The sequence below is a fragment of the Crotalus tigris genome, unplaced genomic scaffold (genome assembly GCF_016545835.1).
Source record: "Crotalus tigris isolate CLP2741 ecotype Arizona unplaced genomic scaffold, ASM1654583v1 scf7180000017871.4482833, whole genome shotgun sequence".
NCBI classification, from domain to species: Eukaryota; Metazoa; Chordata; class Lepidosauria; order Squamata; family Viperidae; genus Crotalus; species Crotalus tigris.
This window is the reverse complement of record NW_024096690.1, coordinates 4,167,744-4,274,368: the sequence shown is the minus strand read 5'-3', so window position 1 is coordinate 4,274,368 and position 106,625 is coordinate 4,167,744. Positions and strand designations below refer to the sequence as shown.

At 37.6% G+C, this 106,625-nt stretch overlaps 1 protein-coding gene and 1 long non-coding RNA gene across 9 annotated transcripts; one reads left to right on the top strand and one right to left on the bottom strand.

The window, feature by feature from the left end:
* Window positions 1-5,002: 5,002 nt before the first annotated feature.
* On the bottom strand, window positions 5,003-65,424 carry TGFBR2 (transforming growth factor beta receptor 2). 8 transcript variants are annotated; one of them, XM_039343749.1, is made up of 8 exons: window positions 64,985-65,424; window positions 64,527-64,840; window positions 37,439-37,604; window positions 35,660-35,850; window positions 18,428-19,227; window positions 17,887-18,028; window positions 11,275-11,405; window positions 5,003-7,952 (listed from the first exon to the last, which is right to left on the bottom strand). In XM_039343749.1, exons 2-8 carry the CDS (start codon window positions 64,600-64,602, stop codon window positions 7,773-7,775), a joined length of 1,686 nt encoding a protein of 561 aa, XP_039199683.1. In that variant the 5' UTR covers window positions 64,603-64,840; window positions 64,985-65,424; the 3' UTR covers window positions 5,003-7,772. The 8 variants fall into 8 exon arrangements, with proteins under 8 accessions (XP_039199683.1, XP_039199684.1, XP_039199685.1 ...); XM_039343750.1 differs by lacking the exon at window positions 64,985-65,424 and having other exon boundaries at window positions 11,275-11,402; window positions 64,527-64,958; XM_039343751.1 differs by lacking the exons at window positions 64,527-64,840; window positions 64,985-65,424 and adding an exon at window positions 64,296-64,412.
* LOC120308138 lies at window positions 64,381-101,817 on the top strand. Its single transcript, XR_005556758.1, has 4 exons — window positions 64,381-64,501; window positions 96,189-96,345; window positions 99,248-99,324; window positions 101,679-101,817. It is a non-coding gene; the product is annotated as an uncharacterized LOC120308138 (long non-coding RNA).
* Window positions 101,818-106,625: the final 4,808 nt, after the last annotated feature.

Genomic DNA, 106,625 nt, shown 5'->3' with positions numbered 1-106,625 from the left:
ATCCAGGGTCTTTTTATGATGATTATTCCCATCCATTGTTTCAATGTATAATGGGTCCCAAAGTCATAAAAATGTTTAGATCTTCAGAGCCATTGTATAACAATTTCATATTAATTGAGGAATACTAGGATTCCATAACATCTGTTTTATATGTACCCAAAATAGGGTAACATAACACCATTTATCTGCCTTAACATTGTATATTGGATCCATACTTTCCAAAATTCCATTTTGTCAGAAACTCCACCTTTGCTTTGGTACAATATCTGTGGATTCAATTTGATAATATAAAGTGTTTATCAGCAATGCAAAACACCCAGCTAAATACATCCTGACCCAGCTATTACAACTCTGCCCCAGTTTCCCATTTTAATATATACTTTATCATACAGATCATCCTTCCACAACTTGGTACCCTCTAAATGTGTTTGGATTACAATTTTCAGAGGGCTATAGCCAGAGGCAATATTAGATGAGGAATCCAGCTTGGGGAGAGATTTAACTCCCAGATAAGATGGACTGCAGTTTGTAGGATTCCCCATCTAACATTGCCTCCGGCTATACACCAAGCATATTTAAAAGTACCAAGTTGTGGAAGGATACTGAATATTTCAAAAGGCATCATTGACAGATGACCTTCTCTCAAGTCTCTATCCAAGCCTCATTGGTGTAACAGATTTTTAGTCCTTGAAGTTTAAGTAAAATATTACTTAATATATATTTAATTCTAGTGCAGCCCCAAACCTCTTTTTTAACTTCTTCCTGTGCATTTAATATTTTAGTTAAGAATGGAAAGCCTCCTGTTGTTGCTTGATCTATAATTCTCAGCATATTTCATCTATTTCATTTACTTTAGCTGGAACAGCTAAGAATTATAGTTTGGCAGCTTCTAGAGAGCCACTGGCTATTATCTTAATTTTAGATATTCCCATTGCTTTATCTCTTCTACAGTTTTATCCCATGGGGTTTAATTGGCATTGTATTATTATTTTCATGGTTCTAATATCATTCCCACAGTAGCCTTATATTTAAAAAAAGCAGCTGAAGTGAGATAGATAAAAAGGGAGTTTTCATCACAATTGGAAAAACTTAGAATCCTTTCTTGCATATTCTTGAGCCTTGTTTTGTACCATCAGAAAAAGACTGCAAAAGAAACAGAACTATGATTGACATGCTAATTAAAGGCTGCTTGTGGAAAGGCTTAAAATACATCCATAGGGTGACAAAGGCAAGCAATGGCATTAATTGGAAAATATCTAGACATCATTTTATCTTCTTTTCAAGCTCCCAATTTATTTTCAAGTTACTACTCGAGCCAGTTTCCTTCATTGTGGTAAGACTTGTTAAACTTGGAGTGTCAAAGTTCTTGACAGTAATCTATTATATTAAGTCTAATATCTAATGTGCACCTAGGAAAAATAATTGAGCAATATTTATGAACTTACATATATCTTCATGCCCTTCTTTATAGAAAGGATTAGCTGCTTTCTGGTGTCTGAATAATAAATAAAAGCAACTCCACATAAGAACAGTCATTGATACTTCTTTAATCATTGTTCCTTGCACGTGTATCTAGCAGAATAAAAGAAGAGTTTGAGCATGTGTTTACAAAGCTCCCGAGAAGTCCTTTGGAGTTAATGTATTTTCCTATAATGACCAAACACATTAATCTGTTGTGTCTTTTAAAACAAACACCCAAAATATTAGCCTTGCAAGTAGTGATAGAATAGAATCATCATGCAGGAATGATGATCCTGATCCTGCTGGTAACTGTAAGCTGCTTAAAGTCATGTATGTAAGATGAGTAATTAAATGATAAATGAAATTTCTCTAAAACATAAGCAATTAATTGTCTCTGAAATATATCTTCCATTGGCACAATATATCTGTAGACACAGTGGGTTTCCTATTTAAGTTATCCTGAGAATCCTGGATATCACAAATAATCTTTGTTGCCATCAGTATAGACAAAACCCCTTTTTGCTGTCATCAAGCCCTTTTGGCCAGAATTCGAAGTCTGAATTTATTTAAGTCAGCTTACAGTCAGAAACATCTGTACTCAGATGTTTGGGAAAGCTCGTCAACTGTGTCAGTAAAGGGTTGTGTTAGTTATGGAGGTTTGGAGGAGATTAATCAGAATACTGTGGAGAGCCAAGAAAATGAATCAATGGATCATCAAACAAATCAACTCAAGGCACAAATGATTAGGCTCAAATTATTCTACTTCAGATGCATTATGCAAAGACCCAAGTCCCTAGAGAAGGCTTTAATGCTGGGAAAAGTGGAAGGGGAAGAGGATGATCAGGAGCAAAGTGAAAAAATTCAGTCACTATGGTGATAAATGCACTTGGAAAACTTGAAAGAGTAGGTTAGAATTGATCATCATGGAGAAAGTGATGTTTCTATGTGCTTAGTAAGAGTCAACCACAACTTGATGACACATAATCAATTATCAAGCTGTGGAGAGACAGCCGTTCTTTTACATTCTGATTTTATAATCCATCAAGATAAGATTGTTCAGTTTGTTAGTAGGCCAAATCTCTGGGGAGGGCATTGCCTGTATTGCATTAATACCATCTTGTGAAAACTTTGCTTCTTGTGTTTTAAGGCATAATGACTGCAAAATTATATTTTGCAACCTGGAAAAATTAGTGCAGTCTAATTTGTGTGGAGTAGCATGTGTGTTCATATGTTGCATATTCATTTCAGAAAGGATGAAAAAATCTAAACAAATAATACCAATTTGGTTTAATTTTCACTTATTATGAAGCTAATACATTGATGACTGTTTACTAGTTGCTGTCATTCATTGCTCATTCTTGTCACTGAAGTAGTAGAGATCTTTTGTATCACTGCCTTCAAGTCTTAACAATTACTTCCTTAAAATGATATGAAAGTTGCAGCTTTCCATTGGGGATATTCTTCATCAATTTAATATCTTCCCCAAGTACTGGATTTCATATTTTCCCTAGTCACATCAGCAAAGAGATTATGGGATCAGAGTCTATTTGTGAGTGCACAGGAAGGCTATTCCATAATATATGAATGAAACAACTGTGAATAAGAGGATAAAGCTGCTTTTCCTCACATACCAGGAATAAAGAGCTAATCTTAACTATCTGTTTGGAAAGGGTTCCGTGAAAGACATGACAGTTCACGTCTTCATAGGAATGGGCTGCCAGGCTCATTTTAAATTAGATCTTTTGGCATTTCTACTTGATACTATTCTAGACATTCATTTTTAAATACTGAATTTGGTCAAGTCAGACTTCATTGCAGTTAAAAACAAATGTATTTTAGGTTCCCAAACTACAGTTCTCAACCAAAGAACTTAAGAAATGTAGGTATGAAAAGAAATTTTGCAAAATATCTAAGAGAATCTAAAATTCTATACAAAAATTTATGTGTTATGATCTATATTTCAAAAGTTACGAAGAAAAAATTGAGAAAAAATAGCAGTTAGGAAGGCATTTCATCTGAAAAACAAATGTGCACGCAATAGGAAGGGTCTAAAGTGCATGTACAAATAATGACACCAGCTTTTTCTAACAAATTAACAGTCAGAATCTAAACAAATATTACTAGAAGATGAAAAAAGCAAAAAGAAGGTTAACGCAATTGCCTATCTCTGTTATTAGACTTAAAAATACACTGCTTAATGTCCAGTTGTGATGGATTATTGGCTTTCCAGATGATTTATATTTGTGGCATAGATATATTGCTTGTCATCATTTTATGTCTATGGAGATTCTCAGTTGTTTAGGGCTTTGGTTTCTACGTCTTCCATGTAGAGATTGGTCACATGGGGGACTGAACTGAACAACTGAAACTGTCACAGTAGTGAAGAAATGACTGCTACAAGATAGCACTTTAAGTGATGGAACCAACTTCAGCTCAGACCACATATGTGCCATGCTGGACTTCTGTTTGACCACTACCTATTTTAAATACAATGATGGTTTCTACAGATAAAAACACGGCTGCGCCATGGGTTCACCTATGTCCCCCATTGTGGCCGATCGCTACATGAAAGAGGTAGAAACCAATGCCCTAAATTCCTTTACAGGAATTCCACCCACTCATGGTATAGGTATGTGGACAATACTTGGGTCAAGATCAAAACACAGGAATTGGAAGCACTCACCAAACATACCAACTCTGTGGACAGATACATCACATTCACATGAGAAGATGTTAAGGAAAATAGTCTAGCCTTCCTAGACTGTGCAATACACATTAAGGAAGACAGAAACCTTAACACTGAAGTGTACAGAAAACCCACACATACAGATCAATATTTACATTTTGATTTTCACCACCCACTGGAGCACAAAATGAAATGATCAGAACCCTATACCACTGAACGTAAGGCCTGCTTGCCAGCAGAGGGGAAAGAAAAAGAACTAAAACATATCAAGAAAGCCCTCAGAACATGTGGCTATCCCAACTGGGCCTTCATCAAAACCCAAAAAAGACTTAGCAGGAACTCCTCCGTAACAGACAAGAAGAGAACAATAAACAAGGCAATGTTGTCATTCCATACGCTGCAGAAATATCGGAAAAGCTCAGGAGGCTTTTAACTCTAAACCCAAGAATATACTATGGCAGAAGCTTGTCCACCCCAAGGATAAAACACCCAGACACAAACTGAGCAACATGGTATATGCAGAACAATGCAGTGACTTTTCTTCTGAGGAGAGGCACATTTCCAAACAAATAGCCGTCATCCATTTTTATTATGTAAGAATATTTTGGAACCTATTTGGTAAGCAGAAGCCTTCTTGGGGACAAAGTTGATATTAAAAGCTAGTATTGCATAGAATACTGCTTATTTCCTTATTTCTTAATTAAAATAATCTAAAAGATATAAAGCCACAAGGGCAGAGAGCTTGGTAAACATCAGAAATGGTCTTCACAGGAACATCATTACTGTACCCATTATAGTGACAATCTGGAAACACACTGAAGTATTTTAATATGAATAAGACTTTAAACAAAAGCATTGGGTACAATATTTTATTTATACAAAAATATGATTAAGTACTTGAAAAAAATCTGATAAAGAGTTTAGATATGCAAACATTTCTCTTTTCATATATATTGTACTTTTAAGTTTTTCATGAAAAATTCATTTAAAAAAAATCTCTTTAAATGAACTAATACAAAAAAAGATAAAGGATTGTCAGGAGTTGAGTGCTCTCTCTGTTTTTTGCCAGTGCATGACAGACAAACACAACCCAGTTTCAGTGGGAAGACCTAGGCATGTTATGTTGCCAATTTAAATACTGACCTTACTTGAATCTCCTAAGCAGATAGGTCTGGAAGTGGATGGCTTCTATATAAGGCTAATTGTCTTATGAAAGCCTACCATGCTGTTCTTATTTTTTGATTGAATTGGTTGCTTCAAAGAAATCCTCAAAGAAAGCAGCTTCCTTTCTGCACTATGACTCACCAGCAAATGATTTTTAAAATTCTTCTAAATCCTGAAATAACATATAGCCATGACTCTCCATTAATAGATTTTTTTCCCATAATTTTGTCTAATCCTCTTTTTAGATCAATGCACCTCATTAAAAAAAAAACACCTTCATCCGTTTTAAGAGGGGCAGATCAGGTTGGGGAATCCTGGAGTCCATATCCCTTAAAGTTGCCTTAGTTAGGATACACTGAAGTAAAATTATTTATCTTCAACATGTTTTACAGTCCATCCATTCCATCTTTTCAAACAATACTATTTGGTGACAATTTTAGAAGAGTGACAACTTCAGGGATTTGCACTCAAGGCCTTCAGGCTGAACACCTAAACAAATGAGGTAAACAGTAGCAATATACAGTAACATTTAAAGTAGGCTCTAAAATTAGCAATTTAGGTATGCAGCACAGGATGTACCCTCCTTTCCGGTTTGAAAGAAAGTTCATTTTTATTTTCTGTGCAGCTGTTTTTCATGCTGCCATTCTAGGCAACCACCACGAGAGGTCATCAGATCCCATCACTATTCAACATTACACTTTTCTAAATCTACCTTACTAGTAACTCCAGTTTAGTATATTTCCTGTTACTTTAAAATCTGGTTTCTTTTTATTCAGTCTCTGCCCACTTAATGCTTAAATATTTATAAAACATTTAACACAAAAGGCAGACGCAGAATTTTTTTTAAAAAATAAATATTTTTCTCCATAAAGTTTTAAAAATTCCTATATGAATATATCTTTTCTTTCCTATTGAATACACAAAATAGGAACTCTCAGAAAAATCACCTATCTCCTACATGAAAAAGAATTGCACTTGTAATATATCTTTCAACTTAGAAGGATTGTTTCTGACTGGCATGGACTAATTTTAATGAAATGAAAAAAGAAAGGAAAGAATGCCTCCTGTTACAAAATAGTAGCTAACTTTCAAAAATGACCCATTACCAGAAATATCCCCATCCCAGTGTTCTGTTGGACTCCAACTGTTATCACAGGTTTGCAGTTCAATACATCTGGAGGGCACTAGGTTGGAGAAGGCATTTCTTGCAAGAAAACACAAAACAATTCAAATCCCGCCATTTAAAATTCCTGATGAAGCCAGCCCCAATTCTAAATATTTTGGAAGATTAAAACAACGTAAGCCTTGCCTGTGGGGATCAGTTTAGGAATGTATAGCATTTCCAAGCATTGACTGCAAGCAGGGTTGGCTACGATGTATGTTACAAGAACCAAAAGCAGTGTGTGCCCAGAGTTCGGAGCAAATTTTTGCCAAAGTATCATAGAAATCCAGATACTCAGGAAGGAATTCATCTGCTATTCCTTCTGGGCACAAAATCAAGTGTGAATTTAAGAGCTTAAGGAACTAGACATGATGTTATTGATCCAAAAGGGATGGAGGAAAAGAGGAGGAATCTACTTTTTCCAGAATGCATGGCAAATGCAAAACATCTGTTGCAATTATAATTGGTGCTTCTCAATTCCAGGGGGAAGACGGGGGGGGGGGGGAACCTGTAGTCAGTATGAAGGCTGAAAACATGAAGTACAAGTTGAAAGGAGGGGAGAGGTATTAATAATTGTTTGTTGACATTAAAGAACAACAAAAAAGAAAATCTTTGCAAATTCTATGTTTGAAGAGAAAAACAAAGAAAACCAAAATTCCTGACTGGGAATGGTCCAATAATCCATAAATTCTAAACATTAAACATTCAGGAACCAGCTGAATACCATTGCATAATGTCATTTTTTTAAAAAAAAAGCTCAAATATATCCAGTTGCTATTTGGTTTTTTTGCCCCTCATCTGAAAAAAAAAAAGGTGCAGCAATTGAAAGCATTTGTAGTGTAGTTACTTACAGTTTTTTATGGTTTGAGTGAGGTGAATAAAGCAATAGTGCTGCCAGTATTTTAGCAAACATTTGCAATTTTCTATCTATTAGAAGTTTCCTGGAAGACTCTGTACAGCTTTGTGTATGTGTATCTAGCATTGATCTTCCATAGTTTTATATACAAACCTTGATAAAGTGCAACTGTTATTGGCATGATAATATAGTCCTATTTTCTCAGGAAGCACCAACATAACTTATCTTATGGCACACTTAAGGAAGCGACTACTATGCCATGGCACGTGGCCCATTACGGTTGCCCCATAAAGTCATTCCTTGGTCTCTGGAGCTGCAGGATGGAAGAAAAAGCAGCTCTTCAGAGAGTCACAGAAGGTGGGTCCGATGGTAAAGATTCCTTCTTATTCCAAGGTTGAGCCCAGGGAACCTCAAAGGGAGAATTCCTCTGGTCTTGCCAGCTGTTACTTGGTGCTGTTGCCAGAGTTTTCTTCAGGGATCTTCTCTTCTGAGCTGCTTCTTCCCGAGAGTCCATCTTGATAATCAAAATCATTGAACCTCTCAGCTACGCACTGTGCCGTCAGCCGGGCCTCAGGATCATGGTCCCAACACTCAACAATAGTCTCGCACACCTTCTGGATACCCTGAAATGAGCACATAAAGCAACACCTTTGAACTCTGGAAGACACAGGACTCAATAAAAGGTTTAAAAAGCAGGTCTGCAAAGGGTACACGTGTATAAAAAAAATGTCCTCATATAACTATTCATGTAATAAATAGTAGTAATTGAGAAAATATAGAATTCTAATTTACAGCATCTATTCATGTTATATTAAGTGAAAACAAGAACCCCAGCTTTTCACAAGTTATAATAATTCAGGTTACTACTTTATGTAAGTCATTTTTTAAAGATGAATATACCCTGAAACATTAAGGAGTCATTATCTGCAACCCTACAATAAATATATTAAGTTCTGTTTTGTAATTAGAATTTTTACACTAAAATTATAGTTTTCTGTTTTGTTTTCCAACTGGGGAAGCTAGGTAATGGTGATGAGAATGCAGTTTGGGATTTTACTATGTATTTGCCATATTTAAAGAAGAGATGGCATTGGACAAATTAACAGATGTCTACTGAATTATCTTGAATGGACCAAGACATTTTCCTGGCTTGGGTAAAGCAGCAGTTACCACAGTATGCATAACACAGAAACAGCCAAACTATTCAGATGTTTGAGCAAAAAAATCCACCAAACATTTTTGGCAGCAATGCATACAAAATTAACAAAAATAATTTTTTAAAAATAGCAAAATAAGTAACCATCATGTTCATTCATGATTCCTGCAATTAATACATTCAGGCAGCTCCCACTAATACTTATTAGTAATGGCATGCCCTGGCCACTACCAGTTTTGTCAATAATTGTGGTATGAAAAATAAAAAGCAAAGTAAAAGGCATGAATTTCAAAATAACCCTATTGAAGAAAAAAGTTCAGCTTTTTGTGATGTGGTGACCAGAAATTTTTTTTAAGCATTTACCTGCCTTGCACTCGTCTGAAATCTGATTCATTAATCCATAGTTATATACTGCCAATTAAAAGTCTGGATGAATTTTCCTGTTTATCATAGAATGATGGTCTACATATGGAAACTGGATTCTGATTCTTATCTGATTCTGGATAGGTTCCTCTATCTGTGTCCTTATCTGAGACACAAAAGTATTCCACGATATTCAACTGATGCACGGGTTGATAAAGTGGAAGACCAAAAGGAAGTTAATTGGCACAAACTTCTTTTTGTGCTCCAAATTTCAGGTTTTAATCTAACATTCAAGTTATTGTGATGCTAATTACAGTTCTTTCATAATGCGAATTCCACTATAGGTATTTTATTCTAGAAAATAATGGCTAATTCCAGGCTTGTCAAGATATCGGGAAGATATTAATCATATGAGTATTTATGTAATGTCTTACCTCTAGCTCATGCATATTAATTCATTAAATTCTATGCTAAAATATTTGGCCTTTTATTTCAATGGAGAATTTTCTTGGTTATAAGTAAGAGTGAAAACTAGTCTGTCTTTTTTTTAATGCCACATTTAATTGTAAGATTTACTTCATAGTTGATTTTGACAATTGCCAACAATATAATTAGAATTATACAAATTATAGTTTTCTGCATTCTGAAACTACCAACATTAAGTTAAGTTGAATATTAAACACTGATATGAAATCATTAATGTGAACAAATTTCATTATAGAAATGAAAGAGAAAGTATAACCTTCATTTCAAAGGTAGTATTATGAAAAACAGGTATATAACAACAACGAAATTGCATGGAAAAACAGAAGGGTTAAATAAAGTGATAATAATTGTTTTAGGTTTAGAGTTTTATAAAAGAATTTAAAACCTTAGCAGCAACGTAAAAATACCACAGGCAGATTTTTTGACTGAAATCTAATACAAAGAATTATTTTACTGACTAAACATGGTCTATGGCACAGGTCGGCAACCTGCGGCTCCGGAGCCGCATGCGGCTCTTTGAGTCTTCCCCTGTGGCTCCCAGCCTCCTCTGCCTTTGCAGAGAGAGACAGAGACAGAGAGAGGCACTTGTGCTTCCCTGCTTTTCTCTCTCTCTCTCTCTCTCTCTGTGTGTGTGTGTGTGGGCGGAGCTCCTCCCTTTGCTGTGTCTCAGCAGGAAGGGCAGGAGAGAGCTAGCTAGCCCAGCTAGGCTGACTCAGGAATTCTGGGAGTTGAAGTCCATGAGTCATAAAAGAGACGAGGTTGCTTACCCCTGAGCTTGTTGGACAACAGCTTGAAGCTTGCCAGGTGAGCAGCAGATAGGAGGGGGGGGGAGAAAGAGAGAGAGAGAGGGAGGGAGGGAGGGAGGGAGGGAGGGAGGGAGAGAGAGAGAGAGAGAGAGTGGGGGGAGAGGAGTGGCAGACCAAGAGTAGATAGAGAGGGAGAGAGAGAGAGAAAGAGAGAGACCCTTTTGACATCTAAAATGAAGATAACACTGCATATATCCTTTTTTTACTTGTGTGTATATGTAATTTTATTTTCTTAAAGCATTCTCTTGGTGATCATTGTTTTAATAGTATGGATATTCCCAAAAGTGATATTTTTACTTTTATTTTTAATGTGTGTGTGTGTGTGTATATATATATGTATATATATATGTATGTATATATATATATATATATATATACACACACACACACACATACATACACAAACACACACACACATACATACACAAACACACATACATACACAAACACACACACACACACACACACACACACACACACACACACACCTATAATAAAGGTAAAAAAGGATATATGCAGTGTTATCTTCATTTTAGATATCAAAAGGGTTTTGTGGCTCCCGGTGTTTTGTTTTTGGTGGGAAACGGGTCCAAGTGGCTCTTGGGTTGCCTACCCCTGGTCTATGGCAATAAGATGCTCTGGTAAAAGAATAAAAGTGAGGGGGGTTCCATATTATTAAAATTGTATCAACTGAAAAGGCAGAATTGAGAGAAATAATGCAGCAGAAAAGGAATATAATAGAACAGAGCTGCAATCCTATCATCACTTTGCTGGGGCAGTGCTTCTAAGAAATTCATTACATTAACTAGCACTCCATACTGCAAGAGCTTTTTACAACTCTGAGTAATCTTAAGGCTCAATCTTTATTTGTTTTTTTTTCCTTTTAGTTTTTTGCCCATTGTTTTTGCTCCCTGAATGCAATGGTCCAGTAAACAGGACTTCAAGGGGAAGAACAGCATGTAGAAATAATAGTTGGAATTATATTTTAATATTAGTTTTAGTGTCTGGAATATAAAACATCTTTGGATCATTTCAAAAACTGAAATTATTTTCTATTGTGACCATTATATGTGACACCTGGCCAGTTTTGCCACGAACTGTCCTTTTCCAAAAATAATTGAGGCTTTGTCTTACCTGATGGTTGAGCCATGAACTAGGAATCTCAGGCCGTCCTCTGTCCCTCAAAACATTGTCCTTCATGCTTTCTACACAAGGATGTTCTCGTACTTTTGAACCAAATGGTGGCTCATAGTCTTTCACCTCTACTAGGAAAATAAGCAAAAATGAAGACACTTGGTTACACTAAGAAGATCAAAATCAAGATGTTCATGTTGGCCTCTTCTTGACAAAGTAGAATATGATGCTGCCAACTATTCTTTATGATATGAATTCAGTGCTGTATTGCATTTTTTGTTTCTGAGCCTTGCATTTTGCCAATATTGCTGGACTGCCTATCACTGCCATTTATCTGAGAAAAAAAAATATTGAAAAAGACACTGGGAGGTTGGGTGCATTCCTGAAATTTAAAACTTTGTCCTAGAAGCCTTAAATTATTGTGATGATCTCTAGAGATCAATAGAAATAGATAGTTAAAACCCCAAGCCTTCAAGAATCTGACAGGATTGTTTTTCTTATTCCTTTTTTTGCTAAGAAGTTAAAAAGATATTTAGAAAAATCAAATAAAACTAAACTCTAACAATAGAGTAAGCCAAGGCACAATTCTTAACAGCTCCAAAAGAAATTCAAACCAAACTCATTCCCCATCCATAAATCATTACAATTCTCAAACTGTGAGATCCTAAATGATCTGAGGTATATGCTGAAGCCTTTTTTCTTCTTCAAGTTTTGGCAAGATAATCCTGGAACAGACATGAAGACTGAACTAAGACAGAGCCAGAGGAAGGCAAGGGTGCATACAAAAATGTGCATTTACATATATTCTAAAAGCTGTTCTGCATTATGTAGTGTGCTTTATGTGTAAAAAAAAGCATGAGAGTTCTGAAAATATCTACTCAAAACTTCACTGTAAGTCTTAAATAGATTTCTTCAAACCCATAGCTTCATTTGTTTGCTGCTTATATTTTCCCCAACAAAAGAAATGAAGAAACAAGGTGGAAAAATGGAAAAACTTAAAGGCAACATCAATCCCAACCCAGATTTCATTTCTGCCATTTCTGTTGGTAAAGTCTAACAAGTTCACAACAAACATTTCTAGCCAGCTACATGACAAACTTAGATACATTCATATTACATGCCAAAGCTTCAACCTTTTTTTTTCTTTTGGTTTCCTATTTTGTTAATTTACATTTTAATTGTTGTGTGGATCCAGAAAATTGTTAAATTGTTAAATTCAATAATCAAGTACAACACTGTAGTATTGTTGGCTAAAATGCATCATTCACATATTTGGAATGATATAAAAATGCAGCTCAGTGTTATTTTATTTATTTATATCTTGCCTGTGTTATTTTTACAAATAACTCAAGGCAACGAATGTATCCAACACACCTTCCTGCTGATGGTACCTACTTAGTACTTTGTACTTAGTACCATCGGATATGTTTTTTCCTAGCCCATCTATAAATGGTAGGATTTGAATCAGGGAACTTATGCTTATTAGTATAATTTTATACAGAATCCTGGCATACACATGCACCCTATACGAGGGAAATGATTTGTCTTTCATCCAATGTATGGCAGATTTTAATTTATTTTTAATATTAAAAATAATTCTGTATTTATAGCAACAAAAGGTTCTGTTGTGGAGTGTCATGTAATTGCTCCTGCCAAACTACAGAGTGTCATGTGATTGCTCCTGCCAAACAGGAGTATGTATGAACTTAGGGTGAGCAGAGGCCTGTTCATGAATTTGAGAGGCGCATTGGGTTGGTGTTCCAAACGGCATGAAGTTGTACTTAAAATATTTACAGACAAGCACAAACCTATAAATGCATACACACATTCATAATCATTACTTCTGCAGGAGCAATCTGGGACTGTGGGAGCTGGACTGATTCCTGTGTTGGGAGGGACGACTAAGAAAATGGAGAGCTGAATTCTGGATTCGGCAGTGAGGAAAGAGATGAAAGCAAGCCAGAGGAACTGAAATGGAGAGGTATATGATGGCACAGTTTAGGCAGAAAAACTAAAAGAGAGGAATGAAAAAGATGGATCACCAAAAGCAAAAGCAAAGATTAGGTGGGAGAAGTGGCCAATGAGGCAGAAACAAAGGGATATGGAAGAGACAGTTGGGGAAACAAAAAGAGCAAGTCCAGAGAGGAGCAAACAGTGCAAGAAGAAGACAAAGAAGAGTAACAAAGCCATACTTTTTAAATTCATCTTATAAAGAATCCAAATTAAGTGGAATCCCTCCACTTGTGCCTTACGGTGGTGAAATTTCTAGATAAGAAAACTTTCTCAAAATTAAAAATAAAAGCACACAGTGAACTTTCCCTGGTCCAGTCTGCCTAGCTGCATATCTCTACCAGCAAGCTACAAATGATCTACAGCTATGTCTGAAACATGTTTTACAAGTACTTATTCTGGAAATTTTTATTTTCTTGCTTTCCCATGACTAATAGTACTTTAAATAGCCTTATTTATTTATTTATTTTGATAAACCACGTCATAGCAGAAAAATAAGGAAAAATAATATTTAGACCAGAGCCTGCTTTCTATCATGTCGGTTTTAGAATTGGTTTCTGCAGGCAACAAAAAGTTTTAGATTAGACCAATATACTGAATTGAACTGAAAGGGACCCAAGTCATTGTGGTTTCTTTGAGGAATGGTGTTTGCTGCATTTAAATGTTCATTTCATGTTCATTTCATATTTGCACAATTTCAAAAAGAGTCAAGGTCTATTCTAAGGGACAGATTCAATCATCCAACATACAATTTGCTTTCAGGACACCAATAGGCTGAGTAAGATAATTCCCTGAAATCTATTTTTGACATGAAAGGATGCAGGACAAAACTGAAACATGAACACAATAACAGACACAAAATATATTTCCTGGAGCCAGTGTAAGGAAACAAGTGTGACCTGAAGCACAATAAAGGGCATTTTACAAATGCCAGGCTTTCTTTTGTAGAGAAAAAAAGGAAGAAGCCAATGACTCAATTTAAAGGGAAATCAGCATACTTGCATAGGGTATTGTTTCTGTAGAACTGTCATTCAAGAGCGGGGGGGGGGGGGGGGCTACAGTTCATATGCTTAATTTTAATTTAAATGAAAACCAGTTCATTAAGAAGGCACATTTTGCTAACAACTGTTTGGAGAAAATAGCAGTTTTGCCTCTCTTTTTTTTTTGTCATGTTCTCATTATTTAAGTACTGATATTAAAAACTGAGAGAGCCATTTTGATGTAGTGGTTAAGGCACTAGGCTAGAAACCAGACAACCTTAAATTCTAATTCTGCCTTAGACACAAAGCCAGCTGGGGGACCTTGGGCTGGTCACTTTGTCTCAGCCTGAACCGAGAAGATGCAACGGCAAATTACTTCTGAAAAAACTTGCCAAGAAAACTGCAGGGACTTGTCCAGGTAATCTCTGAAATTATATACGATTGAATCAAATGACTGAATCAGTCATTTTTTAATGAAGTGAGAGAGTAAAAAAAAAGTCTGCATTTTCTCCTACTACATTTGATGCTTGTCTGCTATAGGCAATAAGAAATTAGTCATGGATTTGTATCTGAATACCAAAAGTTTTGGAGCACTTGAAAAATGAAGTGTAGACTACTTTTCTTCCAAAATATTTAGATTTATTTCTCCTGCCAAATACCAAAGTCCCAAGCCTTTCAACATACCAGTTTTCCATACTTTCATCCTTTATCCAAATGTGTTGTTTCAGACAAAGCGAGCAAACATTTCAAGTAATCCAGCATTGCTGAAAGAAGCTCAAAGAGCATAATAAGTTATTTAGAAAGGTATTTTTCAAACATTTTTGGATGACCTGGCTGATACTGACTAATTTCATATACATGCAATAAAGATACTGAAAAGAAGTGACTGTCAGATCACTTAAGGCTCAGCATGCTTTCCTTTCTCAGAGTATCCATGTCAGTTGCAAAGGCAAATTGTTTGGATGGAAATGGTATTTGTCACAATGCATAACATCTGGTGTACAGCTGTTGTGTTGACTAAACTTCCAAGCAGAGACCTCAAGCTTTCCTAAAAGCGGTATTGCTTTTCTAAAGCAATTTCTAAATATGGCTTCTAAATTACTCTCTAGTGAAATATTGGGCAAGCTATAACTTCTTTCCACATTTTGTCCGAAAACCAATTAAATAGTCTTTCCTAAGGTTGTATAATTTACAATTATATTGATAATCGTATCTTCTGTTTAGAGATAAGGTCAGCTCAAAAAGATTAAAATTATACTGAGGCTCTACGTAAAAGATATTTACTTCAACTTCACCTTACAGGAATCCACAACCATTCCACATACCATAGACTCATTCTTGAAAGACTCTTTGTCATAAAATTGGCATTTAAATTAAAATAAGTATGTACTTAAAAACAAATATCACAGACCATATGGTTTCCCCTATCCCTGTTTTTATAACTATTTAAAAATCTCTGTATGCTGATGACATACCCTGATATTCGAAATTGCAACAGATATGCAACTCCAATAATAAAAGGACAAAAAATAATTAAAAACAGGTTCTATTTTGGTTCATAATTTGAAGACTGCCCACTTAAGGACTATTTGAAATTATGACAACCTTGGAAAGTTACTTACAAGCCATCTGCAAAGTGTTTAGCAACGTATAAAATTGGCTGCGGCATTCTGTGGTCATGTGAGCATGTTTTGAAAAAAGCGGCAAAAAACCCACATTCAAAAAGCTGGATTTGGACTTACAACTACATGATTGTTTTAATGACTGCAATGACTCACGACTTTAAGACTGTCATAAAAATGGTTAAAAATTGAATTGACTCAATTTGTGACTGCAACAACGTATAATCAAAATTCTGGACTCAATTTTGGTTGTAAGTCAAAGACTATCTGTGTATTATAGACAACAGTTATATCCGGAAACTTTTCAGAAATCCATCCCATTTTCTTAGATTTATTTGACAAAAGTCTCCTAGCATTATTTCATATATATATATATATATATATGTATCTACTATCACAATCATTTGTTATAGCCTGCAACTTCTTTGCTTTATTAAATTCTAAGCTCCCTGTATTGTTCTTCAAGCATATGCCTACTTCACCTACATAATTAACATTTGCATGGTGCACTGTGATGCTCAAAGATCCTTTTTTAAAAAAAGAGATTGATATTGTACTCTATCCTTTTTGATCTAGAATAGCACATTCTTTTGTTTCAGTTTTAGGCAGCTCTGTAACTTCATGAGCATAGCTGCAATGAGGGTGGTGTTTTTTACCTAGGCACTATTCCAGGGTACTCAAACAGAAACAGGAAAGATCACAAGAATCAGCAACGATGCAAGAATATTCCTGAATAAACAGTTCATCCAGGCCTTAAAAAGGGGAAACCTTGAAATGAAGTTAGGTGGAGTTGTAAGAGTAATGTTCTTCCTTCACCCCAACCCTATCAGGTTTTCATTTTCTTTATCAAAATGAAAGTCTAGCTGGGACCCTCATACTTTGAGGCACTTTGACCCCCTAAGATGATAAATGATTTTTTATGAACTCTCCTCATACATAAAATGAGTAATTAGATAAGAAATAAATATACCACTAGTTTTCCATAACTACATTTTAATCTTTGGATCTCAAAAGTCATACTATTACATTAGTTCCTGTGACTATACCCAACTGAAATAGAAGAGTTTTGAGAGTCCTCCTTGTGGAAAACAGTTGAAGTCCACTCCATGCTTCCCTTCTCCCTTGATTTACTGTGTGGTTGCCCTAGGCCAGGGGTAGGCAACCCTGGCTTTTTTAAGACTCGTGGACTTCAACTCCCAGAATTCCTGAGCCAGCGCTCAGGAATTCTGGGAGTTGAAGCCCACAAGTCATAGAAGAGCCAAAGTTGCCTACCCCTACCCTAGGCAAAGCAGGCAAAAATTTTATCATCATTGTCTATGCAAATGTGATCAGATTTAAAAAGATTATTAGATCCAACTCTTTGCTGATCATACAGCTCCAAAGGACTATGGCTACAATTCAAAAGCCCTGGTGTAATTACACATTATAAACTAAGGTCCAAAGTATTTAATGGTCTGTATATATAATCTCTCTCAACAAACCGATCTGTTCAGATCAATTAAATATGATTCTGGAATGAGCACTGGTACTGCTGTGGAGAACTGTGGAGTCACAGAAATCAGGAAATTTCCACCAAAACCAGCAGTGATAAAACCAGCTTTCTTGAATAGAACTGCTGGAAGGGAGGGGATCTGTATTTCCCATGTTCCAATTAACCCATTCAAAGGAGCTTATTTCCTGCTACCCATGATCTGGACTCCATTTCCCCTCCCCCAATGACTTTGCTTAGGATTGATAAGAACAAGGATGAACAATATGTGCAGATGTTTATTTGTTAATCTCTATACCAGCAAGACTGTCTGCTCTTGGTTTCAAACATGCTAAATAAGATAGCTTGATGGCTAACTCACTAGTGCTAAAACTGCCTGAAATGGAGACCACCTATGAACAACACTGCAGCCTATTTAACTTAGTAATAAATGTACCTCCTGCAAACATAACAGACAAGGAATTATAATTGCACCTGTTTAAAAATACTAAATCTATGGGATCTAGCGTACCTCCAACACCATTGCAACGAGATGTCATTTCCCACAGAACCAAAGCCATGGAATACACATCAGTCTGCTTAAAGGATTCAACATTATCCAAGTTCATTCTGGATTCCAGGACTTCAGGAGCCATGTATCTTGCTGTACCAACCTGTCAGCATTTACAAAAGTTAAAATGCTTTAAATGGAATTTAAAAAGCAGCACCACCACTAAATATATTTTTTTCAAAAACAAAGTCAGTTATGTTAGCAGATGGAAATAGATTCAATTTTCATGACTGCATGGCCCACAAGAATCTCCACTTAAGCAATATCTAAAAGTGTAATGATTAGTGTTTCCTCCATAAAAAAGCATCACTGGGGATATTAATGCATTTTGAGGTAAAGCTGCTATTCCCTGTTTTCAAATGATGGTCCAGATTTTATTGCATGGAATGACATGCAGTTATTCAACCCTGCTTCTAGTCACAGTCAATCCATCACATTTCAACAGGTATAATATTTATAAAATCCTCTAGCTCTCCATATTGCTCCTCATGCACTAGCTTACCTGCCCACTATTAGCCAGGTCATCAACAGAGAGAGTAGGATCCAACTTTAAGGATAATCCAAAGTCACAGAGACAGCAAGCCAGGTCATTCTTTACCAGGATATTAGAACTCTTCAAGTCTCTGTGGACAATTGGCGTCTTGGGCCGGCCACATGGTGTGTGATCACTATGAAGGTGGGCAATCCCGCGAGCCAAAGAGCCACCCAGTTTCCAGAGATCCTCCCAACTAATGATGTGTTTTATGAGATATTCCTGCAAGTTGCCTCTTGAATGGAAAGCAGTGATCAACCAGTACTGTTTGCCTAGATCTGTCTTGCGCTCCTCTGCTGTAAGGAACTGTAGGATGTTCTCATGTTTTAGATTTATGTCAGAAAAGATATCTTTCTCAGTCTTCCAGGAGGCATATTCTTCATAGGAGAAGATCTTGACAGCCACAGTTTCAAACTGTTCTGATGTGTTTTGTTTCAGTTTAGCCTTATAGACTTCTGCAAATCGCCCTTTGCCTACCAAAGTGTCCAATTCAATAGGCAGCAATTCGGTGTTATGGTTAATATTATTAGCACAAGTAGAACTGATGTCAGAACGATCATCATCCAGCATAATGGCACAAACATCACTACAGTCTTTGTGCTTCCTGGATTTCACATTTTTCTCCCATGCCTTGTTGAGTTTCCTCCTCCTCTGAACACGGTAGAAGTAAAAGATAATGATCACAGCAATGGCAATCACCAGCAATGGGACAAGGCATATAACTGCGACCAAAGCAATCACGTATTTTACTTCTGTACTTGAGGTGGTATCTGGAAAAAATATTTAAAGCATTAGGTGAAACTTCAAAATTAAAAAGGTCATTAACATAATTATAGTCTTATAATTATATATTGTAGTTAAAGGCAGAAAGCTAGAAACTAGGACATTCTAATTCTAGGCCTGACTTAGACATGAAGCCAGGTAGATGATCTTGACTAGTTATTCTCTCTCGGCACTGAACTGGGATATTTTTTCATGAGACAACTACAAAGAAGCAGCTTAAAGTTCTGTCATTGTTATTTTTTTATTGTGAAGTTAGATTACTAAAGCAAGCTGTCTACCCTGAAACATTTTATTTTATTATGAAACCCCCAATACATTAGATAAGAATCTATTTCAATGCGATATATCATTGGAATTCGTAGCCACAATGGAATGCTAACTTGTGTAATCACATTCTGAGACTGTACCAATTGATTTTGGCATAAAATTATTTTGACAATAATTTTAAAAATAATAAAAAATACATTAAAATTGTCTGGTGGGCAGAGGAGATCAATATGATTGAAAATATGTACATATAAGAATCATTCAATTTCTTTTAAATTCATATTAAATATTTTTGAAGCAATCTATAATACAATCAAGCCATCACAAAAATATCAAAAGGATTAAAATAAAATTAAGAGTAGATCTTCTTTTTAGACTATTTATTAATTTGTAATAGTGATGAATTTCTGTAGCTCGGGTGTAAAATGAGGATGAAGATTTGTTTTCCGAGCTTGAGGGCTGGTTTCCGAATGTTTCATTACCAGGCTGGGTAACATCTTCAGTGGTGTTTACGGCATCATTCAATTTATGCTGCTACCCATACTAAATTTATCACTCTGGAAGGCTAATAACACTTACAGAACAAAATGTATTGAGCCCAAAGTTCAACTAAATCAGGTTTTTAAGGCCTTATGAAATGCCAGTAGATTTGGGCCAAATCTGGTATCTGGGGGGATGATGTTGTGGAAGATGAGGGCCACAACAAAGAAGGCTCTCCTCCTGGGCCCTATCAAATGACAACTTTCTAAGAAAAGGAACCAGGAGCATGCCCCTCCTTGATGATGCCAGTTCCAGATGTAAAAGAAAATAAATTGAGCAATCTATTTTCCTTGCTCCTGATAGGCAGACTACATTTTATATTCAAGTTCAATCAGCTTTTTTTTCCTACAGGACAATATGTTTTTCCTTTGTGAGGAATAGAGCAGAGGTGTCAAACTGTCGGTGCATGGGCCGGTTACATCATATGGAGACTGCGCCTACCCCCAGCTCCGGCAATGGAAAAAAAGTTGCGATATGTCACATGTCAAGTGACGCGGCAGGTTTGAAACCCATGGAATAGAGCCAACTTAACTGTTTTCTTATTTTTCTATTGGGTGGACTTCTAGAAGTCTCACATGTATGGATTTCATGAATATTGTAATTGGCTGGGTAGCATTATTGTTCTTGGATAATATAAAACATGTGAGTGCAGAGCATCTATAGGATCAGAGGTTTTCATCAAAATACAGAGAGCAATGTTGTGCCATAGCAAACAAGTTTTGCCTCATTCTTATGTATAAGCAAAACAGAGACATGGAGGGGTGGTTATCTATCCCAGAAACACAATGCAGATACTGCAGATATCCCCCCACCCACACATATACACATTACGGTTTTTTGAATGAATCATTAAGCAGCATTCTCTGTTTTCTATTCCCATCCAAAAGATATTTTCCTTGTGCAAAAATGGTTGCTCAGTTGCTGAATATGCTTACCTGTTGAAAATACAGCTTGGCTGTTCTGAATGAAGCATTCTTAAAAATAAATAACAAAGGGAGGATTTTGTTCTGGACATTGACTGGAATCTTAAAATAGGAGCATTCCATAATACAGCTTTTTGTTGCAGATCTACTTTGTCTTCCCTACAGCCAGAATTCTCAGATGAAGAGAAGAAGCTACAAAATACCAAACAGCTAAAACAGGGATAATAGAAAACACTGACAGGTGATGGAATAAATTAGAGAAAATTCCATTAGGAACAGAGAAAGAAGGATGCCAAAGGGTATAAAATAGACTAGAGCTGATATGTAAAAGTTCCCATAAAACAATGTTGAAACATTTATAATCTATGAGGTTGTAGATTTAATAAGATCTACCATATCCTCCTGGGATATTCTGAAACCTACTGATTGTTACTTGAAAAAGGGGAATGCTAATGGACTGGAGACAACATCAATGCATTTTGCATGGGTTCTCAACAGAATACTTCAATGATATAAATTGACCTGCAAGAGATTCCAGCATGCCATCTGCTTGATAACTCTTCATTTGTCAAGCAGCAGATTGGTCTCAATACTTAGTCTGCTGCATATTTCTCAAGAATTGTTTGCTGTCCAACTGTGATAGATAATTTCAGACACCACTTAAAGTTCAAATGAAAGAGTCTCCTTGCCAACAGCAGTCTTTTCCCTTTCTCTTTCAGCAATGGATCCTATTTACACATCTACTATTTATGCAGTACACATTCATAATACAGAGTAGATATTTATCTCAATGTATTGCTTTAAAAATGTACTTAAAAACTCAATTGTCACTTTAAGAGGAGATCTTAGACAAAGTGAAGGCTAGAATAGGAAGCTGTTTTGGTTTGCAAACAAGGCAGAACAAAGTTAAGTGTCCGAAACTATTTAAGCATTTGAGTGGGTTTATAAGTTAATAGTATAATGCTGACGAGTATAAAGTCTATGGGTTTAATTAGGGTTTCAGAAAACATGGCTGGGACCCAAGATTTGAAAATACTATTGGGTTTTTAGCTTCATTAAAAGCTAGTAGGGTTTGGCTGTTGCTGATTTGCTGAATTGTTAGTAAGCTATTGTGTTACTAAATTTTGGACTAGGATGAGAGAGACTTAAAATGATCGACTACTTAGAATTGGGGCACTGTGTTACTTTGTTGTCTATTCTGAAGAAACACTTTATTTGAACCTACAACAAAAAGGCCTCTTTAAAAATCCAAGCAACTTTAATGAACACATCAGAGCTGCAGTGCATGATTTTTCCATTCACAACTCCAACTTTAAGTTACTCTAGAGTCTGGCTGAGGAATTCTGGAGTTGAAGTCCACAAGTCATAAAAGGGCTAAGTTTGGCTTCCGGTTTGCGACTGCAGTGGCAGTGGACGTTCAGGGGAAGTGCTCTCTCTGCTGTCCAGTTTTCCTTCATCGGGAGACCCTGAAAAGGGTCGAAAGTTGCCCTGCAGGGGTGACGACCATGAGGATGACCCTCAACAGATCGCAGAAGGGCGGCAGCTCTTCCATTTGATCCAAGGCAGCTCCTTTGGACTGATGGAGAAAAGATCGGCCATCAACATGGCTGATCACTAAGCCGTACCAGCCGAAAGCCAAAATCACTACAAGCACAACGAAAGCACTGAGGAGGAACTGGGTGAGACCTTACCTTACCTTTCTTGTATCCCAACTATCTTCCTGTAAAAGCGTTTTGAAATTTCTTCCCCCCTTTTAACATGGCAGCGTCTGCCTACTTTGGAAAATTAAAGCTTCGAAAAGAAAAGGACAACTACACTAAACAACTAAATAATTGGACTTGCACTTTTTGGATATTTGGGGTCCCAAAAAGTTCCTATCTCTACGGGGACCTATTACCGTATCTATTTGTTAAGTTGGAAAGAAATTTTTTTTTAAAAACCGGATAAAAGCCTAACTTGAGTTTGGAAAAAGATTTTACATGATATCAGGGACAACTGTGGCGAAGCCTGGTATAGCAAGTGAATTTCTTTGACTGTGAGATCTGCTTACTGTCTAGATTTCTCCTTGGTACTATCTAAAAAAGATAAGAATTTGAAACAGCTGGATGGTGAAAACAACTTCTAGGAACAGTGGAGGTGGACACTCACTGACTCTTATCAAAAATTGTCTCCACTAAAGGACTATCTGTAAACACCATAGAAATGGAGGAATACTACCCACAACTTAACTATAAACTTATACTTGAAAAAATACTACCCATAACTTAACTATAAACTTATACTTGAAAAAATCCTTGAAGGTCCTGAGCTAATGAATTCCAGATTGAAAGACAAATTTGTTACCTAAAATTTACAAAATGAAGCCCAAATTTCAGCTGATGAACTTACAACCCAAAAAGCAACAGAAGAGGAACAAATTAAAATCCTCAAAGAGGACTTTAAAGAACAACAAGAACAATCTACTGATAACTTTGATAGTGAAACCTTGAGTTCAACTAAAGAATCTGCAATTCAAAAAATAACAGAAACCGAAGAAAGCAACACTAAGATGAAACAAATACAATATATCAAGAACTTAGATAACCTAGACAATCCAACAACAATCACAACATTGGACATGACCTCTTACTCAAGCCAGATGAAACCGGAAGAAGAAGACCAGACTGAACTGACGACAAATATTCTAAAGCAAACATGGAGATTTGAACTATTAGGGCAACAATTTAGTGATTATAAAGGGGCCAGTTCCTTTGAAAAATTGATAACCGGATGGTCTCCCTTGCTTCAAATAACAAGTGTAGGAATGAAGGGAGAGCCACTTGTGGATTTAGAGGCACTGGTATGGAAGCCTGCTTGGCACAAAAAGAAAGCTAGAGTTAGACTTAAAAAATGGGATTTCTTTTTCTTTTTGATTTATAATAGAAGAGCCTAAAATCTTACTTAATGGGCTAAGGAGATTTTAAAAGATATTAATTGATTTAATATTTAGGACTTAGATTTATAAGGGAAATAAAAACTAGCCATTAGAATATAGTTTTGAATTATAATATGGAAGTTGGATTGAGACAATAAAGGATACTTTATTAGTAAGTGATGAGGTACCAGGATGAGAAATAGAATATATTTGTGAAATAAAGTAAGAATGTATTTAAGTAAACAATATATGTATTTTAGATATGATAACTATTTTTAATGAAATAAGGGAAATTTGGGTTACCCGAAATCTGAATATTATGGATACTACAGGCTAAATTGAAACACTGTTATTGAAATTGGGTAAAAATTAAAAACAGGACACGGATATGTATAAGTTAAAATATATTGATAAATATCTTGATTGAATTATAATTAGGAATGTATGAATTTGAATATGATATAATAATCAAGGGAAATAGAGAGGGAATTTTTAATGATGCAACCTGAGACATGTACAAAAGAGCTTGCTATTGGACTATTGATTGCCCAATCACCACACTCTTCCTAAATACTTGAATGTAAAACTGGAAAATTAATAAAACTTGTTAAAAAAAATAAATAAATAAAAGGGCCAAGTTTGAAGACCCCTGCTATAGACTTTACATTTATACTCCTTCAAGCTCAAAAATATTTTTTTAAAGACTAAACAGTTCTAATATGCATACTCATGGCTTTTTTTCTCATAGAACGCCCAGAATGGAGTTCTGACACCTTTTTTGGATGGAACCTTGTAGGGTAGGCAAGGCGGGTTGTATGACGTGTGAGAGTTCTGGCACCTTTTTTTTTTTTTAGAAAAAAAGCACTGCGCATACTTAAGAATAAGGTTTAAGCATTAAGCAGATAAGATTTATTAATCCATGGATACTGCTATTCTGAAGTCTCATTGTGAATTGTAGCAGTCCAGAGCACAAATGATCTCTTATGAAGATAAATTCTGTGGGACCAGTCTATCTGCCAGTCCTTCAGTTGTGGCTGCCAAATCTCTACTCATCGGAGATGCCATTCCTCACCCGGAAGTCTCTCAGTTTACTCATTTCTCAATGTGTTTTCATTTCACTATATTCATATTAATCTCTCAAATGCTTTCCATTCTGCACTATTCTATTATTCATGAAGACACTACTACTTATGCTAATATGCATGTATTGTTTTCATCTGAACATACCATTTTTCTCTTCTTACTATTATTTATTTGGACAGGTTAAATTAAAATCTAAAGCTGGCCTCTAAAACTATATAAGCCACTGCACAGGAAATTATTTAAATTCCTTTCCTTTTGCATTGTGCTTTTGAAATGCTTTCTTTGTGTTTACCTTTCTGTATCCTTATAAGCTTTTAATCCTTAAATGAGCTCACATTTGCTGTTTCAAAAGTTTATATTAACTAATAAAGAAAAATATTATGCTATTACGGAAATGAAGTGCATTCTTCAAAATTATAGCAAATCTAGTGTCTTATTTAATTAATTGGCTCAAATTATAGCAAATCTAGTATCTTATTTAATTAATTGGCTCAACAGCTTCAAATGGATAGAGCATTTGGCCAATTATGTTTAGGCAATTGCACTAGCATTCAGCACCATATATAAAAATCATTTTGTATGTGTGAAAAATCAATATACAATGAAACTGTAGATAATTAGGACTTTACACATTCATAAAATGTACGTGCTTTATCTTCTTATGACTGAATCAATTCAGAAGGTACACTAGAAATCACAAATGAATTATGTCCATATTATTCTTTATGTAGAAAAACTAAGGTAACCCAAAACTCTAAGTATATAATGCAAAGGAAATGTGAAGATTTTGTGCTCATGCTAAAAATATAAACGAAATGACTAAGTACTGACATTTTCTTAAAACAGACTGAATATTTCTCATTATTAAAATTTACTCCACAATTATTTTTATTGGGTGTTATTGTAGATTGTGATGCTAAAGAAATTAATTTGATGTCGAATTTGATAACAGCTGCAAGGTTATTGGTAGGGCAATATTGGAAGAAGGACTGTTTGCCTACTATAGAAGAATGGACGCTTAAAGTGTCAAATTTAGCAGAAATGGCGAAAATTTCTGCTTAGTTGAAGGATCATTCACAAGAAAGATACATTTCGGTTTGGAGAAGATGGATAGATTATATTCAGAATAAATATGGGACTAAAAAGTTCCATTTAGTTTATGAGTAAATTTTAGAGTATTATTATTATTAATAGTTTATTATAGTTGAATTTTTATTAGTTTTATTATTATTTTTAGTATTAGTATTGTTTAACAATTTGGATATTATATTGTTTAATAATATCGACTTGTTTATATTATTATGTTTATTTTTAATTTGTTTATACTTATCTTAAAGGAGAGTTAAAGCGCATTATGGACTTGATTATTTATATAGTTGGTTAATGTTAGTTAGAGTTTGATTATTATATTTGTAACCCTGTACTCAGCTCTGGGAAGTGGGGGAGGGAGAGGGGGGTTAGGGTGGGTCGGTTTTAGGGTGGTATATTGTAATTTTTATAAAACTTTTCAATAATATATATATATAAATGAAATGACTAAGTACTGACATTTTCTTAAAACAAACTGAATATTTCTCATTATTAAAATTTATTTTATTACCCTAATTTCAAAATAAATAAATGTACTAATAAATATTGAAGCAAACAAATAAACATCTTACGAAGTATATACAATATAAGAATCTGGACTCTCAATGTTGATTAGATTTAAGATTTTTTTTTCTATATAATTAAATGAAAATTTTGAGTGTCCGATAAAAGAGGTATAAATTGAAAATGAACAGTATTTTAATGCCTACACATGACTGTGTGGTAAGGGCAACAGAATATTGGGTACACAGCACCAAAATATAATGTTAATCTGAAAGAATTCAGAAAATAATAATAAAAAATATTTCAGGAACTCTATATAACAGCTGTAAGAGAAGAGTTCCAATATATTTAAGTTTAGGTTAGGGGGGAAAAAGTGAGTGACAGGGAATATAAGAGATATGTAAAAAAAAATAATGCATAGCTTAGAGAAATGGAGCTATTTTTAAATTACTAGAACTTAGGGATCACCAAGCTAAATTGTGGGTAGTTCCAGAAAGATAAAATGAAATTTAATCAGTGTAAGATTTATCAATGCTGTCAGTTTGATCTTTAAAAGCCTGGTTTAGTTTTCAAGTGTGGGTACTGGGGATAAAATGTTAAACATGATTGGCCTGTAATTATATTCAAATTTATTTTTATGCTGCTAATTAATAAATAATTCTCTAGTTTGTTTTGATTTGTTTGTACTCTAAGGTAGCCTTATCCCAATCTTTCACTTTCAGTTGTACTAGGAGCAAAACATACAGAGGATATAATCTCAGACAGCATGCTGATTATTGACCATTAAAACCAGCACCACCACTGGTTATAACTGGAAGGACAGGGCCATAAGAAAATTTCATAAACAATAAAACTGGAGGAAGCAGTTTTATAGATCATTTAGTCACATCGCTTGAATGATGTAGAAAGTTCAGAGTTAGAGCATTCCCAACTATCTATTTGAAGACCTTCTCCATGAAAAATGTTGAGGTCATTGACTTCATTGCCAAATTGCTGTTATCATGAAATATTCATACTAACATTCAACAAAAAATACATCCATCTAAAAGTTAAACCCATTAGACCTAGAGCTGCCTTGCCATTTGTTCTTTTTTTGAATCAATAGTCTCACAGATAAAGAATGTCTAACTCATTTAGAAAGGAATCCCTGAAGATCTCAGGGAGATTCTTAAATCATAAACCAGTACATAAAGCAGTTACTAATATTATGAAAAGTCCCCCCCTAAGTGTCAATAATGTGGTTTTCATTAAATATTAAAGAAACACTTCACTGATATTACTAGGATTTTTTTCATTATTATTCACTACATTATTAGTAACTGCTACATTTGTTCCCAATCACAATTGGTAAGAAACAGAGACATATGTTTACTTTAGAAAAATAGAAAATAAAATTGTGCAAGAATAAAAGGTAATCTTTAGATTTGGTTATTATAATCTTTACTGATACCTTTCCCTGACAAACACTCTTTTCCTGAAAAATCATCTTTGAAATAGATATTTACAGTGTAAATATATTTAAAATATACACAATTAAAAAAAATTCAATACTTAAAACTACAGTACTTCTACAATAATAATCCATCTATGCCAGGGGTGGGCAATTAATTTTCTCAATGAACTATATGAGAAACTACGACTGCCCCCCCATTGATGCCCCCCATGCCGTCTCCCCACTGCCGCCTTTGATGAGGGCCAGATAGAGACAGCCCACTGGCCAGATGTGGCTCCGGGTCATAAAATGCCCAGATCTGATCTATGCCATTCCATAAAATTCTATAGTGATTATCTTTAATTCACAATGTCTTAATTTTTGTCAGGGGATGATCTTATTGAATAAAAGGATCTACTAATTTAGCTAAAAATATATGAAAAACAGAGACATACATTTTTTAAAAGTGATGTCCTTGGGAATAATGATCTGGTTATGTCTATAGAAATACCTTTTATTTTGATCATACATATTCCCTACACTTTTGATCATTTTTTTAAAAAAATGGAAATGAATGTTTTCTTATTCCAAATGGAACCTGTTTTCTTGTGGTACAAAGTTACATAAAGAGTTGAGTGAAAATACATTGGCAGGGTATTTTGCTTTTAGGCATTTTCCCAACAAAATGCCAAAGTTCTAGTTTGTGCCTGCCAGCTTCTCCAATTTTATTTGGTAAATGTAATCCATAACCTAACTATCTCATGCCTCTCATTTTCAAATCCAGTCCCTGTAAGCATCACAAAGACCCACCCTGTCTCAAGTGATTGTGCAAGTGACTCTCTCTGCATCAAAAAAAATATTCAAAAAATTGGATTTTCAAATAGGTCTGGTCAGTTTGTTTAGTTACAAACTCAGATACATTGTTTCCTCACCTACCCAAATATATGCCAGTTGAAAAATAAAAATCTACACGAGATCAGGACTTTAGGCTTCATTATATCAATTTTAAGTAGTTTTAAATGAAACCTCTGTGGGGATTCTCAATAACTGGCATTACTGACCAATCATATTAAAATGGGGAGAAAAATGCTTTTAGATACTAAGTTTAACAAAGTTGACTTCCAAAATGTTAAGGATGACAGTTCTTTAAACTAAATTGTCTGTAGCTAAACATTCCTTATTAGAAGCCAGTGTCTAGCCTCTTTAAAATTATATCCTGTTGTCTGATTCATAATTATTTTCTTTAACCCCAAACAAATAAATCTTTTGGATATTCATTCATAAATCAGGATTCAATATATCCTCAACAGCTGAGCATTTTAAACTGATAGCAAATCAAGGACTTCGATGTAACATTCATTTGTGCAAGGCCCTTCACTGATTTCTGTAGGCTATAACTGAAACAAATGGACCACTTTTATCTGACTTAAATAGGGCAAGAAAAATATCTATATAAACACACAAGACAATCTGCCCTCACTAAGCAAACAGCAGCAGGCATCTGCAATGGGTGGGACAAGGGTACATATGGATGACAGTCCAACAGACAAAATTATTGCAGGATATTCTCTAGTTGTCTGGGGAACACTGGATCAGCTGGCCATGATGTTCTGTTCAGTGTTAAACACAGACAGGAAACCACATGTCTGATACTGTAAAAATAATTTGTCTTCCTGCCAGAGCTAAGCAGGCAAGCAAGGCAAAGGGGTTTATTTTCATTTAAAAGAATACTAATCCACAACAATAAAAACCAAATGATGATGTATCAACTGTGTATGGAATGTAAATGTTACAAAAGGAACCTTTGGATTTTAGCTGAATGTATTCCTAACAGTCTCCTGGATTCTAAATTTGGAAAAATATTTTTAAATTTTTCTAATAAAAGGAGACAGTGAGGAGGTAGAATGCTGGCTTCTATTCTTTTTTCCTTAGTGAAGGAAGAATGAATTCAATTCATAGCAAAAAAAAAAATCTGCCATTTTGTAAATTTTAATAAGTTTTCACAAATAAAGCCTTACTCAACAGCAGAATAGCACGACACAGTTTCTAATGACAAATAGCTGGAGCTATGATGAGCTAATAGTGCTTTAAGAGGCCTTTTTAAAATCAAGATTCTAGATTCCAGTTGCTTAGATGTCTGGTTGTTGCCCTTATCTAACCATTTATCCGTTACTTAACAAGCCTGTCCATGCCTGACGACTAGAGTTTATTTCTATTAACCTAAGTTTCATCTTAAACACTACAGAAGTATATTTTTACGGACCCAAATGAGACTCTTTAAAAGTATTTTTTTTCATTAAAACTGTATTAAGCCTTACAGAAAAGTTATACAGATTATCACTCTAGAATAGCACTATCAGTTCTTTGGCATTTTTGTAGAACAAAAAACTCTTACTAGAAATTAAGGCCAAAACTTTTGATTCCTTCTGTCGTTAACTTTTAAGCAATGAAGCAGGAAATAACTCTAGCATGCCAACTGTATTATCTCCAACAGCTTAAGGCGTAAGAAGTACAATGAAATATTTATAAAAAGTCATCCAAAATTCTACAGTGATGTGGATTCTTTGGAATGCAGATCCTTTATTACTACAATATTATTAAAATCACTATTAATTAAGAGACACAGAGTTATCTTGAAGCTATATGAAATGTTATTAAGAATATTAACAATAATTCATTTTTTCTCATACATACAGAACAAAGTGGAAAAATTATGGTATGCAAAAGAAATGCCTGTTATGTAAGTTTTAACTTAACATGTTAAAATAAAAAGTAAATAGATCATTCTCCTAGGCAAAAACTGGCACCAATTTTGGAAAACTATGATTGTAATATTCTACAAGTAATCCTTGACTCACAATGACTGAAATTTCTGTTCCTACACAATCTGTTTATATAAAGTACAATCACATCATTTAACAAAGGTAATTTCTGCAGTCCCAGTTGCGATCATTTACCGACTCCCAAGGCTGTTGCCTAACAACTTCCCAAAACCACATCAGAGAAGTGGTAAGTAAGTCATAAGCAGGCTGGTAAGCAGGTAAATGGCTGCTGGCAATTGGGAGGGTATGCAAGGAGATGTGGCATGGGTTGGAAAGGGTGCACATGGAGGGAGGAACAGCAAGGTTTGGAAAGGTGACCATAGATATGCAAGGGAGTGAGGGAGGCATGATGACAGCCAAGGTGGGAGTGTGAGTAAAGTGCAGTGAGGTTAAGGGGGTGTATGGGAGTAGTGAGAATGTGAACGATGCACAATAAGAATTGGGGAGGGTACATGGTAATATAAGTGAAAGAGAAAGGCATGGCAAGGTGTGGTGACTATATGAGTGCAATTAGTTATTGATTGTAAATATTGAAATATTATTAAATCCAGAAGACAGGAAAATATAAAGGCCCTTTAACACAGGACTGGCACCTGGTAGGTAGTACGTGACCCTGCCAGCCTAGCCAAATGTAAAGGAGGAGGGAACAAGCCAAAGTGGCACAGTGCAGGACTTGCTGTGAGGGAGGAACTGTGGGGTGGCTGGGCTGAGACACTTCTGGCTCACTGGGAAGAGAAAGAAGGAAGGGGCGGAGATAGGAGAGGCTATAAAAGGAGGCAGTTTTGGCAGGACAGGGAGAGGGGGGAAAAAAGATGCCAGAGAAAGAGTCAGAAGGGAGAAAAGGCTTTTGGGGAGGTGTGTGTGCATGAGAAAGAGAGGGAAGGCTTTTGGAGAGACTTGTGCGTGAAAATGGGAAGGCTTTGGACAGATGTGTGTGTGAGATTGGGAAGGCTTTGGAGAGATGTGTGCATGAGAATGGGAAGGCTTTTGGACAGACATGAGCATGAGAATGAGAAGGATTTGGAGAGATATATGCATGAGAGAGAGAGAAAGGGCTTTTGTGAAGGAAGGAAGGAAGGAAGGAAGGAAGGAAGGAAGGAAGGAAGGAAGGAAGGAAGGAAGGAAGGAAGGAAGGAAGGAAGGAAGGAAGGAAGGAAGGAAGATTGGAATGAGGGGCAGGGAGGGTCTGAGAGAAGTCCTGCCTTAGCACTTGGCCAACAGCAGCCCTTCTGCCCTTTCGCCAGCCCCTTGCCCTATCCTCCTGGGCTATCCTGGTGGTCTCCCATCCTACCACTAAGGATGATTTGGTTACAAAGCTGAGTTTCCTCACATGGAGAGGGAGTGGGCCTCCTCTGATCCATGAACTTTGCCCTCCTGCACCAGCATGAGTAATCTAGCCAAGGAGAGCGAGGACAGCAGCAACAGCCTTGAGGAGGAGGTAAACACAGCTGGATGCCCCCTTGGGGAAATGGAGCTGGACTGAATTGACTGCAGAGTCCTGGTGCTGCAGAAGCTCGACAACTGGGCTGGGTGCTTGCCCTCTGCTGTCCAGGGCTCTGGGCAGCCCGCACCACCGTCCAGGAGCCCCTGCACAGCCCAAGAGGGATGGCGAGGCTCCTCCAGTGGACCATGCCCCGGCACCCACCCCATTCATACACCCCTCCACCAGAGACCCCTAGATTCTACCCTATGGGCACCCCCTGACCTGAGTGACATTGAGTTGGCAACACACACCGACCCCTCAACAGTAACCACAATGCTGATGCAGCCCTCAATGAAATCAAGTTTGACACCCCTGATATAAAAGGAGGAGGCCGGAGAGGAGACGATATAATAATACTAGTACTAATAATAAAGTTGGAAGGGACCTTGGAGGTCATCTAGTCCAAACCCCTGCTCAGGTAGGAAACCCTATACCATTTTGGACAAATGGCTGTCCAGTCTTAAAAACTTCCAGTGTTGGAGCATTCATCGCTTCTGGAAGCAAGGTTGTTCCACTGGTTAATTGTTCTGTCAGGAAGTTTCTCTTTAGTTCTAGGTTGTTTCTTTCCTTGATTAGTTTCCATCCGTTGCTTCTTGTCCTGCCTTCACGCACTTTGGAAAATAGCTTGACTCCCTCTTCTTTGTGGCAGCACCTGAGATATTGGAATACTGCTATCATGTCCCCCCTCGTCCTTCTCTTCATTAAACTAGACATACCCAATTCTAGCAGCCGTTCCTTATATGCTTTAGCCTCCAGTCCTCTAATCACCTTCGTTGCTCTTCTCTGTACTCTTTCTAGAATCTCAACATCTTTTTTACATCGCGGTGACCAAAACTGGATGCAGTATTTCAAGTGTGGCCTTACCAAGGCATTGTAAAGTGGTATTAATACTTAACACGTGATCTTGATTCTATCCCTCTATTAATGCAGCCTAGCACTGTGTTGGCCTTTTTGGCAGCTGCAGCACACTGCTAAAAAGGCCAACACAGTGCTAGGCTGCATTAACAGAAGGAGGGGGGCTGCATATAAAAGAAGGAGGGGGAGAGAAGAGGATATAAAAGGAGAAGGGGTGATAAATTTGTTAAATGAGTTTTGCCCCATTTTATGACTTTTCTTGCCACATTTGTTAACTGAAACATTGCAGTTATTAAATTAGTAACATGGTTGTTAAGTGAATCTGGTTTCCCCACTGACTTTGCTTGTCAGAAGGTTGCAAAAGGGGATCACATGACCTGGGACACACTGACCATCATAAATATGAATCAGTTGCCAAGCATCCGAATATAAATCACATGACCCTGGGGATGCTGCAATGGTCATAAGTGTGGAAAATGGTAATAAGTTATAACTTTGAACAGTCACTAAGCAAACTGTTGTAAGTCGAGGACTACCTGTACTTTATCACTTTTTTCCTGCTCTCACAGTCTAAACTTGTGTTTACCAATTATACAATATTTGGGATTTTACACATATGAAATAACATAAAGTTAAAGATGTGCAATGATTTCATAATAAGGAAACAGATGCAAGTGAAATACATCTGCTCAGTTCTACGAACTGCCAAATAATCAAGGAGCACAACTGATTTAGTTAAGAAAAGACAGAGTTGCTTAAGAAAATAATTTTGTTGTTTGCTTAGTTATTTGGGTTATAACTCTTTAGATGTCCACCTTCTAAATGCAAATTTTTAAAAAATACTTACATTTTTCAAGTACTATTTGAATGCTAAATTGCCATCCAATATTTTCAAAATAGAACTTCCTATCAGACAACATGTATATTTATCATACAAGAAATATAATTGTTAGTCTTACTATTTATCTTGTTGAATAGGAAACAGACTTGATTTTATGTCTTTACTGTCAAGGTTTGGCTTTTTACAAAAATGCAAACCCATGACTATTCCTTAGTATCTTCCTCTTTTTTTTCTCTCCAACTCTTATTATTTCTCCTTTGTGATTTTCCACAACTTCAGCCAACTGTTGTGGGCCATGTTGTTTCCCCAAACTATTCTGATTTGTGCAATGGCTCTCAAATCAATTGCCTCTAAACCCAGTACAAATTCTTTATTTTTCATACTATTTCAAGGCTTTTATTTATTTATTTGTTCTATATGCCATTTTTGTTTTTTTTTAAATACCTGCAAAGCTACTCTGAAAATGAAAAATGATCTGATATTATCTCTTTTTAATTGTGAAACATTGATCTGATTCTTGCCCTTTTAGCTTCACCAGAAGTCAGAAGATATCACCTTTTTCTGCCAAGGATTGATTAGACCTGCATGTTTTCTTTAATCCTTTTAACAATGTTTTAATCATTAATAATAATGTTGCATACACACAATTATTCATGTAAGTAAAACAGAGAACAGGAAAGGACAAAATTGCTTTCCAAAGTGTGATGGAACTTTGGAATATAATTAATACTTATATTCAGGGCAATTAACATATCTTTAAACTTTCAATCACTCTATATAAAGCAGTTATATTATTACCCAATGATTAAGGGGATGAGGTGATGCAACTACAATTCAAAATAAAAAAATAGAAATTTCATAAAAAGAAAATAGTTAATATGACCATTTATAATTTTATTAAGAATTACAGAAGAAACTAAGCTATTTCAATAAAAACTGCTCAAAACATCTGGCCAACTATCACTGCCAAATCGTTTATCCAAAAAAATGTAAGATATCTATTAGTTCTGAAGTTGTAATGATTGGCTTGGACTGACTGAATCAAAAGCAAAAAAATCAGTGATTACTGATAGTAATCACTTTCTGGATGAAACGGTACATTAAAATCTTTATAATGGAAGTCAATGCTACTTGTAAATATCATATAATTCGGGGATGATAGCATTCTAGAATCTCAGAAAGTGAATTAAAACAATGCAATGGGGAAAAAAACTGGTAAAAACTCTTTCTTTTTATTCTTTAATCTCTCAGGGTTTTTTTCCCCCTCTCTTCTCTTTCTGCAAAAATTTGGAATTAATCGTTTACAGAACAAATGTCTAGTTAATATTTCATGGGCTGGTAAAAATATTCCATACATTGGAATGTGATGGAATAACAATAACTGAGGTCATAGAGAACTGTCTGTCAGAATCCACTGAAACACAATGTTTCCTTAAATTATTATTTTGTGAATTATTCTACTAATTGCACTTTAGAGGAAAATATGATATTTTTTTTTATCTCTAAGTTTACTATGCATATTGCATGGGATATTTCACAGTGTTATTGATTTGTTAAAGCAACCATTCTCTTTCTTCAGTATCACAAGAGACTTCCATGGAAGCCTTCTTTATCAGCTGGTCAAAAAGTGGACCCATATATAAAATGAAGTACAATATACACTTACTTTCTGAAAAAATAATTTCATCATTGCATTCATCATCTTTGCAGGAACACATATATAACAGTCCTCCAGCTCCTTTCTTCTCTTTCATTATGCATTTCTTCGAATTGAAATCATCCAATTTGTAACCGTGGAGCTCTATTGTAGGATCATGGCATATTGTTTCTAGGGTTATGTTCCCATTATTCTTTCTCCTAAAAACAGTGGAAAATTTTAAAAAAAGCACAAACATTTCTTTTTAAAGAAAGACAACTGAAAATAGGGTAATGTACAATAAAAAAAAATAATTGTGACAAAATTAAATTTTATGCAAGTTACTATAATTATAACATTTCAATAACGTTTACTGCAGTAATTTAAACAGCATTAAATTATCTGAAATGAAAAGTCTAAAGTTCTATCGTAGTAAACATATATTTATTGAAATAATTGTCTGCACAGATGTGTATAGTTTTGAACCATCTTGGGAATTATTTTTGAGGAATGGTTAGTTATAGCAATAGCACTTAGACTTATATAGTTCTTCACAGTGCTTTACAGCCCTCTCTACATGGTTTACAGAGTTAGCATATTGCCCTCAACATTTTACTGACTTCAGAAGGATGGAAGGCTGAGTCAACCTTGAGCTGGTCAGGATCGAACAGATCGAACAGCTGGCAGTCAGCAGTTAGCCTGCAATACTGCATTGTAATCACTGCACCACTACCAATCCCTAAATTTGAGATGACTATGAAGCCAACAACTGAACTGAAGATGTGGATTTGAAATCATTGAATATGCACAAACAGTTTTAATATGTATGTGTGTGAGTTACTTATAAAAAATAATAAAATAGAGATCAAAATTTAAAACAAAAGATTGTCCTCAGATGTTTGGAGGAACATCTTGTGGTATCTAAAATACACAAATGTGTATCTACAGAATTTGATTCATGTTAGGAAGATAGTATAATGAAGGTGGTAGCAATGGCGATAGGGAGAGGAAGAACATAATACACTACCCATCTCAATCTGCCATCTTCACAACACGAATAATCATCCTATAAAACTTATTATCAAAGTTCTTCTTCTAATCAACACTGCTGCAGCAAGACAGTGTTTTAAAGGCAATTTAATATACTTGGCTTGTTTCAAATCTTATAACCTTAATTTCCAATCTGGATGGAATCAAAACTTGATGCTAATTAGAAGTCTCCCAGTTCAATTATGTTGTGAGAATTGTAGAAGTCAAAAATACTTCCTCGTATATCTACTTATTAATATGATAATCTAAACCAAATCAATGAGTTTTAATCGAATCTTGTTGAGTATCTTTTAAAGTTTCATATGGCTTTCAAGACACTGAATCTATTATAGCTTGTACACCTCTGTGTTTATAGTGAGTCATATTAGAGTGAATTTAAATAGGCATCACTTAATATACTTCTAATCAAATCTGCTCTATAATGGCCATCTTCTGAAGAGATCCTAACTCACTTGCTTTGCTTAGCAAAGGACTGGAACTTGTTATCAGATGTAAATGTCTGAATTTCATAACTACCTAGGCCCTCTTCCCCAGGTACATTTGTTTCAATTTGCAAGAAAATGATACTCATGCAATATAATAAGAATTTCAATATACTACATTGAAATGAATGGAAATAAAGCTTAATTTTATCTGAATATCACAATAATCAAAACATTTTGCACTTTTTGCCAAAACTATAGTGGAAATTGGAAACAATTTTTTAAAGAAACAAAACCCAACACAATGAATCATATGCCATTGCTACAATGAACTTACCAAACAGCTGCACAGATTTCATTTTTCTTTGAACAAATAGAAGTGATGTTGCAGTTACTGCAACAATGACCTTCGTTGGTACATGTTGTCAATCTAACATCACAAAATTTGCATAGTTTCCCCATTTTGAATCCACCACTAAAGAAGTTATGTTCACGATATTCAGCTACAAAGGAAATATATATATAAAATAATATAGATCTTCCCATAAAAATACATTTTATTTGCCAAATTATATTTTAATATGTATCATTATGAACAATATTTTTGTATCATAAACATGTGCAACAAATGTTGGTTTTTTTCCATCTGACAAAATAAGGTAAGAATCTTATACTACAATAATTTGCTTTAACTGGTATAGATTTGTAGAGCTATTGTCCTGAAAACACACACACACACACACACACACACACACACACACACACACACACGTTGGGAAACACTACATAACTGAACTTTTTTGACCAGGCTATAACATCCATGAAGCAAAGGTAATTATTGTCAAAAGCAAAGACCTACATGAGTAAAAATTAAAGAACCATCAAATTATGCAACCATAATTTTAAAATTAAATTTTTAAATCAAATTTAAAATTTGATGAAAATAATCTTTGAAATTATTGTTGTATCAACATGAATTAATGAACATAGAACACACGAACCACCCTAATTTGGTGGGATGCTCTTTATTCAGACATTGCATATATCTTACACAGACTACACACATCACACCTATATTTGGAATTTAAGTAATACTTAGAAAAGTTCAGCCAGAACAAGGGGAAGAAAACAAGCCTCACATATTGCAAGACAAGTAACTTAGAAGTAAGGGATTTTCCAGTCTGAGAAATGAAAATATTTGTCTTGCATTTAGGTTTCATAGCCACGTTTTAAAAGGAACTTTCTGTGTTTCTCCCTTTGTTTGTAGAAAATGCATGGCTTCTACTAGAATTATGGACTTTCCATTTTATTAATGGAATGACCAGTCAGATGCAAATGTCTGTGCGTGGGTAATATTATGCTCTGAATTTGAAGGCAGTAATCTGTATTTGTTAAGGATTTGTATTAACTTTTGAGTACTAAGAGGCTGAGTTATGCTGGCACTCTAGAATATTTTGTTATTACAACTTTTGCTCTTTTCACAATAATATTTTGACTTTATAAATAAGCACTAGCATTTAGGGTCAAATCCATGTAATTAATAATCTCAATATGCAGAACAGCTGAAAAGAGTAAATATGAATACTAATGAAATACACCATTTTTTTTTTTAACAAAAATGATGGTTCATGTTTTTTCTTTTCAGTTACTAAATAAAATGTGATAGAACTTCAAAATGCAATATTTATTTATTTTCAGGGCAAACAATACATATTTAAGCTTTTCATCATACAGTATTAGAAAGCAGATTTGCCTTTCTAAAAGGTAAGAAATGAAATCGCAAGTCATATTCAGTAGATTTAGAAACTTGTAACACAGTCCTTTCCAGTACTAAAAGACATGGAATAAACTAATTCTACATTGCTTATTAGACAGCAAAAATAGCCTAGATAGGTAGGTAGGTAGGTAATTGATAGATAAATGGACAGAGAGATAGGAAATGCATAGATATCGATAGATAGCAAATATAGCAAATATATATTTGAGCAGGGGGTTGGACTAGAAAACCTCCAAGGTCCCTTCCAACTTTATTATTATTATTAAATATATAAATATGTATAGTGAAACAAGAGCATCATTTGAAATAAATTTCCCCATAATGACTGAATCAGCAGAAAGTCAATTTTATTCCATAGTTGTTTCTTTAAATAATTTGACACCATCTGTATAGTCTCAGGTACTTAGCAGCATGAAAAAAAAAATCAAAGGGCAAAATAAAATAAAAAAAAAGAACCACCAAAGAAGCAGATATGGGGCAAATAAACTATAAGAACATAAATTATTAAGAACTATATATTCTTGCTGTTCTTTAAAATGACTGTAAGAAATATGGATTTAGACTCTAATATTAATGCAAATAAGGTCTAGTTAATATTTGCTGGATTATTGTTTCAGTGAAGCACATCCAAAACTCTAATATTGCAATTTGCAATCTATGCATGTTTTCCCAGAAACTAGATTACTAAAATTGTAGAATTCTACATACTAAAACTTGTTGAGTGATCTGTTTTTGATAGTTAACAAGGACATTCAAATCTGATATTCTTCCACAAAGCATCCCCATAATGCTGTTTTGGGGGGAAAGATAATAATCAAAATCATTTTATTAGTAATTTTATCAAGTCATTTGAACAAATTATTTTACTGTTTTAACAATCTGGTAACACAACAGTAATGTTTATTTTAATACTAATTGATGAGAAATATTAATCTACTCAGGCTCACCTGAGTAGTGCAAATGGGTGTGGAGCCTTCTTTGAACTGTTGAAAGGACTGTGTTGTAGACTGAAAATAGATGAAGATAGATGTTGTAGACTGAAGATAGAGGGGTCAAAGAGGCCATCCATGTCAAAATTGAACAGTCCTCTCTCAATAGAGGGGAAGAGATACAACTTAGTCTACAACAGAGGTCCCCAACCTTTTGGAGACCAGGGACCGGTTCCGTGGACAGAGGTTTTTCCCAGAACTGGAGGGGGCATTATTTCCTGTATTGCCTGCATCCTGGGAATGGGGCTTTGTCTGTGCGGCCTGGTTTCTAGCATGTTGCAGCCCGGTGCCAGTCCATGGAGCAGGAGCTGGGAATCCCTGATCTACAACAGTCCTTTCAATAGTTCCAAGAAGGCGCCACACCCATTTGCACTACTCAAATGTTCTTGTCGACACAGATAAGCCTCCAGGTGGCATCAACAACTCTCTAAAAGAATGCAAATGACCAGCTGTCTGCAAGAAGTATAAATCCTTCCATTCCCCACCATCCAGTCAGAGCTGAAGAAGTTTCTTGGATGAGAAGTGAAATGTCTTCAAAAAGAAAAAAGAAAACCCAGTTGCATTGTGAAAACTTCTATGGGACTTCTATGACTATGGGATTTCCCTGTGTTGATGACTCCTTTAGAATATATCACTAAGTCAAAACTAATTCTAATTTACATTCACTTGGTAAACAATGCAATATTTTTGTGTGTTCATGCTTTTAATATATAAAAAGTAGAGGCAGTCTTCAAGTTACAAGTGTAATGGAACCTGACCATTCCACTCGTAACTCGAAAACTTGTAGAATGAATCTTACTTCTAATGAGATCACTCCCTTGCTCATTAAGATGCACATGGCTTGTTAAGTGCACATGAGGTATCTCAGGGAAGGTCATGGGGGGGTCTAGCGATGGAATAGGCCCCCAAGGCTTCCCTGACCCACTAACATACCTCATGCTTCCCTCTGCCTTCCTGTTGCGCAGACTTACTTACCTTGAAAAAATCTGTCTCCTCTCTTCCACGGTTTCTGCCTTTGAGGGAGAGGAAAGTCGATGGAAGCTCCTGGGTGCCTGTAATATTGCACAAATTCAGACACCGATCCTCTTTTGCAGAGAATGGGAGCCTAAACTCTCACGGTGTTTGCTCCTGCCCCCAACTCCTTTCCACCACTACCGAAACAATTTTCACCAGGACGGAGACCTTGGGAAACTGGAAGTTCTGTCTGCATTCAAATGCATACTTAGAAATGGAGTGCCTCGCTCTTGGCCCCATTTTTGCCACAAAAAGCCATTTCGCAAGCCTCTTCCTAGCAAAAACAAGCCTCTGGAGCAAGCACATCTCGTTCTTTGGCTACATTTTTGCAGGAAAAAGCCATTTTGCAAGCCCCTTCCTAGTGAAAACAAGCCTCGAGAGGAAGTGTGTTCGCTCCGGAGACTTGTTTTCATAGGATTGCTCTTAAGAAGAGCAAGGCGTGCTTGCTCTGGAGGCTTGTTTTTGCTAGGAAGGGGCTTGAGGAATAGCTTTTTCTCCGAAAACTTAGCCATAGAGCTTGCAGTCTCTGCCGGATTTCCATTGGGATAAAAAGTTTTTTAGCTCCTATAGAGCGCAGCCAGTCTTTGCGTTTGGAAGTGCTCCATAGGTATCAAAACATTTTTTTATCCCAACAGAGATTTGACAGAAGGCTTCGTTTTTCCAGCACCCCATTCCAGGCATACGGAGCTTGCAGTCTCTGTCAGTTCTCCACCAGATCTGGCAGAGACTGCAAGCTCCGTATGCCTATAATAGGACGCTTGAGAAACAGAGCCTTCTGTCAAATCTCCGTTGGGATAAAAAAAAGGGGGGCACTTGAGAAACGGAGCCTTCTGCTAGATCTCCATTGGGATAAAAAAATGTTTCAGTACCTATGGAGGGCTTCTAAATGCAGGAACTGGCTGCGTTTGGAAGCACTCTGTCATGGTTCTGATAGATGAAACCCTTCAAAAGAACTTCAAGGCATTGTTTTCCTTAAAGAATATTTTATTCGGAAAAGAAAGTATCAGCACTACATAGTTGAACCCAAAAACTAAATTCCCTTCCTTCTGATACAAAGTAACAAAGTGCAATTCTCACCCCCAATAAACTGTCATAAATCACATTCCCCAATTAGCTTAAAGTGTGGGCTTTCTCTTTAGCTCCACAGTCCGCCAAAATGTTATCAGCTTGTCCTTGAGTTCCCATCACAGCATCATGTTATGGCTAGCTGAGTTTACATTCCAACCCCTCCCTTGCTGCACTTCATTTCTAAAGCAAGAAAAGCATTGTAAAGGAATAGAGAAAATGGCTACATTTTCATCAATTGTTAGCAGCATTGACACACACTATAGGCGCTAAAAGACTCTTTATCCCAACAGAAATCTGACAGAGACTGCAAGCTCCGTAAGCCTGGAATAGGGCGCTTGAGAAAAGGAGCACTCTTTTCCATTCAGTCACACAGGGTGTGTTGAAATATTCATGAACAGGAAGAGTCATGTGGTAACTCAGTCAGCCAATGGGAAGAAAGTGCTACTGAGTCTGTGCAAAAAGAGTATTGAGTTAGGAGCTGGATTTCCAGTCTCAAGGTTTTGTCTCTGGTCTGTCTCTGTAAGAAGTCTTCAATTAAGCTATGTTGCTGTAAAGAAGAATGGTATTGTAAATATTTTTATATAAATATAAAGTTATTTAAATCAGCTAAATGCAGTCAACTGTGAGAGCTTCTGATTTATTTTTCACCAATAGAGAAATTAAAATTCTCTAACAAGTTATGGGCCCAGAGCTTACTAAGGACTGCATTGTAATTTACAGCTGGAAGAAATTGCCTGTGTTTAGAAAGTATAAGAACAAGGCAGAATTAGCAGAATGGCTGCAATGGAATTTAAGGAAAGCTGTGTGCCTCGTTTGGGCCAGAAGAATTACATTGTGTGGACTGCAAAAATGGAATGTTTGCTGAAAGCAAAAGAGCTGTGGTATATTGTGGAAAATCCACCACAAGTGTTTGCAGCAGTTGATCAGAAAAGCCATGATCGAGCAACGGCTTATCTCATCTAGAATTTAGATGATCAACAATTTTTAAATGTTGCAAATTTAAAGACTGCAAAGGAGATATGGTTGAAATTGAGAGCTGTGCACGTGAATGTTTCTGCATGCAATATAGTGCAATTGTCAAGAAAACTTTACAGAGCCTGTTTGCAACCAGGTGAATCTGTGGAACAGCATTTAAATAAAATGCTAAGTTTATTTTTGAACTTAGAACAACGTGGGATTAAATTCCCTGAGTCCCAGAAGGTTTTATTGGTGTTGAACAGTTTAGATAAAACCTGGGACACAGTTTCTGCAATATTTGAGTGCAAAGAAGAACAAGACCTAAAGTTTGAGGCTTTAAAGGCATGTTTGCTTAATGAAGAAGAAAAACGCCATTTTAGAAGCAGCCACGAGGAGGAGATATTCCTGAGGAGGGGGTCCAGACTGCAAGTCTCCAGATGAGAAGAAACAAGCAGATCGGATCCGGACCAAATTGCAACAAAAGAGAGATTTTGCAAGCAGAGAGCTTTACAAGTAAAGAATTGCTACATTTGTGGAGCCAGCACAAATTTGCAAAGGAACTGTTTGCAAAGGAACAATTTGCAGCAAAAGACATTAGTGCAAAGAAAAAGGACTGTTTTGCAAAAGGAACATTTTGGTGTTGCAAATGTTTGCAATAGCAACAACAGAGACAAGTGGCTAATAGATAGTGGGGCAAGTCAAACAATTGTTAATGACTCTGAATTATTTTGCAGGTTTGTTCCAGTAGCGCAAGAAGCTGTGGCTTTGGCAAATGGCCAGAAAGCAAAAATCATTGGAAAAGGCGATGTAAAAATTCCATATTTGGAATCAAAGTTTACCAATGTGTTTTGTGTACCTGAGATGGAACATAATTTATTAAGTGTGTCTAATTTAGACAAACAAGGTTTTGAGGTCATTTTTGTAAATGGGAAATGTCTCATCAAAGGGAATGGAATATTTGTGCAGACGGCATAAAGGAAGATAATCTATAGGTATTGCAGGGACAAAAGGTTTAATCTTCCCATATATTTAAGAATGTTGAAGAGCATGATTCATGTGTTCATCTTCTGCATAGAAGACTTGGCCATGCAAGCTTTAAAGTTTTGCAACAAATGCAAGATTTTGCAGAAGGGCTAAATTTGAAGGGATGCAAAACATATTTGGACTGGGCAGTATGCAAAGCATCAAAGTCAAAGGCATTCCCAGTTAGTAAATGTAGCACAAGACAAACAAAAAGAGTTCTAGAGCTGGTCCATGCAGATCTGTGGGACCTATGCAAGCCAGTTTGGGAGGAGCAAAATATGCACTGGTAATTGTTGATGGTTATAGCAGGTATTCATTTTGCTACTTGCTCAGAGCAAAGACAGAGGTGCTACAACAATTCAAACAGTGGGTAAGTTTTGTAGAGAGAAGGTACAGACAACAAGGGTGTCAATTGCAAACTGACAGAGGTACTGAATTTATGTCAACTAAATTCCAACAATGGTTGGGACAGTTGGGGATAAGACACTGACGTACAAATCCTTACACAGCAGCAGAGAATGGTGTAGCTGAAAGAAGGAATGGTGTTTTGCAAACAATGAAAAATTCATTATTGGAGGATTCTGGTTTGAGCAGGTCATATTGGGGAGAAGCCATATTGACTGCCAATTATATAGTTAAAAGGCTGTGGAGTTCCTCCGTTAATAACACTCCATATGCCATTCTATATGGGAGAAAGCCATCACTGGCACATTTGAGAATTTTTGGAAGTACTGCATGGGTACATATTCCAAAAGCAACCAGAAGAAAGGGACAGCAAAAGGCAAGAATGCTCCGGTTTGTGGGCTATGAGCCAGGGTCAAAAGGATATCACTTTAGCGATGGAAGTAAAAGAATTATAATTTCAAGGTCTGCTAATTTTGCAGAACAAAATTGGGACAGAATGCAAATTCTGGGTATGTCTCACTTAATGATGGTGATCTGTTTAGTGACAATAATTCATCTAATGATGAAAAAATCATTATTGAAGATGTCCATGTTCAGGGAGGAGAGGCTGAACAAGACATGAAGCCAAAAAGACTTGAGACACAGGAGCAGTTAATACCACGTAGGTCAGAGCGATGTAATAAAGGAATTCCGCCTGACAGGTATTCTGCCAGCAAGGTAAAGATTTGCAATGTGTGGTATGAGCCAAGAAGTTATAAAGAGGTGTTGGCATTACCAAAAGCTGAACAAGAAAAATGGAAGGAGGCCATGGATAAAGAGATGAAATCCATGGGAAACCATGAAGTATTTAAATCAGTGACTTTGCCACAGGGAACCAAAGCTGTGGGTTGTAAGTGGGTATATAAGAAAAAGGTATTGCCAAATAATGATATACAGTATAAGGCCAGGTTAGTGGCACAAGGTTTTTCACGATTAACGAATGTATTAAGTTAATAGGTCTGATGTCTCTTCCTGTCATGAAGGGAGGAGTGTTGGAATATTCATGAACAGGAAGAGTCATGTGGTAACTCAGTCAGCCAATGGGAAGAAAGTGCTACTGAGTCTGTGCAAAAAGAGTATTGAATTAGGAGCTGGATTTCCAGTCTCAAGGTTTTGTCTCTGGTCTGTCTCTGTAAGAAGTCTTCAATTAAGCTATGTTGCTGTAAAGAAGAATGGTATTGTAAATATTTTTATATAAAGTTATTTAAATCAGCTAAATGCAGTCAACTGTGAGAGCTTCTGATTTATTTTTCACCAATAGAGAAATTAAAATTCTCTAACAGGGTGCTTCAAAACACAGGGAATCCCTGCATTTTAAATAGCCCCACCAGAGCACAAATACTCCACAATCCCAAATCCTAACCCCCACTCCAGGGCAATCACATTCCTTCACTAACCTCCTTTCCAGCTCCATTCTCCATGTGCAGGGGGACTGAAAAAAAAAAGATCAATCTGATCTCCCAACTTCTTGCAAAAAAACAAACAACAACACAAAATTGGAAGGTCTGGTTGAACTTTTGTTTAACCGATAGTTCCACAAGTTTCTTTTATTGCCCTGCACACAGTGGCAGAGAATGGAGCTGGAAAGGAGGTTAGTGAAGGGAAGCTTTGGGGAAGCAAGGGGAGACAGGGAAGGGTCTGGTCTGGCTGCCGTTGCCTCACTCCTGCACCAGAACTCAGAGGCTTGTTTTCACCAGGAAAAAGCCATTTCTCAAGCTCCTTCCTGACGAAAATGAAGCCAAAGCATGCCTTGCTCTTATTGAGAACAATCCTGCAAAAACAAGCCTCCAGAGCAAGCCAGCCTTATTGAGAGCATTCCTGCTCTGTGCCTCCATTTCCTTTCATTCAGAAGGAGCAGACAAACTCAAACCTGCCACCTTTCATCTGAACAGAGACCTGAGTCACACAGAGTTTCAAGCAGTCACGCGGAACATTCCTTTGTTTCTGAAATGCCCCACTGCAGGCACATGGACCTTCCAATCTCTCTCAGGTCTGTGTATGAATAAAAAGTGCTTGAGCAACTTGAGTTTTTCTGCTCCGTCCCGAAGAAAGAAACCAGAGGCGCAGAGCAGGATTGCTCTCAAGAAGATGATACATGTGTGCTGCATGCACCAGCCTTATCGAGAGCAATCCTGCTCTGCACCTCTGTTTCCTTTCACTTGGAGCAGAGAAACTCAAGCCACTGCTGCTCAATGGGTGAGGAGGAGGAAGAGGAGAGTGGTGAAGATTTGTGCCAGCTGGCTGGCCAAGCAAGGGCTAGGTCGGATGGGGTGGGTAGCTGGCTGAGGAGGGGAATAATGGCCACTCAGGTGATTGCCACTGCTGCCACCTTGGGTGCGGGTGCAAGGGATCTGGCCCTGTGATGCCTCCCTGCTCAGTTGAAGGCTTCATTCCTGCCCTCAAACTAAGGCTGGTGCATGTGAACAGCACACCTGGGCCATGGACGGCATTGGTTCCTGCACCTGTCCGAGCCCAATTCCACACTTTGCCCCATAGGCATGCAAACAAAACAAACACTTCTCCCCCACGCATGGAAGCTTCCAGGGGCCATGATCTCTTTTGAGGGGTTTGTAGGCTGGTTGTAAGTCAATATGTCTGTTGATGGAATTGCTTGTGGAACGCCAGGCTTCGATGAACTCATGAGCGTGGCAGGTGGTAGTGTGGCTGATGATTTTAGTGTTGCTCCAATCAATCTGGTGTTGTTTGGTGTCAATGTGGGTAGAAATTAAGAATTTGGGATTGTGGCATTTGTTGCCAGCCAGTATTCATGGATCTTGGTTTTTAATTCATGGATCTTGTTTGTCCCACATAGAATTGCAATGACTTGAATCCATAGCTCTACCCATCCAGCCAAAATTCTGGACATGCTACATCAACATCATCCTCAGACGTTCCCTGACTGAAGAAACACACTACTTAATAACATACTGCCTGGGATCAAATTTACATATGAAGAGGAAAGAAACAACTGACTCCCATTCCTCGATATTAACATAAGGAGACTGGACAACAGAAAACCCATGTCTGCCACAAACCTACCCACAAAACCAGATTCTCAGCTTTGCAATCAACCACCATACCGCACCTAATGAGGATTATATCATCATTTATTCCATACTACTCTTACAATGCAAAATTATTTAAATCTGCTCCTTGGTCAATCCATATTCAATTGCAGCTGTCTTCTAGGGACACTCAAATAAATCAAAGAGAAAGTCTGCATAAGTGAATAGTATAACTATTTCACTAGACTCTTAATTATATAGACAGTAAATCCTGATGCAATTTCTAAGCATATCTGCTAAGGAAATATGCTCCTTTAGCTACATATTTGAAAATGAGCCTATAAAAATAATATCTGGAGTATAACGTATTATTAAAGCTGTGATGGAACAGTGGTTAGAATACAGTATTGCAGGCTAATTCAGCTCACTGCCAGAAGTTTGATCCTTATAGGATCAAGGTTGATTCAGCCTTCCCTCCTTCTGAGGCCAGTAAATTGAGGACCCAGTTTGTTGGAGGCAATATGCTGACTCTGTAAACTGCTTAGAGAATGCTGTAAAGCAAGGGTCCCCAACCCCCATACGTGGACTGGTATTGGGGCCACAGCACACCAGCAACCAGTCTGCACAAACAAGCAAAGCAGGCAGCACACAAAATCAGGCACTCTCTGGTCCGTTGAAAAACCTTTCTCCACAGAATCGGTCCCTGGTGCCCAAAAGGTTGGGGACATCTACTGTAAAGCACTATAAAGCAGTATATAAGTCTAAGTGCTTTACTATTACTATTATATTTAGAGAAAATATTTGGGATATAAAAACTGGATATCGTCATAGTTAAATTGACACACATACACAATTATCTGATCAGTAATGTTTAAAAACTTAAGTCTCTGAAGTAAACATCTGCCAGACTATTTTTGGACTAAACATTTAATATATGCTATAGATTTCCTGACTAAGAAAACAAATATTTAAGCTATTGTTTCTTAAAAGAAACTGCTTGATTTATTGGAAAATATTTTATACATCCTCAGTTAGACCTATCCTGTGTTTACATCCTGACTGGTATATTCACCATTCCCCACATATATGAGATAAGAAGCTTGGAGGGGCCTGAAGGTAAGTCTTTTTCTCTCTCCTGATTTCTACTTGTAGAACAACCAGGCCACGTGGTTGGCAAAAGTGTGGAATTCTTGGTAGCTAAAACAGAGCTTTCTGTGAAGGCATTTAAGTTATAATTTGTTGCCATTTAGGCTTCAGTTGGATCATAGTTACTATCATTTTTATTTATTAATATTAATATGTTTTCTCATTTTAGACTAATACGACAAAATTATGCTTTAATTGGATTTTTATTGAATTTTTAGTTTTATGTAATCTGCTGTAACTCAGCTTGACTTGGCAGCATGTCAATAAAGTAAAATAAAATATAATAACTACAGTATCTATGCTTTCTCAACAGCTTTATCACTATAAGCCACAAATTATGGATTTATAAAGCTAAATGTAAATGAGAAATATGGCGAGCAATAAAAATTACTGTTCCTATTTGTTCCTATCATCATGTGAATCACTAAAATAACAAAGAAGGTGACCAACCGTCCTCCTTTAGGGAGGACAGTCCTCCTTTTGTAAGTTCTGTCCTCCCTTGAAAAGTGTCCTCCTACATATCCTCCTTTTCGATATTTGAAGACTAATCTGCAGGGCTTTTTTTTCTCATAGAATGCTCAGAACGGTGTTCTGGCACCTTTTTTTGATGGTTTTTTTTCAACTTTTGCATGACCTGTCCTACTTCCCCATTGGCTTTCGAAAGCCAGTAGGAATTACTGCTGAGCGTGCCAAAATACCCGGCCGGCAAACTTTGCACATGTAAGTTGTCTGCAGTGAAGGCGAATTGGCAGGAACTTTGCACCCCTCCCTGCTACCCAACTATACCATCTCCTAGTTAGTCCCAAAGATACCTGGAGGAGACTGGAACGGTGACACCATGGTAATTTTCTCTTGATCTTTGGCCCTGCTAGGGCAATAATGGCTGCGGGCGCAAGAGGCAGGGGCGGCAGGGCTGCTGCGGGCGGGGGTGTGAAGGGCGGCGGTGGCTGGCTGCCCGTGCTGTGGGAGCCGTGGGGCCTACTCTACACAGGGCTATGCAGGGTGGGCGGTGGTGCTGGTGGGGCCACTGCAGGCGGGGTGTATTGACGGCAGGCTGCCCCCTGGGGATGGAGCCGGCGCAGCTGATGCTTTGGGAGCCGCGGGGCCCACTCTACACAGCGGGGCAGTAGTGCTGGCGGGGTGGCTGTGGGCGGGGGCACGGCATGTAAGCATAATTACAGTATAAAATGTTATTGTTACAAATGTTTTTTATTATGCATTTATCATATTATAGTGTATTCTGTATTATTATTGCAATGAATAAAATGTTTCTTTTATTTACAATATTTTTTCTTCAATTTATTTGTGTCCTCCTTTTTATTGTAAAAAAGTTGGTTACCTTAAAAGAAGTATACTTTTCTGTGATCTTTTATTCTACAGAATCCAGTCAGGATTTGCATATTAGCAATACATTGGATATTAAAGCTGATTTATAATCATCACTTCCAAGAACCACAAAAAACTATATTCTTTGGCTCCCCCTTATGTTTGTTTCTCCAAAGAAAAGTGTGAAATTGGAACAAATGATGGTTTGGTCATATTTCGTCTATATACTATTTTCCAATTTTGTGTTCAGGTCCAGTTCAAGGTGCTGGCATAAGATGAGAAACTTTTTTCTTGCTTAAGTTTACAAAATCTAAATGACTATCTCCTCTGTTAATTCTATTAATTATAGAAACCCAGAATTTTCCTTGAAGGCCTTGTTCAATTTGTCTTCTTGTACAAAGGAGTAGCAGTTGGCTGACTAGGAACACCCTCATTAGTTCAAGGTTCTCCAAAACAGGAGCTGCCTTTTTTGTACTAGACAAGACTTTTCTATTTTACAGGGTTTTTTTTAAACATTCATCTTTATTATGCTGCAAAGGTGTTTTAAATCTTTTTAAACTGCTGTCTAGAGACAGTTTCAATTATTTTAATTGCTTGCTTCATTTGTTGTTTATCTTTTATGTTTTGCTGCTGCTTCAGTTTATCATTTCTAAACTGTGAAAAAAAGGTAGGAAGTTTTCAAGTGTAAGATAAAGACTCTATGAAGTAACCATCTATTTATTTTTGTTTTGTTTATATAAACCATGATGTATGTCTCCAGAACATTTTAAGTAGTCATTTCCGAGTTTCACAATAACACTTTCAAGTAAAAACATTCTATACCTTCAGAAAGTCTATCCAAATTCATAACATAAAACACAATAATCTTACTAAGTTTCCTTCATACCTTCCTGTAAGAAAAAATATATTTACATTCGTTGCTGAACAAAAGCCTTTTTTGTTAAAAAATATATATATACAAAGATCCATTTTTTTGTGTAAAATTGCAATATAAATAACACAGATGCAATATGTCTCAGTGTGGTGCAGAAGAGTTCCAGAATGGTTATTAACACTTCCTAGATGCAATATGAACAATTACAGATATCAAATATAGGTTTAAGGGGGATTGGAAGGGATGAAGTAGAATAATGCTGTCACCAGATTAATAGTTTAGCATAGATTGTACTTTTCTAGAATTCTTTGTAATGTAAAATGTTCCCCATGTATTCAAACTAGACCTGAAATTCAAAAAGTCTCAAATTCCCTATCAGAAATTACTGATGATCTATGACATTCGTTTAAGAGATCTGCAAAACCATTATGAATATCTGTAATTGCCCCATGTTTTCCTCCTATGATGGTAGATTTAAAAAAAAATCTTCAAAAAAAAATTTATTTTAATAGCTCTACCCACCTATCTCAAAAATGGGGAGACTTCGTGATTATCCTTATCTCTGACAGTTTTGTGTTTAAACAACAGATGCCTCCAAATACCTAATATCTAATCTATTCCAGTTTACTAGACACATACTTGCTTACTATTTTCAAGTGTTACTAGAGTTCAGACTGAATTTGTTTTTGTTATATTTTCTAATCATAAAATGATTAAAACAACATTATAGCAAGCCTCCTGAATGCTAATAGCCACTTATCTGCTTGCTCAAAAGAGAGGCAGGAAAGAAACGAAGTTGCTCTTGCTCCTAATGCTTTTTTGCCTGACCTTTGTCATTTCCCCCCTCTATTTAGGTAAGGAAATTTCTCTGAAACAATGACCCAATGTGGCAACTTTTTGAAAGTGGGAAGTGGGAAGGGATTCTGAGATAAAAAAAAAATAATAAGAAACAAACAGTGGTGGGATTCAGCCGGTTCGCACCACTTCGACAGAACCGATAGCTAGTTTTTTGTTACCCAGGCCCAGAATGGACTTCCAGAAGCGGCATCCACACAGAGAACCGGTTGTTCACATATTTGAAACCCACCACTGTTTAAACATAGATCTAAAGTCTCCACTTCTGGTATACATGGAACTATTTTCATACTTTCATATAAATATATGGAAAACTCAAAGTGGGAAGCAAACAGGAACATGCATTTAGCTCTGTATTCCTCTTTCTCCAGTTCCATACATTTAAGTAATAATAATAATAAAGTTGGAAGGGATCTTGGAGGTCATCTAGTCCAACCCCGCTCAGGGGGTCAGTAAGAAGTGCAGCTGTGACAGTGCTTGAATACAACTTTATTTGGACCCTGGAATAACGTATGGACAATTTTCATTGAATTTAGTTTAGAGCCTGGCTAGATTGTCTATATTTATAGAGAATGGCAAGAGACAGATGCAGTACTGTATGAATGCTTATGTTTTCTTCTTTTTCTGGGCTCTCGAAATGAACATTAAATAGAACTTGATATATTAAGGAACACTAGCTTGTTGTTGTATGCTTTACCACTTAGTGCTTTACTGCTAAGCTCTTTAACTAAGCTCAAGAAATTCATGTTGTAACTTACAAAACCTGGAGATATAAAACAAAATAAATCCTGCAGAAACTGAAGATAAGCCTTGATTTATTATATTTATTTGAAAATTCTAGTGTGATCAATATTTTCTTAACCAATCCAAAGCTCAGAAGGAAATGACAGTAGCTAGCTGTTGGACCAGATAATTACATAACATGGGAAATTGTGTACACTTCTAAATCTATATTGCAAGGGGATGTTTTAAGAGAATCCTTTCCACTGGTAATAAGAAACTACAGATTATGTAAATTATATAATAGATTAGTTAATTAATATAAGTAAATGCAATATATTCTGTAGTTGGAGATTGCTATTTGATTTTAGCTTTTTGTTGATCCATCTAACATTGCAAGAAGACACCCTGTGTTAATTAGTTGCTCCCTCAACAAGGAGAGGTAAATTACTAGCCTAAGCAACTCTAAAAATACTCTCATAAGTGTAAGTTTCTAGCATTTTTTTTATCTCAACATCTATTTAAATAGTTCAACATTTTTTTTTAGAAAAAAATGTATTTACAGCATATTATAGTTCTAAGGTAGGGGTTCCCAACTGGAGATGCTCGCGCCCCCTGGGGGGTGTAAGACAATATTCTAGGGGGTGCAAAAACGTGTGTTTAGAAGTTTCAAAGTTATAATGTATATGCAGGGTGGATAATAATCAATGATTTTTTTAAAAAAAATTAAAAATCGATTTTTTTATTTTTATCAAATTTATTTTAACAAAATGCTTTTGGAGTAAAAATCTATCTAAATATAGTTTTCTATTTAAGATAGCTTATTCAGCATGAAATAGAGCTTAGTTATGTAGCATGAGGCTGTATATTCCGCAATATTTACATTTTTGATAAACTCATTCAATCAATCCCAGCTCTGCAAGCTGAGATAACATGCATTGCATTGATGCATTCACACAATTTCACAGTAACTATGAGATAAATCATAAACAAAATTCAGGAATATTCCTTTATCCCATTGTTTTGCAAATTATGTACACTATAAACTCCATGATTGTTTGAAGAGAAATGCATCTGTACCAGGCTCTAAGTGTTATAATTAAATAAAAGAATTTGAGTAGTTCTTCAATTATGTGTGATTAACCTATTAACCTAAAATTGGTTCTGATATCGCTGTTTTACTAACCTGACCGCTTATTATTCTAAATAGGAAACCTTCATTTTGTTTGCAAATAGTAATATTAAAGATTCTAACTACCAGCAAGAATGAGTCCTTACATTTAAAGAGCATCTGTCATTTCCATTTTATTTTTAAGAAAAAAACAACTCACAGCAACTCTGACCCCAATTCAATTATCCATTACAAATATTGCATGAATCATTTATTGCAAATTTAGACAGTTTACTGCAATTTATTCCACAAAAGAAATGCCCAAAATAAGAGCTACAAGTCTTTAAATGTTTGTGCATGGTGGCATAATTCCCCATTTTTTATTTGCAATATAGCACACCAAAACCAAGGTAGACAAATACAGACATATTTGGAAATTGGTCTAAATTAATTAGATCTAAGGTTCTAAAATATGAAAACCATGTCTTTTACAATCTACTAGTAATATATTATTGTTTGAATAATGATACTATAAACTGATCTTATCATAACATTTTAATGTCATTGATATTTTCATTGATTTGATTTCTAGAGATAAGAATTAATTATTTGTTATTTTACAGAGCCTCATAAAGGCTTCCTTATTTCTATAGTTATTTCTATAGAAATCAATGTACATTTCTTGAAGATATGATAAATTTATATATATCTTAAGTGGTTTTTTTTTATGCACCCTGTCGGCCCAAATATGGGAGAAAGAAATCTTTCCCTCCCTGACACAGCTGACAAAGTAAGAAAGAGCCTGTGGCCTAGAGGTTAACACAGTTGCCTAAAGTGCAAGCAGCCCAGGTTTGAATCTCAGAAGGGTATGTTTGGCTGATGAGAGCTAATTAGCTTGAAATAGCTATTCCATTCTCCCTTAATTCTTTGTTAGCAATCCAAATTTTATATAAAAACCGAACTACACACTCTCACTAATGTACTTACATCCAATGGATTCCAACGAAATAAGATTACCAAACTAATCCAAAAAGAAACCCCCACTAAAACACAAGACAGCGAACAAGAAAACGGCAAAGCCCTCCTCCCTTACATAAAAGGCACCACAGACAGAATCAGTAAGATCCTCCACAAACACAACATTAAGACAGCATTCTGCCCAAACAGAAAAATATCCACCATCTTAAGAAACCCCAAAGATAAAATTGAATTAGAAAATCAAGGAGTATACGAAATCCCATGCACCACTTGTCCCACCACATACATCGGACAAACCAACAGAAGAATAAGTGCACGTATTGAAGAACATAAGAACTCAGTCAAAAAAGAGGAACCAACTTCTTCCCTGGTCCAACACCTTAAAATCACAGGACATGAAATTGACTTTAAAAAGACCAGAACTACCACCAAAACTGAACATTTTAATAACAGAATAATCAGAGAAGCCATCGACATAGAAAAACGCCCACACAGCATGAACAAACGAGATGATACCTCCCGCCTATCAGCCATTTGGAAACCCGCCCTTATTGACAAACGACTCCCTAACACAAAAAATGACACCAGACCCACACTCACAGGATGTCACCACCACACATCCACGCAAAAAGCAAACCCAATGCCACACCGATGATGAGGCACGACCACAAACCAGAAGCCAGACCACAGCTGCATCATTAGCCACTTTAAACCCCTCCAATCCATACATGAAGCAAACTGACACCCACCATGAAGATGTGGCACGACCATGAACGCGAAGCCAAAAAATAGCAATGCAGCTCACCATTTTAAACCCCCCGGCAACTCAGACTAACCTGAGCACAACAAAGCCCCCCCCCAAACAGAACACTCCCCCAGCCAATCAGAGCACAGCCAACCCCCCAGCCAATCAGAGCACAGCCAACCCCCCAGCCAATCAGAGCACAGCCAACCCCCCAGCCAATCAGAGCACAGCCAAGCTCCTAACCAATCAGTTCATACCCCCACTGGCAGTTAAAAGGAGGAAACAGCTAAGACCACACATTGCTGCTCAAAGCACAAAGCTGAAAACACCAGCCTGACGATGACGAATGGGACTTCGTTGAAACGTCGCCAAGACACTTCCAATTTTACGCGGGAGAAAACCCGAACAACCAAAGACCTACATACAAATACCCGCGAAAACCTCAGAAAACAATATATATATATATATATATATACCTAATCCAAAAAGAAACCCCCACCAAAATCCAAGACAAAGAACAAGAAAACGGCAAAGCCCTCCTCCCATACATAAAAGTCACCACAGACAGAATCAGTAAGATCCTTCATAAACACAACATCAAAACAGCATTCTGCACAAACAGAAAAATATCCACCATCCTTAGAAACCCCAAAGATAAAATTGAATTAGAAAATCAAGGAGTATACGAAATCCCATGCACCACTTGTCCCACCACATACATCGGACAAACCAACAGAAGAATAAGTGCACGCATTGAAGAACATAAGAACTCAGTCAAAAAAGAGGAACCAACATCTTCCCTGGTCCAACACCTTAAAGCCACAGGACATGAAATTGACTTTAAAAATACCAGAACCATTGCCAAAAGTGAACATTTTAATAACAGAATAATCAGAGAAGCCATCGAGATAGAAAAACGCCCACACAGCATGAACAAGCGAGATGATACCTCCCGCCTACCAGCCATTTGGAAACCTGCCCTTATTGACAAACGACTCCCTAACCCCAAAATCTTAAACCCCTCTGCAACTCAGACTAACCTGAGCACAACCAAACAGAACACTCCCCCAGCCAATCAGAGCACAGCCAAGCCCCTAACCATTCAGAACACACCTCCACCCAATCAGAACACAGCCAAGCTCCCATCCAATCAGTTCATACCCTCACTGGCAGTTAAAAGGAAGAAACAGCTAAAACCACACATTGCTGCTCAAAGCAAGAAGCTGAAAACACCAGCCTGAAGATGACGAATGTGACTTCGTCGAAACGTTGCCAAGACACTTCCAATTTTACGCGGGAGAAAACCCGAACAACCAAAGACCTATATACAAATACCCGCGAAAACCTCAGATATATATATATATATATATATATATATATATATATATATATATATATATATAATTTGGATACATACACATACACACACACACAAAATTAATCTGGAATAACTGTACTGCCATATAGGTTCTTGTATCAATGACTAGCAATTGATACAATTGTCCCTCATTATATACAGCAATTGTCTTCATTATAAAATCATGGTAACTGAACTGTGCATATGTTACAGTCCGGATCCAGTGATTGTCTTTTTCTCTCAAGAACTTTCTCCCATAACAGTTATCTCTGAAATGTATCTGTATTTGCTCCTTCTTTTTCTCATATTATTATGGCAGATCTCAACGGGACAACCTACTTGTGAGGCTCTGCATGATGGTTCATAGTAACTTTGTGCTCTACATAAATCTTTATCTCAGCATAGGATTCTTGACCCTGTTACTGGGCACTACTGTCCAGTACTGCCTACAGACTATTCATGGTGATCTTCAATCATGCCCTGGATACTAGAACTGCCTATAAATAGATCCAAGCTGTGTCTAGTGATACAATCAATGTATCACTGGGATTGTTCAGTAGGTAACATAGCAAACAGCAGTATAATCAAAAAGCCAATCCATTGACATTATGAAAGATAGTTATGCAGAATTGAGATGTCAGCATAAACCACACTGCAGAAGTCAAATGATCCCTCCATTACCAACTGAGGAAGTCACTCTAATGTAGACCAGTAAAAAAAAAAAAAAAGCCATGTCAAGTGTCAGAACTTAGTAAGAATCACCATGACCTAGTGAAGGGAGACAGCAACAAATATAGGAACATTACACAAACAATCTAACTTCTTAAAAAGCATACTTTACACATGCACAATAGCCTGTATAAAGTATTATTTCAAGGTTTGGTCCCTAATTATCAATCATGGATATATAAATCATGGATAATAGACCACAAAGAGCAGGAATAATTTATACTGCAATTTTTGGTCACACATGACTGATGTTCATTCATTTTCATTAGGACACTTAATTCTATAGTACCCTTTATACTGCAACATTGAAAAACAATAGCACAAATGTTTTTCCACCCAATCTTTAGATAGGAGCAATTAAGATAATTCTCTGGTCTAAAGTAATGATTATTCTTTTACACACATATTTTTAAAGCTGACAGACCCATAATAGCCTAATGGCTAATAGCCTACTTTGCTTCCAGCATTATTAATAGACTATACTCAACAACAGACATGAGAAATACGGCTCTCTATCATGTCAGCATATACTCTAATTCATAAAGTCATAATGCCCTTTGCTTATTGTTCCTGCATTCATCTATAACAATATTATAATTCTCTGATTGGTCACAGATTACAGGTGTGTGGGGAGGATTTATATATTTTATCAGAGACCAGCATATAATTCAGAGGAATAACTTTTGCCTTTCAATTTTGTAGGGAAAAATATTCCCAAACGAGAAATATTTATGGCAGGCTTTCAAGGTGTTTTCTGATTGTAACATATTGTGTCAGGATCACATTTTTTTTCTAGTTGCATGAATGTCTGCCTCTGATTATTTATTGAATTTATATATGGACTTGATTTTGTGATCCTTAGTGGTTTATATGATGTAGAAAAAAATTAGATCACAAAAATAAACTAAATAATAAACTTACTGTCCAACACATGATATAAAAGCAACAATAAAACCCCCAAGAAACAAAAAATAGAAAAATCAAAGACAGCACAACAGGTAAGCATTGGAAACACTTTCTTGAAAAACTGAACAATATTTTTAAAGCCATGAAGAAAAAAGCCAGCCTGCTCTCCCTGAGAGATCATTCCACAAACTCAGCTCTGAGCCAACAGCAGCACTTTCTAGCTTGAATGTTTTAATAATCTAGTACAGGGGTAGGCAACCCAAAACACTCAAAGAGCCACTTGGACCCATTTCCCACCAAAAACAAAACACCGGGAGCCGCAAAAACCTTTTGATATCTAAACTGAAGATAACACTGCATATATCCTTTTTTTACCTTTATTATAGGTGTGTGTGTGTGTGTATGTGTATACACACACATTAAAAATAAAAGTAAAAATATGACTCTTGGGAATATCCATACTATTAAAACAATGATCACCAAGAGAATGCTTTAAGAGAATAAAATTACATACACACACAGGTAAAAAAAGGATATATGCAGCGTTATCTTCATTTTAGATGTCAAAAGGGACTCTCTCTGTCTCTCTCCCTCCCTCCCTCTCTGTCTGCCCTTGGTTTGCCACTCCTCTTCCCCCACTCTCTTTCTTTCTCTCTCTCTTTTCTCTCTCTCTTTTCTCTCTCTCTCTCTCTCTCTCTCTCTCTCTCTCTCTCTCTCTCCTCCTCTCTCTCTCTCTCTCTTTCTTTCTTCCTCCCCCTCCTATCTGCTGCTCACCTGGCAAGCTCAGGAGTAGGCAACCTCGGCTCTTTTATGACTCATGGACTTCAGCTCCCAGAATTCCTGAGTCAGCCTAGCTAGGCTAGCTAGCTCTCTCCTGCCCTTCCTGCTTCCTGCTTCCTGCAGAGATGCAGCAAAGGGAGGAGCTCCACCCAGGAAGCTTTTCAGCTCTTCGGAGAACACTGTGAGTGCACTCTCTTTTACACACACACACACACACACACACACACAAACACACACACACACACACACAGAGAGAGAGGCAGGGAAGCGCAATTGCCTCTCTCTGTCTCTGTCTCTCTCTGCAAAGGCAGAGGAGGGTGGGAGCCACAGGGAAAGGCTCAAAGAGCCACATGCGGCTCCGGAGCCGCAGGTTGCCGACCTGTGATCTAGTAGGTTAGACTGGTACAGTTTAGAGGTGATTCTGCAGGTACAAACTATAAGTAAATACTGTGGTAGCCACAGAGTGAAAGTGCCCCAATTCAGGATCAAAATTATGGCACACCAGCCATGGAACGGTTAATTTTTATTAATTTTTTTATCTCACTTTTATAGTTTTATAAGTAATTCAAGTCAGCAAACATACATAATATTTCCTCCTCTTCCTTTCCCACAATAACAGCCCTATGAATTAGGTAGGGTTGAAAGAGTGTGATCAGCTGAAAATCACCCAGATGGCTTTCATCTCTAAAGCAGGATTGGAACTCAGTCTCCTGGTTTCTAGGCAGTACTTTAGCCGCTACACTAAACTGGATCCTTTTACCCAATTATCTTTTTCCTCTTCTGCAACACTCCTAACAAAATCTATGCAGCTATTAGCAACAGGATTATTATTTTTATGAGCAAAATAATATTGCCATAGATAAATAACCATCTCAGTCTAAAAGAGAATCCCCATCCACCAATACTCAGGATTTCTAAAAATATTATGCGTAGTTTAGTCTTTAGATATCTTGGGAGGGAGAGCAATAAAAAAGATGTCACTTCTTGTAACAATTAGGATTGTAATATAGAAAAATATAAGCAATTTTTTTCTTACTTCAACTAGCTTTGTGAATGCTTACCATTGCATCATAGAATATTCCATCTGATTTTTTAAAAAATGCATAATGCTACTTTTTAAACAGTAAGACAAACAAATCATAGATCGCATTGCTAGAGTTTGTTTCCTGTGAGTGACAATACATTTGCATAAATTTTCTCATGTCAAAAAGGCAAGAGGCTATATTTTGATGATTTAGTGCAGTATCCTGCAGCCTGATAGCTGTGTAGAACAGTAACATTCAGATTAGTCATGTGTTCCTTGAAATGTAATCCAACACACCTGGACAGGGTTAGCTTGAAAAAGGTGACTGGACCTTCTATATTGATTGTTGATACCTTACACATATTTATATTTGGTCGACAAATACTTTTTCTATATATTACTAGCAATATCCTTAGTAGTGTTCCATAAGGTAGACAAAGGTTGGTTTTTCAACTGTGACTATCCGAAGTTGAAAGTTTTTGTCATAGATAATTTATAATTCTGAAAACCATTTTGCTTTGACCAAATATGACAGAGTAATGGGTAAAATTAGATTTTTTTCCCTAATGAGTGTTTGTTTCAAGGCAATCAAAAGCCAAAAGCCAAATTACTATATATTTCATTAATAAGCACTGTCTGAACTTTTTTGATAATTATTTAATTTTTTGGATAATTATCTATCTAGGCTTATCTTCACTAATTAAATAGTAGTAACATTTGCAAATCATGCTAATTTGTTAAATTACATTGATAAAATACAGTTAATAGGATGCCTCCCCATCTGTTTAATAATTTCTCTATTATAATTCTTTATTGGGCAATAGAGTGATACATACTAAACGTGCATTCAATGATCTCTGATTCTGCTCTCTCATTTTGTATCAATGAGAATAAGTGAGTTCCAGTGCACTTGCATGCTTCTCCACTTTTTCCTCATGCAGAACCAGGAAAAGGAATGCTAACTATCTTAAGAAAGCCACCTTGTATTTGATTTAAACAAGACTAGCTTTAGAAACTCCACTGACTTGTTCTAGAATAACTATGGTCATCTGTGTTTCATAATATGATCGGACTCGCGGTATGACTGTATTATTTTATTGTTTTATGATTGTTTTAATCTCTGTACGCCGCCCTGAGTCCTTTGGGATTGGGCGGCATATAAATAAAATTAAATACAAAATACAATAACCTGGGATAAGAGGCACAAAAAGATTCCAATCACATTTCAGCTATACTTGAAATGCATGTCACTTAGCATGATATTAATATAAAGGTATTGTCACTGATTTGTTATGCAAAATTTCACATGGCTAGTAGTTACTTTTGGATTGCAAAAATTCTACTTTTCTTTGTTAAAACATTCTGTCACGGGTTTCAAACTCGATCGTGTCATATGACACATCGTGATGTATTTTGCCTTTGCAGAGCTGGGATGGGCGTGGCCTGTGGGCCTCCAGTTTGATGTCCCTGTTCTATATGCTTTTCCTTAACCCTTTATCAGGCATTTCTGACTTCATATTATTTTGAAATCTGGAAAGAATGTTTGACATGCACTCGAATCAGACTAAGTCTGAACAAGTTACAATCTATTCCCTTAGCCATGAATAATCGTACACTGCAAGTGATTGAAGGTGGATATCTTAAAGAAAACTTATCTGTGAAGATTGCTGGTGGAGCTATCCCATTATAAGTTACTGAAGACATTTTCAAACAAGAGCATTCCACTGAATATCCAACATGTATTTAAAATGATATCTCAGTTATTTTCATTATTTTAAACTAGTCCCTATAAAAATAAAAATTATGGACTGAAGAACTTTCATACGGGCCTCAAAGTACACAAAGCAATTTTTACTAACAAACTAGCTTTCTATATGCTTGCATACAAGTAGCAACCTCAGAATTTAAACTGCTATTTTGCAGGGAGTTTTTCCAATTAATTTATTTTATTTGATGAAATGTATTTAATGATATAAACCATTTTACATATGAAGTTTATACTTGATATATGCTTTAAGTTATTAAATTAATAATTAAGTTATTACTGATGTTAGGCAGCTATGAGAAATTTATATAAATGAAGAAAATATAACCACTCTCTTATCCAATACTATAAATCATTCAAAAAAGGACAACTCAAAATTATTTGATATTTATGAAGCCAGCCTCCATGTTACACATCTGTAGGTACTTTAAGTTAAATTTAAATTTATGATATAAGGAAAACAGGAAGACTGACTAAAAGGAAAGTATACATGCCAAATAATTGTTTACTAAATTTTTCACATCTTCCAATCATATTCTATCAATTTTATATTGAAAATTATCAGTTCTCAACGGAAGACATCCACTCCATAATTTGGGGAGAAAGGCAAGCTTGTTTATTATTTGGTTATTAGCCTTATCCAACTACATAGGCCAAAACTCAAAAAAGTTAGTGTACCGAACAAATGCTACAGATGTCCTGAATACTGCTCCAGAAACTGTTCCACTTTTCAGGAGTAACTGCAAAACTATAGGTTAATCTTTTAATCTAATTCTCAATTACCTCTTTAAAGCTCAAGCAACTAAATTTTAGTCCTCTAGCAAGACAAGCAGTGTATACATTAGTATAATAAGCATGATTTTTTTCTCTTATAACATGCATACATTTCACACTATTTTATAGTCTTCAGTGAGACTTACACTTTAAGGTTCAACCACATGACAATACCACCGACTCTGGTGACATACTCCACACTATCATTACAGGAATAATATATTGAGCCATGCAAGAAGTTGAACAATTACAATCACACAGTTAATCTATGATTATGCTTTGTCTACATGCATTTGCTGCTCTAGTGAGAATGAAACATTTAACATTCTAAAAATAATTGTGTGTTCAAACACTTTAAGTTTTTAAGAAGAGACTGGACAGCCATTTGTTCGAAATGGTATAGGGTTTCCTGCCTGAGCAGGGGGTTGGACTAGATGACCTCCAAGGTCCCTTCCAACTTTACTACTACTACTACTACTACTACTACTACTACTACTACTACTACTATTATTATTTTGAAACAGGTCTGAAGGGGGGGGCAAGGAGAAAGTTGTTTTAGAAAGGTATATCCGACATAAAATGAAGGAAAGGAAAACAAGTACAATAGAAACTTTTAAGAGGGTGGCAAGGCTTCTAGACAGTTACTGAATTATTATTACAGAATACAGCCCCAGAGCAACTGTTCCCTAGCTAGACTTTGATATGAGTGGATCACAACTTCCATCATGTTGGCCAATGATGATAACAGTTAGAGTCCTATTCATCTGCAGTATATCGTATTAGGAAAAGCAGGGTTTTTTCAGCCTAAAGTATACCTAACCTCATAGATTCTTAGTGTTTTCCAATCTAACCTAATTACAATTTTATTTCTATAAACATTGAGATAACACAATCTGTATACCCCCATAAACATGATAAAAAAATCAAAATTTTCATTAGCTTCACTAGAAAGTAAATACTCTTATTTATTTTCTCCTTAATTCACAGAACCAATACAAATTTTATATACCCAAAAACTTTAAATATTCATCTCTTTAAAATGATACTGCACTGAAGTGTATTATATGAATGCAAAGATCTGCTTCTGAAAAAGACAGAAAGCAAATGGAGACCATAAGGTGCCTTAGATCCTAGACCAAAGTCTCATACACTATTTTGATATGTATTTAGCATCGGTATTTCAGAAATGAACTTGGGGCATATGCTTTCTCTGTAACTTACTTTATCCTAATTAAAGAGACAAACAAACAAAATTAAAAGGGGGGAAATTGCTGCTAATAACCAGCTATGCAGCTCTCTACATTTGTATAGAAAGAGTTTTTTTCTGTACAGATTACTCTGCTGTGTTTGCAAAATTAAGGAAACTTGAGTTTTGGAAATTTGCTTCAAAACAAATTTGGGGATTTCTGACTCAGAAAACATTAGCACATAATATAGTTCATCTATTTCTGCTGCACTGTATCCCAACTCACTAATTACCGCCAAGCTAGCAACAACTGACCTATGCACAAACAGCAACTTATCCAGGCTAGGTGTGGCAACAGCTGGAAGTGCTAAATAAGGCAGCTGTCTCTGATAACCAAAGGCCAAGATTAAAACTCCCGAATTACATTTTACTGAAATGCAAGCCCCAAATATATGCTAGCTAGCAAAACAATTGTGGTACTAAGAATGGTGCCTATGGAGTTCTTCAGCATTCAGAAAAGAAATGGAGGGGGGATAGTTAACATTGGAATAAATGTGCACAAGGGAAGAGACAGATTAATCCCAGATAAAGACTGTCTAGAAAAGATTCTCTAAACCTGATATGATCCAGATATACTCGACCGTGACTTTGATGATGCACCCAATAGGCATGCTGGCAGCGGATGATTGGACTTCTAATCACGCACATCCGTAGAGTGCTAAGTCGGGGTAGTGACTTAACGAGTTCTTTCGAAGTGCGGTGTGAATGTTAGGCGGCTAATAAGAGAAAAGTGCGGAGAGGAAAAGGGGTGGGGAGGAGAAACCATCCAGACAGGCAGACATCTCAGGTAGGAAATCAAAGTCCACATTTACCTGTTTCCCGTCCCAGCGGGTGAGCCGTACTATGCAGGAGAGTCCATAACAAAATGTGCTTAGGAATCCAACTCATTGTATCTCTCTCCACCCTGAGGCGGCCTGCAAGACACAGGATAAGGAACAGCCAGCCTGGCCGAGACAACTCTGGGGGACGAGGGGAAGCGAGCGGAACTCGGGGCTAGGGTGAAAGACGACGAAGCGGCTCTGAAGCAGACTGGGATGAGGGGAAAAGAGGCCCCAGCGGAGGCAGCGGGAGTAGCTGCGGCTTGGGTACTTCTGACGTGCGTGTGTGAGTCGCTCCCTTTCTCTAGCTGTAGGAGAAACAGGAAATCTTAAAAAGTTCGCAAACAGCTGGGCAGGACTTTCTTAACTCTTACAGTAGTTCCTTTTTTGGCCCTCCCTCTTCCCAGCTTCTCCATCCCCCCACCCCGCTTCAGTATGAAACCTCTTCAGACCGTTCTGCGTGTCAATCATCGACTTTAGGCCGACCTCCCTTGTCTCAAGCCGTTTCTCCACACGTTGCAAAAAAAAAAAAAAATGAAAAGCTCTGCCTGTGGAGGTTAACCCGCGGCTTGGTTCATAAAGGCATTTTTCTCAGTCATCTCGCCCACGCTTTTCTCTCTCCGACACAGTAGCGCGCAGATCGCTACACGCCCAGGCTCAGAACCCTGTTATTAGTTCTCATATCCGTAATACATTTTAGTATTGCGCCAGAAGTGATAACAAAAGAGAACGAAGGCTCCCACCTTAACGCGTATTTCCGGAGCTCAGTATTTGCTCGGTTCAAAATGGTTTGTATCAAGATATGTTGACCCCATAGCTTAACCTGCAAGCAGTTTTCCATATTTTATTTTATGTCCTAGTTTCTGTATCTAGTATTTGTAAGTCAGGTTAAAAATTTAGCAACTCAATAAAGTTAACATGTCAACATAATTATTTAACTTAATTTAATAAAATCAATGTTGCAGATGTTGACCGAACTTTCTTGCCTCTTGTAAGAAACCTGATGGTAAAAGAAATAGAAGCACCATTCATTTCTATGTATGTGCTTTGGAAATGCATCTCTGCACTTTAGTAAAGTTTTTAAGTCGTGTTCAGTTTCCTGGTATTTTACAGTCGCAGCCATTTAGTTTACTTAGCCATCACAATACAGAAATAGCTTGCCATTGCCTTTTTCAGGGATTTTTTTTAATCCTTCACGTCTAGATTATACACTATTTCCTAGTGTCCCTCATCAAAACATTAAATAAAATTGAACCTGTTACAGTTTTGGTGTTCTCTTTTGTTTCTCCTATGGACATTTCATGATTAGGCTAGGTAACATTATTAACTGAAAATATCGAGACTAACAATTCAACCCAGAGCTATTTATATTCTCTACTAAAGCAAGACTTGATTTTGCCCAGGTTTTTCAGATGTCAAGAGAGTTAGCTTTCAATATATATAATTAGATAGTCAATGGCTGTTTACCTACTGATTCACTTACAATTTTTGTTATGCTTCCTTATGAGGCAAATATAGACATGAACCATAGTAACACTTGTAAATAAAGACTGTACTGACTGCTAATGTGGTTTATGATTAAAGTGTTGGATTAGGGCCAGGCAGGCTCAGGATCAAGTATACTTTCAATTGTTAAACTCACGTTTTGCTCACTGCAACTTCATGGATCTGTACATTAAAGCTGGCCTAATGTGGTACATGAATTCAATAACTCAGCCTTTTGATGAATGCCAATTACAGAGGAATCCTAGCTGCCTCTGTGTTTGTGGAGGAATACTGGATTTAAAGACATACATTCCAGCATATAGCTAGCAGAGATGAGGTAAATTAGATCCATCATTACCCATATTTTGCAAATTTATATTATGTTTGCCTAAAGATTGCTAATGACAGCCTTGTGAGGTAGACCAAACCATAAAACAGGCATGGCACAATTTCAGGAATGCTATTTATAGTAGCAAGGTGGAATAAAAGATTTTAAAAAGCCTATTCAGGTTTCTGTTTCCCCATTTTATATCCCAACAAAAGCCAGACAGGGTTAGTTTGATACATTCACATGTTATTTTCTGTCTCTGAATTATGTATTTTTTTTCCACACAAGTCCTCCTTCTTTCTCACTTAATGGCTGTTTCATAGCTTCATTTCTTTGCAATTAATATATAGTTGGAGAATGGCAGAATCTCATGAAAATTAGAATTTTATTTCTTTTGCAATATATTTATGAAGAAAAGTAGAGTATATATTATTTTTCTTTGTTTGCAGGATCATGATATATAAACAAGCGTAAGTGACAAAGAATAAATGTTATTCAAAGTATAAAATGCTATCATTTCAAAACTGAACACTTATCACCTATAATAACTGTAGTTGTTAATTAAACAAAAATAAAATAAAATTTAAAATGTGTTAAGATGGCTTATTGTAGTTGGATATTGGAATTGAGTGTTGATTCCTTCTGGAAAAGCGAGGCACCAGGAAAGACCATACTCAAATATTTATGGAAATAGAGTGCTTCTTAAATACTTTTGAAAATTTGCATGGATATAATTAGTGCTCCTGATGATGATCTAGCCTTGTTATGTTATACTGAGATAGCTTGGGCAACTAATACAGTACAATTACATAAAAGCTCTCTACACATATGTTAAGCTTAGAGGGCTCCTCGGTTTAAATTGTTGTTGTTAATTGCGAAGTCATGTCCGACCCATCGTGACCCCATGGACAAATAGAAATGGTTAAGAATGAAGTAGAAAGAGAGATGCTTAGAGTACAAAACATACCTAAATTGTTTAATCTACTGACTAGATTATTGGAACATGTTCTGTGTGGGGTTGCCTTAGAAGACAGTCTGGTGATTATAGCTGGTTGAACATGCTGCAATCAAGGGAGGGGGAAAATATAAGCTGAAAAAATTGCCTCTGTCCTGTGAGTATATCAGGCCCTAGTACTTGCCTATAAAACCCTGAATAACTCTAGACTTCAATATTTGAGGAGTTGCCTGACACTCACTGACCATTCGGCAGTATGGTCTGTTATAGAGAATCTGATGATGATCCCATCTGAGTGAGAGATTGCTACGGCATATGTCTACTGACGGGTCAAAATGGCACTAGACTTCTGGAATGAGCTTCCAATGGACTTGAGGTTAGGTCTTTCACTCTGGATGTTTAGAAAACTGATAAAGAGCCACACGTTATTCTCTGAAAATTGAATGATCTTGTTAATGTTGATTGTAAATGTGTTTAATAATTTTAATAACTTTTTATATTTTTATGTTTTGATTGTAGATATTTTAATGCCTTTTTAGTTTTGACTGTTAAAAGGAGCCCTGAGTGCCATGAAGTGGTGATTTTGGCATGGATGGACAGATGGGCGGACGGACAGAAGACAGAAGATTGAATAGAATTCATATTGAGGGTTCATTAGTTAGCATTAATCAGAATAAGCTGTACTATGCTTTATCCTTAAGATAGTAATTATCTATCCTTGAGATAGTAATTAGATAATTATCATTATCCTTGAGATAGTAATAAACTAGATGAAGACCAAAGCTAAATCCAGAAATGGCTAGTGTAAATTGATAGGTCTCAGGTCCAGAGAAGCATACTAGTGCTATAATACAAATTATACTTTACCTAAATATTAGATGAAGTATAATTCCTGTTATAGCAATGGGAACATAGCTTGGAGCTTCTTTTTGACTTCAGTGTGGCAGTAGAGGATCAGGTGGTTTCAGTGGCAAGAGAGACCGGGCTGATGCATTAGTTATAATCCTCTCTGGATTCTCTAAGCTTTCCTCAGTGATCCATACCCTGATAACTTCACAACTGAATTATTGGAATTTATGAAATCACTAGAAGCTACAATTGCTGCAGAATCAACTGCCTAATTGTAAGGCAGGTGGTAACCTAATGGGCTATCCCTAAAGAGCTGCATAAGTTGGATTAGTTATTAGGTCTAATACTACGTACTGACATTAGTCTAAATGGCTGTGTTTATCAAGCCTAATACTGCTTTCCCAGTATTACCCAGCCCTACTTGTGATTTAATAGGGCAGTGGTTCTCAACCTGTGGGTCGGGACCCCATTTGGAGTTGAACGACCATTTCACAGGGGTCGCCAAACAACGCAGTCCGCCATTTTTTTCCCTTTTCCTTAGCTGTGCTACTCCCTTTTATTCTATTGGCTTTTGAAAGCCAATAGAATAGACTCTCTTGAGCCCGCCAAAAGTCCCATTCTGCAAACGGTGCTGCACCAGTTGAATAGTCCTCGACTTACAACCGGTTGAGTGGTCCTCGACTTACAACCGGTTGAGGGGTCGCGGCATTAAAAAGGTTGAGAATCATTGTAATAGGGGCTTTGGCTCACAGCCAATGGCCAAAATATGCTTTTCTCAGTGGCAGAATTCCAAGTACTATATGAAACATTCCCCAGATAACACCTAAATAAGGTGCCCCTCCTTACTGGCTGATTAATTTTGGAAGTTGAAGTCCATACATTTTAAAGTTGCCAAGTTTGAAAAACATTGATTAAAGTACGTCTGTTTACGTAGGCATTTATGGGGGAAAAAATCTAGTTCCAGATCACGCTGTCTATTAGATTGCATCTTATACTGGTTTTTAAAAAGGAACTCTGTTTTGATGTTTGTATTTATAATTTGTATGGATTGTTAGCTTTATTATGAAGGTTTTAATAAGATTGCTTTCATTGTTTTTTTTTTTGTTTTGTTTTGTAAATTGATCTGGACTGCTCTAAAAGGAAGAAGGAATATAAATATAAAATAAAATATGAAAAAATATCTCTCATACTGTAATTGGTCACAAGTAGGTTTTGAGTAGTTCTTAAGAAATGAAATCAAACCCCTGTAATAAAATGTATTAGACACAATAGGAGTATGAAACTACTGTTCAAAGATGTTGGTGTAATTGGAAAAAAGAGGAATAATAAATAATATAAAATCAATTCATTAGAGGCAGAATTCTGGAGAAAAGATAAATGCAGCACTGATAAATACTGTAACTACTTTTGTAATAATTCGTGTAATAACACTTCTACATGCTGTAAATAGCAACATTGGCTGTGTGTTATTACGCTGTCAACTTCTGCTTCATTTATTTTTCTCTTTTCCAGAAGAAGAGGTAGTTCAAGGAAGTCTTTGCATCATATCTTCCAAGGCTGATGTATTGGACTATAACTTCCATATTTCTCAGCCAGCATCGTATTTGGTAGCTGAGAATTGTAACAGCTGTAGTCCAACAAAACTGGAAGACATACCTATGAGGAAGGATGCTTCATAGACTTAATTTTGTTGACTTATTTTGGTGCTTAGGAAGAAAACTGCCCTATAAATATAGAATGCGCAGAGGCCATAAAGAGAAACTAAAGAAGCATTTGTAAAGTGAAAACTCTATATCTAATTCACAGCACTATTAGCTCAGTTTATACTGAACTCTCAAATCCTCAAAGAAAGCTTACAGAAAATCTTTGATTATATCTATACAGGTACTCTTTGACTTATGACCACAATTGAGATGAAAAATTTCCATTGCTAAGCAAGATAGTTGTTAAGTGACTTTTGCCCCATTTTACCACCTATCCTGCCGTAGTTGTTAAGGGAATCCCTGTAGTTGTTAGTAACATGTTAAGTGAATCTGGCTTCCCCATTGACTTTGCTTGTCAGAAGGTCACAAAAGGGGATCATATGACCCCGGGACACTGTAACCATCATAAATATAAACTCGTGGTCATGGCTCTGAATTTTGATCATGTGACCACAGTAATAGTTGTAAGGTGAAAAAGGGTCACAAGTCACTTTTTCAGTGCCATTGTAATTTCAGTCAGTAAATGAACAGTTGTAAATCAATTTTTACCTGTACCATATAGCTATCAATTAGTATCTGCTGCCACCCATCTCTGTCTGCAGATAACCTTCCACTTCAAATTGGTCATGATTTTCATTCTGAGAGTCAGGATCTGGGGAAGAAACAAAGCAAAGTATCATTTATACCTTTAGCAGAGAAGAAATAAAAAAAAAACCTTAAAAGTTTTGCAAAACAATGTCATCTTACAAGGAAGCCTTATGTGAAACCTGGCACCACTGATAATTTGGAGGATTAACTCATGCTGCAAATAGTGCAGCAATCAGTTAAATGTTGTTCAAATATGATGAATGGAAGCATCTTTCTTTATTCCTTTTTAAGTTAATGGAAGTTGTAACAGAGATGGATTAAAAAGGGAGTGTCCTAAATACTAGGCTGTCTTTGTACTTTAATTACATGTGTCCTACTGTATCAAAACTATTGTGTCTTCTACTGCACCTACTGATAATTGTGACACTGAGTGGTGATCTTATCCTGACTCATGTAACAGGGATTAATGATATAATTTCATGGCTAGAGATTCAAAGATTTACTTTTAATACAGTGATAGTTTATTGGAACATTGATTGGATGTTGTGTTAGTAAAGGGGAGATTTTTGCTGCAAGAGATTGAGCAAAATCCAAAAGGTCACTTTTAGAAACTTTCAAAGCTAAACTGGCTTTTAAAAAGGCCTACCTTAAGGCCAATGAAGACACTCTTTTAAATGGCCAGTAATGTAATGGTACTATCAGTAGACACCAAACATCAGATTGCACATCCCCAGCCCTGTGACTTTGAAATCCATACCTATTCAATTCTAAATAGTAATAATACATCTGTACATCAGCAAGCTGGATAGATAATATAGACATCTGAGGAGAGATACAAAGTACTTGAAAAACAGAGTGGCATTTGAATGGCATGATATCACTTGATAGTGTATCACTGCTAAAGACAAGCAAGTGATTGTGTGTATATTTATATTACAAATCAGAACCCCCATGCTTCTGTTTATTTTTGTAAGCAAGATTGACTAAGTGTTTTGCTATCTGAGAAAATGGCACTTATTGACTTAAAGCAAAGTACATAGTAATGGAAGCTAACTGAAAATCCCATTGTTTTCTGTCGATTGGTGTTTACTGCTTATAATTCCATCAAGGTGGAAGAAATCCCTTTAATGTCTAGCATTATCTTTTCCATCGGTTTGGGCCCATTTTTCTTGTAGGCCCAAAATACGGAAGTTGTGCAATGTAGTAGAACCCAAATATGTTTATTCAAAGTCTTAGTGTATTTAGAGATGATTTACCTTGGTTTTGCAGCTCTTTGAAGGGGCACTTTCCTTCGATAGTGACCTTTGAAATAGGTGGCTGAATCACTTCAATTCATTGGGTAGTAATGGGATCAAATAGTCATTCCTTGTTGAGAAAGATCAGCCCCGCCTTGACTCTAGGACAACAGTCTTTCTGAAATAAATTTGGTGCATCTACACACAGTTGCTTTTTAAGGAGAAACTCCTCATAAAAACAGATTCTTGAAGGCCTAAGATTTACAGCAAAAGGTCTGCAGCTAGAAAACATTTATCAAACTAATTGTATTAAAATTTAGATCTACACAAAAAGCTGAGTTTCAGTGTTCCTGGAACATTCTGTTTTATTCCCCACGTGTATTGATGTAGCCATTCCATATGTAGTTTGTTTCTTTCCAGAAATGGATATTTTGAATAATAAACAGTTTATATCAGATACAGAAATCATTAATTGCCTTCCAGATTCAGTCAGTTCTAAAGAACACTGAAAAATGTTCCAGGAATTGAAAATAACATTTTGAATATTCCGGATTTTAAACTATCCCAGTCTGCTCCTCTTTATGGAGTAGGGTAGAAATCAGGGATGGCATTCAATGCAAATAATTTAACAATAATTAACCATCAATCTGTACTCAGGATGTTTCTGTAATTGGTATTAATACTGTAGAAACAGAAATAGGTAATGAATGTGGATATGAATCAGAAAAGGGAATTATTTTCAATATTTATCACATTTACATACTAACTTCTAATGCCAAAGTTTATGGACTCATTCTTCATTTTATTCTCACGTGAACAGCTGATATGAAACAAAGATACTAGTCCAAAACATTTAGTGTGGGGACTTGAGCTAGAGTTTCCTTAGTCCTAATCTGGCATTCTAGCCACTACATCATAATGCCTTTCCAATATACAATATGTGTCAAGTACATAATCTGTCATAAAGGAGCTATGACAGCTTTCCATGACGAACAAATTGATCTCAATACAGTAACAAAAACTCTATGATGTAATTCAAGTATTTATCTATAGAGGAAATTGCCTGCAACAGCTTTGCAAGTCACTTCCATTTTATTCTTAGAGAGACTTCATCAAGAAGATTTTGTCTAGTTCCACATAGTTCTTTAAAGGGAGCATCAGAGGGTACTTAAGTAAATTGGCAGAGTGGAAAAAAGTTGTATAATAAAAGATTAAAATAACTGAATATATTTAATGGAGATAAATAGATGTAGAAGTGAAGAAGAACAAGAATGTATTCTTCTGTCACACAAAGGATAACAAATATTTTTCTCTATTGCCCAGTCAATGGCTTTGGAACACTTTAATAATAGAACAGTTCAAATTAAGCATTCTCCAATGTCAAACATTAGGAACTGTTTAATTGATGAATTGATATGGTTTAAATTCTGCTTTTCTACCAACAAATCAAACACACATATATAAAAAAACTCAAAAAGAATATATTTGGGGTTTTTAAAGACAGAGTTCTCTAAGAAAGGAGTTCTGCTATTGAGGGGACACTACAATGTCTTTTCCATTGTTTGCTTTAACGTAACTTCTAAAGCAACTAACTTCAGTGAATCTGTAAGAATTATAACAAATACAACTGCCATCAAAGCATGCCTTTTCAGTCGCCGATAAAACAATAATAGCCCAATATACTACATCTCTCTCTCTCTCTCTCTCTCTCTCTCTCTCTCTCTCTCTCTCTCTCTCTCTCTCTCTCTGTGTGTGTGTGTGTGTGAAGAGACAGACCTAATTATAAGTCTAGGTGTGATGATATATTACATATGCAAATGGTATAATGTTTGTCATCACAAATTGAAAAGCTTAGGGTGCCTGTACATCAACTACTAACAATCTTATCTACGTAGCTGGAGAATAGATACCACAGTAGTAACATAAGAATTTCAGTTGAGATTCCAAGCTACATCAGGTATATCGACTTTCTGCATTTGTATTCCAAGCTAACAATAACTTCTCACCCAGTCATGAACCCAAAGTTCTAGCCCACCTCTTTTCATAATATATAAATTCAACATAGCTTGCTTATGCCCAAATTATGCAGTTATGGAATCATCCAAATGGGAATATTTTCTCCAGAGTAAGTTTTGAATTACATTTCTGTTGGCTTTAGTTTGGCATCTCTGACATGGTTCTTAAATTTGCTCTGTGATATAATTAACACTCCAAAACCAATGCCCAATTCTTCAGATGTGGTTTTGTCATTCATTTTTAGTATGAGACATATTAGTGATCACATTTCAGTGGATTGTGAACAAAGCTTTTTGGGGACTATGAACAGGCAGGATTTAGACCTGGCCACTTGACTCTGGATATTTTATTATGATATCTAATTGAGAAATATAGTAGAAGATCTTGAGTTTCTTTCTACATGGCATTTTCTTACTTCCAAAACTCGGCATTTTACTCAATCTGAAGACCTCTCCTCTGGGAAAACCTAATGGATTAAGCACTGACATGAAACTATTGTTCCTAATTCAGAAATTGTATCGAGATTTTAGAATCAGAATAAGATATGATTTACAAACTATGCAGCAGCCTTCTAGACCTTGATGCTTTTCACTTACATTCTTTTTCTTATCTATTTCCATGAGTCATGCTGTTGTTTTTTTCTCCATCTCTCACTTCTCTCGTGTCCATTCTTTTTACTTACTATCTCTTTGATCTGTTCTTTTCTTTCTGTCTCTGTCCTACCCCAACCATCACGTTTTTTTTTTTTCAGGTCTGTTCGTTTTGCTGTCAGCTCACCTGCTTTCCTGTCAACTAGATGTGTCTCCCCATGATTATTACTCACTTTTCCATTACAAAGATTTCCCATGATTTCTGCTATTTCCTATTATTTAATCCATTATATGTCTGCATAAAGACCCTCCTCTTAATTCATACTAATTTCATATCGCAGACCTGTTAGAGTGTCTTTCCAGAATATTACAACTGTTGCCCAGTTAAGACCAAAATGGAACATAAAATGTTGGCAAGAAAACAGAGAGAGTAAATGGACTTAGGACTACAGAAATATTCAAAGTATAACAAAACAGCAGAATGCTTTTTGAGTTTCCAACAATATTTCAATCTGCCAAAAAATTACTTGGACATAGTACAATTCAGGTTACTGAATTTTAAAGAAAGAGATATTTAATTAATGATTAGCAGCAATAAAATAAAATAAGCACTATGGGAAAGATGCATAGGGTAGGATAGGATAGGATAGGATAGGATAGGATAGGATAAAGTTGAATAAAATTTAAATTACAAAGCTTGAAGGATCCTCTAATAATATTCTTTTTTTCCCCAATCCAGCTCAAATTAAAGCACAGTTAAAAAGCTTCAATAAAAAGATGATTTGATAGACAACAAAAAGAGGAGAGAACATTAATATTTTGTTATTGCATGATACAAAGTGATCAATATGTCAATGACAGATTTGGGGAGATTTGATTTGTAATAAGTAAAGTAATAGGAATTACAATCCCCTTTCCACTAATTTGATCCATATTAATCATTATGACTGTTTTTTAAAAAAGACACCCAGATATATAAAATGCAGTACACATTTAATGTTTCATTTAGGTCAGTGTTTCCCAAACTTGACAATTTTAAGGCATGAGGACTTCAACTCCCAGAATTCCACAGCCAGCAACGCTGGCTGTGGAATTCTGGGAGTTGAAGTCCACATGCCTTAAAATTATCAAGTTTGGGAAACACTGATTTAGGTTATCCTGTTCCCCCAGTTTCCAACCAAACCAAGAATTATTGGAGCTTTTCCTTCTGCCCAAGGATGATAATTTGTGGTTCAATTCAACTCTGTCCTTTCTTTAAATTTGAATGGGATTGCATTCACTGTGTCTGAGTATAACTTTTTTTTATTTCTTGCTATTTCTCTGGAGGCCATATGCAGGCTACAAAGTGAGTAGGTGCAGCCTACTCATAACTTGAGGGATATTTCTTCACACCATGCAAACAACGCATGCTGATCTACTTTTAATGTAATATTTTGATATGTGGCTGTTAGTACCAATTCTTTCAGCAGTAGATACAAATGCTTTTGTCATAAAATAAAAACCTTTGAGTACTGTAAATGGAATTAAAATAAATAGAAGAACATGATTGTTTCCCATCAGCAAGAGCTGGAGAATATCTGTCAGAATCCAATTATATTTCATCTTTAATTATCAAATATAGAAACTCCCAATTCTGCCTTCTTTGGATTCTGCCATAAGAGGGAGAGAAGGGGGAGAACAAATGGCCCTCACTTCCTTCAGTACGCTTCAAAGAGCTGAATGCTGAATGTGTGTTTATTGTAACCTCAAAGCGTTAGCATACCAAAGAAGGGTATTTGCCTTTCATGTAGTTATCTGAAGTCTCCATCCAGACGGAAGAAAGAAGAAAGGGGGGTGGAATTGTGATACTTGAAACTATCACTGGAAGGGGGGTTGATTGGGTGGGACTACTGGGGAACCCCTTAAAACCTTGAATGGGAGAGCTTGAACCCCAAGTCCTGTCTAGCATGCCTGCAACCATTTTCTCTTAATAAAGGATTCCTGTTGGAAGAATTATTCCAAGAGTTCTGTCTTCTTAAGATGCAAAGTGGGGTGGGTCCTTACATTAGACAGGACTTGCAAAATTAATCCACCTGGAAGGGAAGACCCTTGCCGGGGGATTTTGCAAAAATTTACCATGTCAGACAATGGAGCAAGAGAGGGGGAAAACTCCCTGGAAAGAGAGCCGCTGACCCAGTTGGAACCTGGCCAGATGTTGGGATCCGAGAGGCCAGATTCCTCAGGAGAAGAAGTGGTGGAGACACAGGACCACAAGCCTCGCTGGTCGATGGACGTTGGAAAGAAAAGTGAGTGGAGAAAGGAATCAAGAAAGGTGACCCTGAGACGGGAGACCAAGCAACCAGAATGGAAGCAGGAGATGGAGAAATCCCTGCACGCAAGTGAAGAGGGAGGAAGCTGGGCACCGTACTCAGACTGGATCCTAGAGAAAGCTATTGACCTGATGAAGAGAACTCTCAGCTCCCTAGGAGAGGAGAATACTGAGCCCTACGGCCGCCCCAGTTCCTGGAGCCACAAAGGGAGAGACACCTCTCCCTGGGCAACCATGAAGAGGACTTAACGTTTGTGGTGACCCCAGGTATGGAATGCCCAATGATTCTAGGGATGGAATGGTTGAAAAAATGTAACCCCTGGGTAAATTGGAGGACGACAGAAATCAAATTCCCGAAGGGGGACCCTATGGACTTAAAACCCCAAGGGAGGCTACCAGAATCAAGAATAGAAAAAGCATCCATAGGAGAGGAAAAAAGATTAACAGAAATACCAGAGGAATATAGGGACCTTGCTGAAGTCTTCAGTGAGGAGAGGGCGAATGAGCTTCCCCCCCACCGACCCACAGACTGTACCATTGAATTCAAGCCTGGGGCAAAACTCCCGAAGCCCAGATTATACTCCATGAGCCCAAAGGAGAAGGAGGAAATGGAAAGATTTATAAAAAAAAACCTGGAGAGAGGTTTCATTGAGCCAGCCAAGCCTAAAGTAGCTGCCCCGGTCCTTTTTAGAGAGAAGAAGGATGGCTCTTTACGTTTATGCGTGGATTATAGGGCCCTGAATACAATCAGTGAAAGCAACCTATACCCGCTGCCCCTCATGAAAGACATGCTGTCACACCTATCGAAAGGGAAAATTTTTTCTAAACTAGACCTAAGGGAAGCTTACTATCGCGTGAGAATCAAGGAAGGGGACGAATGGAAGACTGCATTTAACTGCCCCATGGGGTGCTATCAATTCAAAGTCTTGCCATTTGGATTACAAGGGGGCCCTGCAGTCTTTATGCAATTAATCAATGACGTTCTAAGGGAGCACCTGTTTAAGGGGGTCCTTGTTTACTTGGACGACATTCTTATCTTTACCGAAACAAAAGAAGAACACGTCAAACTTGTCAGAGCGGTTTTAAAGAAGCTGCGAGCCGCTCACCTATATGCCAAACTCTCAAAATGCGAATTCCACCAGGAAAGGATAGACTACCTAGGCTATCGCATATCCCCACAGGGCATTGAAATGGACCCGGAGAAGGTCAAAGCAGTACTAGATTGGGCACCACCCCGCACAAGAAAGCAACTACAAAGTTTCCTGGGCTTTGCAAATTTTTACCGCCAATTCATCCCCTCATTTGCACAGATAGCCTTGCCCCTCACTAACTTACTAAAAACGAAGGGAACATCCTCAGTAAAACCTAGCCAGCCACTAACATGGACAATGGAGTGCCAAGCAGCGTTTGAGAGACTAAAGAGACTTTTTTCTGCCGAACCAGTACTAAGGCACCCAGACATGGACAAGCCCTTCGTAATACAGGCAGATGCAAGTGATGTGGCAGTGGGGGCTGTGCTATTACAAGAAAATGATGATGCAGTATTGCAACCCTGTGCATATACATCCAAGAAACTCACGGAAACAGAACAGCGCTGGCCCGTATGGGAGAAGGAGGCTTATGGGATACGTTGGGCATTACTCACGTGGCGACAGTTCCTGGAAGGCAACAAAATCCCCTTCCAGGTGTGGACTGATCACAAAAATTTAGAAGCCCTGAAAACTTCCAGGAAACTCAATCCCAAACAAGCCCGCTGGTCCCAGCATTTTCACCAATTCCAATTTAAGCTCAAACATTTACCAGGAAGAAAGAACTTCCTGGCAGATGCACTATCTCGCATGCCCCAATATAACAGCGCACGAACCACAGACTCTAGACCAATAATGGCAGAGTCACAACTGGCAGCGCCAGTAACCACAAGAACCCAAGCCCAAATAAAACCACAACTGGACCGCCAAACTGGGATTGAATTCAGAAAAAGTTTGGAAACAGATGATTGGTTCCAGAAAAACAAACGTGTGCACAATGAGAGACGGATTGCCTTGGGTAGGGGAAAAGTTATATATACCAACAACTCAAAGACTAACTTTCATGCAACTTTGCCATGACACAAAATCAGCAGGGCATTTTGGATTTGTAAAAACTTTACACTTAATTAAACGGCAATTTTGGTGGCCATCAATAAAAAAGGACACAGAAAGTTATGTTGCCAGCTGCCCAACCTGTGCATCAGCAAAGAGGTTGCAAGGGAAATCGCCAGGGCTATTACAACCAGTGGCAAGTCCCTCAGCCCCCTGGAGGGAAATAGCCATGGATTTTATAGTGGAATTGCCAGAAAGCAATGGGAATACTGTTATCTGGACAGTCATGGACTTGTTTTCCAAACAGGTGCACTTTATCCCTTGCCAAAAGATTCCCACTGCAAAGGCCTTAGCAAAACTTTTCATCCAGCACATTTACAGATTGCACGGGGCACCCCAACGCATCATCTCTGATAGGGGAGTGCAATTTACGTCTGCATTTTGGAAGGAATTTTTATCTCTCTTAGGGACCACTCAGGGACTGACATCTAGCCATCACCCTCAGACAGATGGACAAACGGAACGGTGCCATTCAGTACTTGAGCAATATTTGAGATGCTTTTTAAATTTCCAACAGAGTGATTGGATGGACTTACTTCCTTTTGCAGAAGTTGCCTACATTAATGCAGTCCACTCCAGCACAGGTTACACTCCTTTTCAAATAGCCACCGGTCAAAGTTTCAACCCCATGCCAGAATTAACCCCAAATGAACCAACGATCCCTTCGCTGAAAGAATGGATGGAGAAATTACAAAACACCTGGCCAATAGTCAGAAAAGCACTAGATGAAGCTAGGCAGGCATACAAAACACAAGCCGATAAAAAAAGGGTTGAGCCTACACCATTCATTATAGGAGAAATGGTGTACTTATCTACAAAATACCTAAAGTCCCTACAGCCCTGTAAAAAACTTGGACCAAAATATATAGGGCCTTTTCCAATTAAAAGAATCATAAACCCAGTAACAGTAGAATTAGAATTACCAAAAAATCTCAGGCAAATACACCCAATTTTTCATTGCAGCTTGCTGAAAAGAGAGCATCAGTCACCTTTATGGCCAAAAATCCCCCCACCACCACCTCCACTCATGGTGGAGGGTGAACAACACTTCGAAATAAAGGAAATCCTTGCTTCTAGGAGATATCATGGAGCAACTCAGTACCTAGTTGCCTGGAAACACCTCCCTCCCTCACAAAATGAGTGGGTCCATAAACGTCATGTCAGAGCCCCGAAGCTATTGAAGAAGTTTCACACAGTATCCTAACAAGCCTGACTAAATTTTATACTTGTGTTTTCTTTCAGGTGGATCTCTCTTATTGTTAAGAGGGGCCGGATGTCAGAATCCAATTATATTTCATCTTTAAATTATCAAATATAGAAACTCCCAATTCTGCCTTCTTTGGATTCTGCCATAAGAGGGAGAGAAGGGGGAGAACAAAGGGGCTTTATGGCCCTCACTTCCTTCAGTACACTTCAAAGAGCTGAATGCTGAATGTGTGTTTATTGTAACCTCAAAGCGTTAGCACCACCTTACCAAACAAAGAAGGTATTTGCCTTTCATGTAGTTATCTGAAGTCTCCATCCAGACGGAAGAAAGAAAAAAGGGGGTGGAATTGTGATACCTGAAACTATCACTGGAAGGGGGGTTGATTGGGTGGGACTACTGGGGAACCCCTTAAACCTTGAATGGGAGAGCTTGGACCCCAAGTCCTGTCTAGCATGCCTGCAACCATTTTCTCTTAATAAAGGATTCCTGTTGGAAGAATTATTCCAAGAGTTCTGTCTTCTTAAGATGCAAAGTGGGGTGGGTCCTTACAATATCAATATAACATTATAATGTGCTTTAGCACTGCACTTGTTGACTTGCTGCAAAAACATGTCACATATCTAAAGCTCTGCAGTGTCCCAAATGGTAAAACACTTTTCCTGCTTGTTGCTATGTTCTTTGGCAGATACACACTTAATCCAGAAAACCATGCTCACAGCATTCTGGAAACACCTGCCAGCAGATTGTTGTGAAATAGTGTTTAAACAAATGTATCTGCCAATTTTCCATACTATCAATTCCACTGAAAATTTTTTTTTTAAGCCAGACATAATGGATAATAGGAATTGGTCAATAGGGATGAAGCATAGAACAGGCTTTAGAGCTTGCTTAGAATCATCCTCAGAAAGGAGATTGTCTCAAGGAGATGTGTCAATGCAATGGATATATTATCTCTCAGAGGTCTCAAGTAATTGATAAACCTATTTTTTCTTTGTCCTAAAACCCTTCCATTTGCACTGTGGAAGTTGGTGTTACCACCAGGTCAAGCAGACAAACAAATAAAAAATAGAATATAAGCTTGAGAATAGAACAATAAAGGTGTAATAAGACTGATCCCTTCCACGTGCAATGCCTAATCCTAACAACTATCATTGTCCTGTCCACTGCAGGTTTTAGTACCTTGAAGTAAAGAAAGGGTTTTTTTTATTTAATAATGTTGTGAAAAGCCTTTATACAACCCGTAGTATTGCAGTCTCTCAATTCATCTTTAAAAAGGAGCAAAATTCAAGAAAAAATACATTTCCAACTAGTATAAACATGCAGCATAATAGATTCGTTCTTCATATGCTTCAAAATGATATTTAGGTAAACAGATGTTTGATATAATATAGTGATGAAATTCAGGAGTTTTAAAGAACTATGAACGATTCTCCAATCTATACTTGTAAGTTAATATCTAATAAAGGAAATGGAGATAAAATTGATGATATGCTATGACGAGGGTGATAATGATAAGAATAAAATACACATTCTTGAATGATAAATGCAAGAAAGTGTTCTTTAGATTTTTCAACCATGACAAAACTGTTGATATATTGTATACTCTGAAACTGTAATAAACTTTGCTGGTTTATCTGAATTTGTATTCTAAGTCTATTAAATTGACCATTACTAAGTTCTGTTAGTGGTTTTTACATTAAAGATAAGATCAGCCCTGATTTGATTTGAATTTAAATTTATTCTACAGGTAGTCCTCAATTTATAACCACAATTGAGCCCAAAATTTATGATGGTAAGTGAAACATATGTTAAGTGAGTTTTGCCCCACTTTATGATGTTTCTTGCCACAGTTGTTAAGTGAATCACTGCAGTTGATAAGTTAGTAACCTGGTTGTTAAATGAATTTGGTTCCCCCATTGACTTCGTTTGTCAAAAGTTTGCAAAAGGGGATCCCATGATCTTGGGACACAGCAATGGTCATAAATATGAAGCAGCTGCCAAGCATCTGAATTTTGATCACATGATCATGGGGATGCTATAAAGGTTACAACTGTGAAAAACTGTCACAAATCACTTTTTTCAGTGCTATTGTAACTTTGAACAGTTGCTAAATGAACTTTGTAAGTTGAGAACTACCTGTATTTGGATTATAGGTTGACATTCAAAAGGAACATGATTTGATTGAGTCTGATATTTGATGAGAATTAGCCAGGTCATAATGACAAAGCTTACCTCCTCTAAGTGTGACTCAAAAAAAAAAAGACCACTGGCTTGTTCTTGTGAAGTGGTATAGATGCAACGATACAGATTACTGAGGTTTTTGGTGTGCTTGGAGGAAAAATAATAACTGCAGGTTTGGTTCTATCATTGTGTTAGCTAATTAGCACAGCAGAGGAGAATACAGTGGCCAAGGATAGGCAAAATACAGATATAACTGCCATAGAGAAAACAGTATTTATCATCAAACAGGAATAAAAGTTTACACCAGCACTGTGTAAACTCACACCTATTTACTCACTGTTAAAGAACTAAATCTGCCTCAGTGATTAAAAATTTAAAAGCAATGTCAACCTTCTAAGGATCCAAAGAAACTATTGAAAAAGTCTAATCATTGTCCTTTTCCAGAAAAGTATTTATGATAATAAGACTAAGATATAATTGCCTGCTGTATATCATATACCATCAATATTGGTAAACAAAGAAAGTCAACAAAATTTAACAGTTAAATTTACATTTAACCAGGAAGCGTAAGCAGTCAAGCTCTGTCTTCAGCCCTTAACAATCCAATTTCCAAGGAAAGAGCTGTGCTGGATATACTTCTAGAGGTTTGAACAATTACTTAGAAATTTAGATTGCTTTCTCTCAAACGTAGCAGACTAAAATATGAGCCAACTTTGATTCTACATAGAGCTTGAACAGTACTTTTGCTACAAATAATTTTAAAGCTGTAGACACAAAACCACAGAAGATCTATCACAATCTTTTGAGCCAAAATAAAATATTTAATAACAACAACAATAACAACAACTTTATTGTCACTTTGAATGTACACCAATCAACATACATCAAAATGAAATTTTGTTGCTTTCAGCTCTCAAAAGGCCACCACCTCCGATATACACTCCTTGTTCGTGGCCAGCTCAAATTTCAAAACGTCCATTTTAGTCTCTAGGGCGCGAATGATAGCAAACAGGACAGATGGAAATGGAGCTCCATGTGGATTAGCCCTCAACTTAGTTTGTAAATCAGAGTTCAATCAGAATAGAACTAGAAGTGACCTTGGAGATCTTCTAGTCCAATCCCCTGCTCAAGTGGAAGACCCTATACTATTTCAAATGGATGGCTGTCTAGACTTTTTAAAAAAAATTAGACGCCTTAATTATTGGACTCATGATTGTAGAGCAACTAGAAGAGAAGCCTGAATTAAATCCTGAACAGAATCTCACGTAAGGTGAAAGTGTTGCTGAAACAGTTGGAAACAGTAGTATCAAAATTCATGTATATAAAAGAGATACTTGTAAGTCCAATATCATCACATTTGAGTTCTAAGGTAGAAAGATACTGGAAATGTGAACATTAATAAATGTGAAAAAGGTAAGTCAATAAGATCTGAACATTTAGAAAAAATCAACCCAAGTATAATAGGTGCTCAGCTAGAATACACACACACACACACACACACACACACACGCACGCACATGCACACACAAGCAGTCTGAGGACTGGTGCTAAACAATATATGAATACTGATATTTACAATAAAGATAAACATTGCAGCCAGTTTGGTATAATAGTTACTGCATAAGGCTAGAAATTGGAAGACCATGAGTTCTCGTTCTCCTTTAGGCACAAAGGCAGCTATGTGACTTTCAGCCACTCACTTTTTCTCAGCCTAGGAAGGAGGCAAGGAGGAGGAGGTTGCCAAGGAAACTGCAGGGACTTGTCTAACTGGCCTCTGAGAATTGAACAGAAATAAATAAATACTGTAAATGTAGTGGTAGATCCTGTGGCAGCTATATGAGAATTTTGAAAGCATTCTGAAATTTTAGAACTTCTTTCAAAAATAGATAGCATGTCCTTAAGATTGGCCTCTTAGGGAAATACTAAAATAAATACTATTTATTCCAAATAAATTAGTGAAAAGATACAGAATCATAAAGTCTCATTTCTTACAGTTGTTTAAGGGATTATAAAATTGTAGCTGGAATGATGCAATTGATAATGTTTGGGTCAACTTTTGAAAAGAACCAGGCTGAAGCCATTCTTGTTATTCTGAATTGGCACAGGTTGGGGCGCAAGGGGGGAAGAAAATGACAGCTTTGCTAGACTGAAGGAGCTGGAATGTGGAGAGGGGAGGTTTCACGAAGCTGCCAATTGCTTTTATTAGGTAGCATGATGTATAGCATAGTAGATGGAAGGAAATTGTTACATTTAGTTACATTGAATCTCTAAGAGGAATTTTAGAGTTGGTTTTACTTTTGACCTTACCGATATTTTGTATCCAATAAACACATGCTTTGAAGAAACTTCAAGCTTTGAAGTTCTGATTTATTTGGTTTCATTAGTTGGAACCTTGACAGTTTGCTTCAGACATAAACATCACTAAGTCATACTAACATAATAATCACAAGAAAAATCTGATGGATTTGTTCAGAAATTGATTGTAAAAAGTAGAAATAAGTTGTCCATTCTTGGAACGTAAGAAATAGATTCCCAAAGAATTAATTTTTTTAATCTAAACTTTTAACTGAAGTCACACTAATCTTGTGAGAAAATATAAGCTTTTCATAAGATTTCTTGAGAAAATGCTGAAATCTTTTTGTGATTTCATAGATTTTGTAGGGAATAGACAAGTTCTGACAAGATCAGAGGCAAATAACTGGAGATCAGATTGATCCATTATCATAAAAAGATACATTGTTCTCCCATGATTATATCACAAGTAAGGAGAAAAATATATAAACTTATTGTTTTGCTTAAAATGTTGCTTGTATGCTGTACTTGGAAGTTACTGACTTTCTTCTTAATGGCTCTCCTACTATATTAAAAACTGTGTCCTTAAATTGTTGCCTAATTAATTCTTAGACCTATAGTTGGTGGAGAAAATCCTGGTGCTGGGGCCAGAAAACATTATTGAAATCAAATGTATCTATGGTTTATAATCTGTCATAGCAATGTGGGTATTGGTACTGTGGTAGCTACTTTACTTTCCTCTTTCCAAAGTCTAGACAGGAAATTCTTTTTGCCAAGTTCATTGCTAGTGTGAAGTTACATCAACAAGGGTATATCTATCGCCTGGAAAGTAAAGGTTATGACATACAAGTGACCTTTCTCTGTATCATTCTACCATGTTGTTGATTTTTTTTGTGATTTAGCTGTTCTTGTTGCATATCTTTGTCATGAGAATATTTATATTGTAAAAAGTTCCAAAAAGATATTTGAAATACATTCCAAAGTATAATTTTACTAGATCCAGCACCTTTCAGTTATCATAACTGAAGTATAGGACTGCATCATTGGTAAAGTGAACACACATAAAATATGTATTTGGGTATCAGTGGTATTACTGGTAATATCTATAAACCTGATATTACTAAACAGAACATTCATCAAACATAATACGAACAAGTCTAAAATTCAGAACTCTTGTTATTGCTAATATGGAGCTCCTTTAAGTTGCCTAATATGTATTCCTTATGTTTGATAGAATGATTCCAAAACCTTAGCACAAATATTAAATGTTTATACCACTGGCTAGGTGCCCAATAAAAATGTATGTTTATGTACCTTGATTCAAAAAACTCTTGTAAGATTGTTTTGAGATGATTTTTTTAAAAATAGAGTCAAAACATTGTCGATGCTGGCGCGGGTTGTACAGCCATTATCTGAAACCATCAGGATCTCTAAGGGAGAGGCTGAAATAAAGATTCAAATTATTGCTTAAAAGAAAAATGGGAAAGCCAGAGTAGTGATGGAATGTTCAGCTAGGAGGATCCATATGTATTGCCTTGTTCACTATATAATTTTGGGCATAAGTTTAGTGTAATCTAGGTCATAGGCTTAGGGAAGAGAAAGAACTCTGTGTGTGTGTGTGTGTGTGTGTGTGTGTGTGTGTGTGAGAGAGAGAGAGAGAGAGAGAGAAAGAGAGTTCAAATAAGAATAAATAATTGGTAAGACCTAGCTGTTTTTTACATATTATTATGTAAATAATAATAGCATATAATGAGGCTGTTTCATAAAAAGAAAAACCTCATTTGTTCTATAAAATTAATTTAAATTAAATTAATGATTTCATAAGGCCAAGAATTTCAGGAGATTTTACAAGTCAACATTTCCCCTCACTTTCATCTTTTCCCTATCTCTAAATTATTAACTACAGCCCAGATGGAAGTTTGAAAAGCTATACTTTGATGGCCATACCACATAAGGAACATTATATTAATCAGTCTTTAAAAACTTTCAGAATTGGTGTGCATAATGTAATGACCACAGATATTGCTTTAACTAGTTATATTGGGAAAGAATGGAAAAGCACTACAAAATACATGAAGAAATAGACACTAATAATAATGCTTAATTGTGTGCCATGTTCAGAAGTTTTAAAAGTGGCAAAAAAGTCCTTGCAGTTCGTAGATAATACATCTATATATTTTAAGTGTGTATTAATGAAAATATTTTTGTCATCTTTCATAACTTCATTTCTTGCCATTAAACACATAACATTATTAGATCAACTAAGATGGAGTCTAAAACATATGAAGAACATTTGCAGGAATTGGGTATGGCTAGTCTAGAGAAAAGAAAAACTAGGGGTGACGTGATAGGAGTATTCCAGAATTTGAGGGGCTGCCACAAAGAAAAGGGGAGTCAACTTATTTTCCAAAGCATCAGAAGGCAAGAGAAGAAACAACGGGTGGAAACTAATCAAGGAGAGAAGCAACCTGGAATGAAGGAGAAACTTCCTAACAGTGAGGACAATTAACTAGTGGAACAGCTTGCCTTCAGATATTGTGGGTGCTTCATCACTGGAGGTTTTTAAGAAAAAACTGGACAGCCATCTGTCTGAAACGGTATAGGGCAGACATGTCAAACACAAGGCCCGGGGGCCAGATGCGGCCCGCGAAGTGGTTTCATGTGGCCCACAAAGCCATCCTGAAAACAGTGAGGGAATGGCCCCTGCTGCCTTGGCCCTAGCCCTGGCTGGTCGGGAGCCAATGTACAATTTTGTGGTGGCCAAGTATGCTGAAACGCATTCAGTCTTAGCTCCACAAGGCCATCTGGAAACAGCGAGGAACCAGCCCCTGGGTGCATGCTGGAGAGGTGTCACCCTTTGTGAGGAATGAAGAAATGCACCATCACCTGGAAGTGGCCAGCAAATGGCCCTTGCCTACTTCACGTATCTGGCTTGATGGGCTCTGGGGGAGGGGTTTTGGCAGGCAGTGGGGCACTCTCCTCACAGAACCGAGAGGCTGAGCTGGGCGGTGCAAATCCAAAAAGAAATGCGAGGCTGCCCAGCTCCCGGCCTGCCCTATTTCAGCAGGCAGTGGGGCACTCTCCTCATAGTGCCAAGAGCTGAGCTGGGTGGCGTGAATCTGATGAGAAGTGCAATGCTGCCTAGCCCAGTTTCAGCAGGCAGCAAGGTGCAAAGCTGGTGAGCTTCACACTACCCGGCTCAATCTCTCGCTATGAAGAGAGTGCCCCGCTGCCTGCTGAAACCAGGCAGGCTGGGGGCTGGGCAGCATTACGCTTCTTTTTGGATTTGCAGTGCCCAGTTCAGCCTCTTGGCACTGTGAGGACAGCGCCCCACTGCCTGCCAAAACCGGGCAGTTGGGGGCTGGGCAGCATTGTGCAGGTAACGTTGACTCATGGCATCCCCTCCTCCAGAGTCCACCAAACCAGATACGTGAAGTAGGTGAGGGCCATGTGCTGGCCACTTCCAGGGGATGGTGCATTTCTTTATTCCTCACGAAGGGTGACACCTCCCCAGCTGCATTTCTTGCCTGTTTTTCTCCCTCCCTCATCTCAAATATTTTCCCACCACTCTGTACTTAGGAAGGAAGGAAGGAAAGGAGAGGGAGAGTCTGAGAGAAGTCCTGCCTTAGTCTTGCCCTGCTGCCCTTTCACCATCCCCTTGCCCCCTCCTCCTGGCCTATCCTGGGGGTCACCCATCCTATTGTTAAAGAAGCTTTGGATACAAAGCCAGGTCTCCTCCCATGGAGAGGCAATGGGCCTCCCTCTGACTTTGCCCTCGTACCCATCATGAGCAACCTGGCTAAGGAGAGAAAGGACAGCAGCAGCAGCCTTCAGGAGGATGTAAGTGCAGCCGGGCACCCCCTTGGGGAAGTGGGGCTGGGCTTGCTGCCGCAGGTGCTCAAGGGCCAGGCTGGACATTTGACTTCTTGCTGTCCAGGGCTCCGGGCAGCCCGCACCACCATCCAGCTTCCCCCCCGCATGGCCTGAGAGGAACAGTGAGGCTCCTCCAGTGGACCATGCCTTGGCACTTGCCTTGGTACCACCCCCTTCTGCCAGAGACCCTCAGTTCTGTCTCACTCCTGCCCAGGCCCCCACAGGCACTCTTGATGCAAATGATGTAGAGCTGGCCACGCCTGCCCAGTAGGCCACACCCACTCCATCCACACCCATCCAGTAGGTCGCACCCACTCTGGCCAAACCCACCCAGCCCCCCGAGGGCAACCGCAATGCTGATGCGGCCCTCAATGAAATTGAGTTTGGCATCCCTGATATAGGATTTGCTGCTTAAGCAGGGGACTGAATTAGAAGATCTCCAAGGTCCCTTCCAGCTCTATTCTGATTAATAGATATTATGTTTATATTTAATGACTATTTGGATAAGATATATGAATATAAGAGGCTTCTGAATGGTTTTTTTTTAACTTTTTAAAACATTTTAAATATCTATATCAAAAAGAGTGCAACATTTAGAACAAATATTTTGATCTTGATTTGTAAGATAACATTTACACAGACACACTGAGAAAATTTGCAGAGTAGGACAAAAACTAGTTTTCAAGCAAAGCATGAATAGCAAGGAACACTATGTACTTATAAAAAAATATTTTTTACAAAAAAACCTCATTTTTACATAAACTCAACTAGGCAACAAAGACGCCACTTTGCTTAATGTTTTCTAGATGACTTCATTTGCTAAATATTCCGAAGCTTATTAAGATCATGTGATTCATCCTGCTTGTTTCATTAGGGAAGTTGATTTGTTTTTGACTCTATGACAAAAGAAAGGTCATTTATCAAAGCCCCCTAAGGAGTGCATCTATCATTATGGTCCTGAAGATAGATGTTGTTTTTGTTATAATCTTACCTTATTTGTTATCTTCTAGTCATTAAAATATTCCTGTACAAATGTAATAAATGCTCATTTGTACATTATGCCAGTCTGATTATATTTATTTCTTATAGTTATACAAACACATCTAGTGAAATTAAAATGAAAAATACCACGTGTCTGTTTTCTGTATCGGGTGGACAATTGCTGAAGACCCTTCTCCTGTTAGTAGCTGTATGCTAATTGGTGGGTAAGGCCACAACAAATAATCGGTGGAAGCAAAGCTAAAATATGGATGGTCATTTCATTTTGACATCTCTCTCTCTCTCTTTCTCCTTTTCTTTCTTTTCTCCTTCTCCCCACCCTCCCTCCGTACCACTATTGTAGAGGTCTGAAGTAATCATTTGAATGATTAGACCAAGATGTCTTTCTTAGATTGTTATCTCGCCTTTATTACTTTATAAGTAACTCAAGGTGACGAATGTACTTAATACTTCTTTCTCCTTCTCCCCCCCCCCACAACAACCACCTTGTGGTAGTTGGGTTGAGACAGAGTGACTGGCCCAAAGTCACCCAGATGGTTTAAAATCTATAACTTGCTCACCTCTTCTCTTTGCAGTCATTTGATACTAATTTATATTGATCAAGACTACATATAGTTACCATCATAAGGCAGGAATAGGCAGAGAAAGACAGTGTCACATGTTCCGACTAATGAAGCACTTCAAAGAACTTTCAGGCTTTCCTAAAGTCTTTATTTGCAGAGCTACAATTTATGCTGGTCACCATTGGACTAATTGATGCCAGAATCTGAACTTCCGGTCGCTGGCATCAAGCTTTCCTTGCTCAACCCCTCCCTTCTCATGCAGTCACAGGTCACATTATCCAATTAGTGAGAAGGTCAAACGTTTACTTCCTCTTTCTTTCCCGGGCTTTTTTCCCCCGCCCAGTCTAAGCTAAGTATTAACCCAATAAATGCCAGACAGTTTTGCATATTGTCAAAGCAAGAATATACAGTATTTGCAGCAATGACATCCGGCCCCCCTTACAAGAAGGACAGATCCTGTAATGAAACAAAAGCATATGTTAAGGGTTATCTTTCGGTTTGCTGGGGTGTTTCACATGAAACTTTTCGATCAATCTGTCAGCGTTCACTTCACTAGATTTCACCCAGGTGGCTTCAGACAATGGGTATCCCTTCCATTGTACCAAGTACTGTAATTTCCCTCTAAAGATTCTGGAGTCAAGAATACGTTTCACTTCATAGTGGGTCTGCCCTGCCACTACGAGGGGTCCAGGTGCCTTCTTTGGAGGAGGTCTCAAAGTGGAGCCCCGATAAGGCTTCAACAAACTACAATGGAAAACTGGGTGAATTTTCCCTAACAGTTTAGGGAGTTTTAGTTGTACTGTGACTGGGTTGATGACCTTTACTATGGGGAAAGGCCCCAAGAATTTTGGTCCCAATTTCTTGCTGGGCAATTTGAGGCGTAGATATTTAGTTGACAGATAGACCTTTTCCCCAACTGGGAATGTTCTTTGGGGAGCCCTCTTTTTATCAGCCTGCTTTTTATAGGTTTCAAAAGTCTTTTTTAAAGCAGTTTTTGTGTTTTTCCAAACTTCTTCCCATCCTCTCACCCATTGATCAAGTGTCTGTGAAGCGGAGGGCAACTGAGGATATTCAGGTATTGGGTTGAATTCTTTCCCTGCGGCTACTTTGAAAGGCGTGTAGCCAGTGCTGCTGTGCACGGAATTATTGTATGCCACCTCCGCAAAAGGGAGGAGATCAGTCCAGTTCGTCTGTTGGTAGGAAACGTAGCACCTAAAATATTGCTCCACCATTTTGTTAGCGGCTTCAGCGGCCCCATTGGTGGCTGGATGAAAAGCAGATGATAACCCTTGAGATGATCCAATCAATGTAAGGAAATTTCTCCAAAACTTCGCTGTGAATTGCACCCCCCTGTCTGAGATTATTCGCTTAGGGGCACCATGCAGCCGGTAGATGTTTCAGGAACAATTTGGCCAGGCGTTGGGCGGATGGGAGTCCTTTTCAGGCGATGAAATGAGCTTGTTTCGAGAACAGGTCTATCACAGTCCAAATGACAGTATTTCCCTTACTTTCAGGTAGGTCCACTATAAAATCCATAGCTACTTTTTCCCAGGGTTGAGAAGGGTCTGCCACGGGTTGCAGTAACCCAGGAGTTTTCCCCGGGATTCTTTTCATTGTAGCACATACTGTACAACTTTTTACATAGTTTTCCACATCCTTTTTCAGCCCCGGCCACCAGAATTGCCGGCGGGTGAGGTGTAGGGTTTTCAAATATCCGAAGTGTCCAGCCTGCTTTACATCGTGGCTGTGGTTGAGAGCATTTAGACGGAGCGCTTCTGGCAAATATAACTTCCCCCCTTTGTAAGCCAAGCCATCCCTGCATGTTAGGGACGCTTGATTATCTTTGAACCATTGGTCAGTGAGGAGCTCTCGTTTTATTTTCTTCACTCCAGGGTCATCCGGATTGGGGACCCTGCGAGGTGTAAGTTGAGTGACAGTTTGTGGATTGGGAATAATTGCCTCGTTAACCTGCTCTCGCTCACTTTTGTACTGGGGTAACGGGATAGCGCATCAGCTAGAAAGTTCTTTCCTCCTGGTATGTACTTTAGAGTGAAGTTGAAGCGGTTAAAGTACTGTGCCCACCGTACTTGCTTTGGTGACAATTTGCGAGGAGTTTTCAGTGCCTCTAGGTTCTTGTGATCAGTCCATACCTCAAATGGCACCTTGCTCCCTTCTAGATAGTGTCGCCAGTTCAATAGCGCCCACCTAATTGCGAAGGCCTCTTTCTCCCAGATTGCCCATCTTCGCTCGCTCTCCGTGAATTTCTTAGAGGTGTAGGCACAGGGTTGCAGGATCCCATTTTTGTTCTTTTGAAGTAACACTGCTCCAACCGCCACATCGCTGGCGTCGGCTTGAATCACAAAGGGTTCCCCTGGGCAGGGGTGCTTTAGAACTGGTTCAGCGGCAAATAGTCTCTTTAAATTCTCAAAAGCTGTTTGACAGCTCATTGTCCATGCTAGTGGTTGGCCCGGTCGTGGCTTCCCTCCTCCTTTGCCTGTTTTGAGTAGTTCTGTAAGAGGAAGGGCAATCTCGGCAAAAGAAGGGATGAATTGACGATAAAAGTTGGCAAAACCCAGAAAGCTTTGGAGCTGTTTGCGAGTCCTTGGGGGTTGCCATTCAATTATAGTTTTTACCTTGGCCGGATCCATTTCAATACCCTCATTGGAAATTCGATAGCCAAGATAGTCTAATTGGGTTTGGTGAAATTCACATTTTGACAATTTGACATAAAGCTTGGCATTCAATAGTTTCTTTAACACTTCTCTCACTAGCTTTATGTGATCATTCATGTTTGTGCTGTATATCAGGATATCATCAAGATACACCAAAACCCCTTTGTACAAGTGATCATGTAGAACCTCATTAATCAACTGCATAAATACAGCTGGGGCCCCCTGTAGTCCAAATGGCATGACTTTGAACTGATAGCTCCCCATAGGGACAGTTGAAGGCAGTTTTCCACTCGTCTCCCTCTTTTATTCTCACCCGGTAGTATGCCTCTCTTAGGTCTAACTTAGTGAAGACACTCCCCTTAGCCAGGTGGGTCAATAAATCCTTTAGGAGGGGGAGGGGGTATTTATTTTCCACACTTACAGCATTGAGTCCCTTGTAGTCTACACAGAGATGAAGAGACCCATCTTTTTTCTCTTTGAACAACACAGGGGCTCCCACGGAAGATTTGGCCCGTTCAATAAACCCCCTCGCTAGGTTCTTGTTCACATATCACTGCATCTCCTCCATTTCGAGGGGGGACATAGCATACATCCTTGGACGTGGGAGTTTGGCTCCGGGCACCAGTTCGATGGAGCAGTCATTGGGTCTGTGAGGGGGTAGGGCATCACATTCTTTTTCACTGAACACCTCCGCCAGGTCCAGATACTCTTTGGGGATGACTGTTCACCTGGGGTCAGTGAGGCGGCCATGTGCGCTCCTCATTGGGTGGCCTAAAATGCCCAGTAACATCTGTTGAATCAATGGGGGGATCAGGGCCTATAGGTAGTCTCACAATTCTCATTCCTTTCTCCCACCAGATAAATGGCTTCCATTTGTCCAACCAGGCTAGTCCTAGGATCACTGCCTCGGTCATCTTTGGAGCCACCAGGAAACGAATAAACTCCCAGTGTGCACCTATTTCTAGGCGTAAAGGCTCAGTTAATTGTGTAATAAGAGTCCCTCCCATCAGGGAGCCATCGGCTTGCTCAAATCTCATCGGTTTGGAAAGCTGTTTTGCCCTTATGCCCATTTTCATGGCAAACGCCAGACTAATAATGCAGAGGGTACATCCCGAATCAATTAGTACGTTTAAGTCTATTTGTGCTCCAGACGTAGGGATTACAAGTTTGGCGGGCAGTGAAAAAGGCGGGATTTGTTGACTCACCATTGGGTCGTTTTCTCCTTCATCGTTGCTATCAAAGAAGGGAAGAGCAGGGGCAGGTCCACCTGGAGTCTTGGCATCCTCCTGTGTGTGGGGTGTAACCTGGGCAACTGGTTCTTGCGTGAGTCGATTGGATTTTTCTCTTGTTGGCCGCTGAGCAGGTTTCTTTTGCCTCGCCGGTCCTGGCTTGCTCTGCAGTCGAGGGTAGGGGACTGGACAGGTGGCTGCTCGGTGTCTTCCTTGTCCACACTGGAAACACCCGAAGGAAGGGCGTGCAAGTGGCCTGGTTCTCTCAGCCCTCGCAGTGGTTGAAGGCTTTCGTGGGGGTGATTGCTGTTCAGGTAGCTCTGGTTGCTGTTCGGGTTCCTGTGGGGGAGGCTTTTTATAGCGAGAGAGCTTAACATCCAGCTTCACGGCCGTCTGGTACCACTCCTGCAGCCGATCAGGTACTTCTCGATAGATGCAAGCCTGGGAGAGGTGATCATCTAATCCCTCAATGAAGTGATGGATGAGGGACTGCTCAGGCCACCCCTCTATTCGACCTGCCATCTTGCGGAACTCTCGCACGTACTCCAGGGCAGGCCTCCCTGCTTGTTTTATTTTGTGAATTTGTCCTGCTGCTTTGAGGCCGATGGATGGGTCTTCAAATCGTTCTCTCAGTCCTAAGAGAAAGAGATGGGGATCCTCCAATTCGAGGGCTTGCTCGCTATATACATTGTTCAGCCATTCAGATGCTTCTCCCTCCAGGTTGGCCCCAACGACGTCAACCATGGCCCCTGGTTCCGGATAGAGATAGGCCCAGCGATTTAAATGAGAACGCACTTGGTTGAGGAAAAAAATCAGCTTCTCTGGGTCCCCATCGAACGTTGCATTGAAGGGTGGTGCAAACACAGGCTGCTGTGGCGCCCACTGGGGCTGGTTCCATGGCTGCTGGGCCCTCTGCTGCTGGCCAGCGGGGTTGGATGGTACCCCCTGCTGCTGTAGGCCTCCCAATGGTGGCTGCGCAAGTGGGGGTTGTAGTGGTCTTCTCTGTTGTTGGACTGCAGGGGGTGGTGGTGCCCTCTGCTGCTGCTGATCATTCATCTGCTGGGGAAACCCATCTACCCATTGCTGCAGATGCCTCAGACTGGAACTCACCCTCTCTTCAGGGTTGGGGTCTCTGACTGGCAAAGGCAGGGTCTGACAGGCTTCCTGCTGGGCTCCCCACTGCTCCTGTGGCCACCCCAGTTGCTGTAGGCCCCAACCTGGCTGCAGAGTTATGCCCAGGGGTTGCACGTTTGGGGGCTGTGGCCAACCTCCTTGCTGTGGCTGTTCTCCCCCCAGCTGCTGATTTCCTGGCTTCTGTACCACCCCAAGACATTGCAAGGCCTCTATTGGCTGTGGTAAGTTCAGAGGACATGGATCAGCCACTTGCTGGGGAACCCAATTTCCCCTTTGCTGCAGAGGATTCAAACTGGGATTCTCTCTCTTAGGGATGAAGGTTTCACTTTGTAGGAACTGTTTTCTGTTTCTCATTTCTAAGTTTTGAAATCTTTCCAACGACTCACCCATAACTGTGTTATCTGTCCATTCTGCTTTTGAAGTCTTCGCTCTCAGCTGGGAAATCTGCCAAATTTCTCTCTCCCCCGACTTGCTGGCTGTCGCTTTCCCCCCTGGGGAAACTGTTACAGCTACGGGGGTGGTTTCAGGCAATTTTTTTTTTCTCCATAATGAGATCTCCCCCGAGGCTGCTGTTGATAAATCGGGACGTAGATCGTTTGAAAAGAGGGCGGATTCTGGCATGATGTCACAAGTTCCGACTAATGAAGCACTTCAAAGAACTTTCAGGCATGTTTCCTAAAGTCTTTATTTGCAGAGCTACAAATTATGCCGGTCACCATTGGACTAATTGATGCCAGAATCTGAACTTCCGGTCGCTGGCATCAAGCTTTCCTTGCTCAACCCCTCCCTTCTCATGCAGTCACAGGTCACATTATCCAATTAGTGAGAAGGTCAAATGTTTACTTCCTCTTTCTTTCCCGGGCTTTTTCCCCCCGCCCAGTCTAAGCTAAGTATTAACCCAATAAATGCCAGACAGTTTTGCATATTGTCAAAGCAAGAATATACAGTATTTGCAGCATTGACAGACAGATAAAGGCATGACTAACATATTTTTTTTTACACTATAGACCTGATCAGAAGTAAATGCTGGAAACTACAACTATAGAGATTAGGCACAAGTAACTCATAAAGTTAGAAGGAAATACAATAATATAGGATGATCTAGATAAGTTACTTATATCAATCATGTGTTGTGTTGGATGAAGTAAAAATCACTATTTGCTTGAGATAAAAAGCAGTATTTTAAAATTGAAACTTGGTTCACACTGTATTTCATTGGGATATGAAGATGTGACTACCCTTCTAATGCAATAGACATTCACAAAATTGTGCACCATTTTAAACATTCTCCCTTTGGGCTTTCTTTAGGGCTTCATTGATTGTAACTAATGGAGGAGCTTCAAAATGGCTTGGCCTGAATATGTTCTGTGATCAGATGCGACCATGGGCAACTCCAAATCAAGGAAGCTCATTGAAGAATCAGTGCACCCTTTCCTATGGCTTTAAGTTCAATCTACTTTATAAGGTGATCTATTTTCTTCTTACAGGCTCTCAGAAAAGTGTGTTAAGTAGATGAAGCTCTTGGCCTCACTCATGCAAGCAACAGGTGCTCGTGTGTGTGCACATGGGCCCGCCTGCCCTTTCCACAAAACCATCCCTCTCCCCCCTCCGCCCCCGGACCACCAATCTGGAAAGGCTGGGGAAGTCTGGTTTAGTACTTTATTTGGAAATGTGACCCTCAAAAGAAAAGGTTGAATAGGATGCATCCTAGGAAATAGTGAGGAGCAACCTAATAAATTTGCCATTTTATAAATAAGGTTTTATAATTTCCATGCTGACTGTGGCAACCATTTTGTTTTCAATATTTCAATGTTGCACCAGTTCAACAAGTTACCCTTTCCCTGTATGGGTATGTCTTTACTACACAGTATTTACTATGGGCAGTAGCTGTCTCAATGATGTTCAGTAAATTAGATTCTTTTGCACCTTACATATCTGTTTATTGGGATAACAGGAATGAGCCATCATTGTTCAAAGTCTGAGATGAAAGACTAATCTACATCTAAATATTTATGGAAATTTTTAATCAACCAAGTCCTGGTTGTCCCAAAGGTGCATTTCCAAAAGGCAACTGGACTTTCTTAGTTTTTTTCCTTGAAAACATTTTGCTTTTAATTCAAGAAGCAAATGAGAAATGAAATGTTTTCAAGGGAAAAAAACTCAATGAAGTCCAGTTTTCTTTTTAAAAGGTACCTTTGGAACAGTTTAAATGTATTAATCAAGATAGATCTCTAAACTTATTGGGCTTTTCACCACAAGTTTCTCAACTTCAGCAATTTTTAAGATCTCTTAAAATTGCTGAAATTAAGACACATTAAGCTAGACCCCTATCTTAGCCTCATCTTTCAGCTGTAAAATCTGTTGAATTCTTGAAAGGGTCCAGAACTTCACAACTGGAAATGATTAATTCTACAGCATGATCAATAATATTGGGAACAAATGTTTAACATTGTTTTATTGTTACATGATAGAATTAACTGTGTGCCTCAGATATTTGCAGATGCCTACATTGGTGGAAAGTAGCTTAATATTATTGAATAAACTGTTCTGCTTATTTTTATTGTATAGATTTATTGTCAGTTGATAAATTATTTTGCTACATCTGCTCTTTGATTTCTTTAAAGAAATAGAAAAAAGAATGTATTGTTAGAAGTCTTTGGAAATAAGTTCCTATCTGTATGTATCTATGCCCAGACATGTCCCAGTAGCCTCTTTTTTTTATTTTTGCTATGTCTTCATGATATTGCCTTCACCGATCCTTAGCCATATCTGAGGCAACTTTAGATCATGATTAGTTATAGAGCTGTTAAATTCATGTTCCTCTGCTTGTCACATTTTTGTTTGGTTTTGGATGCATCCTCCATGGATGGTGTATTATGATGGTACCAAGAAATGGGATTTGTCCAATTCCTCTTGACTCTTTACGCCAATGCCAGCCCCTATCATTCTAATCCCTAGGCACTGTCTTCGTAGTTCATTTTTTTTTGAAACCCAACTTTGTTCTGTACCTACCAAGATTCAGTGCCAATTAAGCTTGGAGATCTAGCTTTGACAGAAGAACCAGACTGATTAACAGCTGATGGATTAAGTGAAATGGCTGCCAGGTACAATAGGAAGAGATTACCACTTAATGGTACTATCCTAATTTTGTTCAGCTGAGAGAGGGGTATTTTTAAACATTCCTCTTTCTAAAGCAGACATGTCAAACTCACAATGTCATGTGACGTCACGCAACATATCGGAGCTTTTTCGCCATTGCCGGCAATGGGGTGGTGCGGCTCCAGTATAATGAAACTGGCCTGTGGGCCGGCAGTTTGACACCCCTGTTCTAAAGAGTGCTAAATCTATGTTTCAAAGTAGATTGCCTGCAGCTGACTAGCACAGGGGAAATGGATGACACCAGGAGAGAAATTCTGACTTCATAGCATAATCCTACCATCCCTCATCTAGGAGTTGTTAGATGACCTATTTTTAAACATATGATTGGTAGCTTGCAAATTATGTAGTATTTCAACAACATGCAATCATTCCCCCTTCTGTATACAGTACTTACCATCATGTTTTACATATTTGAACCTCTTACATTAGAGCTGAAATGAGGAAATGGGGTTGAAGCTGTGCAAGACGACAAGAGGGAGACATCCCCTGAAACATGTAGGAGGATCCATAGTGTAGGAAAACCTCCTTCCCACTGCATCTCATATTTTGCCTTTTTTTTTGCCTTTTTTTTATATACAGCCCAGCATTACCATGGCTTCTTTCTTTTGCAGGATGGGAAGAGGCAATTAGAATGATGTAATCCTAAAGGCAGGTATATTTCGATGGAATCTTGGATTACCTTGAACAATCATTACCTGTTGCATGGCAATCAGATGACTTGGTGAATATGCAGATTGCTCTTGTTTAAAAGGCACTCAATACAATAATGCAGCTAGGATGTTGAAAACTGAGCTATGACAAATTTTACTGTCTATAGTTGCTGAAGAAACCATGCTGCCATGTGTTTTCGTGCCATTTAGCAGGACTTTCCTTTCCTCATCTCACTGCCAATGCGATATTCAGATTATCCTCAGAGACACATTACCCTTTGAGGGTAATATCACATTTTCACAGTGCTTTGGATACTTTCAGATGATTGTTGGATGAGTTTCAGTTGCTGTGTTATGAGGGCATTGATAAGGTGCTTGGCATCTTAAGCATGGCACTCTTTATTTAAAAAGGACTAAGCTGTTATAGGTGTTCCAAATGAATACACACCAAACCTTATGGCATTTGCAGATGTTCAGTTTAGATACTCATTAAAAGAATGCAAGGTACCTGCAGAGTAACTGCCCTGTTTGTTTGTTGTTTGTTTCCATCTGAGGCAGGAGAAGGACGTAGTGGTAGCAGAAGCTAACACCGAAGATGATTGGTATTTCCAGGATTTCCACACACCATCTTTCAGGTCATCAATAAACCTCTTTAATATCTCTCCCAAAGATACTGTACATTCTTAGGTGTGGGGGAAGAAGATGAATGTGGTCATTCATACAAATAGCAAATAAAGTTGGAAACCCACAGCTTTCCCAAATTCTTTAACAACTTGAAGACAAAATTATTAGATAGACATTTTCCCCACTGTTTTCTCTAATAATTTCTAAAGGATATGACCTTCAATGATCACAGCCCTACTATATAAAAGTCCAACTGGAGGAGTTAAAAGCATGAAAATCCAGTGGCAAGATGATGGTATAGTGAAAGACAGAACATTAGTCTACTGTATATCCTTTGAATATTTCAACATGAAGTGAATGCAAGAACACCTCACTTCTCCAAAAGAACTTTTCCAAAATTATTTTTTTCCTTTGAAAGAGTATAATCAAACTGAACAACATTCAGTGGAACAAAAAGGCACAAGAATTCTTCTGCCTTGTAACTAGAGCAATGCTGTCTTTAAGCCTGCTTGCAGTGTTTACCTTTGCAAAGTCTTTCTTGGCTGCTCAGTGAAACCTACCCATCTGCTGTTTGATCCTGTTTTTTCTGGCTCCTCATATCTAATGGAAGAGATTGATGCCATGGCAAGGCATAGCTATTCCTACAGGGCACCTTTGTCAGAAGAATTCTGCTATTCTACTGAGCGAGTAGCTAAGCTAAGTTGCTGCTTCCAATGTTGGCAAGATATATTATTCTTCCTGTTTAGATGAAAGAAGAAAGGGGAGGGGAATCACTTTGTCATTTCCTTCATTTTAAAATTTACTATCTTTTTAACTTTTATGTCTTTAACTTTGAAAGACATAATGCACCCATTCACTAATGGCCTTAATATCTTTAATTTTATGTTCAGATCAGTCCTATTAGTAAATTATTTTCATATTCTTTTAGATTTTTGCTCTACTCATTACTGCATGACTCCAGGGTTCAAAAGAATTGTTTTCAATAGTATTTTAGTATGTTTGGTGATATGTTCATAATTATTAAGAAATGTTTTTGAAGCCTGTAGTCTTATATAGTATGGAAAGGCAATCTACAGCTAAATATTAAATTTTTCCCTAGGTGAAAACAGGTGCAGTCCCTTGCAAAAAATGGTTGACCACATTGATCACTTAGCTGCTGGGAAATAAAATGCAAAAGACAATTAGTGAGATGACACTTATCTTGTAGCAGGAAAGCAGCATGCAATAGTGAGAGAATATTTCCTGGAAGAAGAAGGAATCTGCATCAGAAGACCAGAAATTTTCAAACTAGAGAATTGCAGCTCCATCTACCTAGTGTCTCACTCAGAGTAGCTAGTTTTCTGTCACTAGAAAATCAATAATCTTGGCAATTATGAAATCTCGCCCTACCTTCTGACAACCTTAAATCAAATATGGGCTTTAAATCAAACATATTTAACTCACCAACCTAGAAATATGTTTAGCTATATGTTTTAATTATTTGAGCAATATGCTCCATCTAGTCTTTTCTCCTAGGTTTGCTTTTACTTTGCCAACATTTATACCCAGAATAAGCTTACACCCATCAGGAAATAATGCAGCTCTTTCATCATTGCTTCCAAAAGCTAGGAAGAAACTTGAGTAATAAAAAAACACAAATACAAATATGAACAGCAGCACGTACTGGGCATACAGTCATGCTATTACTTTATAACTGTAAATTAGTTTTGCAATATTTATCTATTTTTTGCCCTGGCTTATGCTTATGGTTAAACAAATAATGGCTTAATGCAATCTATGTTCTCAGTCCTATTGATTATAGTACTAAAGTCTGTTTAGGTATTAAAATTGAATCTTCTATTCAGTGGAAGAATCCAGAATCCAGATATCTAGTACTATTAGGTATTCCACTATTTTAGGGTTGAAATCTGCCAATTGTAACCACTATCATTTTTCTATCATTATTTGTCTGAGGCACTTTGGGATAGTAGAAATCATCTTCATGTGTATCAGAAGTTATGTTTCTTTGTAGTCATATTTTTTCAAAGTTTTAAACAAGCTTCCTCAATTTCTCCTTGAAAGAAATTTTTCCTGATTATTTTTATTGCTCTTTTTTGTACTTATTCATTTCCCTGAAAGTATGTTGCACATAATACTTGGTGTGTGCCAAAGCAGAATACAATGAAACTAATTCTTCCATGATTAGAAACTGTTCTTCTATTAATAGAAGTAAAATTGTATATCTTTTTATAGCCAAATAACAATTCAGATTCATATTTAGTCTGTGGTTATTTACAGTTCAAGAAATTTTCACATATGCTATTGCTGAAACAGGAATTGTTTATTCTATGGACATTTTGTCTATAAAAATTTGTCTGAATTTCAGTCTTCTACAGAATTAGCTTGGTGCTGGAGAAGACTCCTGCGAGTCCCTTGGACTGCAAGGCGTTCAAACCGGTCAGTCCTAGAAGAGATCAACCCCGACTGCTCCTTAGAAGGCCAGATCCTGAAGTTGAAACTCAAGTACTTTGGCCACCTAATGAGGAAGGAAGGATTCACTGGAGAAGAGCCTAATGCTGGGAAAGATTGAGGGCAATAGAAGAAGGGGACAACAGAGAATGAGATGGCTGGATGGAGTCACTGAAGCAGTAGGTGTGAATTTAAATGGACTCCAGAAGATGGTAGAGGACAGGAAGACCTGGAGGAACGTTGTCCATGGGGTCGCGATGGGTCGGACACGACTTCGCAATTAACAACAACAACAACAGAATTAGCTACCTCTTACAATTTTTAGAGGAATTCCTTCCACCTTATGGTTCAAGTCATAAATAAAAATGACTGAGATCTGAGTTCAGGGATGATTCCTGTGATACTTGTCTTATTTGTTGAACTTTGATAAGGACCTATTGATAATCAAAATTTCATTATGCTTTCAAGCCAATTGTGAGTCCACATAATAGTTATGATATCCAGCCCCAAGATGGCATAGGGTACCGGTACTTATCAAATACTTCGTAAAGGTCAGCTTCTATCATGTCCATATTGTTCTTATAATCAGAAGAAAGTAGTTCTAATTGTTCATATTACCCTCAAATGCTATTCCTAAACTTATACATTCCATCATGTTTGGTGGATAAGTGAGTGAAGAAATGATAAGATTACAATTAAGGAGTAAAATCAACAGTGTGTGTAATAGAAAGATGGGAAACATGATGACTTCCAAGGTTTGGTGATCCTCAAAATATAGTAGAATTCCTACAAGCGCTATGTTTATGAGAGTTGAAGTCCAAAATATTCGAAGAACATCATATTATTTCAGCAGTTAGCACATTGCGTCTATCACATTCATATCAATTGTGTGTGTGTTTTTGTTTGTGTGTGTATGTGAAAGGTGCATACAAATAGAAACATATATTTCCATGGCATAAAAATGAATTTAAGCTAAGAAAGTCAACCTTGTAGGAAGCCAACAATAGGAACAAAACAACTCAGCATCACAGATGAGTAAGGTAAAATATAAGACTCTAAACTTCAGAGTTTCTGATATATGCGATTTCAGCTTGAGTTATTATATTATCTCAGTTGGAATGACTTGAACATTATTGCTCAAAATCTAATATGAAATTTTAAAAGAGATATAAAAGAGATAAGAGAAGTAGTATCCATATTCCATAAAATCTAATGAAAAATTATGTTTCAGATGTAGATTGAACATTTACTTCCATTTGTTTAGGTTATTGCAAAAATAATAATAGTAGGATTTTAAATATTTCTTATTGAAGGGCTTTGAAATTGTGGTAATATTTATCCATTTTCTTTAATTTTCTCTTATCAGTTTTGTGAATACCTCATAAATCATAGACACTAAATATACTGTAGGAGGTATTGGACGATTCATAACCAAGCAGCTGAAATACATGCATTATTGCAAGCAGATATTATTTCTGCAGAAAAACTATGTTAAGGTTTGAATTATTGTGTATAAGATCACTATACTTACTAATCACAGCATAGCACTGCCATATACAGTAACATTACAGAAAGAAAAGTAGTGGAAATTATGGAAACTTGAGGCTAGTGTTAATCTCCAAATAGGAGTTTGATATTTACACCACATAGAATATCAGCAATTATTACTATACTACAGTTGCAAACCTCTATTTTAGAACAGGTGGAGCAAAGTACTGGACTCTTCCCCTGACAGCCACCTTTGTAAGCCTTCAGAAAACAAGACAGCTTTGTCATCATTATAGCCATGGGGCTTTACTAATTGCTGAGCTTGCATAGTGAAATTATATGAAAAGGCTGGAATGTTGAAATGAAATCAGTTTATGAGAGAGGGGTTCCATGCTCTTCCATATTATTTTCTATATTCTCTCTTATATGTCCCAGTAACACATTTAAATTTTAACAGAAGTGTCTGCTATCCTTGTGTTTAGTTATTGAAAATATTTATAAAATTTCCATAAGGGAGAGATAGTTGGAAATAAGCTCTGCCATGACAAAGTTTTCAAATCAAGGGCTTACATTGCTCTTTTGTGATATTTCTACTGATAATAATAATAATAGTAATAATAATAATAATAATAATAATAATAATAATCCTTCAGTGAGACTTCAGAATTCAAACAGACAAGCACCTGCAACATAACACCCCAGACTTAACAATTGTCGATAAGAAAGACAAAAAAGTCTGGATAGTGGACGTGGCAGTGCCTGGAGATAGCAGAATAGAAGAGAAAGAACTGGAGAAGATAACAAAATACAAAGACCTACAAATAGTAATAGAAAGACTGTGGCAAAAGCAAGCAAGGGTAGTACCAATAGTCATAGGCTCTTTGGGTGCAATCCCAAAACAACTGGAGCACCACTTGAACACCATTGGCATTGACAAATTCGCTATTAGTCAATTGCAAAAGGCGGCCTTATTAGGAACTGCGACGATATCTGTAATACCATCAAACATCCACATCTGCCTATCCCAGGTCCTGGGTAAGGACTCGATAGGTAGACAAAATGCCAAATCCAGTCTGAACATCTGGCTGACTGTGCGATGATTGATAATAATAATCCCTCAGTGAGGCACTACCTTTACGTGGTTGTGGGGCTTGTGTACTCTGAGGAAGATGAGAGTTATGCCAGAGGTTCAACCATACAGAAGAGTCATCAGAGGAGTCAGACAAAGAGTGTCTCTCCCATAAAAAATATGGTGAGACGTAAATTTCAGAATGCCATATTGGCTCGGATGTCGCCCGGGTTAACAAGGTCCGCGCTAGATGTTAAAGCTCCTGGATATCTGGTGAAAAATGGGTTACAGGACTCAGGACTGTTGGCTGAGCTACAGAACTACTGGAAGAAAAGGTGTTTACCCATCACAAATACACAGTGATTGAAAACAAAGAAATAATGATCTATTATTACAGATCAAGTCCAACAAGAAGAGGATATCTATAAGGAATGCACCAGTTCTGGAAAGAACAACATCCAGAATCAGAAATAACAGAACAGAGACTAGCAGATAAATGCTGATTTATAATACGAAATAAAGTATTCACAGAAACAGAATTGGACAAACTGCAAAGGTTTACCCAGGGCAAAGAAATCAAAGCCTTGCCAGAAGTAATTCAGAACGTAGAGGCAAACCAGGGGGAATTGGCAGTGAAGCAATCCAGCAGAGATATACAACCAGGGCTTTTTTTTCTCATAGAACATCCAGAACGGAGTTTCGGCACCTTTTTTGGATGGAACCTTGTAGGATAGGCAAGGCAGGTTGTATGACGTGTGTGAGTTCTGGCACCTTTTTTTCTTTTTCTTTTTTCTTTTTTTAGAAAAAAAACACTGTATACAACTGTTCTCATTGGGAAACCAGGTACCTTTTCCTTAGGAAGAACAAAGCTCTCTAACTAAAGAAATAAAAGAATTGAAACAAAGAATAACTGACCATCTAAAACAGCACAAAAAGAACAGAATAAGGCTGCCTGCGTTGAAGCTTGTTCCAAAGAAACAGATAGCACAAGCATTAAGAGATGCAAATACTGTAATATCAAGTATAAGCACCAATTCATTGCAAGAAACAAACCAATTAATGTACAGCACAGCTGCAGTTAACTGAATACTTGAGATGCAAAATCAACAAAGAAGAAAAACAAACAAACCTTCCACAAAAATGGAAGGTTAGACTAGAAAATAAGATCAGCAAGTTAAGATCACATGCAAGCAAACTAGAACAGATGAAAGAAAAGAAGCTGAAGAACAAGAACACCAAAGAATACCTAATCAAGAAATACCACTTAGAAACAAGGAAGATCAAGGAAGTGCTGGAAATAATAAAGTAGCAAATAACAGCTATAGCCAGGAAAATCAGTAGATATGAAGCTCGAATTGCAAATTATAGGCAGAATCTCCAATTTCAATCCAATCAGAAACGTTTCTACCAATCCATCAATGGAGAAACTGCAATGAATCAGTCAGTACCTGACAAGGAAGAAACAGTGCAGTTCTGGAAGCAGATATGGGATAACCCAAAGAAACACAACTAGGATGCAGCTTGTTTAAAAGAGGTGGATACAAATAAAACAGAAGTTGAAATGAAAGAACTAGTAATAACAACAAAAATAGTAGAAAAAAGAGCAAGGAAGATCAAAAATTGGTCAGCACCAGGTGAAGATGAACAGCATGGGTTTTGGTTGAAACATCTAACTGTTATATACCCACTCATTGCCAAGCAGTTCAACCATATACTACAAGGAGGAGAAATGGAAAAGTAGCTAACAACTGGGAAAACCTACCTAATAATGAAAAATCCAGCAAAAGGGGCAATACCAGGCAACTACAGGCCAATTACCTGCTTATCAACAACTTTCAAATTGCTAACTGTGTGATAGTTGATTGCAGTACAACAGCATCTAGTTGAAAACAATCACTTTTCACCCGAGCAGAAAGGGAACCGCCTCAATAGCGGAGGAACAAAAGATCAACAAAATGATCTTGGAAAACTGCAAGGCATTTGACTCTCTGCCACATGACCGGATAATCAAGTGCCTAGAAAAATCAGGAGTCACTAGAAACATCAGAAAATTTGTGCAAAGATTGATGGCACAATGGAAGACACAGTTGCAGGTCAATGGTGAAAGACTGGGAAAGGTTAATATCAAGAGAGGAATATTTCAAGGAGATTTATTATCACCATTACTATTTGTTATTGCACTGTTTCCTCTGTCAACAATACTGAATAACTCGGGACATGGCTATCAAACATCAAAAATATCTGCCAGACTATCCCTCCTTTACATGGATGATCTGAAGCTGTATGGAAAAACATCATCTGAAATAG

Bases quoted from the DNA above. Each gene is read 5' to 3' on its own strand.
- TGFBR2 (XM_039343749.1), bottom strand. From the start codon at position 64,602: ATGAGTTGGATTCCTAAGCACATTTTGTTATGGACTCTCCTGCATAGT. The intron at 18,029-18,427 runs GTAAGCTAGTGC...AAATGCTGACAG, and splicing joins ACCTGGCTAATAGTGGGCAG to GTTGGTACAGCAAGATACAT. The intron at 7,953-11,274 runs GTAAGACAAAGC...TGCTCATTTCAG, and splicing joins GTTCATGGCTCAACCATCAG to GGTATCCAGAAGGTGTGCGA.